Here is a 143,405-nt window from a genome sequence, read left to right on the forward strand (position 1 = left end):
CAGTATTGAATGTTGATTGGTCCAGTCATGGCAGATAACCCATCCAGTGGGTTGGATCAGTGTATCCCTATTTTTAAGTTTACAAAATTGGTTTACTCTATTTATGGCGCTGATACATGAAATTCTGACTTCTGTGATGAATCTGAATTCTGTTTGCTCTCATGTGTTTTTGCAAACTAATAGTGGCACTTTCTTACTTGTGAATAAGAAAGTGATCAGCAGTTGAGTCTTAAGATGTCTTTTGTGTTGACTACTTTAAAAAAACCACACTCGAGACACAATCTGAGTTTTTATTTGACTGGATTTCTTCCCCTCCATCTGATTGTGCACAGTACAACATTGTGAAAGTGCATTGAAATGAGAGCCTGCATGCTATTGTACCTGCTCTGTGCCTGTGATGCTATCAGGACCCCACTTCTGAGTATTATTTGTGGTGTGTCAGTTCCTCACAGTGCGCGACCGCAGTGAGGCTATTTCTCTCAACCTTCAATTCAAACTTGGCCCATTACAGCCAGACTACAAAAGCACTTTCCGTGCACTCAGGAGCTCACGGCAGTGAATGGTGGATATTTCCAATCACTCTGCTGTCAATCCAAGTGTCAGGTAAACACAGGCCAATGGAAACAGCTTTAGAAAAACCTTGCAGCTATGTCTGTCTTACTCCAGGAGTCCTTGGAAACGTATCAACAATTTCTACAAAGACCTCCAAGTTAAAGGGAAAAGTCAAATATCCTAAAAGCAGCACAAATGCAACACCCTGGTGGACACAGTGGCCTACACGAGACATATAACCGCCATGGTCTTCAGACCTGTGAGTGTTGTCTCCAGCTCGAGCTGCAAACAAAGGAAATGAGGTTGTATTGACAGACCTTGTATTCACCTCATAAGAGGAATCTGTGAAGTCTGTGGCGCAATTACCCAGTGGGAGTTTCAGCATATCTGTAAGGATTCAGTGTAATATAAGTATAAATACAGGAATCAATGGCCTTCTCACTGCATGTACACAGACCCTCTAGCTTTCAGCTTTCTTTCAGTATTGTTGTGGGGAAATATGATACAAATTAGATTGTATTATTTTTTTAACAAATCTTCACAGAATAAATGGATTCGAAATAGTAATCAAAACTTAGTTTTTCAGTGCAAAAGCCTCTTCGCACCATCTTCTAGGAGTGGACGTTGTTGTTGTGGCACAGTGCAGGATTGTGAAAGCTATAGAGGAGTAACTGAGTGAGTCCACAATGGCTCTGAGTGTCTCATATTAACATACTGACAGTTGTTTTCATGAAGGTCAGTCCAAGAGACAGTGACCCTGCGGAGAGAAACTGCCCTGCTGGAGGCACCTTGTGGGACACTGTAAATGGGAGCTGAGAGAGAGAATTGAAACTGGTGCAGCATGGAGAAGTGTGGATGGAATATCAAATGTGTGTTATAGACAGCCCTGAAGCACCTGAGACAGGAACAAGCATACTGGTCTTTGTCTGAGGAACTGAGAATTATCTGTTTTACAAACAGAAAGGGTTAAGTTCAAAAGCAGTTGCATGAAAGGTTTTTATAATACTTTTTACTTTGGAAGTTCAACATCTTTTTAACATACAGGATATGGATGCATTTCCTACAATGCATTTAGAATCAACTTTATTGGCCACGTATGTTGACACATACAAGGAATTTGACTCTGGTTTTCAGTAGCTCTCATGATACGAAACTAAACAAAGACAACAGGTTGAACAAAGCAGAAAAAGGTAAGAGTTATGAAAATATTTTTTATATACATAAACAACAATTAGACAACAAACATACAGTATCTATATATAGAATAATTGTTTCTGAGAAATGTGTAAACAGGGGTGGAGGTCTGGTTGGTAGTGTGCATTATAGTACAGTATAGTATAGTAAGTGTGAGGCAGTTTAAAGAACACTGAATTATTATGGTATATAACATGTTTCTCTATGTACAGATGAGAAATAGATTTAAACTCAGTGGTCACTTTATTAGGTGCACATGTACAATTTATTGCAATCCAATACAACTATTCTGCCATAAAGTCTCCTTTAATAATTCAATTACATGTTTTAGCATTGAGGTCACAGTTAGTGGTACTGTTGTACTGGACCGCATTATATTGTGTTTCTAATATTCTGCCCCCACAGTGTATGTAAATAGGGAAGACAAAAAATTTGAATTTATAATGTAGTCCAGTACAACACCAACTCTAACTGTGACCTCAGTAGTAAACATGTAATTTAATTTACACATTTCTACAAATATCAACTAAAACTAAACTCTGAGCTGTTTATGGCATTTTTTTCACTCAACATCATACTGGCAGTGTTTTAGCACTCTGACAGAGGAAGCAATAAATCAAAGCACCACGGTGTATCATGATAGTACAACACGAATCAGAGGAAACTGAAAGTGTTTTTTTTTATCAAATCCTGATCCTATATTGATTCCATGTCTATTCTGTGTACAGTATATAAAGCATGTGCCAGACAGAGATGTCACACAATAGCAATAATTACAACATGGCAACACTTTTATTGTCATCCAGAATAGAGATAATTTCCTCTCTGTAATGATATGATACAATATGTTTATAATAGCCATTGAATTTACCAACGCAGTCCCTTGTGCATAGTAACTGCTCTGAAAGATGCCACAGTTATTTATATGTTTATTTGTTATAACTCATGCATTCCTTTTTTTTAATTGTTCAAAAGGTCTTTGGTGTGCATGTGATTTACAACAGCAGTCCGTGGTTTGCTTTCTTGGGTGTGTGTTTAAAAGCGAGCTTTCCACTCTGTGCCCTCCTTGGTTTGATGCCACTGTGGTTTGCCTCGAGGCAGAGTGGCACCGCTTGATTGATGGTGCGGACAGAACATTTGTACCAACGAAGAATGTGTCACATTTCTGGACTTGTTTTTATTTCTTAGAGGTTATTAGACTGCTTTTAAAATCCACTTACGTCACCTGATAACGTTTATGAATACTTGTATGCATATTTGTTTTCACCATTAACTGGTGATTATGTTTGCATGAATACTTTGAAATGTGTTCCATGGTGTCAGGACAGAAAGGACACCCAATGAGTTTATAATTCATTAATTCTTGCCTCTCCTGTGACAGCAAAATTGTTAGTATCAAACTCCGAAACAGCCTGTTGAGGACGTGCTTTTAGAACTAGAGACTTTGTTACAGTGTTTTGTTCCTATACAACATCTGCATGATTCTAAATAGCTTTATTACTCGCTCTGAAAAGATTTATTGTCACTTTATGAAAAACAAAATACTCTTCGACCCAGACCACTGGGAACTATTCATCAATCCCTGAGCCTCAAAACTACAGCAGATGAATAATCATCTGTGCAGGGTTTAAGTTGGCCAACACCACCACCACCCAGAGAGGAATGCAAAAACAGTCTTCTCTCAAGCCCCCATTGTGCTCTCCAGAGGTTTTGTATGGTTTCACTTAGAAAACAGTGAAAAGAAAACAGCCTGTTTTTGTATAGAAGACATGAGAGCTGTTGGTAGCAACGACTTTCTTGGTCTGCTGCATGAAATATCTTTGAGTGATTAAAATCAGTGGTTAATGCTAAAGCTACCAAGCAAAGTGAGCTTAATGTTATTTTATACACATGTTGTCATCTGTCTTTCATTCCATCTAACCACAATAAACACTATTCTATATTTTGCCACTGATCTCAAACCTTAAAGACTATAATCCACCTTATTTCCATGACAAACACTGTGCTTTGTAGTGCTTGCACAGGCTTGGCTCCGTAAAACATCCTATCCAAAACTTGGATATGCAATACTATCTCTGTAAAATGACCATTTTTATTCAATCTTTTTGTTCCCATCAAAAGGCCATTTTGTTCTCTGCAGTCTTAATGGTTACAAGATATTCAGCAAAGCACTGCTGATCTACAGCTCTTTGTTCGGACTCCCACGGAGAATACAATCTTACTTTGGAGCACTGCGGCTGCAGCCATACAATTCCATCAGCATAAACGCTTCACAAACACTTACACACAAAGTATAGGGGCGAGAAAAACACTACTTCAGACAAAAGGAATCGTTTTCTGGTTGTGCTTGCGATTTGTGTCAACCTTTATTTTCATACCATACAGAATATCATAAAATGTAGACTTTTTTGTGAAAATATGGTTTGAATAAATATTTCTTTTATTTTTTTGTAGGGGTGTATTTGCCCTCCCTGTTAGGAGAAAGAAACTGTAAACATAACAAAGATGCTATTTTTGTCAATATTTGAGGATTGTATTACTGTAAGGACAGTAAAGGAGATGGCACACGTATTCATCAATCATAAATGAAATAAAAATTGTAAATGAAAGGTTAACTCAATCACTTAACAAATAAGTATTTAAACTGACCAGTTCCTTTGGCCGAAACACCTGAATCCTGCATGTGCCCTTCTAAAATCAGCATCACTTAGCAGATTTAATTATAATTGTTGCCTCTCTGCTACAGTCAATGTCAACTGTGTCTTTTAATTCTCTAATCAGTGGTCGGCAGGACCGCTATCACCATCCCCATGCAGCTTCCCACTCAATACAGACATCCCAAAACACACACAGACTGGTTTTGTCAAATGTTTTATTGAGTGTAGACATCTGGGCTACTGTAAAACATGCATTATCTGCTGAAGGGGGAGAGGAGCAGGTGGCATTGTCCCTGCTGTCAGCTGTGTCAGAGCTGGCAACCGTGATGGAGATTAATGAAGTATCTGGAGAGTAATATGCTCCTTCAAATGCTGCTACAATTTGGAGTGGGGGCCGATCCTGATCTTAAATAGTAAAGCTGTCAGAGTTTACTGAACCTGCGCTTCGGCAAAGAGGGGGGATTTGATCCTGCAGAACGGGAAACAGAAAGCGAGAGTGTGGCAGTGGGTGTCAGGCCTAAGGAAAAAAGGGGGGTAACAGTCACAGCACAGTCAGTTATGTAAACAAACAGATTGTTCTTGTGTCACTTTTTCTTTGGTGCATTTGGTGCGTTGAATTTGAAAAAGATGATGTCTCCATCTTCAACAATGTAGTTTCTTCCTTGTTGTCTGTATTTCCCTGCTGCCTGTAAGATAACAAAACAAACTAAATTAACATTAAAAAACATGAACAAAATATTGTTTGATGTACAGGTTATGGACTGTTACATACTTTAGCAATTCATTAATTGGTATAATGGACTATATAGAGCACATAATGAGAGTGTACATTGTAAGTAATAATAGAAAATAATAGTTTAGGATTAGTGTCCAATCTATCTATTTTAACACCTACAATACCTTCAATCTAATTGCAGATGTCATATTCTCTCCCTTTCTCTCTCTCTCTGTCACACACACACACACACACACACAAACACACACACACGCACACGCATCCATGTTTTGTCCAAGGGGTGCCTGAATTCCCACTGAGTGAATAATCCTCTCTTCTGCCCATTTCAGTTTCATGTGCACAAGCACAAAATGTTAATAAGCCTTTGATTACAGCACTATCAAACTTCTCAAGGAAACAAAATAAGTTCTAACATTTCTTTTGTATACAGTAAGTGTTTGTTCTCCTTCCCGGCAAACTCAAAATAATTGACTTGAAGTGCTAATACGGACAGGTTTATGCATTCTGGTTCTGCACAGCGCACAATTAATTAGAAGAATCAATGTCCCTTTAAAGGCTCAGGAGACCATTTAATCCAAGCTCAATACCACCAGAAACACTGGATGGAGAGGGAGACAGGAAAAAAAAATCAATGGCTATTTGTGATTCCTGAGTATGTATTAAACCAGACACGTCTAACTGGTTCATTTGCACTTGAAAGCAGCCATCTGGAGCAGCAAGCTTGGCTTAAGCAGATATGATTACTAATAATGTGATATCCCCGTACACTGGCCCTATTCAGACAGCCTATTCCCACAACTGGCATTAAATAGCACGGACCTTAATGCCACAGTCAAAAACGCTCCATGTTCTTATGAGGCCCAAAAAGGGATTAGTAAGAGAGCATGCAGTAAGGAGCTGACACTCAGATCTCAACCTTGGATAACAATTGTGAAAACTCCCCAGAGACCCACACATTTCACCCTCTGTTTGCAGCTTATGAAGGTTGTGGACAATCCACTGCCGCTGCATTTAATATTAAATACTTATTAAAAAGGCTTGAATAGTAAAGAGATTTAAATGTTTTCATAGTGCTTCCTTTCCACACTGGTCTCCGCAGGTCCCTCTGTGTCACCATAATTACATTAGTTGAGTCTGTAAGTGGGCACATGGAGTTGATGGTGGTGATAGTGGGATTGTAACAGCATGGCTTACAGCTGCGGCTCACAAATGTCACACATAGCAAGGTTAAATTAAAGTCACTTCTGCTTTAACTGAATTAACTGAGAATTACATTTAAAAATGTGTCTAAGCAGAAATGAAATGTTAAAAAAGAGAATCTTTATTAAGAAATGCATCCTACAGCGTTGATTAACTGATTATTAACTCTGTACCTTCAATTACTGAATTACAGTTTGCCGATATGAAAGTTAATGCCAAACCTAAAAACAACACTTGTAGTAGGAAAGCATTTTGAAGCATTTTGCAAAGTACCTGCTGTAGTTGGTGCCCAGTTATTGTCTTCACAAATTCCCCATGAAATCAGTTATTACATTAGACGGGAGTGTACACATGAACAACCCACACCCCAGTTAAAAGGTCAAAACAAACACTGGCCATAATAAAATAAGATATGCAAGTTGCATTTCTGCGCTATCCACCCATGAAACAGTCCTTATTTGAGGAATTTCACACTTTATTTAACTTGCCGCTTTACATCACTGTCACATGCCTACAGTGGCTTCGGGATTTGGCAACAGAGAGCTCTAAGCTAACAGCGCACTCTATAGATCTGATAAATGCCTGGTGAGGTGAAGAAGTACTACCTCTGAGCGACTGCTCTGAGCCACGAGCAAGAACTACCATCAGCCAGTTAAGACACATTGTGATAAAGATATGCACAGCTGGAGCAGAATGGCAGTGTTTAGAGTCAGAATCAGTTGGCTTGTCAGGAGTGGTGCTGGAGTGTGTGCAGTAATTTCTTCCCCTGAGTAAAGGTGAAGAGCAGTTTGCAGTAGGAGCTGTGTGGCGACTGTCAGCTCCACTGATCACAGGAGACTTCCACTCATCCTCTGGCACCCTGACTGCTCACCTTGACAGCGCTCTCGCTGCCTTCCTCTTTAAAATCCTGGAATTTCATTACTTCTGCCATAATGAAGCCCTTCTCAAAGTCTGTGTGGATCTTCCCTGCAGCCTGTGGAGCCTTAGTTCCTTTCTGTCACAAGGAAGGAAAAGAGAGGACAAATGAATTGTTTTGGAGAAGATGGATTGCAGCATGCGAGCGACATGGTGTTTGATAGGGTGATAGCGTTGTGAGCATCACTTGGGGGTGTTTGCAGTCGGGGGTATTCTTGCCTCAGTCCTGATTTCTGGATAGCTTTCCACTCAGCTGTGCCCTGCTAGGGCAGCCTGGACACCGATAAGGACCTAGCACTGCTATCAATGCCTTCTGATTCCCATTTCGTGTTGGTATTGATTTCTGTCCAAGCAATCTTGCCTCATTGTGGGTCGCTGCTTGGCTCTCTGGTCATGACAGCAAGAAGACCCAGTGTTGCAGTGAGAGGCCACTGCATTAGGCCTTACTATTTTGGCACACCAGTGTTTGGTAATTCAAATTCATTTCAAACCTTCAATAATATTTCCACTATGGTAGATGCAGGGCTGCTGGAGTATTTGAAACTGTTTTTGATGTTTTTAAATTGACTTTGAATAGACATAAATGATTTTACCTTCAAAACATACATTTAGATGTGACCCTAAAGTTATGTCAATTTACAAAACACAAAATAACAATTTAATAGTTTTATAAATTCTTAGCTTGAATCCTCTTTAAGACTCTAAGACACAACTGGCGACTGATAAAATGTGCAATTTATATGCACTGAAATAATGCAGGGCGGAAATGACAAATGACCCAAATAAGTGACGTGGCTGCTGTGTATCATTATGACTCCTGCCTGTCGACCTGCTCGCTCTCTCTCTGCTCTGCAGCTCTGTGCTCAGGAACTGTTGAGCAGTTTTAATTATGTATATAATCAGGTTGGGGTCAACATATTTCATGCCAAAAGAATGATGCGTATTTAATGACTCTAATACATTACCATCTCTTTGCAATCTCATTGACAGAGTGCTTGTGAGTTTAACTACCATTAATCAGCATCAAGGTTTGTCTATCTGGAGAAAAATAGATTAAGGGAGGGATTTTTTTCATACGGAGCATTACAAGAGATCCACATTGTCCTAGTTAAGAGCTATGCAGAGCAGGCTGATAGATAATGGTCACCTCGAGGCTGCCTAATAAAGCATGTTAAAGGACTTAGGAACACGACATTACTGAGTGTAGTTTTTACAATGCAAGATGTATTAGCTTAATATAGTTACTCACTGATGCTTACCTGACTAAATGCCCCTCACACACAATCAAGGCTGGCTGTAATCAGTTATGTCGAGGAGGACAAGCATGTTTTTGAGGATGCCTTTGAAGTGTTTCAGGACTTTTTTTGTAAATAGTGAGGACATCAGTCATGCTGAGATGAGTGTACGCCTAAACCTGGTGATGTCATCTGACTAAAATGTAATGTGTCCTGTGTAAAAAAAAATTAAATAAAATAAGGAAGTGAGCTCAGCTTCCCCTCTAGCCTGTACACAGTCTGAGACACCATCATGAAAATATTTACCAAAAGGTCCTGGTTACAAACATGTGTGGACATGTTTCATATCATTTGCAACAATACATTTAATATTAATACTACATAATATTAAAATAGTTTATTTGAAGGTGGCTGTTCCTTACATAGAAGTTTGATATTCATGTGAAGTACAGCAGTAAAATAGTTATCTGATCCAGTCAGTGGAAAAAGAATCTAGACAATTATTGTAGTTTGCTGCATAGAAATAAAATTTGCATTTCTGATCAAAATGTGAATATTTGTCTAAAGTATCAGCATGGGGCGTCCTGTTGGCAGGCTCATACTGCATAACTGCTATGTCCTGTGTTCATATCTGACCAGGGAGCTTTGTTGCATGTTAACCCCCCACCCCCCACTTTCTTAACTTCCTGTTTCACTTCTTTGTCTAATAAAAGCAACACCCTGAAATAATCTTTAAAAAAGAATACACAGTATGTGTTAAATGAGTCTGCATTTTCAGATGCTGTGATGAATTCCTGTATCATCAGTGCATATTGTGACTCAGTTTAGAGTCACTTAAGAGCACATTTGGCAACATATCTGTTATTCACATTTTGACCTTCCAACACTGAAGATGCAGCTGGTCAAGTTGTAAATTCAGTTTACAGTTAAAATTTGTGAGATAATTATATGTATAATTAATAATTATATATATATTACTGATTTTGTAAGCTTAATTTTTTTTTTCTTTGAACAGATAATAGATATCATTGTGGAAAATCACAATGCTTTAAAATTGCAATCCCTTGAAATATATGACGAGATAGAAGAATTGATATGATTAATCAAGACAGGATAAAACCCAAATCTTTAGTTGTCAAAAAGTTTCTCAAAAAGTTACTTTGCTGTAGCTATTTTTAAACCACCTACATGAATTTTATATATATATATATATATATATATATATATATATATATATATATATATATAAAATATGTAACTCCTGACCAGTCAAATACCTTATTATATCTGCACTCAATCCTCCTATTTGCTCAAGAAAAAAAAGAAAGAATTTTTACACAATACCAGCATGCAAAGCCAACATCTGTATTGATGTAAATCCTACGATCCCGTTGCACAAAGCTCTTGGCGAGCCAGGCTCAGTAAACTGAGACACACAGGGAGGAGGAGCCCCCAGCAAGGCCCACAAACAGTCGAATGAAAAGCGACATCAATTTTGGCACAGACAACCTCCGTCACACAGATTAGGCAGGCACAATGCACAGGCTCCTTATCTCCAGCGGCAGGAGGAGGGCAGGCAGATCTGCACAGGATGGAAACATTCTCATGGACGTAATGGGCAAAATCAATTGTTGCCATCCTCAATCAATGTAGCCCCCACTTTCACTGTTCAGCAGCTCACCAGTAATTGAAGTTATCCTTGGCCTGTAATGACTAGCTAAAGCACAACCATGACACAGTTGAAAGTGTGTGATATCAGTGAGGGTGCCAGCAGGGTGGAACGTGGGGCACCGTGTGTATTCGTTTGTGTGTATGTGTGTGCGCGTGTCTCTGGTACACACCCTCACATATATGTGCACAGCAGGTAGCTGGCTCTTACCCGTATGGTCCATGCACGGACCTCATCTGGTCCAGCAGTGAAGAAGTACTCGAGCTGCAGGGCTGCGTAGCCTGCCTTGATGATCTTGCTCAGGGCACTGGTGGAGAGAAATTTCAGTTTGAATCAAGGGGTCTGAACTGTTTAAGTATTATTTATTGCCACTGATGCCTAGACAAAGTTCACTTCAGTGGCAAGGCCCCATTCATTCCAATATAAACTCATTAAGTGAATAAGATGGGTCACTTCATTTCACATAAGACATTCAACTCTCCAATGGTTTCCTTGATTAATTAGAAAGCTTGTAGACTCATTTAGCACTTTTAAGAATTCAACCCGATGCCTCGTTCTGCACCAAGAGGAAAAAAAAATCCGCTGTCACAATTTTTCTCTCCATAAAGGTTTTCACACGAGAACAATAAACCCAAAATGCCCAAGTTATAATTATACCTACAGATGACAGATGGCAGTTAAAAACTTAATTTAGAGGAAAACCCTTTGACTGAGTTGTTCAGTAAGAAGAGGGATCCTTTGCTTTATAATAGTAATTACTCTGCCATTTATTATTCTATCAGCACATGCAATTAAAGGAGTGCATGGAGGACACAGCTGATAATAAAGTGTGGGGAGACTGAATGCTAATTAACCTCTGTGTCTTGTGCTCTGTGCAGTACTTCTGCCTCTCCTCTTCACTCTTGTCCTGTAGCTGGCTCTCCAGGCCGCCACTGAAGGGGATGACCAAGGCTCCGGGGTCATGACTGTCCACCCACTCCTTGATTTTCACCAACCTGGTAAAAATCAGCAGCCACAAAACTAGTTGGAGGACTTGGTTAGCATGAAAGTATGTGTATGTGTGAGAGCAGCTGAACATATGAGTATTTGCAGGAAACTGCTCTCCAAAGGCATTTCTTTCAGAGAGTCTGACTATGTTTCCATAAAAGTTTTCAACTGAAAATTTGACTTGACATGTGCTCATATGAAAGAGCATAGATTCACAAAGATTTAACAATAGCAATACCACACTTCATTACAAGTACTGTAAAAGTCCTGCATTCAAAATCTTACTGAAGTAAAAGTACAGAAGTATAATCAGCAAAATATACCTAAAGTATCACAAGTGAAAGTACTCATTATGCTTTTAGTGTCTATATATATATACCATATCATACATATATTTATGTGTTTAATGTGCAAAATCCCCAATCTTTAAAAACATTTCTGTCTATAACTGAGTCTTAAAAAAATGTTCAAGAAAGAAGTGTTTGTATCATGAATCAAGAAACAATAAGGAAGACCGCTGCACTAGAAATATGAAAAATGAAACATAATTTAAAAAAAAAAATACTTGAAACAAGTTGATTTGCATTAAAAGCAGGTTGGAATATTCTTACTACACTGGTGTATAATAAATAAGATTTAAAAGACTTGTAAGAGGATGCATCATGTTTTAGAAGCTGATCCTTAAAAAAAATATCTGCAAAGTAACTGTAACTGTAAAATAAATGTAGTGGAGTAAAAAGTACAATATTTCCCTCTGAAATGTAGTGGAGTAGAAGTATAAAGTAGCATAAAATGGAAATACTCAAGTACAAGTACCTCAGAATTGTACTTAAGTACTTTAAATGAGTAAATGTACTTACTTTAGTTACTTTAAATCCAGTTCATAAAACACACAAAGCTTTTAGTATTTAGTATATTTTTTTCACTATAACAGACAAATAGAGTTCCTTCACGCCAACTAAACATTTACCATACAGCCATGAAGGAGTAGAAAAGTGTTTCCTTACTCAAAAATGTCTTTCTCTTTACCACCTGAGTTTTTTTTTTCTCGTTTTGTCTTCTAGTCCAGCAGGACACCTGACATTGCAGGACAAAGATATCCTCTCACTTAATGGTAACCCTCAGTCAGAACAATATAAGGGGGTTAGAGCAATTATGAGATTAGCCCCACAAGCTCTCAGGCTGGGATTGGACAGGTCTCAAAGAACAGCATCACACAAATCCATTTTCACACGGCGGCCCTGACAGTGCTCCTGGGCTGGATTGATTCTAAGGGGTCCCTGTCATTATCTGTAATCCCAGTTTCCTGTTTAAAGCCCATAAGAATCAAAGACTGGGAGGGACCCGACCACCTCAATACCACATCTATTCCAATAACAATGTTATCGCTTTATCACCTATAGCACCATATCACTGCTTCTACCTAATGATTATCAATATACAATATATGACAGGGTAACGGGCGCAGGAAGGGCACAGTTTTGCTTTGACTGGATGTTTTTCCCAACAAGCTAGAATAACACTACAGGGTAAATTTGAAATGTCTCATATGCCAGTTTGTCCATCTGTTCAGATGCACATCTATTAAAAGCCGTGACCCAATATTTCCCTTTCTGTTTGCACTATGGATGCGGAGCTGATGTTTGACTGCCACTGCAATAAGGTAGTCACCAATGTCTCACCAATAAAAAGACAGAAAAATAAAACACATTTAGTCAAAGCCGAAAACCTGAAAACATAGGAGATGGCGTGTGCTCCAAGAGGGGAAAAAATCCAATCCAAGATAATAACAGATGTAGTTTGTCACTTTTAGCAGCACAGCTGTCTATTTGGTGGCACGTTATTTGCATTCCTCAGGTATTGCATACTCTACAGGCGGCTGAATAATGATTCACAAATCACTCTCTCCACACCAGTCAAGGGCTGTGATCCTTTGAATAGACCATTGTACCTGAGACTGTAATTGGTGAAGACTTGACAGAGCTGAGCCAAGCCAGCCAAGTAACAAAGAGGCTCTTGGTAGAAGGCTGAGGGATGATTTTAATAATGTGAAGCCGGAGACGGAGAACGTGAGCTGCAAATGAGCACGGGGGTCTCTGGGTCCTTGCACTGAGTGACACAGGACCAGACAAACACCTTGCCACAGGAACATGAAACACCCCCTTCCCTCAACTCTGGAAACAAAGCACTGTCAATTAAGAGCTTTGATGCTCCGTCAACATGACTCCCAAAACCAATTCTGTCAACTTCCTCGCTGTCTACCCATGCCACTTTGCAATATATGTCCTTTCCAATTATTTGTGTGAAATTTTATGTGGATGTGTAAATTGGGGAAAATATTTATGTAAAACATGTTGCAGATTTTTTTGTCTTTGTTCATTCATGAAATTGTAAATTATAAAAGGTATTCATGAAAATCTGTTTCAGAGAAAATCTGTGTGACATGTGTTGACATGAATCATGTTTTCTGTACATCAAGGACTGTTTACAGTTAAGTTAAGCTCAATGGCATCGTATCAGTATCTCCTCGCTTTCCATGAAGAATTTAACTATTTTTTTTAATGCAGGGTTTATCAGCTAATTTCTGGAAATATTCTATGTGGATTTGTGAACTTCCATAATAGAAATAATAAATACAATATTTGTTCATGTACGTCCTCTTTAAAAAGGTTTTACAAGTCTAAGCTACACAAAAAGAAATCCAGTGAGAAAGATTGTGAATGTGTGTGTCTGTGTCTTGTCAGTCTCCCATTATGTCCCAGCACTGAGTGCCATCTCTCACTGCTCGGTTAATAGAAAGATTCAGCACTTTCTGGTCTTGATATCCCTCTCTGAACAAATGATGCCTGAAATTTTTATTCTTTTTATAATGGAATTCCAATGGCCTTTGCTGCAAATCAAGTGGAAATTTTTGCATATCAAGTGGGAAAAATTAAATGTTAACCACGTTTTAATGTGATTAAGGGTGACAGGGACATTATTTCTGCTAATCATTCACCAGCTTGAAGGCTCAAACAAAGCTAAGGAACAAGCCATGTTTGTGCTTTTCCTGCTGTTTTCAATACAAGGAGGAAAATAGTTCTCTTATATATGCTGTTATGAAACTTTTACAAATCTAAAACATGATATTCTTTTTTGTTTATGCTAACTGATAAAAACAAGACGATATGAATCAATATCTGTTTATCTTACATCTAGAAAAACATATCTTGTTATTCGTTCTAAGCTTTAGATTTGATGCCTGTTGTATTTACAATACACCTAATTTAAAGCACAATATATTGTGAAAGGACAAAAACAATTGGAGCTTCCACAACAGGCTGGCTCTGAATGGAGATGTCCCATAGGGGGCCACCCTCTGGGGCTAGTCTATTTGTCTTTTTGTGTGGGAATCCTGAGGGTGGGGGATAATTCCTGTGTTTCCACATGCCTGGGGCTTCCCTGGGCTTTGTCAGACCTTTGATCTGCTTAAATGGCTCAGGAGGGAAAAACAATGGGAGTTTCTAAAGTACAGGGGCAGCTACCTGAGACAATGACCAAGGCCTGTGTCTGACATACATTCATACAGGTTGGCTTTATTAGGAGTGCTTAGCCAGTTAAGCCTGTAAAAGGTGGGCCATCACCTCCAGTTTGAGTGCTCCTTTCAGAAGCAATTGAATGCTGACAGACCTGAAGAGTAATCCACTACCACATCTTCATCATTGACACACCCACAAGTGGAGGGCCCAGCACCTGAACCTAGGTACACCAGCCTACTGTTACTGAGCCGTTTCACATATCTTGGCAGCTGCTGGCTTGCATGTCATGCACAGACTCATCAAGTAATAAACCCAGGGTCCCTTCTGTTTTGATGGTCCCAAGTTGCAGCGACAAGCATACTAGGGGGTTAGGATGCTGCGGCACACAGCGTATACTAACCCCCTCCTCTTTCCTTCCTCTGTGAAGGGAGACAGATATGAGAGGTATAAGCTCATGGTGGCTTTTGAGGCTGGGAAGTCGGCGGCTCTGTGGGATGCTTTTCATCCTCCCAGTGGTGAGCTCCTGAGCGACAAGAGTGCAGACACTCTCTGCTCCCAGTGGCCATGGCCGGATAGAAAGGCATTACACATCAGTCTCGGAGAAAGGAAGGAGATCTGACACGCACACACACGCACACACACACACACACACACACACACACACACACACACACACACACACACACACACACACACACACACACACACACACACACACACACAAACTATCTCCAATATTGTCAACTTCTTTCAGCCTTCAAAGCAATCACTGGGCTGGTGGAAACAGAACCCAGTGCAGGCACAATGGGAGCAGCTTTAATTAAGAGCATCATCTCACATCATACCTCAAACAAACCTTGAGGGTGTGCTGGTAACAAGCTTTTTTGGACAACATTCTTTTCTTTGATAAGTACAACCATTAAATTCTTAAAGACAAATCTTGTGACTTTAAATGTTTGCACATGAATCTGAAACCCTTTACGATGGTTGTTGGGAACACATTATCAAAGGTAGCGCCTTGTTTAAGGCTATTTGTGAGATGGGGTGGGGGAAAAAATGGCAAACATCAGAAATTCAAACACAAACCCAGAGGAGTACATTCTACATCACCCAAAATAATTCTCTATATGGGGTATCCATGCTGTCATTCATGGCAGTTGACTGGGCGAGAGAAAATAAGGGGGCTGGGGTAGTGTGAGGGAGTCATCAAGATGTGACAATTGTGACAAGAGCAGGCAAAGTGTAGCGGCAAAGAACACCACACGGATTTCTCCATCTCTTCTTTTTTTCCAGGATGACAGCTTAATGTCTACCACATGCAATATTTATTCTCATCGTGTGTCAGACTGTCTAGCTGTCCCAGGGAGTACAAAGAATGCCACTTATTAGAATAAAAGCAGAAGGAAGGTAATCAAGGACATATGTAACATCAGCCAATCATGCCCCCTTCCAATCCGGCATCTTTTTTTCCCTCCCCCATTCATAACAGTTCAACAATAATCCAGATAATAAGCGTTCAGGAGCTGTATGTGGCAACACTAAATTCATTTATTTGTCTCATTAGAGCTGCCGAGGCTGCAGGCTACTCACTGTGGCATGTGTGTTCGGTCTTAACCTTATCACAAAGATAATAAAAAGCACAGCTCAACAAAACCAAAGCTATCAAAATGTATCATTAGACAGACTTGAAACTCGCAGACATTTCTTTTTATGTCTGCAATGCCAAAATGCAGGCTTTACAGGGGAACAATTCCCAGGGTGCCTTCAGAAGAAAGCAAGCATGTTGTGCTGCTACAGAGGTGTCTACATACATTATGAACTGCAGGAGACCCACTCAGCATTAGCATCCTTGGGCTTGGGTCTGATAAATGAGGGAAAAGTGACAATCTGTATTGGATTTCAGAGAGCAAATCTGATTTCTTGCAGGGTCATTAAAGAGCAAACAAGAATAGAGAAAGTCTCTGTTAGTCTCAACTTTAGGATCTGTCTCATTAGTTACAACAACAGTGCTGTGTCTTCGCCACCAGGACACAACAAAGACAATGGGGTGACATGTGACATGTCAACAGTGTCCTTTCATTACCTGCACTAGGGACAGTCAATAATCAGGCTAACTGGAACGACAGGACTTTATTAGCACCATCTGTTTCAGTTTTACTGTACAGCCTCTCCTGTTGTTTTCTCTCATTGAAAGCTAGCTAAAGGCATCCATTAGGACTGACTGTGGGCACTAGGTTACACATCTTACCATGGGAAAGTGTTTCTCAGGATCCCACACTGCACAAGGAGAGAGCGGACGACTGTGCACAAAATAAAAAGAAGCAAGTGATCATATATCTCCCTCATGACTTTGAAAAGTGAACTCCAACTCCCCAGATAGTAGTTCCTAAAAACTTGGATGGAGCCAGTGGTTTTGCACTCAATAAAGTTGTGTTTATGGGAATTATGGTTTGGAGTAGCTGAAGTGGGCTGCAGTGACTGCTCTCATGGAGTGGCTTTCAGTGAATCATAATAGTCTCTCCTCATCTCAGTTTTTCTTCTGTCTCTAAATCTTGACGGGTGTACTCAGAAATGGCTGGCTGTTTGTCAAAATGATCACACAAAAAGAAAATGCTAATTTAACTTATTACTGGGATTCTTTAAAACCAAAAAAATACATATAACAAAAAAGTCAATACTAAAGCTGAGCAGATGAAGGATCTATTTACCATATGATCTGTTTGGACAAGGCTTTTGACGTGCTGCAACTCCTGCCAGAACTTCCTTTACTTTAATTGTCAAAGCTCCTCCTACAGGCCAACCAGAGTATCAGACTCAGCATAGACATTTTCTTGCCTTTCGGCTCCTTCCTTAACTGTTTGGATTTCTTTTAACTTAGCACCAAAGATGTCACCTCATGTTTTCACTGCTTTAGACACTACAGTGAGATGTCACCAGCAGTTAAGGATTAAGCTGATGTTATTCTATATTTTTCTTATTGTCACAAAAAATTCTATGAAAAGACCAAACCCAGCAATGTGTTAGTCTCTCAATACTTCCTGACTTCCCTCCCTGTCTGTGGCACTCAGCTCCAAGCATCGTTCCCACTGAACAGATTAATCTTTAAAAACGGTTCATAAATATGTATAGTTTAATTCTTTGAAAAGGCTAAATAATTTCATGAAACAGCAGGGCACTGTAAATTTTAGCAAACATTACACAAGCAGGAGCAAATGTTTCTGTTAGTGAGTATTTACAGCAACTGGACAGCGTATGTGGGAATGACTCAAAATAAACTACAGTGCCCATGTTCGTTGTAATAAAGACAAATGTCACCCAGTACAACATTGCGGCTCATTCATGTGTTTCTAATCATTTTTGGACAAAAATGGAGCTCTATGGCACAGAGGAATAAGATATATCCAGCTTTGGCTACACAGACAATACTTGTTTGTAGGATCAACTGATTGTTGGCTTTGGTCTTTTCATGAGATTTGTTGACAATAAGAAAAATCTAGAATAGAGAATATCTCTTAACTTATCCTGTAATAATGAGTCAAGTACATAGGAGCTTGAGTCAGTGTCTTGCTTAACGACACCTTAACATGAAACAAGGCCTTTTGCTGAGCTCAAACCAGACAAGAACTTGTTGAACACATCACCTGAAGAACTGAGACACATGGATTGTTGTCCAGAAACAAGCTGTCTTTTCAACATCATAGTGATCAGAAATGACTGATGAGAGTACATATAGTTTTCTGAATTACATCATGCCAGACAAATATGAGGGAAAATTAATTATGAAAGATCAATTTACGGCTTTGTGGCAGGAAAAAAAACATGATTAAAAAGGTTGACTGGAAGAGCAGCTGTGGTATGTATTTAACTATTTCAGTTGTGGTTTTGCCGACATAAAGCATAAAGAATACCAAGACAGAGTTACCTAATGTAACGCACATTTAGAAGCAAATAATGTTAAGATGTTGAGCTAACGTGTTTAATGAGTTTTAATGAGTGTAATAATAGGACTCCAGTAATGTCTATACAGACTAAAGAGAGAAGCACACACTAAAGAGAGAAGCACACACACACACACACACAAACATATATAGGCTACACATAGTTAATAAAAGCTCCAAGCAATGGTACCCTGCAGTTAAAAAAGAAGCAAGATGCCCTGCACACTCACCAGGGAAAAACCCACACTGAGGCACTCACAGACAGGTCACGCTGGCTGGTTTCCTTAAAGGTCAACTCATCTACTTAAGAGGCACCAATTTACTTTAATGCACATTGTGCAAAAGAAGAAAAAGAAAAAAAAACAGAAAAAGAAATGACAAGAAAGAAAAACATCACAGCATATCTGGAGTATTCTCAACTCGTGTGTCTTTTACCATTTTAAAATGTGACTGCTCTTAGTTCACTGAGGAGGATAAAATGAATATCTGATATCAAACCTATTAAAAGAAGTAAAGACTGATAAAGATGGTGAGGCCACAAGCTTGTAAAGTAAACAACAACTTAACTGACAAGTGAAAACATGCTAACACTGGGCAGGCTGCAGCCACCACATCATCAACAGTGCTCTAATGACCCTCTCTTACACACAAACTACGGTGTGTGGTGCAGAGAAAAAGTCTTCCAGGCAGATCACTGACGCCGAGGAAAGAGGAGAAAGCCTCTTGATAGACTCTTGTAGATGCCATTCCCTATCACGCAATGCCTCTCAGTCATAAACACATGACAAATGCGGCCTTAATCATTTTTTACGAGCGGGGATGTGCAGGGGGCAGTGCATGGTTAGAGGGGAGAGGGGAGCGGTGAGCAGCAGGCGGCCCCCACTGCACAGAGGAGAGGGCTGTGTGGTAAAGTCTCCTCTGGAACATCACTCGGCCAGCGATCCTTTGATCTCCACACCGCAATTACGCCAGCATCCAAATGAGCATGGAGTCGCCTCTGAAACAGACTTCAAACATGCACATGTACGCATTCCCATACACATACACTGTATAGGATTGGAGCCATGTGCTCCTCTCAACAGTAAATGATGTACTGTCTCCAGCAGAGAACCTGAGGATGAAAGGAAGCCTTGCTTCTCGTCTGATCCCTCCATTAATGATGGCTTGCTAAAGCTAATACTGTGTATTCTTGTCTAAACAAGGGCAGCTTGGTATGTGGTTCCCATACTCCAAACAGGATGATCTTGGTTAACAATGGATTGTTTTTGGAGGCTCAAAAAGTCTGATGAAACGACATAATCTCCCATGTGAGACAAAAGCTGCTGCAATAATCGATTGTGTTCTCATAACTGTCTCTACAACCTGCAATTGAGTGTCTGTAATAAAGAAATCAATTAACTTACATACATTAAACTCATATAATAATGTTTGGTGAAGCATGCTGCTAAAATTAATAACATTAACCTAAAGCCTGAGTGGCAGCATGTACTGAACAGAACACCAAAAATATAAAACAGTACTTGAAAAAAATGCAGGGAACTGAACCTGTGAAATAGCCTGAATGATAAGATTGGCATATTTGCCTCATTCTGGGATTCGCTTTCTTTTGCTCCACACATTAAAGCTGAGATTGCAATTTGTCTAGCTGTTTGCTTTGAATAGTCCTTAACCATATCATCATCTCAACTGTGCTGGTGGAAAAACACGGGGGCATGGCGACAGCCAAATGGCAGTCTGGCGTCTCTGCTGCAGACTAGCTGCCATTAGAGCTGAGAGCAGCATTTATTGTACAATTAGGGCCAGCTAGATCTACCTGTAATCATCTCCATACAGGTGTGAGCTCCTCTCTGGACAAGGGAAGTGACTCATCACTTGTCAAACATCAACACTTTGATGTCGGCATTGTTCATCGTGGAGCCCTCAGGACACCTGAGCACTACTGTTTGCCTGTTTAAAACACTCTAAGATTTATTGCATTTAACACAGTTAAAAACACACACACACACACACACACACACATGCAAAAACCTCTCTTCCTACTGATGACGGATGTTCCACATGCCATGAATCATTTGATTTATGAGTTCTCTTCCTCCTCCCTCCGTCTGACAGTCATACTTTCGTGTCAGGAACATTTTAACAAACAGTCATAGGTAAACAACTTCCCTTGTAATACAATGTTGCCAAGTAAAGCACTAAAACAAATTTTGTAAGAACTGACACCACAAGCCTAGAGGGCAACTGGAAAAGTGCGATAACAATCCACAAGTTGGTATTATTGGCAAAATGGCTGTAGTGTGGAAAAGTAGCCCTTTCAGATATAATGGATGTCTAACACCAGCCTTCTAGATCTGCGCTCACGGTGGCCAGATGACAACATTACTATAAAAAGTGTTTTGGAACAGAACAGAGCTGGAAACACAGCGAAGAAGTTTATTTACTGCATTAAAGGTCAGTCAGGTCACAGTCAGTTCACATTATGAATAGTGTTGCACCTGCAAAGTAAAAAGTACAATTCACTATATATTAGCATTCAAAAGCAAAACATACTGTGCGTGGATACACAATTTTTCTTCAATGCACTGTGTATCAAGAAAGCCTCAGTTGTCATTGTGATCTGTGGGAATTTCATGGCTGTAACGTGACCCTTGTAAAGCTACTTGAGTAACAACGTGAAGACAAAAATACTTGGAGCAAAACAATTTCAGATATTATAATATTTAAAGAGTGTTATCCTTATGATTTATTGTCTCCCTCCAGATGTTATGAATTACTTGTTTGGCTTTGAATGTATATATATGTTTGTTTTGTTTTTTTCATTTAAAGCCTTCTCTCTTTGATATCATATGGAAATGACAAATTTTGATGGAAACTGGGGACCATATGCCAGGACCATGTGCTTAATGAAGTGCAGAGTCTGGAGGCTGGTTGGAGTTTGCAGAGCTGGATGTTGTGTTAGAGCTTACTTAGTGCCACCTCCAGGCAGATCCTCTCACAAAGATATGACCGTTTCTGTCAGCAGGAGACCACAGTCAGTAGATCACACACACTTCTCACACCCCAGTACATGCATACACAGATGCATGCACACACACACTTTTTTTATAGCTGAAATGCAGATTCAATCAAAGTTAGTAGAAATTAATGTAACTCTGTACATAAGTAAAAGGAAAGCTCTTGAGTGATGATTAGAAATAAATACAATGAGACGGCTCCCGCCTTTCTTTGAAGCACTTACCATTTGTTCTTTTTCCTGATGTAGTCTTTCTCAGAGAGGTTAACGAGGTAAATCATTGGTTTGGATGTCAAAAACAAGTATTTGTTCAACACTTCGATCTGTGACAACGACAGACAAGGCAAGTACTGAGAATCCAAACTTTCCAAAGTAGCCTTTGAGGACAGCACAGACAGAGATAAGTGAAGCCAAATCAAATTAGGGTCTGGTGTATAGGCACTGTGGGGTGCGACTATAAAGGCTCTAAATCAAGATCAGCATGGCCAGATGTCATTAGCTTGTACAAAAGTAATGTCAAAATACAACCAACAAAAGACTGTGCATAATATTAACTTGTGATTTGCACAAAAGACATATTTTGCTCGAGAAAAACAAAAAAAACAAACAAAAGAGGAGGAAACAGCAGTTGTACTTTTAGGTCAGATGAAAAGATTAGCAAGATAAATCACATTAATAAATTTGACTGTAACATCAAAGGCTTACCTCCTTGTCATTCCAATCTTGATAGTAGCGGACGTGTTTCTTTTCATCCAGCACCCAGCTCTTGATTTTGCACATAACGTCCTGTTTGGGGTTAAAAGAGAATGAACAAGAAGCCATTAAAGGAGATGAAAAAGAATATAAACCCAGCAGGGTATGGGGTAATTATTTCCTAAATGCATGGCATCCTGATGCCAAAATGAACAATGGCTGTGCTCGCATTCAAGCAGGAGTGGCCCGGCTTTGACAGGGATGGCATGCACAAGACCCCCTTCCCTCCTTTAAATCATGACAAAATGCCTTCTGGGGTGTCTCGCTTAGAGTCTCAGTTTTGAACATCAATATTCCATCGGGACTGTTTAATGAAAAGGATAGAGAGAGGAGACAAAATTGGAAAGAGCTGGGAACTAATTGGAAGTTGGTTAGTTAGGTGTAAATTATTGGTCCTTCCTCAGGCACTTTGCAGAATGTAGTCATACTAAATAAGCACTGGTGAGGTACAGAACTAATTATTCACTGTTTCTTCTGGAGAAAATATTGAGCATTTCCAGCTATGTATGCTACATTCATTACTGAGGTACTTGTGGGTTGAGACCACAGGCAAGACTGGGTCTTGACAGGATCTGGAAGCGGAAAAGGGTGGGAAAATGGGAGGGAGGTAGTTATAAAATTTGTAATAAAGAAATTGAGCCTATTATTGTTGATCCAGCCCCACAGAAATTAGCGGAACACTTTCTTTTTGTTCCTGTCAACTTGACCTCCCCCTTCATATAAAAACTCCCCCACCCCCTGCAACACTCCCCCTACCTCCTTTTCCCTCCCCAAACCCTTGCAGCACTTCACAATCATACTCCCTTTTGAAAGAACTGAGGAAAAAATCCTGCCAGAGCCTCAATTACACAATGGCAGAAAAAGCTCCACACACTGACCCCCAGCCAGCTGCATTCACTCTCTGCACATCTCTCTCCACAGGAATTCTAAAGGCCTTTTAGTCAGGCAGCCAGAGTGCAGCCAGCGGGAGAGAGCGCAGGAAGAGCTGCATACACTCCGCCCGCGCCGTCCCAAGTCTTCACAGAGAGATTAATCATCTGTGAAATGGAAACAGCAAACGGCCAGTGACACAGGCTGAACCCGCTCCAGGTTTCCCTCATCAGCTCGCAGCCGCCGTGCAGCGCTCCTCTAACAGGCAGGTGTTAATAAAAGGCATATAGGTCCCACAGGGGTCAAACACATATGCCTGCCACCATGAAGCGCCGCTGGTGGGCCGGCTTCTTTTATTATTGTTTTGTAAGGATAGGGATTTTGAGGATTCATACGCACAAAAGCAATGAAACATTGTTCTTGTAAACACAGCACCAGAAAAATGGATTTAAATCTTTATAACAATGCATACATATGAGCCCTGTGCTGCTGCTGCATGCACATAAATTTAGCTTAAAGTCACAATGAAATATTAACTGACTTTTCATCATGACAGCATATTTTAACAATACACACAATATACTATTTTATAATAAATTCCAAATTTCTGATTTGGTTGTTTTTTCCTTACAAAATCCCATTTTCTTAAACAGCACATCTTCAGCTGTGAGCTCATGCTGCAGCAGTAAGTGCATTAAAACTCAAACCAATAAAACCTTCACAGGTATATTTTTTCATTTTCAATTTTGCCCCCCCTACCTAGCAGATAAAACAGCATTCATCTCCCTAACTGATATCCTTTTTAGTTTACAATATTAATCATCCGCTTATGTGTTTTGTCTTGCCCCAACATCCTGTTTCAGCAGGAAGTACATTAAAAAAGAAGCAAGATGCCCTCAGAACACAAGATGTTTCGAACCGCAAATATTCAACATTATTCTCTTAGGAGTGCATGAGCAAGGTATTACACTATACGGCATAATTATATACTAATATATACAGTAGTTCTCTCTCAGAGTAATATGGTAAGGTATAGTGTTTCTATACCTTTTATAGCAGTAACAATGTACAGGAAATCTCCAACACTGCCTACATTTCTCTGAAAGAAAGTACAAGGCACTTTCATTCCAAGAAAATGCAAATGTACATTAACTCAGGGTCCTTAATTTAATTTAGCTGAAATTTTCATCAGGCATATTTAGAGTTTTGCAACATAGAGATTTGTGTGGTTTTGTCATAATTACTCCAGAATTTCACAAAATTTTAATATTTTTTATTTTCATATTGAAAATTAGTAGTTGGTTTTACTGTAATCTTATTTCACTTCCACTGACAGAACATATGACAAAGCAATTTTTTTAAACGGCCTTACCGCAGCTTCCAACCCACGGCCCTTTGCTGCATGTCATCCCCTCTCTCATTCCCACCTTTCCTGTCTGTCTTCAGCTGTTACTGTCAAATGAAGGCAAAAAAATCCCCCCCCCCAAAAAATCTTTAAATGGTAAAATAAGTTGCCCTCTCATTTCAATGCCATTAAAATAATTCTATAAATCTGCTACAAGCAGGATAAAAGCAGTTCTGCCTCATGAAATTTCAGGCCACATACAGACCAGAGCTTATAGGAAACTGAGTGCAACAATAGAAATTAGATCTTATTTCAAAGGTCTTGCAAATTACTCAGTAAAAAGGAAAATCAAGAGGAAAAAAAGGAAGTAATCACCATCTGAATAGTTGCACAGAATTTCCTTTTTTATTTCATAGCATCCTCTGGCTCTACGAAAGAAAGTACAAGCGATATTATTTCTTTTAAACTGTATTTTTTTAGACGTAGTCTTGATGCACATGTTCTGCATATAGATGCTGACATAAACATGTGTGTATGTGTCTGTGCACAGCTGAGTGTGTCAAACACCAGGCTCAGCCTGTGAGACAATCACACAATCCCTCCCATCTAAAAGCTTGGTGCAGCCTTTGATAAGCCCCATTCTTTGCCATCTAAAGAGGTCTTCTATAGATTTCACTTGCCGACGTGTGCACAACCTTTGACAAGTAATGTATCATTTTTATTCATTGCCTAAAATTGTTAGCAATTATGTGCGTAAGCGGCCACCTGCCTAGCCTGAATGGCTCCTGTCTGTGGGGCTACAGGGGTGTGGGGAAGTGCTGTTGGCTGTAGAGGGGGTAGTCTGAGGGGAACCAACCAAACACGGGGGCCTCTGCAGCAGGTGAAAAAGCCCCTCTCGTTAGCGTAATGAGTGGTCAGAGCCTCGGTGTGCCGGGGCCTGAAATTGGGCATGCCGCTCCAAGTAAAAGGCCAAATCCCCTTGCGTGCTAGCCCATCCTATCCTGCTCCGATGATGGAAAGGCATCATGAGACATTTACAACGAAATCATTGCTGATGTTGGCTGCTCAGCCTCATTACCTTAACAATATGACCATCTGAATGTGTGTGTATATCCACATACGTTGTGATCTGACATACAGGATGTGGATTCTTTTTCTGATCTTACCCTGTATCTTGCCCTGAACCTCGCTGTATATAACCGAGGAATCCTCTGTCAAAGAATAATCTAAACATTTACAGTATTAATAGCGAGGTATAGGCATATATGTCACCCACTGTATGGCCTTATACAATTTCCTGAGCTGCTGTAGGTGTATAAGCATGAGCAAGAGCAGTGCCATGATTTGAGTATTACTTTAGATGAAAAGAGCTGTGTGGAAACACTTTCATTAGCCCAGTGCTGTGACCCAGGGTCAGCTGCTGAATAAGTAACTCTCTATTAATGATTTCTACAGCAGAAAACCCCTGACCCCTGATCACTTTCAATCTCAGAAAGGGAAAAAAATGGGGCAGGGGGAGGGGTGAGACCTATTGGAGGGAGATAAAAAAAAACATACTTTTTTTCTCCTTGGCCATGTGTGTGGGAGGGTTATTATTTGTGCCTTGCTGTGAGGGGGAGCAAAGGGCCTGCTGGGACATTGACTCACGTATTCTGGTTTGAGTTTCTTGTCACCGCCTCTAATGGCCGTCTTCTCCAGCTTGTCAATAATAGGGCCGATCATCTCCTCATCCTTCAGCCTCAGCTCCTCGTGGATGATCTCCATATCCCTTACTGGGTCCACTGTCCCCTCAACATGGATGATATCCTCATCCTCAAAAGCACCTGCAGCGATAGGACACAAACACACAGAGAGAGCATCAGTATAGAATTTTTTCCCCCAGCAACAACAACAACAACCCTGCTTTAAGTGAACACATATAGTACAAGCCACAGAATCAATGACATTGACTTCTTTGGATCAAATGTGAAACAGTGATTAGAAGATTTTTTTTTTTAGCTTTTTTGCAGAGAACATAGGAAAAATAAACATCCACATGAAAAAACACAGTGGGAGTCATAGGAATGTCATAACAAATACAATAAAAAACTCAGGAACATATTTAATCTTTCTCTTCAGTGTGCAAGTGTCAGAACAGTAAGAAACCATCTTACAGTGTCAAAGTAAGTTCCACTAAAATTGGCTTTAAGTGCAACTAAACAGGCTTGTCTGTCAATCTGCATGAAGTTTGGAGTGTCTGGTCATGCATTTTGTACCACTCTGTCTTAAAACTATTAGCCATTAAGTTAAAATATGAGAAATAAACAAAACTGAGTATGATTTAAGAGAAAAATGTCAACATTCATAGATGATAGATGACAGACTTCCCCTAATCATTGGCGTCTTAGCCGTGGCTGTGCTGGTGATTAGGTAATGAGGCTGTGAAGCAGACCATTTAGCCAGCAGCGGCTCTAAGGACTCCTTCTGATTCTCCAGCAGAGCTCAGGGGTGAGGGGAGGGGGAGACACGGGTGTACATCTGTCACATAAGAGTGACAACCTTTAACATCACTAGTGGCAACTGTCCTGGACTGAAATATGTTCTTTAATTTACAGCCAATACAACTGGTAGACAATTTGTTTTATGATATCACCACTTTTGCAAATAAAAGGGAGATTAGAGCACCTCAGTGGTGGAGGAAGTATTCAGATCCTTTACTTAAGTAAAAGTAGCAATATAAAAATATTTCATTACAAGTAAAAGTCCTGCAGTGACTGAAAATGTCACTTTATAAGTTTGTAAGTATTAATAGCAAAATGTGTTTTAAGTATCACAAGCAAAAGTACTCATAATTCAGAACAATGGCCCCTGTGCTTGTAATACTATATTATATTATTATATTACTATTATTACTATTATTATTATTATATTATTATTACTAAGGTAAGTAAGTAACATTTTGCTGTGTTAGCTTGAAGTGTTCTTTATACTGTTGAGTTATTTCATCTCAGATCATCATGTTTTATATGCAAAACCTTAATCTGTAAGGAAAAACAACCCCCCCAAAAAAAAATAAAATAAAAAACAAAACCCTGAAATGTAGTGGAGTAGAAGTAGAAGTATAAAGTAGCATGGAATTTAAATACTCAAGTAAAGTACCTCATATTTGTACATTTTGTACTTGAGTAAATGTTGAGCTATATTCTACCACTGGAGTGCCTTCATGCTAGATTTATATAAATACTAGTTGGTTTTGGAATATGGCTACACAAATTTTCGTAACTCAGTCAACAACAGTGACTTGTGAAGTTTCACACTTTGGCATAATGGGAATGCAATCTCATTCAACAGGGAAGTGGATGTCAGGCGAACGATGACTTGGCTTTAAGTATTGTTGTGTTGACGGATGATGTGTTGACACCTGAACAGTGAAGGTGTGTTGACAGGTGAGGCCCTGCAAGATAATAACGTCACATCGTCTCTTAACAAGTTCCAACAGCGATACATGTAGAAAATATGATGAAGATTTATAGCTGTGCGTAGTTGTCGTGATGTGCAACAGCATACCTGAGATACAGGCAAATCTTTAAGTTATCAGATCACTGGAAAGAATGCTGAAGAGACGTTTGTATAGTCTGAACAGAAGAGTTCTGCCACTCCACTATCCACTAATCAGATGAATGTCCTGGTTGTCTACAGATGAAGCCAGATATTTCACTAACAAGAAACAGCCCCCCTGAGACCATCTCTGACTTTGGTGATCCACTGACTTTTCCTCTAGCACCACAATGATGTTGACATTTGTGGTTTTGAGTGAAACGTCTCGACAACTATTGGATGGCTTGCCATATCATTTTGTTGACATTCATTTTCCCCATCGGATGAACTGTAATAACTAGCATTACTAACATGCTAAACTAAGATGGTAAACATGATCTGCTAAAAATCAGCATGTTAGCATTGTCATTGTGAGCATGGTAGCATGATGACATAAGCGTTGCTTTGAGCTAAATGCTAAAGTACAGCCTCAGAGTTGCTAGCGTAGCTGGAGACTCTTGTTCATTAATAGGAACCAGTGCCTCTGACACCAGCTCTGAGTGTTTTTAAACTGTAAGGGACACTAAATTGTAAACTGAACCAATATGAAACACCCCAATGATCTTCCACACACACAGAATATCATATCTTGTTCTTCCACTCGGTTAAGGAGAGATAAGTACCTGATTTTCCATGATACTAAACTACAGGGCTTTTACAATCTAGCACCACTCATCAGTCACATCTAAACATCAAGGCTCAACAACAAAATGACAGACAACCAAAAATCTATTAATCCTACACCAGTGGCCTTATTACTCATGCAAGTCAACAGAAGCTGTAGACTTTTGTGCAAGCTGTCATCCTGTGCGTTGTCCTCATGGTGAAATGAACTTATCCAATTACTCTTTGCCTAATCAGGCTGTTTTGGTTCCTCTCCTCTTGCAGAGGTACTCCACAGTATAAACAGTTCACTTACGCCACACAGAAAGGGGCTAATCAGTGGAATTATTGTTTTGCTGCTCCAATTTACCAGCTCCCTGTTCAGCACTGATTGGAATGAAAATTTGCTATTGTCTCTGCATGAACTCAGAAAATATAATGCAATGTAATCATTTTGTTAGCTGCAAGAATATACATACATTATAAACACTTGTGATGTACAGTAGTGATACACTGTGTTTCAAATGGAAAATGCATACGAGTCTGTTGTTCAATTTAATACATATTAATTAGGAGTGAAGAGGTTTAAAACAGGTTCCCATGGTTAATAAACCACTCATGATTGGTATAAATCACTGTTAATGAAAGCATGAGAAATGACTATATGTCAGTCCATTTATTAAAAATGTTTAAAACACCTAAAGCAAATGCAATCATGTCATAACACATTTCTTACTTTCTTAAATAAGTAATTTAGTTTCCAACTATTGTTGTACATCCTTCATAAAAAAGCTGATAAATCTAAATTTCAAAGAGGCTTTCAAAGAGATGGAGTCTCCTCTAACTACCACATATTCCAAAGTAATTTGCTTTAATTAATTTCGCCTAATTTAACATTCACATCTACTTTACCGCGGTCCCATTCAAGGCTTAGAGCTGGAGAACAAATGCATGAGGTGAAAGAGAGGAGAGAAATCTGAGGGGGCAATCTCCACAATTAGTTCTTTAACAACTGGGTCTGGGTAGAGCTCTGTGAAGACAGCTCATGAGGCTGCGGAGCCGCACAAAGCCACATGCAAGACAGTACAAACACACAAAAAAACAGAAGAAAGAGGTTGGAAAGGCTCAGTTTCAGGAGTCAGGTCTGTTGCACGATTTAAATTTTACTGCTTCATTTCAAATAGTGTATGTTTTGAAGACACTATTAACAGGTGCTCCTTTATTAACAGAACAAAAGGATTAGTCTCTAGAGGGTGAGTGGTGTTCACTGGCCTGATTAGGGATCAGGCTAAGCTCTGAAAAATTATGGACTTACAGTGGCACTGCAGGCTGGTGTAGCCTGAGAAGATATAACTCCATGAACTGACATTTACAAATGAAAAACATTTTAAAAGAAAAAAACTAAGAAAACAAATACATTTTACATCTTTGTTGATGTTTTTTACAATAACCTCACCATGCAAAATTTCACTGCAACACATTTAAGAACATAGCCTTCAGTATAAACAATTAGCAATCTATCTTCAGTTTGTACAAGTAACCTAAAAACACCAAACGAGCTTGAGCTGGCTCATATCACTGCTTTCCTGTCAGATACGCAGACAAGGCAGTCATCTGAGTCAAGTCAAGATCAATACTGATTAAGCTGCTTCCTCTGATGTTGCTACCTGGGAGGATATGTGGTCAACATAATTCAGTTAAATTACAGTATTCATTGACTTTTAACTTCCTGTGCATGTTTTGACATGCAAGATGGGTAAGAGCACATCTAAAGAACTTGCATTCCTCGCACTGCTTTTAAAATGTTCATGCAAACTCAGTGCCGCAATTCTCCTGGTATTCAGAGCAGTAAAAGCTATTTTATGAGTCTGTCAGGAAAAGCACATTATGGATGTCTTCCCAGCATAAAAACACTGCCAATGCACACAAGGGTATTTATGTTCATTCAGGAAATATCTTCTTGACATTAATTTTAGGATACATGAAATTGACAGCAATTTGTAGTACGCTGCTTTTATAACAGAGTTTGTGGCATATTCAGCCTTGTTTCTTTGCATGCGTCAATTATAGCAAATACATTGGCTGCTAAAAAGTAGTTTGACACCAGAAAGTGATGGGTTTGAGCCCATCAGAGACACACTCCTCATGTTTTCTACATGATCCCTTCTTTCCAAATAGATTACAGTGAAATCACAGTGCTCGATAGTATGAATATCAGTACCTCACAAGGTGTCTCCAATTCCTATGTAATCTACTGTCAACTGCCGTGTCTCATACCAAACCGAGTCTTAAAGGTGCATCTTTCCACCATGTTTGATATCACTGACTGAAAAAAAAATTACATGTAGGGGAAAGCTGTCCTGACAAGCCTTTTCTGTGTGCACTTGAAAAGTGAATGGGGAACTGGGGAGGCTCCGGTTTTCATGAACTCTGACAAAAAACAACAGTGTTAATTCCCTTATCATTAGCTTAACCTCTGTCATTCCATTTATTTTGTTAAACCACGGAGCATGAGTGTGCCTTGATTGAAAGGAACCGACATATGCACACCACTGTTGTCCCACATCATTCAGAGAACAAACCTTTTTAGATCCTTAACTACTATAGTGCTGCTGATTGCACAGGCACCAGCAATTTCCTAACCAACCGCCACCTGAACAATGATGTGTTCAGCTTTCAGGCCCTCCAGCCTTTCAAAGGTGAATCATTTCACAGTTTGGAGCGAGATCTCCATAGCAACTCCTCTTTGAAGGGTTTAGAATCACCATCCAATAATTCTATGATCATCGGGCCTTGCCATTCCCAGTGGTTCTTTTCACAGCGGACAGGCAAGGGGGGCATGAGGAGGAAGCAGGAAGATTCTACAGTCTATTTCAGGCAATTCATCTTGCAGCCCCATTAGAATTCAAAATATTGCGACCTTCAATCACCGAGCATGTTATCTGGAGCTGTGGCGATCTCCAGTTAAGATGGGTAGACATTTTTCTCTAATCATCCACGATGAGTGGAGGCTGACAAAAACTCTTCATTCTCGCTGAAGCAAAATGCTCATTTGAATGCTGTGACAGCACCTCAACACAGCCCGAAAACACACAAAAGGAGGACGATCCCCACAGTTAAATGATCTAGATTTAGAATTGCAGTTTTGGTTAAAACGACAACTTACATAAACAAAGAACCACATACAGCACAGGGCAGCTTATTTTCTTGACTGATTTGTAATGCAACATTACTGTTACACAAAAGTATGGCAAGTGCTAGGACCCAGCTGAGACTGTCGTACAGTGCAGTGTATTTTTGTCCCAAGTATCGTGTGGGAAGTGAGTCGCTTGCTCGCTTGCTACAACAGAGTGAATCATGGCTGAACATAAAAAAAGATAAAGAAGATAAAGAAACAATATAATGAAACCTAACACATGCTACAGTATACCAGGTATCTGTAAGAGTGTAAAAGCACTACTTAGACCTATTTTAAACTTGGTGTTTTTGTGTTCTTGTTGTGTTGAGTCCACCACATTAACACAGAACAGACAAGTAAATACCTGTCCAAATTCATCATGGAATAGGAGATAACTGATGAGATTTTTCTTTGCAATTGACTAATACCTTGGCAGGTGTTTCTTCTTCGATCAGAGGTATTAATTGGAGAAAAATTACAGTGGTTGGCTTGATGGAACCTCAGCAGAAAATATTGTGTCATACAGGATTTGGAAGGCTTTGAAAATTGATTTGTATTAATATACTATATAGCAAATACTGATATTACCAGAATTACTGTTCAAAGACGCATCATGATGGATGATGGATTAATATAAGAAAAATGTGTTCCAACTATAATGTAAGCATTATGCATGTAGGCTAAATAAAAAAGTATTAATGCCAAGCTAATGACAACAGCGTATTAAACTACCATCACTGGAACATATTGTTTACTTTCCTATACTTTTAAATATATGCTACTTGATCCTATAGATATCAATGAAGCTAAGCTACGCTCATCTCACTGTTCAGCATACCTTAAAGGGTAAATCAGTTAATAGTTTATATTTTTCTTATTGTCAACAAATCCCATGAAGAGACTTAAAGCAAAAATGAATCAATCGCACTAAAAAGTATCACCTTTGTAGCAAAAACTAGATATACAATAGCATATTCCTCTGTGTCATAGATCTCCATTGTTGTCCACAACCTATTAATAACACATCAATGAGCTACACTGTTACACTGGGTGACATGTTCATTACGATGAACATGTCCACTGTTGTTTATTATGAGTCATTCCCACAAACGTCCTGGTGCCTAAAACATTCACTGGCGCACCACATGTCTATTAATCTGCTGCTAAAAATAGTCCCCAACAAATGGACTATTTACCCCTGTTTGAATAATCCGTGCTAAAAACTACAGTGCCCAGCTGTTTAAGGAAATCACTCAGACTTTTCTTTTTAAAATGAAACTATATATTTGAGCACCGTTTTTAAAGATTTACATCTTCAGTGGAATGGGTAGGGAAGTCTGAAAGTATTCAGTAGTGAAAGTATTAAGTTGACTAAAACATTGTTGGTATAGTCTTTTCATGGGACTTATTGACAATTAAAGAAAGACAAACATCAGCCATATTTCTAATGCGTCTCAATAGGGGGAAAAAAACTAGACCTACAATGAATAAAAGGAGATATCATCATAAGGTATTTTTTGACTCAGCTCTGTATTTAGCACTATTGCATTAACAATAGTATACTTTTGTATGCCTTTGGAGGATTTCTCTCTTTCAAACAATCTATCTGTGTAAGATTTTCCGCAAAATAAAAATCTAATTTCTAATAGTTACTATTGGCTGTTTAAATGAATACATCAACACAACAACTGATTCAGCAACTGAATTGCTGATAAATTTTGTTTAGATAGTCACACACTTGGCAGTCACTGGGCTGGGTGTGTTGGATGTGTGTCAAGTTGGAGAATTTGTGAGTTGGTGAGTGATAAGGCAGAATTCTTGGAGAGCAGCCATCACTGGCGTCAGTGGGGAGGCAGGTTGGCCATAAATTATCTCTGTCTGAATAGTCAATCCAGTTTGTTCTTAACGCCTGTAGCTAAACAATCAGTTTGATTTGATCACTATAAGCGATCGGTGAGTGTGTGATGTCTGAATGATGCAATAACCAAACACAAATACAATGTCAGATTTGGATATTCATCAGGCAATAATGATTCATGTGGAAGTCGCTGAGGATATTGACGCTTTTTAAATAGAGAAAATGTTTAGAGGTAAGTGAACAGGACCAATTTCTGGAGAGGCACAATTTGTTGTTGACTGACACTTTGATTTGATCACATTAGCCCCACCACCAAAAACTGAAATAGGCAGTCAGAGCCTAGCACAAACTAACACACAGCAACTAAATACAAGTTGGTAACGTTTTCAGATGCAGTTAACAACCTACATAACCTATGTTTGTTTACATGAATAATAATTGTACACAGGAGTAAAGTAGGCCTAAAACACAAAAATGCATATTTCCATAAGTCAAACTTGTCAATTTTATACTGAATGTGAATATATTTCATACTTACATACTACTTCATACTTTATATGGCCAAATACAATATGGTCAATAATAAACCTTCAATTATTTGACCTTCAACACATAGGAGTAAGACTTAAACACATAATTAAGGAGTTGTATTTTAAACCATATCCATGACTTTTGAGAAAATGTTTCAGAACGAAATTGCACATTCATGATTACTGATTTAGCGTTCACTCGCTGCTCATGTAATATTGTTGTGTAGTGACGTTGCAGAACAGTCTGTCAACCGTGGTGTTTTACGAAGGTGTTTTCCAGGTATCCAAGACTGCAAACCAGCTATAAGGATTATAAGTAGTAGCTCATTGGCTATTGGTTTGTTAGATGTTGTACAAGCTGCTGTTACCATGGCAACAGTGTTTACACAGTCTTTTTCAATAGTCTGGATTTTTTACATTGAATTTTGTGAATAAAAAGTATTCCGTTTGTAATAGAGATCTATGCAGATTTGCTATTTCTTATTTTACCATTTAAAGACTAAGGATGTCATTAGCTTTTGTACTCATCAGAAAACAACAAAAAACCAAAAGGTACTAGTGTATGATACTGTATTAAGCAGAAACTGGAGTTGTTATTGGCATTCAGCACTATGGTTATGTGGTCGACCCATGACGCCAATCAATGCACAACGCAAGACAAATAACTTAAAGGTTTAGGGCTGCAACTATGCACTATCAATTAATCTGCTCATTTTCTCAATTAACAGCTTGGTCAATAAAACATCAGGACATTTTTAAAAATGGCCATGAGAATTTCCTAGAGCCCAAAGTGATGTCTTCAAATGTCTTGTTTTGTCCAACAAACAGTCTAAAACTCAAAGATAAATAGTTTACTACAATGTTAGCCTATGAAAGACAATTAAATCCTCACATTTGAGAAGCTGGAACCATCAGACATTTGGACTTTTTGCTAGAAATATTCTTAAAACAATGAACTGATTATCAAATTAGTTGCTCTATTAATAGACCAACTCAACTCTATTTAGGATACAGCAATGTAACATCTCTACTGCTCTATAGCGTAGATTTCTTGTAATTGATCAGGTTTATGTAGCCTTAAAACTACTAACATTATTTTATAAAATTGAGTGAACTTTCTTGTGTCCGCTTCAGGCAGTAGAGGAGGAGAGGGAAGAGCCTTAACTTAACCAGGAGTTCAGGTGCTGAAAGCATGAATATCACAGTGAGAGAAGAGTCTACGCCAAAAATAACACCTACTTTCCAGCTGGCTGCCCACAACCACAGCCAGTCCCAAAGATTAAATGTGCTATACCACAGTATCTTAAGGCTAGATTCTTACTGAGTGTCGTGCAACCGTAAATACGTCTTCATTAGAAGCGAACCAGAGCATTCCTGCAGTGATGGGGGAGACTGTGTGAGCATTCAAACATCTAATTGCTGGAAACCAAACATCTGGGAATAAGGCCAGGTGAGCTGGCAGAGTTTCTAGTGGGGAACAGAAGAGCAGATGAAGTAGAACATGTCTGTGTCGTGTCTCAGACAGTGAGGATCCAGCCGTTGTTCCAGTCACCGCAGAAGCACTGGGAACACTTAGCCTTCAAACCATTTTGTTATGAGACTGGGGAACACCAGTCATTCAAGAGAATCAGCTTTCAGGATGTCATCGTGCACCTTAAGAGTTTTTTGGAAGGTATTGTTGAAAGCAAATCCTCTGTTTACACAGGTTTTTCAAAGTCATTAGGGGTTGAAAAATATTCATAACGTGCACACTACTGGGGGAATTTTGAGACATCAAGAGGAAAATCCAGTTAGACTACTCCCTGGAAAAAGTAGAATCTTTTCAAAAGATGCAAATATAAAAGACTATGTGGTAACCAATTCCACCTTCATGCCTTTGTAAAACCTCTGCAAAACTTTCATTACTATTTCTTAAACGTCACAACTTCTAAACAAAGGACTGTAAGGGAATAAAAGACCATAAAGTAATTTCATAGAAGGAATTGGCAGACTATTAGGGCTGATTTCTAAAGTTTAACATAATTTAATTTAATCAGACTCAGGGGTCAATTGCATGTGTCCTCAGTTTGCATTAACAATCACACAACTGCACCGAGCTGTTTCTTCTTATTAACGCCGAGCATCTCTCTGTAGTATCTTTATAAATCCTTCTGCTAATTCCCAGACACATAAACATACCACTCCAGACACGAAAAAGTGTGATCCCCCACAACCATATAATCAAGCTTTATAAAAGTAGTGGCTTCAACATTGCAGTCTGCCTGACACCACATAGATATAATTACAAAACAAAACCAGCTATGTTTAATGGTTAACTTGTGAAACATACCACATTGTTTCCAAGGACTTCACAAGGGTGGAAACAATGGCATGCCAAAGCAGATAACTGTAAACACACACACAGAAGAAGCTTTCGATCTTCCTATTTTCGATTGTTGAGGATGTTTGTCGTCTTTGTGTGAGTAGAAACAAAAGGGTTGGCTCTGGGTGAGGAAATGGCACATACATTTACATTTGGCCCATATCAAAGGAACTGAGGGTGTTTTTAACGATGTACATAAAAATATATATAACTCACATAAGTAACAATAATGGATGTATCACATCATGTACATTAGTATCTCAAAAACTTACTGATTAAGAATAAGGTTGAGAATATTTTATATTTTTCTTACTGTTAACAAATCTCGTGAAAAGACCAAAACCAACAATGAATTTATCTTACTAACAAGTATTAACTGTGTGGCCAAAGCATAATATATCTTATTCCTCTTTGCCATAGAGCTCTATTGCTGCCGAAAAAACTATGAAAAACACATTAATCAGCCACACTGTTGCACTGGTTGACATGTTCCTTCATTACCATGAACATGGGCACTGTAGTTAATTTTGAGTCAGTCCCACATACACCGCCCTGCTGCTGTAAAGACTCACTAGAGCACCAAATGTGCATTAATCCGCAGCTGAAAATAGTCCTCAACAATACACTGTTTATTTTGAGTAGTACTTAAAAAAAAAAAAAAGAAACTATATATTTGCGTTGTCTAGAAACAACTGAGAGCCACAGAAAGGCTAGGGAAATCTGAAAGTATTGAGAGACGGACTAACACATTGTTGTTTTTGGTCTTTTCAAGGGATTTATCACAAAAAATATAGACATATATTTATCTCACCTTACATGCAAGTATTACAGTGGGTGGTCTTCCAGTTCCACTTCTCACAAACTACACAGAGTCAAAGGCTATTTGAAAACTGTGCTGGAACAGAAGTAATACACTTGTCAGTGATACACAGAGACAACTTCGGAACAATATAGGAAAATGGCCTCAATCTTAACCCTTTCTATCCGGCCGTTCCATGCCTGCCACCACCGACCCTCTAATCAGAGCTCCTTTCACTCAGTGGGAAAGTCAATAACAGCATACAATCAGTAAACAACAACAGCTATTTTTAAAGGGGCCTCTGCATTCATTTCAGTTGCTGTAATTTGAATTATTCTAGCGTGTAACACTTAAATTGTGTAAGACAAAGACCATGTCAGAAACACAGAAGAACTTGAGACAGAGGGAGACCTGGAAAGTGATTTGAAGCCTGCCTCACTGAGGGACAGACTGAGGGAATTATTTGCTGAAATAATCACATTTGTATGTATATACATTATTTTTATTATCATTACCATGATTGTTGGTAAGAAACAAAAAGGAAAGGAAAATAAAAGGAAACCTTCATTATCATAATATGTTAATTAATAACGTACTTAGCTCCACTGTACCCAAACTTAATCAAAAGTGGCATTAGGAATCATATTTAAATAGCATGTGGTGCTCCTTGTTGTAATGTTTCCAATCCTCAGAATATGCTACTGATTGTGTGAAGCCTAAACCAGGCACAGACCCTTTCACTTTCCACTGCTGTGATTCTCATTCAGGGAGCCTCTCAGTAGGAATGTGGGGTTTGGTCTGACTTCATTAATCCTGACTGTTATGTTGATCTTGGCACCCACCACACAAGATGCCCTACTAGCAAAGCTATAGCACAACCAAGGCCTTTGCTTTCAAAAAGCTGGTACTGTAGCTATTTATTATGACCAAATGTTGCCAATGCAACTGCTTTAGCTACAGTATAAAATATTAGACAGGACTGCATATATACTGTAAGTTTAATGTGATTTGTCGATGATATGAACCCTCAACCTGTGACTTACGTGTCATGTGGAAGATGCCGTCACAGGCGCTGATATGAGACAGGAAGGCATTTCCCAGGCCCTGGCCATCATGAGCACCTTTCACCAGGCCAGCTATGTCAACAACATTAAGGAAAGCAGGGATTTTGCTGCAACCCAGGAAGTAAAAGGAAAAAAGGTCAGCCACTTAAGACTTAAAACATTATCAATATTATTTTAACAACAACATAAACCACTTGCAATCCAATACAGCAGTTCTCTGTTTGTGAAACTTCTAATTTTGTATTCAATTTAATTCGGTGCCAGATAGGTGCCGATTAAACTAGATTTTTTTAGTTTGAGATGTTATTGTATTGGATTGCATTAGATTGTACGGTGCTCCTCCATATATGTAAAAGTGGTGGACAAAATACCAGATATTCTTTTCAATATAATGAATGTTTAATACAAAACGACCTCAAATTATGGCCTCAAAAAGTGCTGTAGAGTTTAGTCAACACAAAAATAACTAAATAAGTCTTAACACAAAGTGGACATCTTAAAAGAATAGACTAGTGTCATTCTATATTTTTCTAATTTTTAACAAATCCCATGAAAAAAAACAAAAACAATATTGTGTTAGTCCATCTCTCAATACTTCCTGACTTCCCTACCTTGTATGCGACACTCAGCTTCAAGCCCATTAGTTCCAACTGAAGATGTAAATCTTTAAAAACAGTTTTATTTAAAAAAAACAAAAAAAAAAGGCTTGGTAATTTCCTAAAACAGCTGGGTACTGTAGTTTTTAGCAAATGTTACTCAAACAGTAGTAAGTAGTGCATTTGTTGGTAAGTATTTTCAATCGCACATTAATACACATTTAGCGCTCTAGAATTTACGGCAGCAGGATGGTGTACATGGGATTGACTCAAAATAAACTGCCCATGTTCATGGTAATTAAGGAACATGTCACACTGATTAACAGTGTGGCTCATTTATGTCTTAGGAAAGGTTTTTGGACAACAATAGAGGTCTGTGGCAGAGAGGAATAAGATATATCACAGGCAATACTTGTTAGCAGGATCAATTAATTTTTGGTTTTGGCCTTTTCATAGGATTTTATTTTTAAAAATTACAATTATATAGAACACTACCAGTCGTTATAAGCCCTCATTACTGGTGTACTTATTTCTTAATAGCAGTGGAATCTGTTTTGCACATGTTTAAGTTACGGTATAGAGAACATACAGCATAAGTAGGACAGAACTGAGTACAAGCTTGCTAGTTAGATTCATACTGCTCTTTGAAAAGCAGGAGCTTAGTTCTTGTGACTAAAATTCATGCGTTTAAATGTTCTGTGCTATTCAACATACCAATTCTTGTCAGTCAAATAGAGGCATCTCGCTAGTAATTTGTCAGTATAGCACAGCAAATCTGAATTCAACCTGCTTTAACAGCCTCTAAAAATGTGTATGAAAACCAGGTGTTGGAGATTCAGATGCTTTAGCTTTTTCCTTAACAGAAAACCTTGGAGAACAGCAGCAGTCATACATCGTACAGAACTAGCAGCCACATGTCAACAACATTGTTATATGTTTCCTCATACCTATAGCAAGAAGACTGTCAGAGACTACAGATCTGAAGTGTGAATAATAGGTGAACGATGAGACCCCATACCTGGCAGGTTTGTGGAATTGGCAGAGGAAATCATAGCGTTCATCTGGAATGGGCACTCTGCTTTCATTTGGGTCAATGGTGCAGAAGGGGAAATTTTCAGCTGCAGCCTGATTCTTTGTCAGCACGTTGAAAAAGGTTGACTTCCTGAAAATAAAAACAGCAGTGAGGCCAATCCATCTAAAAGTGCTGCTGTGTAGAGCCTGATGGTTCGATAGTATGATCCTGAAACACGTAAATCATGCAAGATGCAATTTTTTTATTTTCTGCACAAGGAAAAGGTTATTCTAATGGATTGAATATTTGAGCACTTGAATCAAAAATACTCTGTAACATACTATGCCCAATTACAAGGTCAGATAATCCCATAATAGATCAATCAATTGTACATGGAATTAAGGGGCAAATTACATTTCTGATAGATCTCAGCTGTTGAACGGGATCAGCCAAACACTGCCCCATGTTTTGATCAGTGAGAGATTTATTTTCTATGGCACATGCAGCTCAAGTGTACTTCAAAAATCTACAGACAATGGCAAGTGTCTAAGAGTAATAATGGCATGGCAGTTAACTATAATCCAGGACTTTCCATCTTTATCCCCTCACTCGGTGCTTCACATTGAAATGATTGTTTGTTAAGTCCTATAGGCATTAAATTGCTCAAGATTGCTAAAGAGCATGCATTAATACCTTATATAAAGCTAGTATGTTTCTCTAACACACTTGACAGTTATTCTTGGGTCACCTTGGGGGTAAAAAGAAAGAATCCACGGTAACACTACAACCATCATCATATAAGAAAAATGTCTTAATAATATAAATAATTACACAGCAAATAATGTGCGTACTTACTAAAATGCAAATTAGATTTAGTATCACAAATTATATTTGACTCAGAGTCAAAATACTTTGATCTTCTGACTCTATTAACATTAAAGCATATTTGGGGGCTAAAGGGGTTTTTAACATCTCACTAATGTTTTTTATTATTAGTAAAATATATAATTTGATAATACTTGTCTTATAAGGCATATCGGTAAATAAACATGCATTGTGGGTTTCAAAATACAAGTGAAGGATCCCTTTGGTTGGTGCATACTTCTCCGTCATAGCCTGCTATGTCTTTTTAGCTTGATTAATTAATCAGAGTCAAACCCTCCAATGGACTGTTTGACCCATATGTCCTGGAAGAAGCTGCAGTGAGTCCAAAAAACAAACATGTAGCAATGACTTTCTAACATTTGTAATTCCAGGGTTGATAGAATATTATTAAGTGGAAACATTTATCAATAATTAACAGTTGTGGCCTGAAATCAAAATATGTCCCGCCTTCTGCTATAGAATAGGGGTTAAGAGAGGTTTTTCCTTTTGTAAACTAAGCTAAATACAAAGTTAAGATGGAAGAGGAGAAATACTAGGAAGAAGAGAACTGTACAGTCAGGACACACACTATTTAAATTGGTGATTTTGCAAATCATTCCCTAATCACACATATACATTTTCCTACATAGATTCATTTCTTCATAAGGGGTCAGAGTGCAGGGTCAATTTGTAAGACAACAACAAAACATGTTAGCTGCACATTTGCCATATATCAAATGGGACTATGTTTCTAATAAATTACATTACCCTTGCTATGGTTGATATTTATATCAACAACACTTCATATCAGAAGATTCTAGATTCTTTGTTTTTCTGGTTGAATGGCTTGTTAATTTTAATCATCTTGGTTATCCTCATTCAAAGCTGCTTAATTCAGTTTCATAATGACACTGTTAGATTGTTTCTCACCACCAAGCCACTCTGAATACATGAAAAGTAAAAATGTAGGCTAGCTAATGAGCTAATTTTGTATGTCTGTGGACACACACAGACACGCACACACACACACACACACACACATACACACACTTAGGACATATACAGGACAGTATGTTATACAATATTGTCCCATATATGCAGTATATTTATAGAAATATGGGAAAATGTGGGCATATTAGTTAATAGAAATTCACAAGATACAAGAAGTTATTATCTAGAGATTAATTGTTCACATTGGCTTCTTAGTTTATGTCTGCTACATATACTGTACATGGAGACACGACAAGCACAAGTGCATAATGAGTTTCATAACGGGTTTCTGATGCACTATATAGGCAGACACCCATTAAATTAAGTCTAGGTGACCTGGAGGAGTTTTAAGACTGACTTGAGGCAGTTAGGCCATACTGTACATTATGTCCCAATAAGGGGTTATATGGACAAGAATAAACTTTTTTTTGTGACTTTTGAGCGGAGAGAATGGTAGTAAACAGAACATGTGCTGGTCTAAGTGTGGAAATAGCTGCAAGGTTGGCTGAATCACACTCTCAAGTTTCCCATGTGTGTGAAGGATGGTCAGTAACGCCCAACTAACAGCAGGCTGGCATCTGCATATGGTTCATTCATGAAGAAACCATAGGAGGGTTGACAAGTTGTGCTTTGACACAAATGTGGTACGGCAGGCCACAACCTCAATGAGTTTTACTTCTTAAACCAGAAAGAAATTGTGGTTTTGGTGGGGTAAGAAATGAAAACACTGGACACAGAGAGTTGGATGTTTGTGCAATAAGCTCCAAAATCTAGCAAAACAGCTAAGACACAATACATATGAAGAAGCAGAGAGTGTTAATTCTCCATTATCAATATCCAGTATCTAAATACATAAATAGTCCTGTGAAAAATACCCTCAGCCTGTACAGTAACTGGATAATGTCTCGACATCATGGGCCTTTCTGTCCCTTCAAAACCTGCAGTTTTCAGGTCTTTCAAAACTTTCTAGACTACTTTAATACAATAGTTCTGTTGAGTTGGAGCTGCAAATAGATGAGAAACTGTCAGCTGAACAGAAGATAACCTATCACTGTGGCCCTTCCTGTAGCTCAAAGGGGAATACAGGAAAGTCATGTGGGGTCTGCCCTGTGATTATGCTCTGTCGCTGATGTTGTTGAAGGTCTTGGTAGATGCTGACAAGGTGGATTTGTCTGACCAGGTTTGACATGCAGACAGTGTGTCAGCCTCCTAACACACACTCACATGCCATGTAGTACAGATTCTTGTCAAGTTGTCCACCTTACCGATAAAAATCTCTCACAGACTGAGTAACTCTTTGACTCTCCATTTGTCATAAAACTGGTTCATATTTCAGAGAAAAGTTCAAATTGATGTACAATCACCATTCACACAATCACATGTCTTATTGCCAGTAAATGCTCGATCCTTCCTGAACTACCTCACATTTTTTCACTCTTCACATCAATTCATTGTGTTTGATTACATCACTTGACCAACAAGAACTTGAAAACACCTCAAATAGACTTTTACATACTCCCCATTTCCTGCATCTATGCCTTTAGTAGTTTGTCTTTAAGGTACCTTCTCTTTAGTTTCACTATTAGATACTCATTGTCAACTTCATTTACATGTACTCCTCAAACACACCCTAACCACTAACATTTTATATGCACCCTCCTACAATAGCACCATTCTATACAGAAGTAAGAGACAAGATCCGGGACTCTGTTTTACATCCTGAAACTTAAAAAACATTTTTTTTAAAAACAGCTGACGACACATACAAGAATCTCATTGGGTTACAGCTTGCATTCCTTTAGCTCATTGTGCTAAAGCGTTTTAGGTTAGTTACAAAAGGTTACATCATAATTGCCAAAAAGCATGTCTTGCACATTAGAACTATTCTTGTGGTTGTAAAAAATGTAAAAAGGATGCGATGAGATCAATGAAAAAGAATTATTACGGCACAACAGAGTACTTTTATGATGCGTGACTTTTTTCAGTGCCATTTAGTTCTAAAACTATGTATGTTTATTTCTGTAGCTTAAAATTTGATTAATCTAAAATATGTAAAAAAGTTGCTAGACTTGGCAATAATCTTCTACATAATTATTTTCATCAAAGTGCCACAGATTGTACCTGTGAGGCTGGGGGCTGTTTCAAGCAACTATGGGCAAATAGCTATGTTGAATTCTTAAACAAAACACTACTTCATGCAGGAGTAATAGTGTCTGACTGACAACATGCAGAAAGTTGCGTTACTTTGAACACACAAGTGAATTTTTTTACAGTTTTATCAAAAAAGTATTTCATGTATTGTAGTAAATGTGCTATCTCTGTCAATGTTAGAGTCGTACGATTTGTTGAATCTACAGCAGAGACTGGCCTGCATGGTGGCTCAGTGATAAGCACTCAAAGTCCTGTGTTCATTTTGTGATGTGGGTTACCTCTGGTTCCTCAGATTTTCTCCCACACTTCAAAGACATGCAGGTTAGGTGAACTGGAAACTCTGTTTTCCCTGTTATTGACAATAATAATAATAATCCTGCAAAAATGCAGCCCAAAGTGCTTACCAAAGCAAGATCAGATGAAAATAAACAATAACAATAAGTAAAAAATAGCAATAAGTGAGAGACAAACAAACAAACAAAAAACCCAGCAAAGTTAACCCAAATGAAAAGCCAAATTAAAAAGATAGGTCTTTAATTTCTTTTTAAAAATTCCAAGGGAGTTAGCTGTTCTAAGATCCAAGGGGAGGGTGTTCCACTGTTTAGGGCCATAAAAACAGAAAGCAGCCTCACCAGATTTTTTGTGGGACACTTTAGGAACTTCTAAGGCAGTGGAAGATCTGAAAGCTCTTGTTGGTATGTAAAATGAAAGGCAGTCACTGATATATGAGGGTGCTAGATTATGTAAGGCTTTGTAGATAAGTAAAATGACTTTAAAATCAATTCTAAAAGATACAGGTAGCCAGTGCAGCGATGCGAGCAGATGGGTAATGTGATCTCTTTTTTTGTATTGGTCAAAATCCTGGCTGCAGTAATCTAAGTGGCTTGTAATAAAAGCACGTATCAGCATAGTAGCGTGGTAGGTTTATTTTTGCTTGCAGTCATACAGTTTTATTCAAATGTAGATGGATTGTGACACATTCTCATCAATAAGATGTCACATAGAATTAAACTATTTTCTCTAATTGAAAAAACACTGCTGTCATAATAAAACCCACAATCATAAATTTGAGGATACAGAATGCATACTTGTAGTATATATTGTAAAATGATCAGAACTTCAACTATTTTATTAAAACTATTGATGTAATACAACTCATTGAAGTCATAGGTTTACCCTCAATAATAACACTTATCGGCTATAACACCCTAAAAAAGAAGTAAGGTTTGAAGCATTTTGTAAAAGTTCGGGCAGCTCACACACTTTTATTTAGACAGAGGGAAAGTTATGACGCTGGGAAGGAAAGACATGGAATGAAAAGTTCTTGTGGGATTTGATCCTTGGATAGTGGGGGCACACGACAGACACAGGTGTCACACAGGTGACAGACACTTCTCGCCTTCTGGCTAAAATCCTGTACATCATGCTACGTGTCATTTTGCTTGTTTCATTACAAATTGTGGCGTGCACAAGGTGTGAAAGCTCCTTTTGGAGAAACTCCAGCCAAAAATGTAAATAAAACCTGAAAGTCGTCTGTATATCTAAATTCACAACGTTGCTTTAAATTTAATCTCTACTCTTTAGTCATGCATTCTACTGTACTCGGCTTACATCCTGCCTCACATGCGTTTATATTTATGGTATCATGGAAGGCAGACATAGTTCAGATGTGGACAGAGCACATGCTGGTGCATGCAGTGTGAATGGTGAGGAGGAGACACTATCTGTTTAAATAAAAACCCTTTACTTACCCAACATTGGGCAGGCCAACAATTCCAATTTTCAATGAGGTGCCAAACCTTCCAATCAGTGGCTGTGGCTTTGGTGCATCATCTCCTTTTCCCTAATAAAGACAATGTAGAGATGTCTGCAGTCAGAACTAGCACGTGCCATTACATAATCCACAACACATGCTCATTTTTAAATGGAGCTATTCCTCATTAAGTATACCTTCTTTGGAGCCATTTCCCAAAGTTAAGTTTTTGCTGAATTCCACAACAGCTCACCAACTCAGAGAAAAAACACATTCATTGACAGAAAACAGGCTAAGCAAATGTAACCAGTAGACTGCACTTCAACCGGCTCGCTCCCGCTCCCTAAATAGAACATGCAGTCTCTCTGGAAATGAAAGTTGACACTGTAAGCTGGCAAGCTGACCTTTACTTCCAAATGTAGCTGTCGATACTATGGATGCAGGTTGATGAGCTGCAATAAGATCAATCTTACATAGAACTGTTAGTTGAAAAGTGTGTATTGAAGGCGTAGGTAATCTTTATCAGAGGGTTGACTGTGTTGCCAACAGCTGCCTGCTTCCTATTAACATTTGAATCATCTGTCTTGACAGTCGTCTAACTGAAGACATCCACGAGTTGCGTCTCTGTACTGACAGGTCCGAGCAGCTTTGCCATTTCCCCTTGTTTTATAGCTTATCGACTTCCTACAGCAATAAATCCTTATTGTCAAGCAGTTTATTTAACAGGATAAATGTTACAATCCAAAAATATCTCTAAGAAAAGGAAGATATCCTAAGTAAAAGCATCTTGAGAAAATCTTCATACTTTTTCAATTTAATGAGCTTAGTCTGATCCACTATGACAAAAGTGTAATCGTCAGACAACAATATACAGCTTCAGCACCACAGAAATAAAGTATAACATCCTCACACTCATAGTTTCCTCCAACTCCCTTTGAGAGAAACAGGTGTAGCCACATGAGCACGCGAAAATTACGACAATTAGTTAAATGTCCTCAAATAAACTTCCCTCAGCAGAAATACAAATTAAAGCACACAGGGGGACAACCAAAACCCATCGCCCAATCCAGCAGCCTGTCTGGTTTAACATGCAGAAAATGAGGCTCTAATAATCTGGATTTGAGGCAAGTGAGGCTGGCTTTGTAGAAAGAATTTAAATGAATAGGTCTGAATTAATCATTTATCTTTTGTTGATGGATGCACCCCCACTTACACTCATCACAATAGATGCAGAGCGTTTTGTTCGACCAAATAAATCATTCCCATTGTTTAAGGTACATTGATCAATCTAATGGCTTGTAATAGGCTCCTAATTGCCACAGAGAAGTGCTCACCAATGGAGTCCAGAATTACAGATTCAACTCAAAATTCTCACTTGAATGACAAGGCAAGATCATGTTCTCCTCTTTTGTCCCAAGTAAACATCATCTGAAAAAAAAATCACTATTATTTTATTATTCTAGGTATTCTATGTGACAAATAAATTCCCTTCCATATAAATTTAAGGTGAGGTATATTAAAAGACAAGCACATTTATTGGTGCATAAAGAGTCAGTGATCCCTATAGGCAGATTTCTTTGTTAGGACTTAGAAGCAGCATTATTCCAGTCTGAACGGTCACACTGCTCCACATTAAGATATAATACTATGCAAATAATCATGTACACACCCAATATTAACACTGTAATATCTGTCCATTATTACTGGCGACTAAAACCGGTGAAATCATGTTTCTTTATTAAAAAAAAACTTAATGAACTTAATGAAACCATTGTCTGATTTTATTATTATTAGAGTATAATGAAAAGAAATGTCGTTACATTCTGCGTTCATTTTCACTTAACGCTCGAATTATTTCGACTTATTTAGCAACAATCAACTTTGTTTATGTAGAATAGACATTTAATATTGTTAACAGCACTCTGCCAAATTGTCATGATTGCAAAAATGATTCAATTTTCTTGGCAGCGCTCAGTATTTGATGAGACTGATTTTTTATTCACCCTTCCAAAGGTGGGTTTTTAAAGCAAAAAGAGTATTTGAACAAATTGCGCCTGTGTTGACTGGCAGCATTCACCCTCTATAATGGAGCATTATTTGCCCGTTTTGAATAAATGCACATCTTTCGGTCAAGCCTTTCTCTGGAAAATTGCTTTAACTTTTAAAGGGATGATGATTCACTTCAGAGCAGGTCAATTTTACATTATGCCATTATCCCTGGACGTTTTTAACACGCTGTGGGATTATTGAATTGTGATATTAAAAGAAAAAAAAACAAGAGTCGCGAGAATTGCTGAAACACCGCATCCTCTTAATTGTCCACAATTTAATTAAATGAGTGATTAGGTTGGCATTAGATTTTATTTCTCAGCTACAAGACAGGCATCGGGCTTCCTGTTAAATCTCTTTAATGGAGATGACTGGCGGCCTTTCAGCATGGCATCTCCTGGATGCTGAAACTTTTTTCCGCCTATAAAATACTCAAAACAGATCTACCACACGCGCTGATAAAGCAAGCTGTCATTTTTAAGTAACCCCTCACACCTGCACTCCCCCAAACAAGTAAAGGGGGGTGGACACGTGCACGAACACGACCACACACACGAGTGCAGACGCGCGTAGATTTTGGTTGAAAGTAAACAAACTGTAGGACATCAATTACGACTCGTAATCTGTTGTTCTTCACCGTATTCAGTGACAAATCGTTTTTATTCAGACAGCTCACAAATGATCAAACCGCGGTTGGAGCAGTAAGGTCCGCACTCTCAGGCCTGTTTCTGGACTTCTTCACTAAACTTCATCCATCTGTGATTTGAACAGCAGAAATTCAGGACAGAGCATATAATAGTTGTAGTCGGTTGTTTCCCTCCGAGCATTAACCGTGCCATGCCTAACACGCAGCAGCACGCACCGGCTATAGACTGTTTTGATAAAGTCATCAGCAACAACCGCGTCTCTCAAGTTGCTCAGGATACTATGTGCTTAAATAGCAACATTTTCTCAATGACGTGTTGCGCATGATCTGGATATTGAAAATCAGAAGGGAAACCTGGAGCTACATAGTGTCACCACAATCCACAAACGCTTTAAAAATGACTGAAAAGCTTACCTCTCGGAGAACTGACGTGTGAACTCAATTCTGCAATGAAAGGAGACATATTGAGTCTTCGTGTGAGAATACATAAAAATAACTGCATGCATTAAAAAAAATACCAAAATCGTGTCTTGTATGACAGTCTGAGCAGAGGCTGCACAACAGATGATTGACGGCGGGGTTTTTGGTGTTTCTGTCTGCGGTCGGGTCTCTCATTGGCTGACTTCATCCCCAGCCATGAATGCAGCTATTAGATTGGCTGCGCGTCCTCGCCAGCTGTACTTCAAAGAACACGCTCTCTACAACTAGGTAGTGTTGGGAGCTGCCAGCCAAGAGAGAAACCGTGTGACCCGAGTCAAACACGGCGAGTCTGAATCAAATTGGAGCCATACAGCATTGAAATCGCGAACACTCTCATCACAGCACAGACCCTGGATATGGCTACGTCTATACTTGGGGTGAGTCTGATTTTATATTTATGCGCAAAAGTTGTGCGTAAAGTTATCGCAGCCTGCTTTCCTCTGCAACAAAAAGTGTTTGCTGCTCCCATAAACATGCTTGCTTTCAAGTTTGCAGTTAGGATTTACTGCTGTATTATTTACCATAACTTTGCTTGTTTCAGTAGTTATTTATTATGAAAAATAAACAGTTAAATGCCGATAAAGCTTGGCGGCATCGTACCAGAGCTGATCAAACTTGAAACTAGTGTTTTCAGTACATTGTACTCGCTGTATATGCACAGCAGATTTCTGACGCAGTTAATATTCTGAGAAAGTTTGTAAAAATGTTCATCATTATTAGGCCTACTTGTAGGTTGTATTTTGTTAAAACACGCGTATCCCGTCTCTCCAAACATTGATCTCAGCTCAAATTATACTTTTAATAATTACAGCTGTCATTTATTTGCTGAAGTCCTGTTTTGTTGTGAATCAGTTGCGTGCTTCCCGGTTATCCGGGTTAAACGCAATCTTTCAGCAGTATTTGTAGTTGCCTGTTTTAAGTCCAACTTTTGTGTGTGTTTTTCAGGAAGAACCACGGTTTGGAACTACACCTCTAGCTATGCTGGCTGCAACCTGCAACAAAATTGGCAACACCAGTCCTCTTACAACTTTGCCTGACTCGAGCGCTTTCTCAAAAGGTGGATTTCATCCGTGGAAAAGATCCTCCTCCAGCTGTAATTTGGGATCCAGTCTGCCCGGTTTCACAGTAGCAACAAGCCGCGCATCGACAGGACTAACACCGACCAGTGGCACAGGCAACAGCGCCTTTTGCTTAGCCTCCACCTCCCCGACCTCGTCTGCGTTTTCCACAGAGTACAGCGGTCTGTTTTCCAACTCTGCAAGCGTCACATCCCAAGAGTCTGGGCAGTCAGCTTTTATCTCCAAAGTCCACACATCAGCAGAGACTCTTTACCCGCGGGTGGGGATGGCGCACCCGTACGAGTCGTGGTACAAGTCCGGGTTCCACTCGACCATCTCTGGCGATGTTGCCAACGGTGCGTCCTCATGGTGGGACGTCCACACTAATCCCGGGTCGTGGCTCGATGTCCAGAATCCTGCAAGCACCCTCCAGACCTCACTGCACTCCGGGACGCCTCAAGCCATCCACTCCCAGCTGAGTGGCTACAACCCGGACTTCTCCTCGCTGACCCACTCGGCGTTTAGCTCCACTGGAATCAGCCCCTCTGCGTCTCATCTACTGTCCACCAGTCAGCACCTGTTAACACAGGACGGTTTCAAAACAGTCATCCCCACTTACACAGACGCTTCTGCTGCCAACGCCATGATTTCTGGGGGCAGTTCAGGAATAAGTAGCTCCTCGAGGTCGTCCAGGCGGTACTCCGGCAGAGCAACGTGTGACTGTCCGAACTGCCAGGAGGCTGAGCGGCTGGGACCCGCCGGGGCCAGCCTGCGGAGAAAGGGACTCCACAGCTGCCACATTCCCGGCTGCGGTAAAGTGTATGGAAAGACATCTCACCTCAAAGCGCATTTGAGATGGCACACCGGCGAGCGGCCTTTTGTCTGCAACTGGCTTTTCTGTGGCAAAAGGTTCACTCGGTCCGATGAGCTCCAGAGACACCTCCGCACCCACACCGGCGAGAAAAGGTTTGCTTGCCCGGTGTGTAACAAGCGCTTTATGCGGAGTGACCATTTGAGCAAGCACATCAAAACGCATACGGCCGGTGGAGGAGGCAAAAAGGGGAGCGACAGTGACACCGACACCAGTAACCTGGAGACCCCGAGGTCCGAGTCCCCAGAACTTATTTTGGATGGCGTTAACCCCAGAATCACTGTTAAGGATCCGTCTCCTCACGACGAGCCCTAATGAGGCTTCACCCAAAATCAAACCAGATTCAAAACTGCACAGCATTGAAAAACGGGTCTTATCTGACAGACAAAAGCGGAGAAAATATTCCAAGAAGCGATTGCAAAGTCTAAAAAAATAAATTCTCCACAGGCATAACGAGTGTTTCATTCGTCAGTCCATCTAAAGAAAACACAGTGATTTACTGTAGGCCTTTGGGAATTTTTAGGGGCAACTTGAAAATGAAATGGGCGTTTGCTAAGGGTGCGCGAAACCTGTTGAACTTTGGTTGGACAATGCGAGTTACATCTTGTATATTGACGACTAAACTATGTGTTATTTTCATGTAAATGTTAGGCTATGATTGTTTTATTCGTGTTGGTATCCTGGAAATCAGGGAGTTTACTTTCGACGCACTTTGTGGATATGTATGTACACAGCTTTTTCAGCTTTGGTTAACCATTTTATTTCTTTGCTAAAAAATATCTATATATAAATGTTTACCTGTATAAAGTCACACGTATAAGACTTTCATTTTATCGTAATTAAAACATCTTAAAAAAGGCTGTAACTGTGTTATGTAGATTTTATATTTCTGTTTAATTATTTGTGTTAAGTTTGAATTTCACAAATTGTTTTATTTAATTTAGAAATGTATTTTGAGCTTTTTTTTCTTAAAATCACCTATACCTTGACTTTGACTATTTCCCCTATGGAATAAATCAGTGTTTAATGCCCCGGAAAAAAACATTTCATGCCCAAATGAAAATCTTGTTAAATGGTATTAATTATGACTTGGAGCAAATCGCAGCCCCATGTGTCTTGTATCTGCGATTAGGGATTCGTGTCTTATCAAATATCTAATTAATCTCCGAGACATCTTTTGTTCAGTATCACTTTATCAGGGGATTTCCAAGGGGGTTAGATGACAAAGGTCCCTGAATATTTATTGTAATTGTCCAAATTAACTGCTTTCATTTGCATACCAATCGATGGACCGAGAATAAGGATATGGCGTCTCTCTCTTTGCCAGAAGCCACATAGATGTTATGGGAACAGTTTTTTAAACTTTAGAAAAAGAAGGGGCAATGAGTCACATGCAAATGTTGAATTTTAAATGCTCTTTGCTCAGCGCAGTCAAATGGTTCCTGCATGTTATTTGAATATCAGTGGCCCCGTATTGAAAGGGTTCAAGGATGCTCTCTGACTTCTTTGTGCTTACCCAGTGCAGCGTCCGACTCTCAAAGAAAAAGCCGGGGAATAATTACAGCGTGAGTCCAGGACTGGGAATACGTCAGGGGAAAGCATCTCATCTAGACACTCTTTTTTTCCCCTTTTTTTTTGAAGAGGATGTTAAATTGACCAGAAGGCAATAGAGGGAAATTATTTTCATTTCCTTTTGTGCAACAGCGGCTTCAAGGAAACGGCCAGATAGTGAAAACTACCAAATTACACTGCCAATTTGAATTGTATCAAAATATAAAGCGACAAACTGGAAGCAACGCTTAAGTCAAAAATGTTGAAATTTAAGCTTTTAAATGCCTCATTTAGTAATTGAAGTAAATTTGTTTTTGAGATAAAATTTAAATGCTGATGTGTTTTTTCGAGTCTACATTTTGGGGATTGAACGTGTCAAATAAAATATGTAATTTTAGGCCTAAAAATAAATAATAGTAAATGACAGGAAGAAAGAACTGTCCAATTCAGGTGGCTTAAAATATAATAATAATAATTTCAATTCTACACCGTTTTCCCATATCAAAATATAAAATACTGGTCTGCATTAATAAAAAAAAGATACAGTGCAGCGTTACTTCATCTGTGCGGTCACTCCTTTTGTTTCGTTTCTAGTGTCGGCTGCATTTACACGCTGGATATTTGGACAAAAATCATATTTGTTTTTTAGTTTGACGCCCGCAGAAACCCAGCAGGACGTATTCAACAGCTTTAGGGATAACACACATTATGTCATGTCACTGAGGGAAACGGGACTGAACATTTTAGACACAAAAACGAAAACGATTAGTATGTGCAAAAGAGTAATAATTCTCATCAGGTGCCCAGAGCTTAAAAACAATTTAGTAGTTAGTGGGAATAGTCAATCAACAGACAAATCTTCATTTTCATCAGATTTCTGACGCTGACATTAATTTCATCCATCGCAAATAAACGCATTAAATTCAGATGATTAAAATTTTAATCAGAAAATAAAAGTCCTGATTTTTTTCAGGAAGCATTACAGCTTACAATGTCGATATTTCCAAAAAGACACAATAATGAAAGTAAGATCAAAAGCTGCAGCAACAGAAACAGTCTTTCTAGCGGCCAACTGACCATTAAAATGAGTCCAACATTTTTCCCATCAACGGATCATGGCTGCAAAATTGCTTCCAATGGTAATCAATTAATTTAGACCCCTTCATACAGCATAAGACAACACAAGAGCGCAATGAGCTGCATCGATATTAACTGTCCACTGCTTCCCTCTACTGGAGGAAAAGGAAACCCACGCACAGTATCTGCAATTTTAAACAGAGGGACACTGCGTGATACCAAGAATACAACATAACAGCCATCACAAAAAAAAAACATTCAAAACATTTTCACATTTTGTCCAGTATTGTAAGAGGGGAAAACAAAGTCAGTGCTTTCTTTTTGCTCTTTCTTGGCTTCTCTCTCTTCTCTCCCTACTCCTACTTCTTCCCCTGCCCTCCCTTTCTTGCCTCCTATCCCTGCTTCTGCTCCTCCTGTCCTCTGTTCTGCATTTCCTTCCATCTGTGCTACCTCTGTTCCTCTCACCATCTCTGCTGTGACGCTTGTCTTTACCTCTGTCCTCCCTGCCTTTCTCGCGGCTCCTACTTCTGTCCAAGCCAGACTTGGAGCTGCTAGGTCTCTGCCTGTCCCTGCTGTTGTCTCTCTTTCTCTCTTGACCTCCCTCCGGCTTGATCTTGTTCTCTGGGCTGCGATTTCGACTTCTGCTCCTTCCCCTCTCTGTCCTTGTTTGTCTATAATCTCCGGACTCCTCTTCAGGCTGTTTCTGTCTAGTGTGAGGGCTCGGTGACCTGCTCCTATGAGAGGAGGCCTTTTTCTGACTCTTGACTTGCCGCTCGCTCTTAGAGCTGTTATCCCGACAGGAATCTTTTTTCTTGTTCTTCTTTCTCTTCTGGCTCTTGAACTTGCCATGGCTGTCTGAATCCGAGCCACTATCACTACTGCTGCTGCTATCAGAGGAGTCACTCGAGCTGTCACTACTTTCAGGCTTTTTCTTGTGCTTTCTTTTGCTTTTCTTCTTCTGTTTTTTGCTCTTCTTTTTCTTGGCCTTCTGCTTTTCCAGGCGATCAAGTTTTCTGTAAAAGAGGAACACAAACTGACATTCTCCAACATGGCATTAACATATTAAAGTCTATGAATCACATCAACATTTAAGGAAAGCGCTTTAGGACGTTTAAGGTAAATGTAAAACACTTCATTAAAATGGAAAGCAATGAAACAATCTGATATGAGATGTATTAACATTTTTTTTTTTTTTTTTTTTTTTACACCTGCTATATATATATATATATATATATATATATATATATATATATATATATATATATATATATATATATATATATATATATATATATATATATATATATATATATATATATATATATATATATATGCATTTACAAATGTATTCTTTTTTATTTTAAATAAATTTATAAGAAAACATCACATTAACCTTGTAATTTATCAGATCATTTATCAGTATTTCACCTAAGCTTACTCGATCAATATGAGGCTTAAAAATATTCAATGTCAAAAAAAAGTTTTGAGTTTTCATACATTACTATTTGTAAACTGTGCAACATGTTTTTACCTGAGGAGCTTCTGTTTTTGCTTGGTCGTTAATGACTTCAGAAATTCCACCTCGGGATCATCCTCTTCATCACTGGCAACATATTCCTGTAAAAGTAAGCAGCACTTTGAAATTTGCATTGAAATCAAAACGACAACAGATAAATACGACTCTCAGAGGCTTAAGTTGCCCCAATAACTGGCCCCTTTGCAATATTTAGGGACATACCAAAGATATAGTTAGTCTTTTCTCTCTGAAGGTGTGTGTTCGCATATCGTCCTATGTGTGCAAAGATGGGAGTGCGAGACAGAAAATTACCTGCGATGGATCACAAACAGTAGCATTTCGACCAAGGACGCATTTTTTCAGGGCAAACCCACTGTTTCGCATCTCCGCCATTAACTCCGAGGGGTGCATCGACGGACCTGTTAGCACAAATCACAGCCTTAGAGTCCCATTGATGTCAAACCCATGCCAACCACTATCTCCACAGTGGGAATTTCAGGGGCGGCTTTGTTAACAGAATGGGACATCAAATCAACTCACTCCACTTCCGGCTGAGCAAATCATACAATATCATTCTCTGCCAAAGCAGCAGTTAGGGGAATCAGAATGCAAGATAATTACATTTTTTCTCCCAGCACAGGAGGGGGACCATTACAGCACTCCACCATCAACACCATGCACTGCCTGGACTCTCCCAGGGTAAACATTATTACTTTACAACTCAACCTGCTGATTGCAGAACTCAGAATCAGCTCAAACCTTGGAGCTCTAGTTGAAACCCGAGAGGAAAGATGCTGCAAAGTCTGTTACAGACTAAAGCTAACCCACTGGCCACAATTGAAATTTATATATTTTTGGGAAGCAAATTTCAGCAGGTCTCTCTCTCTCATATATATATATATATATATATATATATATATATATATATATATATATATATATATATATATATATATATATATATATATATATATATATATATATATATATATATATATATATATATAAAAAACTTAATGTAAGTGATCCAAATATATATTTGATGTTAATGTGCTTAACTGCTGATGCTTATTTCAATTAATTAATTAATTAATTACTCATGTTTAATTCAATAGCATCAAAATAAAATACAAAAATACATATCAAATCATCTTAACATTTGATTACACTGATAAAATTGCCACACAGAAAACTGCAGGGGAAGATGTTTAAAATGATGTCTGTTTTGGACAAATATTGTATGTACTCTACCTGCTGCCTCCTCTGTGGCCACAGAGCTGGCATTGATACCCGACAGCCCATAGAGAGGACACTCTCTGTCTGTGTTCACGTGGCCCCATTTGTGACATTTGATGCATCGCACGTTACGCACCTGGGAAGTTAACAACAGACATTACTTTGAACTGTCTCAATACTGGAGATGTATGCATAATAATTTAAACAAAACCATATTCTACATATATCGTTAAATAGAAACACCTAATTGTAAGGCAAAAAATCCATTAATGTTAGACTTTAAATTCATGACAAACTCTGGTTTTATTTTTGAAACCTTATGTATAAATGATTTACAGTATAATACAGTGGTTTTAGCTTGTGACCTCTAAATACAAATCTCTGTCTACATGCAACCGCTAGTCACAGGTTGTGGTTTGAGTGTGGACGTGTTGCAAGTGCTGCAACCAAAGCCTAACTTTTCCTTTTACATTTCATTTGTAGGATTTTCAGGGACCTGAAGAGGTGAAAGTACCCAGTATTTCAAAAGAAAAAAGCAAAAATCTGAGAAAAAAACCAGACATGTTTCATTTTTTTCTTATTACTTTAATCAACTTGTGACCCCCTTAGATTTAACCCCCAGGTTGGGAATCACTGGTGCAGTTTCAAATAAATAAAAATCATCACACACCTGGATTCCAAATGGCTGATCTCTAATATTCATGTCATCCTTTGCATACCTACATGAGAAAATTAAGGGTAAAAAAGAATGCAAATTCTGGAAGAGCGTTGGACAATATGCTAAGAAAATTTCATCGTGTATAAAAATCAATTACTTACTTCTCTCGAGGAGCCACCTTCTGCCACTCAAATTTGTACTCTTCTTCCCCATCCTGAAAAAGACACATTTTCAATATGAATTTTAGTATGTAAACCTTATAAATTATTGGAAACCAATGTAACACAAACCCAACATGCATAACGTGTACAAATTCTCAATGCATTCTTATTGTGGAATTGTATAGATTTGTTATTTTCTCTATTTTACCTCTTTCTTTTCCTCTTCAGTACAGAAGACATCATGAAGAAAAAAAATGAACAAAGCATTAAAACAATAAACATTATTTGAAAAAAAAACACCCTGGTGTTTGAGATGTTAAGTTAGCAGGGATCACAATTGCTCGACTGTAATGATTTACCATTGGATACTCCAGGTGGAGCCTCGTACATAAAATTGAGGCCATTTTTAACACGATCATCCCCCATCAACAACCTAGAGGTGAGAAAACAATGTGTTGAAATTCAAAACATTTCTGTCAAACTGTATCAAGTGGGAGGAGGTCCACTGGCCTCTAATGAAAATCAAAACATTTTTTAGGAGAAACATGGTTTCATTCTGTAGCAGTGCTCTGCAATACGCATCTAACCTGTTGTTGTAAATGTCTTGTTCTTTCAGATAGGCCTGCATAAGTTCTTCTTGCTTGTTCTTCTCGAAACTCAGTTTCTGTTCTGCTATCCATACCTGTAAGATAAAGACAAAAGGATGATTACAGCACACATTCTCTCTACTTGGTCTTGCATTTCCAACTAATGTTTTTTGGTTCGGCTTACTAGGAGGTATGTGTGTTACTAGGCTACAAGTTAGTTCAATTCCTGTGCAGCCCTACATGCAATCACTGACCTGTACCTACTCTTCAAACCATATTAGAGCAGAGATGATTTGTTGAATAATCAAACTGAAAATGGATTGGCAACAATTTTGATAATCATTCAATAAATTGTTTACATAATTTTTCAAGTAAAAACAACAAACATTCATTGGTTTCACCTTTTCAAATGTAAAGATTTGCTGCTTTTCTTTACTTATGTGATAGTAAAGTGAATATCTGAGGACATCAGCGTGGACTCGTGGGAAATTGTGATTTTCTCTATTTTCTGGTATTTTATAAACTGAACGATAAATTCTTAAAGTAATCAAAATCATTGTTAGTTGCAGCCATAAAGCAAATTAATGAGCAAAGCATGCAAACATGTATTCAATCACTCTTTAAATGTATTTGTGAGGTATGGTTGAAAGGTTGTAAGGTGGATATACAATATACATATTGCCAGCTAATATATTCTATCAGTGGTGGCTGAGACTAGCCCTTACAGTGCACAATTACAATTACACAACTAAAAACATACAGACACTAAGGGGGACATACAACTCTACAACATCTAGAAACAACACTGACACCCAAATGAAATCACATAACCCACATTAAATCAAACAATTAGCTAATATTAGCAGCGAGCAATTTTACTGATAGTATCTTTGATTTTAAAATGTTATTTCACCGAAACTTAATAACGGGATGTGATTTCTGACTCTTATACAGCATTTGGGTGCGGATCAGTATATGGCCATGGCTGGTCCAAACTTTTGTTTTGGCACGAGTTATGGAGACTTTCGATGAAACTTGTGATTGAAAACTACGAAGTATACGTACTAATAGATATTATGTTAGAATATTAAGCTTGGCTGTCCATCTAAAGACTATGACAGCAAAGTGAACTAAAGAAAGATGAAGTTAACACAGTGACGTTACCTTTAGATTAGCTAAGATTGACTGTAAATAACTTTACCGATTAATAACTAACTTAACGGTGCAAACAATCAATGTAGCTTTGATGTTTTGTCTTCACTCATGATTTATACAGAATAAAGCGTCCACTCTGAGGTCAACATTTTCTATCAAGTAACGTTAATTATCAAAGTGGATTATGTTAGCACTTGCTAACTAGCAAGCTGGGCTAGCAAAAAGCAATACATAGTAAGCAAAGCTCGCTAGCTAGCAGGCTAATCTGATGTAATCTACCTTCAAGCAATAACGCTAACACTCACCTTTTTGATATTTGACTTCGACGCAGGGTGAAAATCCTTCTTACACATGAAATTTGCAAACGATTTCCCCATGGCGGACAACCTCTAACGCCAGCTAAATGGCCAACTTTGCGTAATGTTAGCTAACAGAGTCGCTAGCGTAGCTTCCTCCGCAAGTAAACAAATTCGTCTGCATGAAGATAGTTCTATATTGGTTGTTTTGGGCGCCGTTGAAATGCATCTTTATGCCAAAACCATCATGCCACAGCAATCTGTGTGGATTAAAAATATAGCTACATTATTTGGAAAATATAAACCAAAATCTACAATATATGATTGATTTTGTTCATGTAGTTAAAGGGGTATAAATGGGCATCTGCTTCACAGATAGACTTGATCTATTTCGCCGATGAAGATGACAGATGAAATGACACAGTAATTATTTCGATCTTTCTATAAAATTAGTTCCTATCTGATGATAAATCACAGCACTTTTAAAATAAAAAATACATTATTTGTTTTGCTTTGGTAGAAAATACTAGGCGTTTGGACCACAACCGCTATCGTAATAATCTAGGATGAGGAATACAAACAAATATAATGTAAACATGTGAGAACTGGCGTGATATTCCACAGTTTATGTTTCCATCAGCTGTTTGTTATGCCACTTTGATTTAACTACGAATATAAAACCGACTTCAGCTCGGTCACGTGACTGTGCTGTTTCCGTGTTGCAGAACGGTGACGGATGAAATCATATAGACGCAGAAATGAGAATAGAAACTGACACTGACAGTGCTCGGTGACACTGGAAAACATAGGTAAGGTTACCTTTACTGCCTTCTGGGAATCCTGTTTCTGCTTTGCCTTGTCTGTCAAAGCACTTTGTAAAGTCTGTTTTTAAAGGTGTTATATAAATAGAGTTATTATTATATTGTTGTACTTATGAGTGTAGTCACAGCATTACATGGCACTGTGCATTGGCTTGTCTGGCTATCTGGCGTTATACAGCAGACTTAAGGCTAATTTCTAGCTCTAAATCTGAAGTTATATCAGCGAGGTGTGTTCAAGGTGTTAGTGCATTGGCTGCTAATGCAATGGTAACCATGCTTTGAAAATCTGTTCATTAAATACGAGTTATGTAACCTATCCAATCAATTGTTCTTTCTCAACAAGTTTGTGATTCAAAATGCACCCATCCTCCTGTGACACCTTTGTGGCTCTGCCCCCCTCCACTGAGAGACAACGCATCATCTTTGGGAAAAACTCTGACAGGCCTTGTGATGAAGTACAAGAGGTTGTGTATTTTCCTGCCAGAGACTATGTTGCAGAGGAGAAGGTTGAGGTAGGTGACACAGACAGCTTGTTATTGCTCACCAACCTTCAATTTCCCACATTGTGACTGCTCCTTTGTGTGAATGTACCATTAGATAACCATTAATAGCTTTTGCCCCTGTGTCTTCTTCCTCTTGTGAATAGTGTACATACATAGAGATTGAGCAGGCTGCCCACACTCATGCAGTTGTGTTGAGCAGACCAGCGTGGCTGTGGGGGGCAGAAATGGGCGCAAATGAGCATCAAGTGTGTATTGGAAACGAAGCAGTGTGGGGCCGAGAGAGTGCAGAGGGCGACGAAGCTCTTCTCGGCATGGATCTTGTCAGGTAAAGCCCCTGTAAAAGCAATTGTTTGTGTTACCAAGCCTCTGTTACTTGCCAGACTATCCTCATCTTGAGATGCAAAGGGAAATTTAATGACATCGTATCAGTCGGAAACAATTTAGTATATTTTTTTTCTTCAGTTGGCTTTTGTCAGTTCAGAATTAATTTGTGAGAAACACTCACAGATGAAGCAAAACATTAATCTGCGACTCTACAATTTTCCAGGCTTGGACTTGAGAGAGCCGACACAGCTGAGAAAGCTGTGGATGTTATTACTGAGCTGCTGGAGAAATATGGCCAGGGAGGATCTTGCATGGAGGATGAGTGTGGCTTCACCTATCACAACAGCTTCCTCATCTCAGACAGGGTGGAGGCATGGCTGCTGGAGACGTCAGGGAAGTACTGGGCAGCAGAGAGAGTGGAAGGTAATCAGACAAAGAATACTAAGGATAGGTGCCCATTTGAAATACAAGGTGATGGAATGAGTTCAAAAGGCACTTTATTGTTTAGCCTGCAGTATTATCGGTAAAATAATTAAAATCCACAAAGAAACCATGGAAAAGTAGGCTTCCTATTCAGTGCAGAAATTAAATCTGCTCAGTATGTACACAAAGGCAGGCCCTTATTTCTAGAGGCACTGACACGTTTCTAAAAATAAGGAAAAAGGAGGAAGTGATGGGATAATTATGTCAAAGCCAAAAGCCTTAACTATAAAGCGATAGTGGGATGCTTACATAAATCAAGCTTGGAGCTTCCTAAGGAAGTATTAAACACGTTGCAATTAGAGTCCACCCGATTAATTATATTGGCTGATATTATTATCACAGATATATTGGTATCTGTGTATGTGTCGGCTGAGAAATGTCAAGAAATTGCAGTACAAAATGCCAAAGATATGTTTGAGGTAGTTTAGAATCAGTGTCGCCATTACATAGTTTGTCCACCAGAGAGCGCTGGCAAGGTCATTTTTCAACTATAAATGTCCCACTCAGCACATATCTTGGTTACAATTCTTTAATAACCAAATTTAAGGGATTTTCAAATATCAATAATGGTATTGGCCTCCAAAAATACATTATCTGTCGGCGGAAGTTGCAGCCCCGAGTAGCCCAAGAGGACCTGGCTTTTGCTTTTTAACAACTTTCAATAGCAGAATTAGAACCATTTTCCCCGTTTATTTTATTTAAATTTTAAGTTGCTAACAACAACAAATACAGGGGGATTTTTCTGCCTTTCCCATCATCTCTGGTTCATCTTTATTTGAAACAATAAAAGTAACTTTTACGATTTATTTTAAAGACATTTGAAAATCTCAGTCTTGATTTTGTACCGAATTGTAACAGAAAAGAAAAGTTTGCATAACCTGAGTCTTATCTTGAAAACTTTTCTCAAAAGGACATTGTTTATGGACTCAGCAAAGATGACTTTCTGGTTAATAACATTCTTATTCTTGGAAAATTTTATATACACAAATCCAAGTATATGAAAGTGAAACCTAGGTTTAACGTATTTCATAATCAGTTTCTTATATGAAAGCCCTCAAAGTCATGAAAAATAAAAATGCAATGGAACGTTTTAGCATAATAGAAGAATATGATTTGCACAAAAAGCCCTAGCTCTTTAAAACATATTATTTCAATCTCTTGTCTATGTTATATGCACCTAATCCTATTGGTTTAATGCAAAGATCTTAAAGCCATGATGTTTGTACATAAGAAATTGTTTTAAAAAAAAGAATGACCATTGTGGTTGTCGTCTGCCATCTTGTCTGCAGCCAGGTCCTTCTCCGAGTAGCTGCCAGTCCCAGCCTTTATTATGATCATCATGCCTTTAATTTTCTTCACTTTTCTACATTAAAGGGCTGCCTTCCTTTTGTCTTTGTGTTACTGCACTCACAACTAAAGTTAGAATCTGAAGTAGTAGGTAAATAGATTCCCATGGACACTGATTATCACTGATAACACACCGCACTGCTCAGGTTGCTGTTGAATAATGGCATTGTATTGTAGTCGTACGTTTTTAATGTTAGTGACTAATCATCTCGTTTTTTGCTTCTCTAGGTGGATATCGCAACATCTCAAACCAATATGGCATAACAACTAAGATAGACAAGGAGCATCCAGAAATGAGGGAATATGCACGAAGCAAGGGCTGGTGGGATGGAAAGACTCAGTTCAACTTTGCCACGGTCTTCTCCTTTATGACTACAGCCAGAATAGAAGCCTCTGGGAGCCGATACTGTGAGGGGAAGAAGTTGCTGGAAAAGAGCAACGGTTAGTAATGCGCAGGAGGAAAAAGTTACATGACTTCTATCACGGTTTATGGTGGAATTTATTTACTCAAGTACTCTGTACAGATTTGAGGTACTTGTACTCTACTTGAGTATTTTCTTTTCATGTCACTTTCTACTTCTACTCCACCACATCTCAGGGAAATATTGTACTTTCACTTCACTATAATTATCTGACAGCTTTAGTTAGTAGTTACCTTTAGGTTTCCCTATTAAGATTTTTGCACAAAACATACATCGTTTATAAAGTATGATGTTTTGACATAAATTAAACTACTGAACAGTTTGTACAAGTACAGCTGAAACAATAAGTCGACTAATCAATTAGTCGATTAATTAATTGCCAATTATTTTCCTAATCATTAAACTCATTTTCCCCACAAACATTTTATGGTTCCGGCTTCACAGATGTGAGGATTTGCTGCTTTTCCTTTGAATTATTTTAATCTTTTTTTTTTTTTTAAAGAATTTAGAGGTTTGGACTATTGGTTGTACAAAACAAGCATTGTGAAGGTGTCACTTTGGGCTCTGGGTAATTGTTACAGCATTTTCAGAATTTATACAAACCAAACAATCACTCGATTAATGGAGAAATTAGTTGGAAAATAGAAAAAATGAGCTCCACCTCAACCAACTACAACAGTAAAATCCTGCTTTTACATTAATGCATGAGTAATAATAATCTCATGATATAATATATAATAGTATAAAAGTCACAGGGGACATTTTTCTGCTTTGAGTACTTTATACCCTTAGTACATTTTCCTGATTATACCTATGTACTTTTACTTAACATTTTCAACTTTACTTGTAACAGAGTATTTTTACAGTGTGGTGTTAGTACTTTTATTTAAGTAAAGGATCTGAATACTTCCTCCACCACTGTGTTTATGCATGTGTTGATTTCATTTACTTAAGGTCACATCACTGCTGAGACGATGATGGATATCCTGAGGGATAAAGCTAGTGGCATCAACATGGAGGGCATGTTCATGACAACAGGAAGTATGGTGTCTGTGATACCCAGGGATTCTGCTCTGCCAGGGGTTCACTATTTTACAGCAACTCCAGACCCTGAAAGGTACAGCGTTTATCTCACTTCAGCTGATAAAGCAGACTTTCAATTCATTTTGACAGCAGTTAATAATTTAATAAGTGTTTCTTTTGTACAACAGGTCTGTGTTCAAACCTTTCATCTTTGTGAAAAACATCAATCCACTGAAGGAGACCTCTTCTCCCAGTTATGGTCCAGATGACCCTGTAAAGAAGAAGCCCCGCTTCCAGAGCAAGCCTGACCGCAAACATGAGTTGTTTGTCAAACATGAACTAGTAGCTGCAATTACTGAATCCTACAAGGTTTAACAATTTAATTCAAGCCTGCAATTTACCTAAATTTGTCATGTGGCTTACTCACTGTCTGCCGAAAATGAACTTACAAATTGTTTTTTTTTTTTGTTTTTTTTTGTCTGTAGGACAGAGGAAAGAAGATCACAGAAGGTATGAGGCAGCTGGAGAAGGAAAAGATGACACAGATGGAGGAGGTTCTTTCACATGGTATTGAGGAACCTGATTTTTTGGTTAATCTTTTCTCAAGCTCTGTTAAGGCGGAGATGGCTGTGTACAGCAAAAGCTGAGAGACCTGCTACTTTTTGGAACCACAAATCACATCTCAAGGGCGACAGTAGCAGTATATGCCTCTTGTATAATAAATCAGTAAATGAGAACACAACTGAATAGTAATTAACATTGTATTAAAAAATCTGCAGCCTAGGATACTCAGGCAATAAAATTCATGAACACCATGCTGTACAATATGGACTAAAATGTTGACTTTTATGTACGATATCACTGACCAGAAATACAAGACAGAACAAATTCATTATGTGATACATGTTTTGAGGGTTTAGTAATAACATCTTTTAAAACAAATCCATATCATAAATATGCAGCTTTTAACAGAATAAAAAGACAATTTTACAACAGTTTTGTCAAAATGATTGAGTTAATAATAAACACAAACAATTACACTTAAAAAAGCCAGAGAGTTAGTTTTCTACTTATATTATTATTATTATTATTATACCTGAGAGAAAATTAATTACAGCAGCTCATACTTTTTCAACTTCATAAAGTCTTTGTGGAGGAGGATATTATGTTTTTCAGATGAACACCTTCAAGTAAGCACATGCATTAACACTCCCTGAGTTCTGAAACTAATTTCTTCAGGCGTCCAGTCCCCGGGTCATGCTACCACATTATGGCTTTTTTACATTTTCAAGTGGCAGTTTGCTTTAGTTACTTTAAAAAAGTAATAATAAACACGTTTAGCATTGCCATGGAAACATGGAAAATGCTTTTTATTTCTTCAAACTGGCAGGTTGTTGAAATGGTGTGTTGGGATACCACTAACACAGCCCTTGTAAACAGTGTAACCACTGTTCTGCATCAATGCCAAGTCATGTTAAACAGCAGGTTATCAAAGCTACAATACTCGTGCTTCATGCTACATTACCAGTTAACTAACTGGTGAAACTAACTTGATCATAAGTTAAACTGACTACAAGCAAACTCTAAAAAAATGGATGAAGATTTAACCACATCTTCCCTTTTTTTCCTTTGGCAAGTGGCTTTAGTGGACAAGTGATAATACACTCTGAAGTGTCCCAGTAAAGGAAATACATTCAGCAGAAGAGTGGGGTTTTTTGCCTGCACCTATAATTTGTTTTATGAAGAAGCTCTTCGTGCATTATCGCTCACACAATGACACAACATAAAATAAAACAACTGAAAGTCCAAGTGCATCTACTGACAGCATAAAAATGCATTTAAAAAGCAGCAAAGTCTTGTTTCACCCTGTAAGATTAGTAATACCCATTAGTAATGTTATTCTTGAAAATGCATGTTAAACGAAAACATCTTAGGTCTTATTTTTGTAGCTTTGGCCATTCGTCTCATCAGTTACGTCAATATTTCACTCACCAGCTTCAATGCAGATTAAAGGATGCATCGACATCACTACAACAGAGTCAAACAGGGCAAGGAACACAGACAGACAGACTATCTGACACGTAAATAAAACTATAAATAAATTATAACCCAATCTGTCTGTTGTTGACATCCATCAGAATTTAAAGACTGATTTCCTGATTAAACTCTAATCTACAGTACTAAGCGGTAGTTGTGCTGCCATTTCAGGTTCTCCCACTTTCGGTTTTACCTCAAAATAAATGGTTTTGACAATATGGCTAAACAGGATTTACTGTACATGTAATCATCTGACAGCTCATGCTCCTGTCCTAATTGACTGTTGTAGCAATGTTGCTGCAACTCCAGATCTCAGCAATTAACCTGGCGAGGGAAATGTTAAATGTATAACTGCATAAATAAGACAAAGGTCTATCTATATTCTGCTAATTCCCTTTAAGACCAGCTCCACACAATGCATTATGTCCTGGCCTGTTTAGTTTGAAAATTTCAAGTCTGTTGCACTTCTGAATGCACCCAACATCACAGTCAGGTGTGGTCTGTTCCAATACCTGACTTTGATGTTGCACTGCACAATACTGCATTGTGCTGTACTGTACAGGGTGTGGACAGAGCACGGCAAACACAACTTTCAGTCTGGGTGCAGGTACTCTTTAAAAGGTCAGTATTGTTCTACCTGCTTCCCAACCTCAAGATGTATTTGGCATTTAAAATGCCATTTACCTTTGTTTAAAAAGAAATGTTGACTTTGACCCACGTGTCTTATGTCATGAATCGGTAATAAAGGCGGCTGTCTTGGAAGCCATATTCCTGCTTGATGTGCTGAAGCACACCACCCTGCTGTAGCCGCGTACCGTAGAGTACTGCCTCACCAACATCCTGAGCCAAGCCCACCTGCTGGAGCCACTCCACAAGTTCCCATCCAAGAAAACAGTCCACCATAGTCCTCTTCCCACACCTGAAAGTCAAAAGAAGCATTCACCCAAAGGTCTACTGACTTATCTTTAAGAGTAGCCACAAAAAGCAGAGAAGAAGCAGACAGAGGCACCCACATGCACTAAAACTATTAGAAATCAAAGTTAAAATTCTTTTTTTTAAAGAAGGTGGTAGGGGAAGGAGATGTTTCTCCACACATCAGGGAACATGTTTATTCAAGACATTTTCTCATCAACCTCTGACCAGAGCAGCAGTGAGTAAGACTATGTGCTCTCACCTTCTCTTTTTGACAATGTCATGAAAACACTGGTCCTTGTGGTATTTGGTGAACTGGGTGCAAGTCATCCTGATATCCTCGGGTAAATCCTCAGTCTGCGGCTGATCTTCTTGCTTCTTTCGATACCACAGACTGTATAACCTAAACACCATTCACAAAAATAAGTAAAAATGCACTGACACAGTACGCTGTTTAGTACAGTGTAAATATAGTATATATACACAGTACATACAGTATGTTGTATGTATATGTATATGTATGTATAAAAAAAACTTTAAATGTGCTTTAGGTTGTGGCAAAGTTTCATAAAATAAATGTTCTTTACCTCTTCTTAAACGGCAGTATAATCAAATGCTTGTCCAGCCCAAACAGAGCAAAGGAGAGAAAACCCTGGTAACAGAAAACATGTCATGACACTGGTACTGTGTGACAACAAATGCTCACAATCTTGGTGCTACAGTATCTGGAACACCAACCTGTCCATAGTTGGCCACGGCACAGAAGAACTGCAGCTCCAAGTAGAGTCTACCAGGAACACGGTTAAAGAGCAACCACAAGCAGCTGGACAAGTTCTGTCATAACAGGAATTAAGAGGGAGTTTATGTTTCAGATGTAAAACTAGCAAATCCTGTTGAGAAGTGCCAGCTTGTAGAACCAGTTGAATGAAATGTGCTACATTAGGACATTCATTAATTGCTGATGACAGAAAAGTATGTGTACTCAACTGCCATTTTTTAGATTCACAGTAACACATTAAACTACGGGCCACAAGATTAATATTTAGTCTTATTTAATATTTCTTATCTGTTGAGATCAATAAATGATAATCCAAACATAACAATAAAATGTTGTTTTTTAAAAAATGGGTTTCTTTGGAGAAGTCTTCCACTGATACTGACAGTAGTTGGAAATCACACAGCTCAGCCATTTGTATCTGATCTGGTTTGTGATGCACTAAATATAATAATGCAAGCAGTAAGGCTGACTTCATTTCAGTGTAGAAGTGAAAGGTGGTGGTTTACTCACAGCAAGCAAGCTGACAGTCAGAAGCAGACATAAAAGCATATGACGGGCCACTTGTCTATCTGCAACCTGTTGGAGCTCCTCCACTTCGACAAGCAGGCAGGCTGTGGACTCACACCTATTCTCACACTGACCTGAGGGGGGCAGCAGAACAGATTTAAAATACTGAATCTTATTCATTTCAGAGAAAAAGCAGTACATTGATACAATGTGATTATGGTTGTTCTGTGCTGAGATGTTTAGGTTTTACTTATTGATGTTAAATGCATTTTAAATTCTTGCAGAATGAAAATGCATGTCTGTTACTTATCAATACAATACCTGTGAGTGTGGTTGGTGTGTTGTTCATATTTGTGCTGATGATCATGTCAGGCATGGGCTGGGGTGGTGCACAGTCACATATGAGGCACGCTGATAACAAAGTGATAAAGGTGAGAGTTATTCTTTACCATATTATTACAATATCAAAGAGTACATGCAATATACAGTATGAGTGATACAAGTAGTACAATATAGGGAGTAATACCATAATGAAACAGAGTAATAATAGTACATGCAGTTTTACATTTCAGTGGTTGACAGTAAATATCTTGAGTTAACATGAATGTTTTCATGCAACTTCATTTGTAACTGGAGCCGACTTTCCCTTTGTGATTCGAGCATTTTTTAAATAATTGAGCAGCTTGAAATGATTAAGATTTCATCATATGAGCACATGTTGGGAAGCATTAATAGTGGGGGGAAAACAACAGAGACATGGGATCAATTCTCGTTGCATGTTAAACTGAACTTACAACAGAATGTACATTAGTCAATTAGTCATTAGCTCAATTAAAAGTCATGTGTTTCTACAACTATCGTTTGTGAGAGATGATGTGTTCAGTGTTGCCTTGTTTAGTTTAAATAAGGAACTAAACTTATGAACTTAGCATATCATGTTTCCTCCAGATAATGACATCCAAAAAGTTTTTGTTTCCTACTTTTGACTATTCAATGTTCACTTTGTGATTTTGTAACTGCAGAGGCTTTTTTCTACTGTAATTAAAAATTATCTGTGGGGGGATGAACATCAGACAGAAGCTGCATTGCTTACGTGGCAGTTTTCTGTGGACGACTTGTAGATAAGGCTTAGTCTAACTTCGGATTATTGATTGTGCTCTTCTTTCCTCTCCAACTTGGGCTTCTTCTGCCTTTATATGCTCCAGTGATTATTATGTGCTTTGGTTTTAATCTCCAAACTAATGTGCTTGACAACCTTTATTCAGTGTCAAAGTAACATCTTCAAACATTTGTTGAATAAAAGTCTCAAATGGTCTCCATAATAGAAAGTACCTCTGTTGAGATCTCCTGATGGGGTGACTGGCTCAAACGGAGTCTGGTTCTCTGGTTCAACTTCAGTCACAAGATCCTCTGCAGAATTTCCCTCTTGGATTTGGTCATTTTGGGCCCAGCTTCCTCTACTGAGACACACAAGAGAGCCCCCTCCCAGCAGTATGCTGATGGCAACTACAACTGTGGTGCAGATTATCTGTCAAAGAATGCACATACATACTTTTAAGTAATTCTCAGTGGGTTCATAGACCGTTCTTAAATGGCAGAAAACAGCAAACTGATTTCCACTTATCTTGTTACCTGTGCTTTGCCATAAAAGAATGATGAGTCAATCGTGTCAGACATTTTCTCCCCAGAAATGAGCAACACAGCAGTTACTAAGGCTGGAACCCTGTTAATATAAAGAGCAAATTTAAATCAAAATCACTGACAGTTTCAAAATGTAAAACATAAACCAGCTCAATGACACGGAGTTGCAGATTTTTGAAAAGGAATTTAAAAAGTTAGATCATTTACATTGAAGTGAGGCATCATTACATCTTAGTTTTGGGTGGTACCTCTTCATGTATACTTAAAGCTTAACTGTCCAACATGTGAATTTAGAGCAGGTACTGTGGTTATAGCTCCACCTTTTAGCCAACAAAACAAACTAGCTTAGTTTCATTTCTGTGTTCATTCTTATTTAAAGTGACTCACCCCCAGCCTGCAATGACAAACATGCCTGGTGAAACTTTCAGATCCTCAAACCTTTTCATGAGCACAAGAGAGAGTGCTATCAAACCTAAAACGACAAAATATGCATTGCAAAAGTAGCGATAAAACTTCAGATTTCAGAGCTCACCAAGATAAATGAATGCAGTTTAACATGAGGTTAATGTGGATGGATGGTTTGTGTTCATACACAGCATACCTGGCCACACATAAGTGCTGTAGAGTGAGGTACACAATAATGTGAAAATCAGGACCTGCCCGATTAAGTTTTCTTCTTTCACCACAAAGTTCCACAGGATCATCCCAATACTAGTTAGAAACTAGAGACCATACCATAACAAATACAGGCATTTACTGATGTCAAGTTATATTTACTACAGATAGATTTCTTTGTCAATTTAATTCATGGATAATAAAATCAATTTAGAGAGTATGCGCAAGTGTGGTCACCTGTGCCAAGAAAAGGTTGACTGTAAACATGTGAGGTAGCCTCTTGAATTTCTTAGTTAAAAACATGACAGCGACTGTCCACACCTGTCAGAGAAAACACATCGATTTCAAGTTATCCATGTTTACCAACACAAAGACCTTTGCACAGATGCTAAACACCACTAATATTAAACATTGTTGGCTGGTTATTCCATTTAAAAGCAATGGAGAGGTTAAATTATTCAACAGAATGACATATTTAAGAAACAGAAACACAGAAGAAGAACAATTAAGTATAACATACTGCAGAATACAAACACAAATGTGAACATGTTTCATCACTGCAAAGATTCTCATTGTTCATAGCAATGAGTTTCCAGTTCCTTAAAAAATAAGCTGAAAGTGAGAATAAATGAGGAAGTAGGTCTGTCGGTCAGTCAAGCATCTGTTTGCTGACACATCCTCTAAATCACTGGGCCTTTTAATGTTAACCTGCCACCGTGGTTCAAACATCTAAAAAGAAAACATATTTTTGTATTTCCCCAATACTTGTCCAAAACGATCAGATGAACAGGAGATGTGTAATATCAATAGTGAATTGTGCCTTGTCAGGGAAGCAACTGACTTAAATCATGGTAGGCCATACTGCTTTTAGTTATGAAGTGGAACATGCTATAATAAATGTGTCATTTGTTTACTTTGAATTCAGTTTGACCTCAGTTTCCACATACTGAGATAGAACAAAATAAACAAAAGAACCAACAGATAAACAGTCAGTTATAAAAGATTAGCCAACAACAAGATTACATATGTCACACTGACATGTTTAGTTGCAACTCACCAGTGCAACTAAGCTCACTATGCTTATATTAAAGCTGACATTCTGCAGTGAATTCATCAAAAGCTGAGGATCCATCCAAGGGATTGTAAGTAACCAGGCAGAACAATACATTATCGGAGCTGAGAGAAAAGTGCTGATCACCATCCCAGAAGTTACCTGTTAGGAAACAGAATTAAAAAAAATCAGGTACAGCGTAGACTAAAAACAGTACAGTATCTGAATGGCAGATAGAAGGTTGGCGGATAGATGTAAACAACTCACAACTTCTAGCTCTGCGTTGTAATAGACAGCGTAGATGGCGACACTTGGTGCAGTGGGAAACACGCCATAAATAAAGGCATAATTGGAGAGGCTTGAGTGGTTCAAAGCGCTGGTGTTGCTATTGTCCAACAGATCCACCATATCCTTACATATCAGGGGCATTAGCAACCTGAAAGTCAAATCAGAAGACTGGTGTCATGAACCATTATTTGAGAGGTTAGTTAACACTACGCTGAGAAATGCAGTACTAAAGCATTTACATACACTAGCTATTATCATGCTGCACACTCCTGAGACCTCTTAACATGTCATCCATTTGGTAAAAGGCTTGTGGTCTGAGAAAGTCCTGAGTCACCCAAACCATCAGCACAAAACAACATGTTGAGAGCACTTTACAAAGCTCTAATCTGCTGACTCTCTACACTCCTAAAGCATGTCTTATTATAAAAGAGAGGTCATCTGATAATACTAAATCATCTCTTGAACAAAATGAACATCAGGCGCAGTAAAGGCGTTTGTTTTTTCCACTCACAGTTTTGCTGTAATGAGTAATATCAGTGTCACGACTGTGGATCTGGTTAATTTCCCCAACTGGCCCACCATGGACAGACCCAAGTAGAACAGAGCTGCTCCCCCAAAAGAACTGGCCAAGCCATCCACAAATTCAGCCATGAAGGCAGGAATTGTCTGGTGCAGGGCAAAGTGGGCGATGATGCCAATGACAACCATGAATACTATAGGGTTCTTCAGGACCTGTAAAACTACAAGTCCCACGATCAGAAGTTTGCTCTGCTGGTGGTTTCCCTGATTCTTCCACTTCTGGATCTCGCAGAAGGCAAAGCCGATGGGATTTAGAAGCATCAGGGACACAGGTGCAACCAGGTAGATGTACTGGAGGTACTCTGGGTATGTGCTCTGGTACAGGGCCTCAACTGTGGATAAAGATTAAGACAAATGGCTTAATATTAACAAAGCCTACTGGCACATCTGACTTGTTTGGATGCAGCGCAAATGCAGTCAAGAAAGACATCATGTATAAAACTTTGAAATATTTTGGTTTACGCACTTTTTCAAGTGTAAGAAACATTTACACATTAGAACCCTGGGCTGCAGTGTCACCCAGGGTCCCATGCCTGGGTATAAAAATGTTCTAAATTCACTCCATCAAAAAAAATCTGCTAATTTAAGCATGCTTGCGTGATGCACTATTCTTCAAATCTGCCTTGATAAACCCCACCGTAAAAAGCAACCATGCTAGTGTGCAGTCTCATGTAAATAAATGTTTACATTTAAAAAGTTCTCTGTAAGAGTGGGAGTCTCTTCTGACTTTCAACATGAAGCAGAAAAATTGTTCATCTTTGAAAGTTTGCAGAAATGGAATAGAAATGGAGTCTGCAGTGACAGCAAAACAAAAAGATACTTTTTGGAAATGTTGCCACTGGATTATCAAATGTGAGAAAAATATGATTTAAGCACAAGTTGATGCTGCTATAAATCATTGGAATGAAGAACAACTGCTGAAATTAACTTAAACTCTATACATTTGCATAATTGTGTTATTCAGTCGGGTTTGTTTATTAAATTTCAGCCTGAGAAGACTATTAGAAGCCTAAGCATCTGTAAAAGAAACATGTAAATAGACTATTCATGCACAGTAACATTACTTTTCTTCTTCAAAATTTCATGTACACTTCTCCATTTCAACCACAGGTAGCTGAGCATGAGCGTGATCAGAGCTATGTTTATATTTCTACAAATCCTTGTGTGTGAGTACAAAACAACTAGTCCCACTTTGCTCAGAAATGATCAACACTGTGTGTAGAAACATATTTTGCATGATAGCAATGTTGATAAAGCAGAGTCCTGAAACAGTGATATCCAATTATGTTTGCTAAGGTACTTTACAGTGTAAAAAATAGCTAATTATACGTTTGGTTTTATGGATAGGCAAACATTAGGAGTAGGACAGTGTGATTGCAGTTGCAGCAGTGAATGAAAAGCACTGTGAGTGGTATGCTTAAAGGCATTATACTTACCAATGGGATATCCCAAAGCAAAGTCATTGCTTTGGGTGGCAAATATTGAGAAGAGCCCAGCCTTACTATAGCGGCTGTCAGGACTGGCAACTATCAGCGTGAGGACGCACACAATGACAAACACAGACACTTTGGCGATGAGAATGCTCCATAGAAATGGCCAGATGACATTACCGAAGTCCAACAGTACCATGTTCTTGAACAGCAGCGCTGGGAGGGCAAACTTGGACACAAAATTCCCCAATCCTTTGGCCTGGGTGGACGTGATGATGTTTGCCCTCCCTGCGATGTATCCACATAGTATTATCCCAAAGCACTCCAAGAGCGCCGGGAAGAGTTTGTCAATGGACATGGTGGACGAGAGAGCAGGGGAGTCCGGGTCTTCCTCCTCATATGAAAAGTTGAAGTTGGTGGCTCTGCCCGGTGCCTCCATCGTGCCGATCCTCCCTCCTGTGTCTGCTGTCATGCCTGGTTTGCTGTCATGGTAATGTCGTTACTGCTTGACACTGCCAGATACTGAAAGAGGGAAATACATTTAAAGAAGGGCAGTTACAGCCGTTAAAGGGGACTGGCGCAAAGGTAACCAGATAACAGATAACTTCATACGCAGCGATAAATGCGTTAACAGAAACAACATCACACGACTGAAATTACTCCTTTACGGGAGTAAAGTTGTTACCACCAACCACAAACATCGCAATTTCAATGCGGTTATAAAGGTTACTCTCACCTCTGACTGCAGTTGAGTGCCCTCTCATGTATAATGTGTCAGTAGGAGTAGCTATAAGCGTTAGCCAGCTAGCTAACGTTAAATTGGAGAAACGAGACCCACGGTGTCGCTGAAAATACTTCACGGAGCTAACAGCTAACTACATGACAATACTTTAACATAGAGTAAGTCCACTGTTACGAAAATGTTCACATAACTGTGGTTTATATTTCGTGTTACATGGGTGTTACTTTAGTTCCCACCCAGGCAGCAACTTTCATAATCCCCGATTTGTCAACAACGATTTAACCAATCACATTTTCTAGAGGGGGGAGAGGGGCGGGGCTTATTCCACCTTCCTACCTCGGGCCAAAGCATGTCTTCAGTGTTCAATACGCAAATGTATTTTGTAATGAGCCGGAATCAGTTATAGGCCTACACTTGTTTGACTTGATTGTCCTTCACTAACAGACATACCTTGGACATACATACGGTATGGTAATTATTTTGAATAAAACTGGACAGTCAGTTTTGGTGGCAGGCATAGCTAAATTGTGTTTTATTGCAAATCAGCATTTCCCAAAGCAACATTTTTCAAATCTTGCCCTAATATAAATGGCTTTTTTATTTATACATAGCTTCCTGAAGCTTTACCTCAAACAAGAAAATATTGTTAAAAATAGTTTCATATTTATTTTTCAAACTGCGTTTTTATTTTATACAAACTTGGATGATTATTTGCACAAAAATGTAACATGTATTTGGCTGCTGAAATATATACTGTATATATAATTTTTTGCACATTCTTGCACAAACTGTACAGCTCTCTCATTTTAAAAACAAATATACTATAGCCTACTTATTTTTTCATATGTTTATTGTATATTTTTCTATTTCTATTTATGTTTCTTGACTTTTCCAGTACTTGCTTTTTATTTTTTATTACTATGTTTATTGTTATGCACCAAATACCCAAATACCAAGGCAAATTCCTTGTATCTGAAAACCTAATAAGGTGTGGTCATGATAAGGGGAAACAGACTTAGACTCCCAATCAGATCACATAAGGAGTCACACATGTAAAAACAGCCAACTACAAGTCAGTTGGAAACAGGAGGTCATGAGTCCATACCCCCCCAATACACATTTAATCACTTAGAGTTTTCATGTTATATTAATTCAGTTAAAGCTGCAGTAATCAATTATGGTAGTGTAAGGTTTTTCATTTCCTGTTTTATTTTGTAGTATTCTCCTTCCCTTGTGTGTCGTGTTTTTACTTGTCTCACCTCCCCTAGGGTATTTAGTCTGGGTCTCTTTCTTTGTTCAGTGTTGGGTCATTGTTGTTACACATGGTGTGATTCCTGCCCTGAGTTTTTGTTCCTGTCTTGTGAGTGTTTCTGACCTTTGTGTGTGTCGCCGTTTGGTGCGCTTTTTGTTGTACCTGGTTCCAGTGCCCCGGCAGTTTCATCATGAGTTCTGTTTTTTGGATTCTTTGTCTCCCTTGGACCTTGGCTGGATCCTGTATTTTGTAACTTGCCTGCTCCCTATTTGAACTGTTTGGCCACCTTGGACTCACTTCCCTGCTTCCATCACTACCAGCCGGTAACCGATCTGCCTTTTGCCTGTCTGCTTACCGGTCTGCCTGTACCTGCCTGTGAACCACATCACCCTTAATAAACACTGTAGCCATCTGGCTACTTCACCTCATTACGCTTCCTGGTCATCTGCATTTGGGTCCATATACCACTACACACATCAATATATTTATGTTAACAATGAATCACAGTGACAAACCCACAGAACTAAAAACACAGCTCTGCACTGTCCCTCAGCTTTTTTGATTTGGTGTCTTTTAACTCTGTTTTTGTTTTACAGCTATCAACCAAACTGTTTTGGTTCTGTCTCACTACTCTTATCAGCATCATTGCTTCATGTCAGATGTGTAAATAGGCAACTTTTTCTTCATTTCTTTCATTTCATGTTTACAGCTTGTTGCATTGCCTCCAATGTTGATTTATATTTTATGTGAATCATTTTTTTTACCAACATGAAGGTCTAAATACTGTTTCAAAGCCTTCTCAGTAGTGAATGATAAAATCTGGTGGAGAAATGTTGAGTCCTATAAAGGGCTGGGTATTGAACCTCAGTATATTCTGGGTTCCAACTAAAATCTGTCCTTAGCATCACGTATCAGTCAGTCAGATATCAAAAGTACTTATGCTTAGTCATATTCTAATGCTTGTTCACTTATTCTTTGATCATATATTTCTTGATATAAATAAGGAAACATTTCTAACTTTAGTCTATATTTTATTTAGGCTAAACTTTTTATTCAACACTAATGGATTGAGCAGTTTGATATATTTTGTTAAATGAAAAAACATACTTTACTATTACTATTGTTGGCCTGAAAGTAGTCAAATTCAGTGTTTGCCAAACCATTGTGAACATTTTAAACCATAGAATGTAAATTTCGCTCGGGTTGTAAAACTCCATGAACTAATTCTGCTGTAATTTAGACAAATTGCTGTGGGACGGATCGGTAACTAGGTTAAAACATACAGTATGTTAGCGCTAATAATGCAAGGGCACATAATCTGCATTTGTATATGACTGTCAAATAGAAGGTTGACAGAAAAATGTACACATGTAAATAGTGCAGTGGTAAACACTCCATAAAGAATTGGAGAGGCGTAAGTGCTTCAGAAAGTTGGCGTTTCTATTTCTACTTGTGTAAAAAAATCTTAAATAAAATAACAGCCAAGGGTCTAAACTCCATATCAGAGTTTATGTGATTGTATTGTACCCATTCAAATTTCTACTTTTACATTTTCTACCTTTAGATTTATGGAATATTTAAAAATGTGCAACATAACTGGTCTCTCAAAACCCATTTTATTCAGTTGTTCCCTATTAACATGTCAAGGAAAACAATATTCCAAAATATTAGATTCCTTTTCAAATGCACATACAGTATATTCCCTAAAAAAAAAACAACAACAACTCTGCTCTGTGATAAAATATGCTGAAGATACTGCATATAACGTGATCTTGTACATACACAAATGGGACCATTCTTCAAACACCAAAAAGCAAAAAAAACAGAGACCACATGCAGCATAGACTGTGAATGCTGCAGGGCTGCAAAGGTTATAAGTTTCACAATGAGCAACAAACTGTTCATTTGAGAAGTTAAGCCGGTAAAACGTTAGACACAGTCTTTTAGAGCATGCTCAGCTCAATGAGGCGGCCTGCAAACACGCCTAATGTGCCGATGAGACACACGGCCATAAACACACACAGCAGAATATGATCCAACACCATGGCCACAAACTTCCACTCTTCAGCAGCCTGGAGAGAGAAGAGGGACAATGTGTCACATACACAAAAGCAAGACTCATTAAAGAACCATATTAGAGACACTTTTTGTCTGAGAACGATTACATTGTTGGATTCCTCATCTGATTTCATGGTTTCTGCAATGTACTTGACTCCTTCAATGGCACTGCGGACATCGGGATTCTTGCTGATGGGTGACTGATAGGGAATAGAGGAGGTCTGGTTGCCAGAGATGTCTGAGATGTCAAAATCAGCACCATAGATACTTTTATTCTGCTTTTCCTTTCCTGGGCGTTTCATTGTTGAGAAGAACATGATGTTGGGAATAGTTTCAATAAAAACCTGCCATAAAAAGACAAAAGATATGCAGTATGTCAAGACGAACGCAACATCAGAGCAGCAGTTGGATTAAATGAAAAACAAATATTCTGTCTGCTACCACTAGATGGCAACATAATGCAGAGGAAAAAGATTAAGGATTGTTCTCCAAGGCTTGCCATGCTTAAATATGGGACTGATTTATTTCTAGTCCACTACAGTCAAAATTACATAAGTCCTAATTTTTTCTCCCTCTGCTTACCCTGCGGACCCAGTCTGGCATTGTGTGAGTGCTTGGGGAGCGGTGATGGGTGTTGATGACAATGACAGTGATGATGATGGAGGCAATGACGAAGACCATGGTGAAGAGCATGTACTTCCCAATGAGTGGTACAGCGCTGGAGGTAGAGGGGATCAGCTCCACAATGACCAGCAGAAACACAGTCAGAGACAGCAAGACAGAGATGCTGAGGGTCATCTTCTCACCTGGGAGACACAACAAACCATCTTCACTGCTACCATACTAACCACAAGGCTGGTTTTGCTCATGTGATATGATCAAAAGCTTTAAAACAGCTGCAGAAAGGACCTTTGGGTGAGATTGTTTTGTAGGTGCTGTTTCCAAGATCACAATTGAACTTAGAAACTCAGGAGAAAAAAAAATTTGCACAATATCATGCGTATTTTTTCAGACCTTCCTCTAGTCTTTGCTTTTTTTCTTGTTAATTACCGGATAATATTACCTCTTGAGGATTCAAGAAAAATCGGTCAAATAATCATCAAAAATCATTCAAAGTAAATAGTTCTTCAGCTGAATTAGTCACAATTGGTAGAGATATGAAACCAAGGATGATGGGTCACAAGTCTACATTACTTAATTTTGAGGCAAAAAGGTTGGCAACTCCTAAATTTAGGCCATAATGTCTGTCGCATGAACCAAAGGGCTGATAAGATGTTTCCAAGTGAACACATGAAGTTAAAGAGGACAAGTTGTGTTTTCAGTAAGATAATTAAGTAATTTCCACATACAATAACACATTCTGTGTTATTTAAACACATCTTTACCTTAAAAGACACACTGAAATAACCCTGAGACGAAGAGTGGAAAATGTGGAGCTGCCACATCAAACAGTGTGTTGGCTCATGATACCTACAACATGCAATCTTATTACATTGCCACAAGGGAAAGCTGTTTCTGTGAGTCCAATACTTCCCTTCCCTAGTCATCCAATCAGGAGTCCACCTCTAGTATTTACACAACAACACAATAACTGCACTGTTCACCCATACGAGCAACCCACATTTAAAGAGTACTGCTAAGAGTACCTCTGTCGCTTCAGCAGAATTTGCCTGGTGTTTCCTTTGTCTTAGTTGTAAGTTAGCTGTCATTTCCGTGTGTGTGTGAGCAGCCTAGGAAGTAATTGATACATTGATACATTTGCATTTTTTGTTGTTGTTTCTAAAAGCAACAATAGCACAAGTAAACAGATTCTGACACCATTTCACAAGTAAAATGCAAGACATGTTGTTTTGGTTTTTTTTTTTGCTAAAAGCAGTTATCCCAGAGAGAGCATCTTTTGGCACCAGCTTCTCCTCCACACTATCCTGTCAGCAGCCACATCAGAAACAGGGATCAAGTGATGTATTATACATTAAAGCAAAGGCCTGCTTTCAGACATGACAGCACAGAGGGACCCTGGGTAATGAGGCAGGCCTACACACTGGGAACACGTCCAGATGTGCACACAAGCGGTGCAGTTCCTGTAGCAGCCCATGTAGGGACACCTTAGACTGACGGGAGAGTTAGGAACAAAAATTTGTCCAACATGATGACAGTTATCATATCGTGTCTGTGTTTTCATATCAGATCATGAAAACGCAAATAATAAAGAAAATGTAGGAAGTAGATATCAATTGATAATTTGCACTACTTTGCACTACACGTGTGCATCTATATACTTCTCAGGTGAGAGTGTCATAGTACATCACACCTGGACATTTCAGAAGTAACTGACATTTGCTGTCATCCATGATCACGAAATAGTTTGAAATTTTGGGAAAATGTGCTTTCTTGCTGAGCGTTACATGAGAAGCTCACTAATTAACATGTATTAATATAATCCATTAAAAAAAGAGTAAAATCACCAATTAGCAGTTTTATGGGGGATTCTGTGTGGACTATTTCCTGGAGTCTTGTTGTCACCGTGAGGGTGCCAATTAGTGAGCTTAAAAGCTGCTGGTAGGCAGAGAGAGCCAGGCTAGCTGTTTCCCCTTGTTTCCAGTCTTTGTGCTAAGCTAACCGGCTGCTGGCTGTAGCCCTATATTTAACAGACAAAGGTGAAAGTGGTATCAATCCTTTCATCTAACTCTCGGCAAGAAAGCGAATAAGCGTATTTCCCAAAACTATATTTAATCATCAATAAAAAAGAGCTATGGCAACGGGCATATAGAATACATGATTTGCCATGAGAGTTGTAAATATATTGTGTGTGATGAACGTTTAAATATGTCTATACATTATGTTCTCTGGTACATGTCATGTTTTATTGCTTTCTTTTATGTCATAATGTCACTAGGCTATTGACAATACTTGGTGTTATATCCCAGTGAAAAGAAACGATGTGGAAGCAGTGTCAACATACCAGAGTCTGTAGGAAGATAGAAGACAAGGCCAGTCAGGAAGGAGAAGAGCATGCAGGGGATGATGACGTTGACGATGAAGTACAGTGGGAGCCGCAGCATGAGGAAGTGGTAGGTGATGTCCAGGTAAGGGGTGTCCGGACAGCAAGCGTAGTACACCCAGTGCTTCCAGCTGCGGAAATCCTTCATCACCCACTCTCCACTTTCCATAAAGTTACTCAGATCAGGGCGGTCATTGTCCTGGTGAGGAGAAGCAATAAACAGGGTGATGAAAGGAGGATTTTTCATTCAAATTCTTTATATATTTCTATAATTTCACCTTTACCATGTCTATTTTTCATGCGCATTGGTCTCCAGTTGTTTTACTCTTTTACAGTATATTTGTACTGTTTTATTATTAGCTTATCAATCACCTTGAAGCACTTTGAATTGCACTAACCTGTTTGAAAAGTGCTAAACAAATTATGTTTGTTTGATTGAAGTATGCTAAGTTATTTTTCTCTATTTAGTTTTGTGAGCTCCCTCAAAGTTATTTTGTACTCTGAATTATGTTTACGTTCAAAAGTGATTGTTAAATGGGGCACTAAACTGTGTTTCGGTTACGGTTTTGTTACAGAATGTATTCTTCTAAGATGTTGTGGTTTTAGAGTGGGTTGTGATTGTTATGATGCAATGTTTGTTAGTATCCTGTTGTATATTATTGTGGTGACAGAAGGTACCTCCCATATAGACGTGGGGAAGACTGTTTATTCTCTATAAAAAGGAAGAGGATGCCACTCCAATGGTGCCCTGATGATGGCTTATTTGACAAAACACATAACACAACATAAATAAAATGGTAAACTGAAGCCATACTATTCAAATCTGTTATGTGTAATTCTTAAGCTATCAAGAGGTGTTAGAGATGTTGTTCAAAAGGACTTATTTTGTTTGCTTTGAGATATTAGGATGGAATAGCTGGGCATTTTGGGAAATACATTTATTCACTCTTTTGCTGAGAGTTAGATGAGAAGATTGATACCACTCTCATGTATGGTAAACATGAAGCTACAGCCAGGAGACAGTTAGCTTAGCTTAGCATTAAGCCTGAAAGTACGGGGGGGACAGCTAGCTTGGCTTAGTCCAAACGTAACTATACAAGCGCACAAATGTACACATTACATCTCTTTTGTTTAATCTGTACAAAAAACTAAGTTTAAAAACAACAAGTTGTGGTTTTATGGGACTCCAGGAAGTCACTGCTCCAGGTCAAGAAATAGTCTGTCACAAAACCCCCCATAGAAACATAATATGTTGTTTATACACTTCGGTGTCTGTACGGATAAAACAAACAAGATATAACATGTTAATTAGTGAGTTTTGGAGATGCTGGTAGGCAGATTTTTACCTTTGAACAGAGGCAGGCCAGGCTAGCTGTTTCCCACTATTTCTGGGTTTTATGCTAAGCTAAGCTAACCGGCTCCTAGCTTCAGCTTCATATTTAACTGACAGACATGAGAGTGGTATCAATATTCTCATCTAACTCTCGGCAAGAAAGCGAATAAGTGCATTTCCCAAAATGTAGTTATTCCTTTAAGAAATGATCTGAATGGAATTACAGGATTGACGACGACCAAGTTTCCATCGTAGGTCCAGGTACCCAGCTTCATACTGCAGTTCTGGAGGTCAAAGGGGAAATGCAGCACAATAATTTCACAGTAGCTCTTGAAGATGGCAGGTGGGTTCCATGTAATCATTCCTGTATACTCCAGCAGCACTTTGGTTTCATGAACAATGGCAAAGTCACCATCAGCACTGCGGGCACAGACAAACACAGGAAGCATAAACATGGGAGATAATAAGTTAAATATTAACACAGGGGGACATCAGAGGTTAGTGCTGCTGATGCACAGCCCAGCCAACCAGCGCTCAGCTTGTCACAAGTTGTTGTAGCAGTGGAGCTGGTTGTCAGGGGAAAACAACAGTGTGTCAGATGCATCATATGGTGGCGGGGGAGGGGGGGTCTGCAATACAGAGTCCAGATTTAGCCTGATGAAATCTGAGCTTTCACACGCTGCATACTATAGGAAAGTGTGATTCAAATCATCACTGACAGGTGTGTCGAGTGTTTCTAGAGGTTTGGGTGCTTTAAGCTGCGGAAAACTTATTGTGATGAAAGGTTTTAGGAAAAAAAGACGGACATGACATGGCTCAAATATAGCCTGATAACATACTTGTTGTAGAGAACCAGATCAGGCCGCCAAATGTCAGTGGAGGGAACTCTGATCTTTTTGATGCCACCGTAATCCTCTGGGTTCCACTGCAAGTTCACATCTTTCCATTTCTGAAAGCACAGAGGACACCCAGAACAATGGAAAATACTTTAACAATGACAGCTATTATTTATGCTTTATTTTGTGAAGAAAAGGCAAATAGAAAACCTCATGCAAACTGTAATAAAACATTTTCAAAGTGGTGACACATTTTTAACTGATAAACATTTGTTTGAAGAAGTGTTAGGGTGTTCAGATATGTCTCTTTGGAACAAAACTCTTCATAGAGCAACGTATATGGATTCTCTGGTACTACAGAAATAACAGAACAAAATAAATGCTGTACCAGGATCTGATGGTACAAGAAAGTAACTGTATTTTTGCAGTGCACTTATTGTAAAAGCTTGCCCAATAATCCGGTCAATCCTGAGGTTTGTCTTTATGTTTTACTATTCAAGAAAAAACTGTATTTGTTTATAACTCTTCAAATGTTAATAGTGTATTTTCAGCTTTTCCTAAGTCAAATATTTGTATATTTTAATTAAATTAAACAGAAGGATTTCTTTTTTTGCAGTTGGGGTATTTATAATTTGTTTGAAGATGTATTTTTGTCCATCCCTTTCTCACTCATTTTAATTAGTAGATTGTTGATATGGTGGTGTGTCCAAAGACTTCCTTTTATGATATCACAACAAGAAAAATGAACGCATGTATCAAACCTGTTTCAGTCGCACATTGCTGCTGACGATCTGGTTGACCTCATCCTGTGAATCCAGATAAATGTGTTTAGACAGTCGATGACAGTAAAACTTAATACAGATGGGTGATATCGTGTTTGACATGAGACCTCACCACACTGATGAGCTGGATGAGCTGAAGGCCTACAGTAACAACCACCGGGTCCTTAAAGTGATTGACAGGACGGACGACCTTATTGTAGCCAGTGAAGAGGGTTTTGACCAGACGTGTTTCATCGGAGGAGGCCCAGGCAACACCTAAAATACAAAAGACACCATACAGGATACAGGCTCATAGTTGTTTACAGATGGGTTCTTACATTGAAGGCATTTAGACGGTGAAATAGGTCTTTCTTTACTCCTCAAGTTGCCTCTTGAGTGTGCTGGAAAATGATTATGTTGTGCCAAAGTAGAATATTGCTTTAAGAACATCTGATACTTGAGGTGAGTTCATTTAATATGAGTTGAAAATAGATGTGACATACTATAGGTGTAAGATGTAGACTCGCTAATTAAGTAACTGACCCACTTGTGCATGCAGAGTGTGTTTTCATTCATTTATTTATTTTTATATGTTTATTTTCAATGTTTCAAAGTTCCCAGGCTAACAGAGATAACCAACAGAGATAAAAAAAATTCCATTCAAGCACATGTTCTCAAACCTGTATGCCTGAAGTTTAAGTGTAATGTATATATGTATTTGCATGTACTCACTGTGTTGAATTTGGGGTCTAAATTTGGCAAATTCAAACATGTGATGGCTCTCCTGTAAGGTTGTTATTATGCTGAGATGTTCTTATGCTCTTTCCGCTACATATCTGTCACAAGCCAGAGGAGGATCCCCTTTCATTTTTCAGCTGACCTTGAAACGAAGGTCATTATACAGCAACATGTTGTTTGAATGGTTGAACGATTCTCAAGACACTAAAAAAACTAAGGACTGAACATAATTATGCAGGTGACTTCATGTGGTGACAGACAGACAAAATGTTGAAAAGCAAAATGAAAACAGTACACATGCCCTTGTCAATCGTTTGCACAAAATCTAAATTTGCTCATTAGTTTTGTTGTTTGAATTGGAACAGCTTACACTGACCTGAGAGCAGTTTCATTAAACATAATTTAATAATAATAACGAAGAGTTTAGTAATAGCTTTTTTTAGATTCCAACTTTCTCTGACTTCATTATGCTTTAAACACTAAAAGTAAAGCAATAAAGACACTTAAGATAACCAACACACATTTTCTTTAATTTTTAATAAGTTCTTACCTGCTAGAATGACTAGATGAAAAATGAAAAACACAGTATTCATTCTTGCCAATAAACCCAGGCATCCAAAACCAAGATCCAACTTCAACACGTTGCCCGTTGACCACTTGAGAATTAAAAAGGTTTGACCCACCTAAAACATTCTTTCAGCACTGGCAAATGGCTTCCTGTACAACCTCCAAGCTCTCAACTGGCAGCCTTGTTGTTATTGTCTGACAGCGGATGCGAATGACTGGCTGCCAATGCTTGTCATTTGAGAGGGCCGCATTCTTTGTCATCTGTTATAAGATCAACATGCCAAACTAATCCACCACTGAAATATCCCATCGTGAACTTGGCCACACACAACCTTGGGGTGCAAAGACACGACACATGCTCGCTGATCTTGGTCTCTCTTGTATCAGTGATTAACTATTAATGATGCCTTGAAATCTGTGTTCATACTGTATATACAGTAAAGGATATGTACAGCCCCCTGAAAATCAAAAAGATGTTTACATACTGAATAATGAGTTGACATATATGTTTGTATCTGTTTGCTATACAAATAAAGTTTGATTGATTGGTGGATTGATCACATGATCTCCAACAATTGTAGATGTTAAAATCTCCATTTATCTGAACACTTTAGGGAATTACCAATGTGTGCTCAGAAAAGATAGGGAAAGACAGGGGAGTGGAAAAGTATGTTTTGTCTACCTGTGTTTGGACCTTTTTTTTGACACAATGTGATGTAATATATGATTAGACTGAATCTGTCATATTTTTGTTTGTTTATTTATTTTTGTTGTTTTCTCTTTGTTCTGTATTTTTGTTTAAATATACAGTAAAGAATTGATTAGAAAAATTGTGAATTGTCTACAGCTCTTAAGAATTAATTTTATAAGGAAAGGAAAATTGGTAACGCTTTATTTTAACTCCCCTTAACTGTTTAGTGATGTAGTTAGTAGCAGCTGTGGATGATGAAGCTTTATTTGACTTTTTTTTTTAAAGTATTCTCACAGTGACTCTCATGTCCAGATGCCCACCTAAACATAAACAATATTATAATCTTACGCAATTCAGATGTTCAAACTGTTTTTTGTTTCCCGGAGGCCAGGTGTTACACCCATGTCTCCCTCTTTTGCTCTGCTCTACCCCCCCACCTGTCCTGCCCGTGATGGGTCAGGCAACTCAATTTCCTCACATCCCCAATCCGTCCAATCAGCCAGTCACTCAACCACTCGCCTCATTCATCTCACTTAGGGACAAATGACCATTTTGGCAATGTCTGAATTAAGAGAGATTTGTCTCAACCCACCCCCTCTATCTCTCCAATCACTCAGGCCACCTGAATTTACACCATGCAAGCACCGCTTTGCCTTTCTCCAAGTCTGTCATGTAACACGGGACAAGCCAGCATTGTATCGGCTCAGTCGGCCTGTAGTCCTAGGCGGACACATTTGGTGCTGTGTCCAATTACAACACTTTGAAGGCTCACGCTGCAAGTCCAGTCTCTAGAGGACTGTGAGCTGTGTGTTTATATCTGCTCTGTAAGTGATTAAATGTTCACTGAATCTGAATGAAAGCATCCGTGTAATATCTGCAGGGGGTGGATGAAAACTGGACAACATACTGGATGTTTATGCCTCGATGAAGATTAAGAGGATTAGAGTTTTCATAGAAGAGATTATGATGTGCATTGAGTGATATATTTGACATGATGTTCCAACATAAATATAGGAACATCTAACATTTGACAGCATTAGTGATATTCCTTGGAAGAGAAAACTCTACATTGTCGTCATTTCACACCTTTAATTTGAAGTTTTACCATAGGGTCTAATTCTGTATTGAATATGTTGTAAGTATTTTTGCTGGTTAGTTTAGATTGTCAACAAAATCACTGGTAAGTACAGTAAATTATCCAGTAAATAAAACTCAAGCAGAGAAACACCAAAACAAGAATTGTATATAACAAATAATAATCTTTGAAATCTTGAAGCAGTATTTATTTATGATAAAGAGTCACTATTCAATATGGTTCTCTAGGGCATCTTCTACATAAAATATGAAATAGCAGTAATTATGGTAGGCAATTAAACAGAATGAACGTTTCCATTTCACATACTTCACATGGGTGAACTGAGTCTTTCTTTATATTTCAACGTTAGAAAATGTATTCAGGCCAGCTGTTTGCAGGGAGGAAAGCGTTAGGTTAGGAGAAAGGTCAGTTATCTCATGGATCACAGACTTTCAAATTTAGTGTCATTACTGTGAATGAGGCACATCCACCACACAATACATTTGCAGACATTACTCCAGCATGGTGTTATCACAGCATCTGACTGAGAGATAGAAAGCTCGATAGCTTTATTGGTGTGGTTTACCTCTTTTCACAGTCAATGCCTAATGTAGATGAAGGTATGATATATATATAAAATGGCTGATAATCGCGGGAGAGGCTAAACGGTTGGATGAAAATCCAATTTTGCCACACAATCACCAGAGACAAGCCTGAATTCGGCTTACATTAACTCAATGTGATGTGGTCACAAAACCCAAGTGATTAAATGTCAAGCAGTGATTGCACCTCAGATGCTTTGTGAGGAAATTTAAAGCACAAAAACCTAAATGCAGTGAATGGCTTAACGGGAAGCTACAGACAACATGGGGAGCCAAACAGTGTGGTTACCTAAAATATAATGTCTGTCAATAATAATCCCATAGCTCACTTGTCCACAGTCTAAAAAGAAAATATTTAACACGAAATGTGTAATAAAGACACTATCAAAAAATAACTCCTATTGGTTCCCTGAGTCTAAACTGTGTGAAACAGTGATCATTTAATGAGCCACCAATGGCTATGCTTGGCAGGTTCTTAGAAATTGCTTGGAAAGACATAACCTGTGGGTAATTAAACCTAAACTGCATAAATTCAAAGTGACACTATTTGCACATATATCCAGTAATTAACAGTCCCCCAAGTGCAAGAGTGGTAATGCCTTAGGTATTGTGTGTTTGGTTTTAATCTCACAGTGAATCAGTGTGACTGATGTGTTGTTAGAGGGTTTTATGTAAAGTCACATGACGTGTAGCTTTTAGGCACATGTCATTCTGAATATGCACAATGGAGGACCTATCTGCCAGGGTCATCTTGCAGCCACAAACAAATATGTTGTTCATGTAGCATGCAGCATTAAATATTGTATATATTATTTTGTCTTCATTTCAAAGATACAGATGCTGTTATTGTATATTTGTTCTTACTGCGAATAAATCCTATGAAAAGACCAAAACTAACAATGTCTTTGTCTGTCTCTTAATAATTTCCCATCTGTGGTACTCAGCCCATTAGTTCCTACTGACAGAAATCTTTAAAAAATGGGTAACATAAAAAAAGAGGCAGAGTAATTTCTTAAAAAGGCTGGCCACTGCAATTTGTAGTAAAAGTTACTCAAACAGGAATAAATAATGCAGTTGTTGGGGACTAATACACATTTGGTGCTCTAGTGAGTATTTATGGCAGCAGAATGGTGTTTGTGGAAACGGACACAAAATAAACTACATTGTCCATGTTTATGGTAATGATGGAATATGTCACCCAGAGCATTAAGGTGTTTGTTTGTTTATTTGTTTTGGACAACAATGGAGACCGATGGCACAGAACAATTAACTATAGCTTTGGCTACACAATCAATAAATTAATTATTGGCTTTGGTCTTCTCATGTGATTTGTTGACAATATGATGAATATAAAATATTGCCTTATCATTTAGAGCAAAGGAAAATAAAATACATAGTGAGGAGGTGGCTGGATTCAATCTGAAGGAGGTTCACATGTGATTTCAGATGATTGCATCATTTCAGATGTCACCATCTCTGGGCAGAGCCTAAATGTATATGAATGTTGTTTATGAAACATTTGCTGTACAAAACTTTGACACTCAAAAGCTTAATTAAAGCTGCTATAACACAATATTTTTATATTAACAATGGATTAAATTAATGAATGAAGGGGTTTCTCGTGGTGATGAACCCACAGAAAATGGTCACCCTACTCTGCAGTTCCTAACAGCGTTGCAGAAATTTTTAGCATCTTTCAGCTCATTGTTTTGTTTGTCCGGATCACAACTTTACTGTTTTGGTTCACTATCACTGCTCTTACTGAGTTGTTTCCAGACGCAGCAGGCAGATGTTTACAGGACAAAAGGCTCTGATAAAACCACAACCTCCCTCACACAAAAGGGCTGACAGACACAGTTAACGACAAGCTGCTGAACATAGTGGAGCATTTAGCGGCTAAAGAACCAGATATTTCCCTCAGGAGTTGGTGGAGACCAAAAACTAAGCTAAAATGAGAACGAATATTGGACTCACAATTGCCAGGCAGCGAGAAACACAACTCTAAATAATGATAATGTTATTCTGTATCTGCTTAATCTATAAAAATGCCAGACCGTCCTCCCCAAAAATATGGCCATATATGTTGTCTGTGCAAGCAGCTTATTACAACCCATATTTACATTTTTTGTTAGGTGGCGACCTCTAGTGGTCGTAGTAATTATGCTGGGAGCAAAGGAGGAAGTCAGGTGAGGAAGTTTAAAGTCCGCATAGAGAGGAGGACGGGGTGGATGGATGGGTCAAACAGAACTTTCACCCAGGTTTGTGTCCCGTGTGAAACCAAAAGTCAACGTTGACTTATTTTAACTCACGTACGTAAGTTACGTACAGTTAAGTTGCATCACGTGACTTACTATAGTAACTTATTAATTTGAACCCAAACCATGATCTTTTCCTAAACATAACCAAGTAGTTTTGGTGCCTAAACCTAACCAAACTGCGACTGTTTCACAACGTTAACCATGTGTTTATTATCGTTACCATGACGATGAAGGTCCGGTACGCCTTTTGCTGGTACAGTCATATATGTTGTTTTGGGGAACGGTCATATTAGGTTTGAGGACTTGTTGAAATATGAAATATGTTTGCCCATATCAACTTATAATTTGTGTTTACAGCATGTTTCTGCTGTCCCCAAGTGGCCATAAAACAATTTGATATATGTACAGTACATATATATTTATTATGGCAATTCAGACTCATTAAGCACTTAATTTGTCAGAGTAAGGTTTAATAAATTAAAGTGATCATGCACAAGTTGTGTACAAAAACATTACAGTAAAAATTAAATTCACAAATAATGCTGTTTATAACACAATAAAAATGTTACAGTCAGGCAAATGCACCAGTGTGTACACATTAACAGGAAAGGCTCATTCAACTACTTCAGGTTACATAAAAACAGTTGAGGAAGTAAAAAAATACAGCATCATAAAAATCACCCCTGAAACATCAGTAGCTTATTTTTACATCCAGCTATACAATGTTTCACAGAAAAAATTGCGCAGCAGGCAGCTGGGAATGTGGACTATAACTACCACAGAACAGACAAAAGCAAAATCACAGCGCTACACAATTTTAACACATGCTGAGTTACGACTACAAAGCAACAAAGACCTCGCACCATGCATGCTGGTCTGTCAGCTTCTGAAAATCCCCCGACAAAAATGGGGAGACATAGAGTAAAGTTCATTGTCCAAACCCAAAACAGGGGAGGACAGATGTTAGGTCAGCACTAGTCCATACACAGGGCATTTAAAAAAATGTATCAATCAATGTAATACAAACAGTCATTCAAGTCTTTACACAAAGAATGATTAGATAGCTGTTCTATAAAAGTCCTGTTTAGAGTCTGTGTTTAGAAGAGCACATCTTCATTTTTAATGAGCACCTCCACCACCTGTCTCTGATAGCGGATGTCATTGAGTGCTGTTATGGCGTCCACGTTTGGTGCGCGCATGAGGGTGGGTCCGAAGATGATGGCGAGGTTCTCTGCGTTCATCAAATTGAATTTCTCATTCTGTGTCACCCTGCAAATATGAATTAAAGTTAGAAACATAGACTGATTATCAAAGTTTTAGGGACTGTATGAAAATTACTGGGGTGGGAGAGGGGCTGAACATTATGTTTCCTCCGCAGTGTTACTAATATTTTCTTTGGACCCTCCCCTGGACCAAGAGCAATGCCCTCCCACAATATCTTATGTAACATTACTGACTAGTTCATTTAGCCATCAATAACTTTGAGATAGTGTACTCCAATTTAAACCATGTCAACCGAATAATGATTTTCACATAACCACCAAATAGAATTGGAATTAACAATTGCTGATATTATGGCATACAACATAAAAAAAGTGAGGCGTCCTGTTTACTGAATATTCCAGCAATTCTTATTTTTCAACCAAGAGCTGTCACTTTATATGACTGATTTACATTTTTCTGACACATTTCATTTTACTGTAGCAAAGCGAAGGTGGGAGCTGCTACAGGATTGTAACAAATGAAGTTATCTCTGGTGAGATAATGTTGAATCGACTTTCCCAAAAAATTTAGATTAGTGTCACTTCAGCAAAAAGAAAAACTACATAATCACCCCCCTTTTCTGAAATCTTTCCCTCCTAATAATTTCTGCACAGTCCCTTAGCTCTTGCAGAGTTCAACTGGATTGCTCACCTTTTTAAGTGCGCCATGAGGTACTTCAAAGTTTCACTGTGTGATGGTGGCAGTAGAGCTAAAGCCTCGCGGAAAGCTTCCAGCTTCTTCTCTGGGTCTGTGAGCTCTGAACAGAAACAGAAAGGAGTGTGCTGTTAGAGTGGCCAGAATACACTCTCTGACCTCACAGGGCACAAGCAGGAATCAATTTAGTTATTTCCTGTGGGGTAATAAAAACCATTAGTCTCTGAGAGGAAGTCTGAGGCTGCTTGAGATGGCTAATGCAAATGAACATTGTGAATGTGTTCTTGACTGTATGGTTGAGTTTTGCAAATTAGAGGCATGGTTGGAGTTGAATACTTATTCAGGACTTAGAGTCAGTGTTGAGCTGGCTGATTCTGAGAAGTCAGCTGTATAAAGCTGCATTTTCACAGATCTGTTTCAACTGTAATTGAGGAAAATTACCAATGAATGTTTTCCTAAAATACAATCATAAAATCTGTATAAGTGACTTAAATAACAAAATGACTGTTGCTGTGCTGGCAGCAGCCACATGCAGTCAAAAGAACACAAAGTGCAGTCCAATACAACAACCCCACAAACAACTGTGTAGAATGTATACAATATGTATATTCATTTATATTTATGGACTCATTCTTGACTTAAATCAAACTTTAGTATATGTCACATACAGGTGTTATTTTGTCCACCCTCTTTAGTCCAATATACTACAGCCGACATCTGTGTACCCAGCAAAGCATTTTCCACATGAACCAAAGGACATAAAGCATAATAGTGGATGTTTTCCATCTTTAACTGCAGCAAAATGCAACACACTGAAACAGGTGTGTTTCTGACTAATTTGTCTAGTTGTGACTTACTTGCAGCCTCGATGAACCTCGGGTAAGCATCGTATGAGATGACGGGAACAGGCAAATCCCTTAGGTACAGTTTCAGTGCACCCGTGATGATATTGATGTCTTCATAGGCATTCCCTGAGATGTCTGTCTTCTCGCCATCTGTGAGGATGTGCGATGGAATACGGGAGACAAGAAGAAGAGAAGGAGAGTTTTCACACTGTAAAAATGGCTGACATCAACACTTTCACACCACCGTGTGAACTGAGGAATAAAGAGATTGTGTGACTGTGGGTGGAAAAACAAAATCTTCTCTCACTCTGTATTTTGCAAAGTAGCTGCTATCATCCGCCTGGCCTGTTTTATTCTGACTTTCCTTCAGTTATGCATGCTTTCCAGAGAGGCCATGGCCTACTTGTGCTGGCAGACTGAACATCACAGTGCTGTGAGCTGGCATGACACTCTGTCATGGATGATCTCCCACATGCGGATCTGGCTAAGAGTTTAGCCCACTGCTGCAGGGTTTTTCTTACAGTTAAAATTCACACTGCACTGGGCCAAGACAGGCTCATTCTCACTAAGTCTACTACTGAATCCCAACGCAGCGGAAGAGTTTTTTTAAACAGCTATGTTTAAGACAGTGAGAGTACATTCATGGTTTGTATCCCCTGAGGTCCCCCCTGTCTGTCCACAGTGTGAAACCCTGCGTGAGAGGGACATGTCAGGATAAGATCTGCACTCCCAGATGGACAGTAATCCTTCACAAATGTGTCACTTTCTCATTAATCTGAAATGTTCTGTGTCTTATGTAAACATATGAAAGCATGCAATGTCAATCGTCATATTGTGAGCTGACAGAAATCTATAACACAGTTACCACATGCAGAACCAAAGGCACACATACCTTTGTCAAACGCCATCTTGACTTCTTCCACTGAATCACTGAATCCAGATATTCTGTAGAGGCCTTCAGACTTCAGTCCTTGAGGAACAAACATGGAATAAACAACCTTTCAGACATTGTCAGGGCTGTCATGAGTAATGTAGAAAAATTCACCTGCATATATCGCTTGGGTAATTTAGGAAATGCCATTAAACACTCTTAAATATGCATATGAAATTAAGGATAAAATGTCCCCAATGTCACACAATGGAACAATATGGGCAGATGCAAATAGTTTTCTGCATCACTGGGCAAACTAATAAAGACATAAATCAAACTTAGCTACAGACATATATTAGAGGGCAGACAATGAGGGAGCAATCAGTTTCCTACATAGCTGAATGATTTAACTGAAATGCAATCAAATAAGGCAACAGGAAACAGAGTAATGTATTCCTCATTACACATTTACAATTACCAGCACACTCATCACTCCTCTCAGTCATCCAGCAAAGAAAGGTGGTAAGGGTTTGGATCTTATAAGAAATGGAGTACCTGTTTATGAAATTTAATCATTACTGAATACCTAATATTGAAATTGAAATGCTACTTAATTCATAGCTTTGGAACACTTAGTTTAAAAACCATCTACTTGAATGTTGGTTGTATTCCCCTTTTGACAATTTCCTGAGGCTCATTTATGCAATTTCCAAAACTTGATATTAATCATTATTTTTTAGGCTTCACAGACAGAAGATGTAAGTGTCCAATATTTAAATTGCTTGGATGAAAATTTAAGCCAGGTAAAAAAACAAACAAATTAAGTTTCTCAAATTGGATTGGTAAAATTCAGACACCAAATTAAAGATAAAACTAAACTTCAGACCATGATGAATAATCATTTAAACCTGAGTAGAGTCCATAAGAGCTCTGTCATATCAGAAAAAGCACTTCAGAAGAGAGACTTGAAATCCTCGACACCACAGTGCTCAATATGAATTTGTCAACCCAGAAAAAAATAGCAGAAATATTTTGAAATTCCAAAACTTGAAATGACCGTCTAGAAATTCAGAGTAGAAATAGATTGATAATTCAGTGCTATAAATTCAGCTCCATTTAAGTATTCAGTAGTGATTTCACTGTTATTGGGTTGTTTATAAGATTTGAATTATTCCGCCCGTTCTTTGCTTCAGTAATTATTCCTAAATCCTTCAATGGAAAGCCTCCACTCAGCCAATTATTGTCAGCAAATCAGAGTCTAGTTTTATAGCTGTCAGGGCTTAAAATTAATTAAATTAGTATTTAAACTAAACTGCATTTATCACATTGACATCTTGTGGAAAAATAGTCTTATACTGAGCCATACATTTGAAACACACACACACACACACACACGTCCTAAACTGACCTCTTGACTCGATCTCTTGTATGCACATGTCCACCACCATGGGTCGCGCTGTGTTATAAGCTTTCACCAGGGTCGTGAGGTCACAGCTGTAGACTTTACGGATGTGTCTCAGGTCTGGCTTGCAGTCGTTGGGTACCAGAGATGAGCATTGTTTGTGGACGTTTAAACCACAATCTACAGAGAGAGACATGCAGCAGGCTTAGATCAGGAATATCTGCAGCTTAAATATGGATATAATAAAGGTTGTATACTGTAAATTTCTTATTTGCACTATAAAATTTGTCAACCAGAATACAAAGTCAACTGAATTATTTCCTGTCATTCATTCATTTTATCTCTGAACTGTGGACTATCATGAAAATTCCCATTCACCATCAGGTTAATTTGGATTTGGTTGGCTGGTTTCCTGTGTGTTTTTGCTTGCAGAAGAGTGTTAATTCCCTTGATCAATATTTGCCCCCTAAATGTCACAAGACCAGTGGAGAGCTCCTCTCCCTCTACCACACATGGCATTGAAGTCACCTTGAGCACTGGAAGGATCCAAAGTCACCTCTAGAGGGTCATTTATTTATTAAAAACAGTCAAATAAAACAATGATAAACCACAAGGCAGGACATTAATTATATGAAATATTTGTGTGTATCTTTTTTCATTTTGTATGAAACATTTCTTAGTAATTCAGAACAAAACAGGCAAAATGCATTTGATAATTATTAAATGTGTGGAAATTCAGTTTTGATGGTTTTTTTCTTCTATATGATATTTCCAGACATAGAATGCCCCTCACTGAGTGTTAAAATGGCATATTAGTCATGATGTCAGTGTAAGTATCCCACATTGCGTTTTGTATTCAGTCACAGCGCATGGGGCCTGAGGCACAGCTGTTTCAAGGCAGGATTCACCTTGTCGGGAACAGAGGAGCCCACGGAGAGCAGATGCAGAGAGAGACTGCAGCTCTGCTTTGTAACAGAGACGCATGGAGGGAATTAGAAGAACAGTGAAAATCGCTGTGGCCCGCAGGAGGGATAGTCAGCGCTGCTGTGTGCTCTATGCTTTTCCAAATCCAAGCTCACACACAATGGCTGTGGAGGCAGCAATTGAGGCGCTGCGGGCTACACTAGACCTAGTTTCCCAGACTAAAATGGGGCATCTCTTTAAGCTCTAAGATCTCTTGAGCCGTCTCCAAGTTCTGAAAGTTTTTTCTTTGACAAATGACAATACTGTGTGCTTTTTGATTCCAAAAACATAAAAATACAATTTTGATCCCTCAAAAGACTTGCTACTTTTTAATTATAAATAAAAAACAGGAGCTCTGAACAGGACCTCAGACAATATTTAGATTAATATGGGTCCCTGGAGAAATTCAAGCAGCCTGCATTTATATGCATTGATGCAGAAATGTAATTACCTTAAGAGATGATTCTCTTAAGGATATGAGACAGGCAGTATAATAGAGGAGGGCCTGTCATCAGACACAAGTCTGCTGAGCTCCTGTTGTCCGTGTGAGCACACTGATGGCCCTGGGTCCCAGGTGGGGCGGGTGAGAGTGAGGCAGGGGCCCGAGGGACGCCAGGAGCCTGGAGACAGAGGATGCTGCTTTACTGCACCGTCAGCTATGTCTCTGTTGCTATGGGGAGGAGGCTGCAGCTCAGTTTTGGCTAAAGGGTTCTGAGAAGAGGTTTAATGTGACTGGTTGCTAATTTCTAATCAGCACATTATCACCAGCATGTCTACCAGCAGAGATAACAGGTGTAACCGGTCTCTTTCTGACTGGAACTTAAAACAAAAAGCACCATTCGTATTTGTTAGATGTTTTGGTTTTTCTACCAAGCATTTAAGTTAAATAGGGGTTGAGCTGCTTGACCTAGCTCTTTGGTTGAAGCCGCTGAATTTTAATGTGTGTGGAAACAGAGCTCCTTCCCCACGCTCCGAGCTCTGCTCCTCATTAAAGAGACATGCCAGCTTTGTTTTCCTTCATGGACATGATGGGATGAGGCTGGGGGGCGTACTCTGATGAGGAAATGTGGCACAACAAGCACAAGCAGAGGCTGGCTTCCTGGCACTCAGCCAAAAACAGTTCACACATACAAAAAGAAAAGGGGGTGGGAGAACATTTTTTTGGTATGCAAATGTGAGCATCATGTGAGACTTCGCTGCCCTAGATTCTGGTAGCTGTGGTTGAGTCTGAAGGAATGGCGATATAAGAGTTTATAAAGAGTGGCTCCAGACATATCTGCCTTTTTTTTTGTTGTTGTTTCAAAATCAAGACATTAATAATTAACGTCACAGCTCCCACAGATTTATGTGACATACTTTGTTTCATCAATAAAACATCAAAGACACACATCCAACTCTATTATAGCACTATTCTGGGATGTGAAAGGAATTCCAACAACAGCTACAGTGAAATACAAATCTCATCAGAATATCTGACAAGCAAAGGGACAAATATAACCATTTGCCTCACAATAACAGGACTGAATGTGTGCATGTTACCACACAAAGTAAAGGAATATTCATAAAGCACTGAAAATGATTATAGGTGAATCTTTTTTTTCACACTGTGGACTACGTAATGACAAAATGCATTCGGAAAAATACAAAGGACTGAGCTTTAAACACATTATTTTTCTCAGCTCCTGTTGTGTGTTTACTAGGTTATGATGCAGCAAATGTTTATCCATTGAAATCATGGAAGTGGAAACACAGATAGCCTTTGTTATTGTAATAATGACAACAAGATGCCATTATTTCCAAAAAGAATAAAGAGCTATTTTGTAGAATAATCAGTCAGCACAGATAGAGCTGAAACTCATTCTTCTGCTTGTTTGAACCGATTACCCCTTTCACAAACCCAGAGAGGAAAAAAGTAGGTCAAAAATAAGGTTTTATCATTGTGTAAATTACATCATGGCTATGGAGCCCTCATTTCACTCTATTATACAACCCCTAATCCACAAACTACTGTTGGGATTTTAGATTAAAACTCAGTAATCCAGCTCCAGATCCAGATGCACTAACAACCGAGTAAGATACAATAATGCTCACTTTGTACACCATGAATGAATCGAGAGAATGCTGTGAAGTGATGAATCTGTTTATATAAGACTGTGTTAATGTAGCCTGAGAACAAGACGTACCTGCACATTTGACCCCCTGAGCCATCAGTCCCCACATGAAGCTGGCACAGTGTTCACACCAGTGAGGCCCCCGAAAGGTATGGACCTACAACAGAGAGGAAGACAGAGACAGATATTAGTGATGAAGTGCAATGACAAGACAGAGAGAGAACAGCGGGGAGTTGCAGCCATTTACTCCATAGACACCCCATGATCTTCTTTAGCCAGCCTGTAGGTGCTGCCACCTTAAATGAGGCAGAGGAGGAGGATTATCTGTGTGTGGAGGAGGACTGTTGTTCAAACAGACCCTCAAACTGACAATACTGAGGTGGGTGCAGCAGTGACTCAGAGCAGGGGAGGCTTTGCCATTATGGCACAGTAGGATTTGACACTTGAAGATGCAAGTTGTCAGGGAAACTTGCTATGGAAACAGGAGAAGGCCACCTTGCTCATGTAGGAAAGGGAGCCCCACGCTCCACCAGGTAACAACAGCCCAGCCAATCGGGGGGGCCTCTGGGAGCAAAAACAAGCCACAACTCTCCCTGTTTCCTTGCATGAAGTCAGTAGCAGTTACAACGTTTTGGTAAAGGATTGCTAGTCTCTAGTGGGCATAAAACTCTGCAGGTGATCATTGTGTTAAAAAATATTTACTCATGGTCACCTAAGACGTTTTTCGACAATCAACCATCATTAATGGTTATCCCAATCACCTAGAGTGATGTCATTTCTTTAGGTGTATTTTCTTGTTTTCAGAATCTTAGGATTACAATTTAACATCTAATCAATTAGTGCTGTTATCGGCTTATATGATCATATAATTATTCTTTGTTTTGTCAGTGATACACACTGTTTCATATGTGTTGATAGGCAAGAAGAACATCTAAATGCAGGTGGTGAATGCATTTACTTTAATTTAAGAGGCTGGGGTATGAAAATGTAGGAGTCAAACTGAAGTGTTGCTTTAACTATTATTATACGGTGCCAACAGTCCCCAGTTAATCATATTTAATCATTCAAAAAAGAAAAGGCTCAGGCTTTACCAGAAAGAAGGAGATAAACTTTATAAATGTGGTGTTTAACTGTCAGAGTGCTTAATTTGGAAAGGTTGAAACTGAAAGACTCATTTTAGCGCCCAGATGTTGTTGTACTGTATTATATATTTTGTACTATTAATACATTAAAAAACTCTCTTGAATCCACTCAAATTATACATAATCCTTTAGCTGTGGACACACAGGAACACATGAACTAAAATGTTGAAATGCAACATTCAGCAATACAAGAGAACAAAGCAGCAGAAAGAGATTGGTAAGCATCAGCAGTTTGAAAGCCTTGAAGGTAATATTTCACCTGCTGCTCTCCATCTCATTAACCAGCCAAACTAGGAGAGCGAGCCTGAGCCAAACAGGGATACACTCCTCCACTGTTTCCCCTCTCCATTGGCCTAATCTCTCCATCTGGTGCTCAAACTAACAGCAGTGGTCCACAGACCACCCAACAGATTTTCTTTTGAAAAAGAAAACTCACTGGCCAGACCAAAACAGCTCTGTTTTTCATCCCCTCTCTCCTCTCCTCCCATCTCCCACAAGGGAAGCATGAGAAGCAGCCCTCTGGCCACACATGATGAAATTAAAGCAACGTTTCGGAGATGCAGCAGCTCACAAGAGTTCTTGTTGATTCGAGTCTCACCTTGAAGTTGTGGACTTTCTCAGATTTGGGTGTCCGCTCGCTCTCCTTCAGTGTTGCTCTGCGGACCAGTGAGGTGAGCTGTGAATAGGCAAATACTTTTAGTGGCTGCCAGAAAGTGGCTGGAGGTTTCTGTGGCCCCATCCTCATCCCCAGTGCTGCCGCCAGAATATCCTCTTGATTGGCCTTTCGCTTGGCCTTTTGCACAAGGGACGTCTCTTCCTTGTGAACCTCGTAGGACTCTCTAGATGGCATTCTGGTGCTGCAGTCTCCCAAACCAGATGAAGGAACAAACCCACTGGAAAAGTCCCAAAAAAAGGTCAACCTCTTTGATGCTTAGAGCGAGTCTATATTAAATGATATTACTTGCATTGTCCCAGTTAAATAGAGACATCACAGACAAGAAATTGCTAATTTAAATGATAAAAAAGAGTCTGGAAATCATTTAAAAGAGTCCAAAAGGGGGAAAAAAGACGTGGTCCCTTTTAAATCCTCTCACAGCACTGACAGTAGACCAAGTGAAGCCTCTGTGATAGGACTGCCAGGTTTTATACAAAAGAGGTGCAGCCCTGGGTGCTCATGTGGTTCTCTGGGAACGTGTATGCAGATGAGCTGAGTGGTTCCTCTAATCCTCGCCTCCCTGTGCAGAGCTGATATTCTCCCTGGAACAGAGACAGCACACTGTTGTGTACAGATGCTGTCAGGGCAGGCAGAGAGAGGGGGAGGAGTACAGGGGCGGATCCCTGTAGTAGTCACAGCAGATTAAATGGATCCCACCAGCCAATCACAGCATGGATACACCAGCTTTATAGTAGCCACTACCCCGCCCCCACACAACCGTCTCCATCAGATATCCAAGCAGGGGAGCCTGGGATGAAATGAGAGTGGGATGATAATGAGCAATGAATGAGTCATGCATCAGGAGTGGGCTGCTGCCCGCAGAACTTGCGACAGCAGTGGGCCGTTAGAGAGGAGCTATTTTCAAAATCATGTTGCCACAGAAACTGGTCATGACTGGAACCACAAAGAGCAAAAAGACAAAAGTACCAAGCATGCAAGCAAAATTTGATATCACTGATATTAATGCACACTTTAATACAAAGTTGTGCTCTAACTTTCAAACAAATAAAAAATAAATTTCATACTCAGCAGTTAGCATTTGAACAAAAAATTAAGAGAAAAACAAAACAGAAACACAAATTAATAAAGAATGAACAGAAATATAAAGCAACTCCTGAAAAAATTATTCTGTTTCTATAAGAGCACTGTTTGTTACAATCCAACAATCCATCCACACAGTGATGAAACAGCTTTGAAATTTCCACACTGACATATTTATGCACCAAAAACAGATTAAAATCACATGCCAGTGCTCTGCTTGAGAAGACTCACCAATTTCGTGTTTCATAATGTCTTTTATTGCTGTATTTCGTATGTCTTTTATGCATTACAAGACACACATTGAATTGCCTTTGGTTATGAAATATGCTATATAAATAAATGTCCTTGCCTTATAAGTAAAAAATGTAAACATCACCCTAAAGGAATTATAAAATACATTTTAAATTTCATTTAATAATATACAGTTTAATAATTTGTATCATAAATCAATATTCACTGTTTCCAACACTTTATTTTGTATGATAAAATATACAATAAAGAATTAAACAACATATGTCAGTACCAGGCATGTGATCTGGAAGCTGGGAGCCTTTTCTTTCTTTGCAGTCTTTGTCTGAATGTTCATTTCCTTGAGGTTTACACTGATGCAAGTGCTGTGTCGCATGTATGCAAATGAAGTATCAAATATAGCATCACGATAGTGATGTGGAAGAAAGGATCCGCAACCTGCTTCTGTAATTCACACTGCAACTCAAATGTGATTATGCTCCTACGTCTCAGAGTCTAATTCAGACTCAGCTGTTAAAGTGGAGTGTTCTCACCTTTTACAGAGGGAGGTTGGAGAGGAAGTGAGTGTGCAAACAGATTTCTGTACAGACAGAAATCAGTGATGACTGTTATAGCTCCCGCTGCCCCGACCTCAGCAGAAAGGTATCAAAAATGGGAGTGTGAACAGCGGAGGGGAGCATAAAAGGGGCTTTGAAGATCAGTGTACTTATGTAGAATGGTATCCCAAACTGTGGTGCCTGGCAGGGTATGGATCACAACACGAAAGACGTGAAACAGAGGGCTTCCAGTCCAGCTCTCCTCTCTCATGCTCAGGGAAAAGTCTCTGCTCAGGGGGCACCTGAGAGTGGTATAGATAAAAGACAATAAGAGCCTTTTATATGCACCAGTTCATCCTCTCAGACCCTGAGCACTTTGGAAGGCTTTGCAGCGTAATTGCGTTGCCCGCTCTTAAGTGCAGAACGAGTGTCTGACTCCCAGGATGTGGTTTGCTTTGAATGCAGCTCTAATTGACACTGATTGATTTGCTTGTTTCCCAAACATGTCCAGAGATGGGACTCTTAAGGATGGATGTATACAGCACAGTATCTTTTACATCTCTGTGATGTCCATCTGTGTCTGGCCTGGACATGCGCACTTATCTGAATGTTTGGATCCAGCCACATTTAAGTTTTGAACAATGATTCAATGCATTTAATTCTGATTTGACCCAGAAACCAGCACAATCTCAAAACTTTCTCATTCTTTTGTTTAAAGATAAAGTAAAGTAGTAAAGCTGTAAATCATGAAGTTACATAATGTTATATAACTGAAAACTGCAGCACAATGACACAAGTTAGAGCCAGGATGTTATGAGTCCAAGAATATAGAGGACTGATGTCAGAACTAGGCTGCCTACACACTGAAAGCTTTCAGTAGAGCTACATGCCATTAAACTTGTGAAATGACCACAAGAAATGTGAATCTTGTCGTGCATTGTAGGTCTTCACACTGTGACTGGAGTGACTTAACATTTTGCAACCATTTAAAATAAAGCAAATAACACCTAAAGAAAGAACACATTCATTATACAACCATTCCTTACTGGACCTGGAAGGAAGAGGACAACGTGAATCACAGACACAGAAAAGCCACATTCTTTCAGCCACCACCACCAGAAAATACCACATATGCATAAGATGCAGCTCAAATCGGCTTTTTTTTTTTTTTGCTGGGCTTGCAAGAAACCTGGAACAAATTACACCATATTTTACCGGGACAAATAGATTACCTGGATGTGGCTGCAACAGTCTATGCTTTGACAGTGATGTATGGTAGGCTGCTATCACGGTTTGCTATTCACACAGCAAGGTCAGAGCATACGTAGGACACACTCTTTACAAAGCTTAGGCACAATATAGTGTGGTAGACTTTACTCTTGAGAAATAAAAACCTGTATAAATATATTGCACTGGTTAAATCTGTGCCACCTGTCTGTTTCCAAAAACTCCATTTAAATAGAGGAATCTTTGCTCACTGAACCATTCATGACAGATGCATGCATTTTGCAGTATAATAGTGAAAGTATAGTCTGAAAATGTCAGAAACACAGTGCTGAACATAACAGTGACTCGTAACATGTGGAAGCAAATCAGTGATAACATTACTGCTGTCATGATTTACACTAATAATGAGAAACATAACACAAATCCTTTAAAATGTGTATTCTCTGTTTAAACTTAGCTGTTATGTTGAATTTTACTACTGGTAGAAATTAATAAATAAAGTTGCATTCATACCCTACTGCTCCCAAAAACACGGTAGTCCTGATGATAATAGTCTTAAATATAGATATCACTTTATATATTTTTATTATGAATTAGTGGAGGTCCCACAAACAAAACTAACCTCACAGCTACAGGCAGACAAGTGCAAATGCTGCCATTAATCCTGTCATGAGAAACAATTTGGTTGCCACAAAGCCATCTGCTTTGGAATCACCTACTTTTATAAAGAACGACTGTATTGCATGGAATGACAAATGGTTGTGAGGAATAATTAAAAGGCTTGAGTGGCTCTTTATCTCTGGTTTCTACAGAGAGCAGTTTCCCCCAACAACACTCTGAATACCAGTGTTTAGAGCATGATGAATGACTCATTGTGCATCAGCTATTTTGGCAACACGGTGATGATAACAGGATAGGATGATTTAGTTAATGCCTGAAATATTTAATCAGTCTAACAGTTTAACAGAATAGCAAAGGAATGCCAAATCTCAGCACAGCATTTCACATATTTTCTTAAAGGAATAGTTCAACATTTTGGGGGATTCTATTTCTTTCCAAGAGTGAATCTATATAAATCTAATGTCTGTGTGTTATGCTGTGTTCACGTCATATGGGATGGATGGAAGAGATGGGAGAGATCCCCATGTTTACAACAACTCAAGATGGTTGCATGACTAAAGAGCTTTAGAGTTAGTCATGTGAGGGCTAAAAATACTGTGCATTGACAATTAAGCACTACATCCACTAAATTTTGGTTTAATTACGTTGAACAATTACCTTGAACGACTTTGGCGGATGCGAGGCATCAATGTTTGTTTGGTTTGTATTTGAAATTACAAACTACCAGATTTGTTTTTATGACTTCCTGAAAACTTAATCTAAAAGAAATAGTTAAACAATTTGAGAAACACCCTTATTCACTTTATTTCCAAAAGTGAGATGAGAAGATCAATCTGATGTCTATGTGGTAAGTACGGAGCTGGAGTCAGGATGTCGTTAGCTTAGCATAAAAACTGGAATCACAGGGAAACAACTGGCCTTGCTCTCCCTAAAGTAAAAAAAAAAAAAATCTGCAAAAATCTGCCTACCAGCACCTCTAAAGTTTTGTAATAAATCGTATCTGGTTCTTTTAAGCCGTACATAAACAGAAATGTAAAAACAACAATTTGTGGTTTTAGTGGGAATTAATGTGCTGGATGTTGCTCTGTGAACAACAGTTGGGTGGCACAGTGACTGTGTGCATTTCCCCAGAGACCAAAAAAACCCTGAAATGGCTCCAACACGTAACCTAAAACCACAACTTGTCATTTTCACATTTCAGCCTGTGTACGAAACAAGATAATACATGGTAATTACTGAGCTTTAGAAACGCTGGTAGGCTAGCTGTTTCCAGTCTTTATGCTAAGCTAAGCTAACCCAACTCCAGTGGTGAAATGTAACTAAGTACATTTATATAAGTACTGTACTTAAGTACAAATTTGAGGTATTTGTACTTTAGTTGAGTAGTTCTATTTTATGCTACTTTATACTACTACTACTCCACTACATCTCAGAGGTAAATATATGTACTTTTTACTCCTCTACATTTATATGACAGCTATAGTCACTATTTACTTTTCAGATAAAGATTTTAATAATAATTATAAAAGAATGTATGATACTCTTATATAATATGATGCAGTACTATTAATCAAGATATCTGTAAATAAGCCTGTGAGGTACAAACGCTTTACAATTGCTTGAAAGGGTCCCTTTGTGAGCATCCTGCGTGGAATATCTGGAACATCACATGCTAGTCTTATAATCGTGGATGGATAGAGCAGCTATATCAGCTATGTATTTTTTTCACTCTTATGCAACTGTACCTTCCTCCTCCACATCCCTGGAGAGAATGAGGTTAGAAGTTGCTACAGCTTCTTGAAGGACAGCAAGGTTTCACGATCAGCTCTTACACAATCAGTAACAGGCACCAGGTCAGAGGTCCTTTCTGTTCTCATCACATAGGAATCAAGAGAAAAAAACAATTGTTGCACAAAGGAACATTTACACTTTCTAAAAACAACTAGTTTAACAGCTGCGTGTGCAGCAGGAATTGGATTCAGAAGACCCATGAGGGAAGATTTACAGAACAGAAGTTCACATATGCTGTATGGTCAAAAATATCTGGACATATATCATTAAGACATTATGAGGAAATTACCGATGGTTTGGCCTTGTCCCCTTGGTTCCAATTAAGGAAAATCTAAATGCTACAGAATAAAATTATATTTTATACAATAATGTTCTTCCAACTTTGCAGCAACAGTTTGGGAAAAAGCCCTTCCTGTATTAATTTGACGATGCCTCCAAACACAAAATGACGTCCATAAAGAAATGTTTTTTTTTTCCAGATTTGGTGTGGAAGAACTTGACTGGCCTGCAGAGAGCCCTGACCTCGTCCTCATCAGACACCAGAACAGTGACTGTGAGCCAGGCCTCATCACCCAACATCAGTCCTCAAATTCACTAATTCTCTGCAGACAGGTTTCTTGAAGAGTGGAGATGGTAGCCCCATATTAACGCCCATGGTTTTAAAATGACGTGACACTTTGTTTGGGTGTCCACCTACTTTTGGCCATGTAGTGTAATAATAAACACTGGGAATGGAGGATGCAAAGTGCAGGTTTGTGCCCTATAGGTGAGCAAAATGTGCCTTTAAACAGTGGAATAATCATTAGGCAATAATGAGGAAAATTATTTACATTTACTGTACATTTGCCCATTCTTTCAACTAGTTCTGCAACAAGAACATGCTCCCTCATCAGCTCCCCACCTGTGAACAGTCAGTTGTTTTAAAAGAATCAAACTGCATGCATTGGTACCCAATTATGTGCTACAGTACATACAAGAAATGTAAAAATGTAAAAGTTTCAGTACAAAAATGCACTGCTCCTGTAGCTTTATGTTTCAGTGTTTGGGGACAGGTGGTCCAGAGTCACATTTTGGCTGCAGGGCTTGACTTTCTGATCAGTAATCTGCTCACTGTCTGCTCTGGCTGAAGAGGACAGCAACCTGTGGGTTGCTGACCATATTGTATCTTATTATGTTTCACTTGCTGTAGAAGAACAGCATCTGTTTAGAGCGCCAGGTTCCCATGAGAACAATGTTTCTGAGCTGGTGGACTTCTTTTATACACTGCTGGTTATCTTACCAGCTTAAATTAGCTGACTGGTCCCATGAGGAGGCAATGTTAATAGATATTTTAGAGGTGCTGATGTATGAATAATTTGATTGGTGCGCTTTATACTACGCTACACTGGAAACATGTTGCATTCTGACAGCTGAGTAAAAATAACTCCCCATTCTCATCATGCAAATACGTCATACTCCCCCCAAAATCTTTGGAGTACCAATGACTCATCCCATGTCTGCCCAAAGGGAGCTAAACTTTGGTAGGTTTGTCCTACACAGAGAAAAGCGGCTGTTGAATTCATTACAGTGAGTGTCAATGGTGAAGAGTTAGTGTCCATAGCAACTTTTCAAACCACTTCTGCAGCTTATTCCATTCTTCTCTATGCTTAATATGTTTAATACAAAAATAAATTTGACCGAAGACATATAAAAATACACAACCTCCATGTTGCTCTATGGTTTTCCTCAATGTTCCCAAAATTGGACCGTCACCATAGTGGGTATATAACTGCAAAAAATGCTGTTAGATTGGCAATGGAGATTGGTTTAAAATGAGCCAATGACTTTTGACTGTTTGTATGACTGTTTTCAGTTTCTTTCTTTTGCCATATTAAATAAGGACATTGTAACAAGACTAAGAATCTATAGCCATGCTAGCGACTCTGGCATGCTAACATGCTGATGTTTTGCAGGTGTATCATCTTAGCTTTGTGTGTTAGCATGCCAACATTTGCTAAAGAGCAGTAAACACAAAGTACAGCTAAGGGAATGTCATTAGTTATACAGATGTTTGGTCATAAACCAAAGTATTGGACAAATAAAAATTTTGACCTGATGATGGTGCTAGATAAGAGTCAGGGGATCACCACATTTAGTATTGATTCTAAGGGGGACATGAATGTCTGCACAAACTTTCATGGGAATCCATCCAATAATTTATGAGACATTTCACTCTGCAGCAGAAAAGTTCATCTGTTTGTGGCAGCAGAGGAAAAGTCATTAGGATAAATCATCTAGGAACCACACATCTTCACTGTACCATTGACTCTTTACTGCTGAACTCAGAACAGTTTCTTACTTCATTTTGAAATGCAGACAGCAATATTGTGTTATGTTCACACATCAGATCAAGCTCAAAACAGTCACCTTTCTTCACTATAATCAGCTGTAAAAAGAAGCCTGTATGTGTGATTCTTATTATCGTTTGTCAGTTTCTGGTTTTCACATCTTTCAAATGAGTGCAAACTGGAAAAGTCGTGAAAATCGTTTAATTAAAGGATTTTATAGCAATTCCCTCTCAAACCAGCATGTGTTTTTTCACATACAGAGACTTTTAGTTTAGTGTTCAATTTTGTTTTTGGTTTGGAAAAAAAGTGGTTTAGATAATCTGGCTAAACTGTTGGCTTGTTTAAAACTTGTTGACTGCTCGTGTTTCTTGTCCCTTTGGACTTTTTATTGTTGTTGTTCTATTGTAGTGTGTTCCCAGATGTCATCAGTTAACTTTGAGAGTGGCCTACAATGTTTTCATAACCAACAGAATCATATTACCTGGAAATTATCCATATTGTTAACAGAGCTACCAAACTAACTTCATTCCATCTTGTATACTGCAGTATTGTGGTATCATGGCAGCTGGAAAAGGCAAAATGATTGTTGCATAAACAACAAACCAGCAGTTAGGAATGAATGTATATGTATTTCTAAGTGTCCAATCCAAGGCATTTGGCTCGAGGCAGTTTTCAAATCAGCAGGCCATGAATATCAAATAATTCAAAATCACCCAGAACAGAATGACTGGTGGACATCTGGTAAACCGGTGTCTGTGGATGATACTCTCCCCGTGCAGCCTGCTTATTAGCATATCAAACACTCAAACATGTATTTCTCAGACAGAAAGAGACTGAAAAACAGAAACACTAATTTGAACTGTAAAAAGTATTGTTTTGTCTCGACGTTTTAGCCCACACAAACACACTTTACATACCATCCAGAATAAGGCATTACACAAGCGGTGGGCTAATGAATGTAATCTGCCAAGATTTTCAAACAGAGTTGCTCTTTGTTGAAGGTTGAACCCCTCCCCCCCACCACCACCACCACCACCACTATTATTCAACCTTGTTTATGAGTCCCCTGCACTGTGAGAATACATAACACACTCTGCAGAAGAAAGGGAAAGTTTGCTGCAGAGGTAATTCAGCTGCAAAGAACGCCCTGAACCATTATCCATTCTCTGAATTTATTTCAAAACAATGTGAAATTGTCAGTTTCTACGCAATCTCTTCCTGCGCCGTTAAGCAAGACAGTCTCGCTCATTGTCGACACGCTGCCTCGCTTGCGTCTGGCTTCTTATTTGTTTTCAGAAGGCTATTTTCCTCCAGACACCTGTCTCTGTGAGAGTCAGAGATCATTTACCATCATTTGTATCCATCGAATGAGTAAACAGCTTGCACTCATGATGGATCAGTGTTAAAGTTCAATGTAAATATGTAAATGTCTTACTTACATACAAATAAACTACTTTCATCCCAACTATCTGTAACATCAGAACTCTGTATAATTCCTCTTTTAGTGGGATGAATGGATACCCTGCTGCCATCGTTACATAATTTTTAAAAATAACTTTAATTATCCTTCAAGAGCACTTGTGTAGCAATGACTTCACTGCAGCTTCTACTTTCCATATGCAGTCCCAGTTGACCGGTGAAGACAAAGACAACGCCATAATTAATGTTTCTGTGTGCGAATACAATGCATGTACAATTGTACAGCAAATCCCAAATAAAAACTTCTGTATCATGTGAACTGACATATAAATGGCTATCCTCGCCCAGTAGCCACCGACTTGGAGGCAGTGATGTGGAAACCACATCACTGCCATCAAAATCATTTTGATTATCGGGGGGCTTCCACTTTCTGATTGTTCAGGCAAGCCTCTCCTCATGATGAACAGAAAGGACCGACACTGATCGCACTCTCTGATTATTTCTATTATCAGCCAGTCAGAAAGCTCAGCAGCTGAATTGATTATTAATGGATCAAATGAATGATAAATGAATGCAGTAGATAAAAAAAACAATTGTTATGCATGCAAAATAAAGATACAGCATTTGCCTTTTCTTTGAAACATGTTCCTGCTGCGTGTAGCCTACTGTTGAGGCCATACTCTACCATATAATGGCAAGGAGAGCTGTGGCATGCAATGCACAGTTCACCGAACAGGCAGTCTTTATGAGGTGGATAGAATGATTGCGGATAAAGTCCTAATTCCACATTATTGCTTCCCTGACCAGGGAATAGTGGAGAACTGCAATTTTAGATTTGACCCAGAAAGGCTTTAGGTTTGTTTGCACAGAGACATACATGTAATAAAAGGGTGCAAATATCACATATATCACAATAGCACATAAACAGAAACTATTTCATCTTAGACATCTTAGAATAAGAGATCTTTTAGAAATCAGTCAGAGATGGTATCTGACTCCAAAGCAATGTAAAAACTCCTGAAAGCCTGTCTTAAAGCAAAAACAGTAATTAGCCATCACTTAATTTAATGGGCGAATGTTAAAACAGTGATTAGCTTGTCTTTGTTGTCTTGATTAATTCATTCGCTGGAGTGAAAGCAAGCAGCTGCAAGTCTGCTAATCAGTGGCAACAATCATCACAACACAGCAATCTTCACGACTGTCTGGTGTAAAGGAAAGATATATAGTGCACAAAACTATCGATCATGATTTCAGGATATGTCTAAAAAGCTGACAGATCTGGGAATTTTTAAAGGGTTGGGTGTAGAAAAAACTGTGATTCAGTTAATTTTTCCATATGCCAGTAATGTCTTTGTTGCTTTCAAATTTACATCTTGTGCTTTGTGCCAAGAATATGCATTACATATACTGCACGTCCCACACAGCTGGACACTGGATCAAATATTCAATATTCACACCCAATTCTACACTAAACCTTTACGTGAAAGAGGGATTGAAAATGGAAGATGTGAATGGAGTAAAAATAAGGAACAAGATGACTCATACTGCACCTAATAAACTGACTGGTTTTGCTGTTTATTTTTCTGAGAATAAAATCTGTGTATGCATACTCCTCAAAGTCTCTTGGAACAATTTAAAGGAGTTAGATGAGAGATTTCTTTGTTAGGGTTTAAAAGAGATGTCATCTTTTGTTGTTATTTAAAACACAGGACCCATTTGCGTCACAGGTTTGGGAACAATCTAAGGCTCCTACATATACAACTGTTGGGTTTCTGTGACTGCCAACATCTAAAAAGACATTTTCAATTATTATTTATAAAATGCTTCTTGAAAGTTATTGCATGTAAAATGTTATTTGTAAACAGATGTAAATGGTGCGTGATTACCAATTTATGTCTGTGGATAACAAGACCTTTTCCCTCTTTATACTGGCTGATCTTATTAACAAAGCTGAGACAATAGACACAGTTGCTCTCATCAGCATGACAATATTGTGACAGTGGATCAATAAAGGTAATCTTCATGTCCAAAATAACAACAAGTAGATCCCTGCAAGATTGATTTGAGACCAGAAATATTTATCCAAAAAAAGAATCGGAGAAAACATAGTATATGATCTCTGCTTTTCATAAACCAAGTTTTTTATATCACCATATACTGTATATATCCTGCAAAAGGAGACATTTTTACATGTCATTGTGGGAAAACCTCAGGTGTAATTAATAGCATTGATAATGGCTTCATTCCATTCAGGTTAACCAGTTCCATGACCCTGCTATCATGCATGCTGACAAAGTGGCACTTAAAGGTCCAGTGTGTAACATTTAAGAGGAGCTATTGGCAGAAATGGAATATAATATTCACAAGTATGTTTTCATTAGTGTATAATCACCTGAAAGTAAGAATCGTTGTGTTTTCATTACCTTTAGAATAAGCCATTTATATCTATAGAGGGAGCAGGTCCCCTTCCACGGAGGCTGTCATGTTGCAATGCCATGTTTCTACAGTAGCCCAGAAAAGACAAACCAAACACTGGCTCTAGATAGGGCCTTTCGTGTTTTTCACAAGTTTCATGGCCACCGTAGTTTCTCCTACACGCTTGAAACAGGAGGGTGAGGCAAGCGGTATTCAAATGGTTGCAAACTGCAATTTCACCGCTAGATGCCACTAAATCCTACACACTGCTCCTTTAAATAAAATGGAGCCAGTGTTAATGTTATTAGTAAAACCTTCCTATTGTGACATCAAAATGTCTGCATAGAAAAAGTCCTTTAATGACAATGGTTGTGTCCAAAATCACTCCCTATTTACTACATAGATCACTATATTTTCTCTGCGCCATTTCAGTGTCGGATGTCTGAGTGTGAAATGTATGCACTATATATTGCCCTCAAAGATTCCCACAATTAAACAAAAGAATAGTGTCCATAGCAATCCCACAATGCAATTGAGGCATATTAGAGATGTTATTTGGCTCTACACCTGTCAACAATGCTGCAAAATTACGACGATTCAAAAGCATCTGAAATCTCAATTTACTGCTCACCATACAGAAAACTAGTGAGTGTCTATTATGTAGGGAGTAGTGAATGAGCAAACAAGGGACTGGTGCAAAGATTATGATGACAAGTTGACAGAATTTCTGTACGTAATAATTAGTAAATTAATTTTCTTAAAGGATAATTTTCATTATTGTCAACAAATATCATGAAAAGATCAACACCAACAATGTGTTAGTCCGTCTTTCAGTATTTTCTGACTTCCTGACCCTTTCTCACAAATATACAGTATAGTTTAATTTTTTTTAAAGGCTCAGTAATTTCCTAAAATACCTGGACACTGTAATGAATGAATGTCATTAAAACAGGAGTAAATAGGGCATTTGTTGGGGACTATTTTTAGCCTACACATTTATACATACAATACACATTTGGTGATTTGGTGCTCTTGTGAGTATTTACAACAGCAGGAAGGTGTATGTGGGACTGACTCAAAATAAACTACAACATGTGCATTCATTGAAGGAACCATGTGGTTCATTTATATGTTTATAGTTTCAGGACAACAATGGCGCTCTATGGCACAGAGAAATAAGCTATATTAGACTTTGGCTACACGTTGACTTAGTTGTTGGTTTTGGTCTTTTCATGGGGTTTGTTGAAAACAAGAAAAATATAGAATACCAGAAGACCTGCCCTTTAAAATGACTGTTTAATGATTATTGTCATAACCGGCCCATGGGCCATGACAAAAACGGGAACAGACACAAAATGCCAACAAATTCTTTATTGTAACAAAAAAGATAAACTGAGAGATAAATTCGGATGTGAGGTGTGTTAGTCAGTGACATCAGTAGTGTTCAGGTGGATGTGGTTGTGGAGCACAAATTTAAACAAAAAGCTACACAAAGCAAATGGGGTTGCAGGCGAGAGCGAGCCACACAGGAAGTTGGGACTATCCTGTGGAGCACTGGGCCCAGGTGCTCCAGATCTGCAATCAGCTCTTCTGACACCTTATAGACAACATAGGTAGACACAGTAACCGTGTGCAGCACACACACATATACCCACACAAGCAGGGCCCAGCACATTATGTAACCAGTTAATGCTCATTGTATGTCACCTGAACACATGACTGTCCCTCTTACTAACTCAGTGTTTGGATTCACAGCTTTGTCAACAGCTGGCACAGCAGAGCTGAGGAGTTTATGTTGTCTCTGTAGGCCTGTCAGACAGACACGATCCTCGTTTCACCTCACTAATACAGTTTATGAGCATGAGAAGCATAAGACAGACTTTAATACCGCCAATAAAAGCAGTGACCTCACAGTCCCCAGTGTCATCTGATAAACCACAGTAATCCTGCTCTCCTTCATGTGTGATGAGAAGTGCCCTCATTAGCTCGGCGCTGCTCTTAAACATTTAATAGTTAAATTCTGGGTTAGCAGCCTCTTCTGTAATCCCATTAACTTCATCAAGCTCAGCCGCGACTTAACTGTTGGGGAAAATGGGTGTGAGACCACGCAGGAGCTCGCTGAGACATTACTAATTCTGTTCAATTGTGTGCATCTTGAACATATTTTCAGAAGTCCACATAAGGATTTTTGAAATCCACATCAGGGCTAGGCTGGTTTTAAACCCATTTATAGAATTTATGGAAATCCCATTAAAGGGTGACTGACTTGAGTTAGTGCTGTAGAAATTGGAAGATACAGCTGTTGTGACAAAAATGCCAAATTTTTTATGGCTCATGATGAATATAAAAACGCAGTAGCACAATCATAGACTGTGGAAGAGAGAATGTATAGATAGACACCCGTTCATCTGACTCATTATGGTTATTGATGAAAAGAAAAGATTTATTAACTTCATAAAATACAATTCAGTGGAAAATAAAACAGCAGAGAGTGTCTTGATTGATATAATTCAGAGTGACAGGAGAAAATGGGCGCTTTGCATACTGTATTTCTTTGACTCGCATCTGAAATTCTCACCTATATCCCACAAGGTCATTTCAGTGGCGCTGCACCCTTCAAGCGTAACGGTGAACTAAAACCATCCCCCACTCCTTATAGAAGTACTAAATGATTAGTTGAATGAATGTTGAGCAGATTTAATACACACTTCCTTGTTAGTAGAGCTAACAAAAGAACAAAACCTTTATTGAAAGAAAGCCTCATATTCTGAATGTAAGATAAAAATAAACTTTATTGATCACACATAGGGACATTGAAGCATCACAGTAGCAGAAGTACAAGAACAGATGCACAGTATAGATTAGTAACTTAAAAAAACTGAAATACGATACTACGATATTCATTAAAGGTGGGGTGTGTGATTCTAATCCATTACACATATTTTTGTCAAATTCAGTGAATATCTCCTCACAGTCCACTAGCTGTCTGTTCAGTGTGTCCACTGAAAAACAACTCTGGTGTTTGTACACAGCCCTGGCTCTGTAAATGGGAAATAAACAAAGTGGCTCGGACCGAGCCACACAACACTATTCAAACCATTCCAGCCATGATTTGTGTGTCAGATAACGTTAAATAACTTTCCCGCGGATATTCAGCTTTCTTACTAGTTTACCAAGTTGTTGTGATGTTAGCTATAGTAGCAGCAGAGTTGTGAGTATCCTGCCTGGAGCTGGTCTGCTGGCTCTGGGAAACCGTCTCGTCCTCTCTGGCTGTTAGCGTCACAGCAGCAACTGTAGTGACGGTTTGCTAACCCACAACCTAGCTAATGTTAGTTAGATTACTTGCTGTGTCGTTGTTCGCTCTATATCATGGTATTTGTCATGGTATTGGATTTCTCCAGAATCACACACCCCACCTTTAAGCACAACTACTACACAAAAACTAATTAAAATGACTAAATACTATACACACCAAACATAAATAGTAACTATAAAGTGTATTGAGACAAATACAGCAAGGAGACACAGAAGTTATAAAAATAAATAACTTTATATAAATTAGTACAAAATTTGCACTTGAGGAAATGAACCAACCAAACTTAAAAAAACGGAAGCTCAAATATAAGAAAAAGAGGAATCTATCGTAATAACCACTGACCACAAGAATATTCTCAGAGCCAGCTCAATAAAACTCAACAATATGGCCCACCATGAAATGATCGACGGCGTAATGAAGGAGCTAATGAGGGGGATCAAGATCGCTGCAGAGCCAATAAATCAACACAACTGTGCCTACAATGATACAGGAGCAATAAGTAACACTGGTCAGGGAGCAGAGGGGGAGGGTGGTGGTGGTGGGGGCACAGACATGGGCGTCGACACTGCAAGTCAATGTCAAGAGCACATTGATGGTGTTTTATGGCTTCTGAAAGAGCACAGCTTCATTATACATGCAGAACATGAAGCGAGGAATTATTCTTAAACATGATCATAAAATAATTCAGTAAACACTTTTGAATTAATGCATATAAATAAGGTAATTATTGCATTTAATAAGAATTCCTGTTGACAACTCTCTAGAAGAAATCAATCCTCAGATCCCTGCTGAAGTGTCTGACAATCAATAAGGCTTTGTACTGATCAGCAGTTAGTGAAGAAGATTCCCTCGTGTAAGCATGTTGAAGCAAAAGGTCAATCAACACTTCAGTTAACAGACACCTTCTGAGGCACCTCGACAGCACATTTTGAAATAATTTAAAAATAAATTGTCCTCACGCTGAGATCAGAAGACAATTCCACTGCTGCTGTCATCACTGAATCAATGTTTATGAATTATGAAACAGAAACAAACATCAAGACAGTTTTGTCTTCTAATACTGTCATAAACAAAGAAATGTCAGTGGAGAAGACAGCAGCTTTGGTGATTCATCTTGAGAAAAAGAATAGAAGCTAGAGCAGAGAACATGTGGATAGTTTAAGTTAAAAGAGGCTAGCGATATTCAATATATCTTTCTTACTTTCAACAAATTCCATGATACAAAAATCAACAATGTCCCTCTCTCAACTCTCTTTGACTTTCCTACCCTGTCTGTGGCTCTCAGCCCATTTGTTCCTCCTGAAGATGTAAATATTTAAAAACAGGTCACAAACATAAAGTATCTCTAAAACAGGTTCAGTAATTTCCTAAAACTGCTGGGCACTGTAGTTTTTAGCAAATGTTACTCAAACAGAAGTAAATAGTGTATTTGTTGGGGATTATTTTCAGCTGCGGATTAATACACATTTGGTGCTCCAGTGCAGTGGTTCCCATCCTGAGGATGAAAACCTCCACAAGGGATCACAAGATGATTTCTGTGTTAGGAAAAAATAAATAAACAAAAAATGTATTCTGCTACACAAATTATGTTTTCAATTATATTTTTTGGATTCTTCTCTAATCTTTGCTTTTTTCTTGCAAAATACTGTATAGTTTTACCTCTTCAAGCACCTAGAAATGATTCAAATAAAACATTTTGAGAATGGGAAATGTTAAATTACCCAGAGGCCACTATTAGGATAGTAGGAAAACCAGGAAGCATTTTTCTCAACATGAGCAGACAACATACAGTGGGCTCAAGGTGGCCAGCTGAGTCAAAAAGAATAAGATTAGAGAATGAATGACTTTCTGTGAGTCAGAGGTGAATAATTATTATTCTGAATTACAGAATATGTGTTAGAAAGGCTTAAATTATATTCTGTGTATAAATGTGTGTGTGTGTGTGTGTGTGTGTGTGTGTGTTACTTCTACTCCACTACATTTATCTAACAACTGTTACTTTTTTTTTTCTGATATTCTTGTTGTTCTTAAGTAAGATTTGAATGCAGAACTAAAGGTGGAGTAAAGGAGTATTTCTACACTGTAGTATTGCTATTTTTATACAAGTATTCAGAGCCAAACTGCCGGCTACTCCCAGCTCTTCTTCCTGGTTTTACCACAAAGTGCTGCCTTGTATCATCAGCATACATGGATGGATTACTGAATAGGTCTACTGGGCACAGGCCCAGGGGACCTACAAAATGTTACTGACACAAAAACGACCACAAAGATGCAAAACGCCCACACTGAGATGCAAAACTACTACAAAGAGACACAGAACAACTACAAAGAGACACATAAAATGACCACAAAGACGCAAAATTACTACAGAGTCACAAAACAACCACAAAGATGCAAAACAACTACAAAGAGACACATAAAATGACCACAAAGACACAAAACAACCACAGAGATGTAAAACAACTACAAACACGCAAATGATGCAGAATGACTTGCCACGTCACGCCTACTTCAGACTGGGTGTCTTGCTACTATGAAGAGGGGTAGGGGGCCTTTTACATGTCTGTGTCCAGGGTCCCGCTGTTTCATAATCCATCCATGTCAGCATAGAGAGTGGAGTGAACCACAATAAAATATTGATAACAAAATAAGCAAATTTGCATGGGAAACAGAATTGAGTAATAGAGGATGACCTGCACATACAGTAAGAGGCCCACTGCCATGAATAGACCTTCATGCATGCTAATGTCAGGAGGAGACTAATGGAGGAGATGTCCTGGTGCTTCCAGACGCACCGTGGAGTGGAGTGCAAGTGCCCAGGGGAGGGATTGGCAGAGTCGAGCTCACTCGATGCACGTGCACCTGCCCACTGGGGATTTGCCTCCATCCGTGCAGTGCACTATGTGAAAGCTGAGCTGATACACCCCTATAATACTATTAAATAGATGCACATCCCTGGTGGCAGAGCCAGATACCCAGTCGCCCTCCAATCAAGAGCAAAAGCAAACAGACTCAGTATGATAGTATGTGGAGGTTGCCAAGTGAAAATAATGAGCGCTTATCAGTATTTGTAGAGAGAACATATTATATCTCATCAAGAGTTCAATTAAATGTCCGGACCATGTATGAAAGAAAAATTTTATTCCTTAAATTTGAATAACAATGGAGGCCATCTTTGCTGGGTGCTGCAGGCAGCTTGCATTGTGTCCCCTGTTTGATGTGGGACACAACCAGTGTATTTACATAATCTGAATTAAATGTAAATCAAGCTGTTTTATCTCTGTCTCCCTGGATTCGAGGGGTTAAAGCGTGTGCTCAAAAACAGCACCCCTCAGCAGGGGGGAAAGAGCCCTCATTGTTGAGAAATCTGGAGTTTAAGGGCTGGAGCGCCCTCTTTTCAGCAAACCTCTGTGTTTTTCAAATTTACCCCTGATGCCCCCTGAAGGAAAAAGGGTAGCCGGTTTGTATTTATGATACAGTTCACGTAAATGAGGCTATTTGGCCTTAATCCTTGCCTAATTAAGTGCCAGTCTGCTGAGGCAGGCTGCTAAGGGCCAAAGCGTAATACCTGTCGAATTATGGGAACAGCTGGAGCAGCCTGCCTGTCAGCAGATCAGCTCCACATTATTATCCTGCTTATTTATCCAGAGGGTAAAAAAGAGAGACTCCCAACTAGTACGTTGGCCATCTTTATTTCTGTTGCCATTCTTTCCCAATTAGCCTCTGCCGTATGTGATAGCTACACATCCATGTGTGGCTCATCATTTTGTGAAATATGGAGACTGTTGCTGTGTGTCGGAAGTGGAAAAAGCAAGTTCATTTATAATGCTTTTTATCTCAATATATGTGTGGATCGTGTTCACCACACGGGACACTGCTGTCTGTCTAAAAGCTTCTCTTCCTGCTGCAGTTGCCAGAAAATGGTGATACCTCTAAACGCCATGCATTCATTAATGAAAACCTCATCAAATTAACATTGAAATCGTTATGGAATGAATAATGAATAACGCAGAGCTGTTTGCCAGGGGGAATTTAATTAATCAAACAATCAAAATTAATAGTCTGCATGTGGAGGTGAAAAAGAACAGAAAAATATCCCTGTGATGCTCCGCTTTTTCTCTCCCCCTTTGATTTAACTTCAAAGATGCAGAGCCGTACTGTAGCATCATTTGGTTCCAGCTTTGTAAATGAATAGCATCAAGCCAAAAGTGTTATTATTTGCGAATGCTGTGACCTACATAGTAACATTTACAATTCTCCCTCTGTGATCAGCAGCTAATCAAGGCTGCCCTACTTAAGCACCGTTAGGGAGCGTCAGTGTGTTGGCGGGCAAATTTGGTCTCTGTAAAACAAAAAACACTAAATGACTAAAAGGTTTCTAATTCTCATTGACTCCACGTGATGATGACATTTTATAGAAAACATATAGTTTCATGTAGAAATTACACAAATTGAATTAGTAAAAAACTGAATCCACTTTGTGGGGTTTTTTTCAATTTGTGAAGCTTGTCTCTTTTTCCTCAATTAACAAAGAAGTGCTACGTCTTTGTGAGTCCTCTTCACAATAATCTGAATAATATAAACATGAAAAGCAGACACATGCATCAAGTCAGTAACTTACATTTGAGGCATTGGTTTGGCTGTAACGCCACCTGCTGGACACTCAGAGCTGGTGCTGCTGGATTAATCAGAGAAACGTTCAGTTGTGAATTATGCAGATCGACCTTTGCTCAGAACCCTGACTTTTCACAATCAAAGCAGTATTCATATTATATTATTGCTGTGTGTGCAAACATCTGTTCAAATCATGTTTGAGCTGCATGTATTTTGTCATTGACAAACAAACAAACTTGGAGCAGTTTGTTCTTCTAAGTAAAAGAATTAATCTTTTTCTTGGAGTTTACCATATAAACACAATTCCTTTACTTGTATGACATAATATACAGTAGAGCCACATTTTCTTTGCTTTACAAAAACTACTGTAACACTAAAATGGAAGAACTGAAGATTACTACACAGTGTTTTTGAAGCAGCTCCAACGTTCATATGGAAATCAGTTGTGTAACTTGAGAATGATGATGCAGGTTGCACTGCAAGTTAAGTCAACAAGTCGATAGTTACCTGTTACAGTCACTGTAACAGGCAACTATTTATCAACAATGACAATAGTAGACAGAGGTCATTGTATCCAAGCCCACATCATCCCATGTTGCACTCAGTTAACAGTCCACACTCTGAGACGTTTGTCAGCATAGCAGTATATGTGTTGCCTACCTGTTTACTGCTGCAGTTATGAGGAACATGTTTATATTCTGGCTACGTCAGCATCACCAGGGCTCCTCCACTTCAGCTGTGTTTTGTGTATATTATGCTGAAATGCAAATGGCAGCTCAGTGTTGGCTCAGTAAGCAAGAGCACATGTATTTGCATAGTGCCTTTCAACAGCGAGGCATTTCAAAATGCTTTACATAAGGCATAAGAATGACAAGACATAAAAGATGTACAAGGCAATATAAAAAGACACACATGTATATGATTTTTAAAAAATAAAAAAGTAGAAGATAAAAATACACTAACATTGAATAGAACAGAAAAAGCAGTAGATTGCCATTTTAGAGCAGTACAACGACCTCACAATTGTATTTAAGTGCAGTGCTTCAGTAAATGTACTAATTTATTTTTCATTGGCTGGTCCAAATAATTGCACCCATGGCAATCAGCAATCTTCTTAATATCAGCAGTGGACAATAACTAAGGACATTCACTCAAGTATTCTACTTAAGTACAGTTGTGAAGTACTTGTACTTCATTTGAATATTTCCATTTTATGATACTTCATACTTCTACTCCACTACATTTCAGAGGGAAATATTGTACTTTTTACTCCACATGTATCTGTCGGCTATATTTACTAGTTACTTTGCAGATTAAGATTTTACACAAAAAACACATAATCAGGAAATAAAATATGATTGAATTATTTTTTATTAAACTATCCAGCAGTATATAAAGTTGTTAAAATTAGCTCCAGCATGAACATATTTTTAATGTAAATCTAAGTACATTGTGCTGATAATATTTCTGTACTTTTATTTAAGTAACATTTTGAATGCAGGAGGTATATTGTTTAATTGGGGTAGTTTTACTGAAGTAAAAGAATACTTCTTCTACCAATGCCTACGTTCTCAATTATAGAAAGGGTGAGGATAAAATCACTAAATCCGTCCATGATGAGGAAAATTCACTGTGGTTGTAGTAAAATATTTGAGAAAGTACAGAAACTGTCAGTTCCTCCACTTGACTAATATTTCATCAAAAACATGGTCAACTCTAGATCGTCCACAAGGTGGCAGAATACACCACAAGAAATGTTTTTGTGCAACAGTTTTAGTCTTGGCACTTCAGTTCACATCAATATACAGTTTGGTGTGAAATGTTTTATGTCAAAGCTACAATGAGACACTGTCCTGGTGAGGACTGGGCTTGCCCACTATTGCTAAAATTATTATTATAATTATTTAATGTTACACATTATCATTATTTAACGATTTAATGATGTAATAATTATCATCATATTGTTAGAAACATAACAGAGCCATTTATTGGCTATTAGACAATTCGCATATTCAGAGTTTTTTCCATCTGTAGTTCATTCTGGTGAAATCAGACTGGAGAATTAAATGGAAGCAAAGCTGGATTTTAAAGAGATATTAAAAGGTTTATTACAACAACTTATCAATTCAAATTTATACAGAACTTTCACAAGTTACAAGTACACTTTCAACACAGTATCACACCCCTTTGTAGCAGTTAAGCCAAGGTAAAAACAAATAACCAAAGCTTTCATAAACTTAGAGCCACAACTCAAGTTGAAACAACTTGTTTAATGATATTTATCTGGCTGAGACATTATGGAATAAACAGTTAAATTCTCGCAGAGAATTATTATCTCATGCAGATAGCACATAACAGTAAAATTTTAAAAAATCATACTTCAAGAAAACAATGTGTTAGCTTCTCGTAAAACTACACAGTAGTAAGCCAGTACAGACTAAGAGAAAAGGGAACGTGACTTCATGGTGTGATTTGCTTCCTACTATTATTTCAATGATGAAATGCACACAATTCTTACAAGCAGTTGTAGTGTTACTCTAATATACATGACGTGATTCCAGTTCACATCTGAATGCTTTAATTTTACATGACGATGTATGGAGTCAGGGAGAGGCCTATCCTAATGACTGAAAGATTGTTAAGATCAGTTTTTAACTGCTAACAGCGTTAATGTGATCAACAGGGCTCAGCTACTGAATCCAGACTATTCTATAAAAAAAACAAAGTACATAACACCTAGAAAGATTACATACAATGTATCATTGATGTTTGTTTTTTGTTTTTTTACAATGTTTTCTTAAAAATGTCATCTACAATTGCAATCATGAAAACAGCATAATGTCCTTACGTGTTCTGCATTAGACACTAAAGCTATAAACAGTCACGTATAAAGCAAAGACAGTATACAAAGCAAGATATTTCCTTACTGAGGAACTATGTTCATGAGACCCTTAATCTGAGAGGACAGCGATCAACTCAGGCTAATCTGCATTAAAAATGTACGGAAGTCATTTATACAAAAACATTAATGGCACTGAATGAAGTCAACATCACCATGATTGAGTAGTGTAAAATGTACTGCAATCCTACAATCACTGCTTCAGGAACAATCAGACTACAGATGGAATGTTAATGAAATAACACGCATTTCTAACCAGCTCACCTCCATAAGACTATTTTTACAAGCAGAGGTGAGCTCAAACATTCAAACTGCACGATGCGACTACAGCTGATCTCACAGAAAAGTTGTCAAATTTAAAATCTAATTCAGCCATTTACATTTGTGTAATAGTGACAGTATTCATATCTACTGTTAAAAAGCTGCCAGTACTTAACATGTGGACTGTCAAACTCTGAAAAGGTAAACCCGTCATCTCTCAAAATGTGCAAAATGGAAAAAGCAAATTATATTTAAAAAAAGTGACTGCTCTTTATGTACGTTCATCATAAAGATAGTGCTTAGAAAAGTCATGAAAACAAACAAGCTAACTAATTATAAATGAGCTACAACACACTTTGGTAATGTCTCTAACGATTCACTGATCAACGTTCAGGCTGATCGCTTTCAAATAAAAACATATGTAGGGATAATAAATAAGTCACACAAATACAAAAACATTTTAGAACCAAGTGTTTTACATCTTACACCTAAAGTGCCTGTTCTTTTGTCTTCAACAATTCCAGAAACAACATTGCATTTTTAAAAGCATTGCCAACAGAGGACAAAATGGACCAAACATAAACAAACCAATCAAGAATAAATTAAAAACAGTGCGATCCAAACTGAAGCTGAGAGAGAATCCCTTTCCTCTGTTTGTTAGAGAGATTGAAGAGGCAACAGCGCTCCAGTGTTGACGCTCGGGCACAGTTTGGGACGATCAACTCCCTGAAGGCTGAGACTGGGTGGCGCCCCTCCGCGGCTGGCTCTCCTCTGTGCTCTGGTTTGATGTGGCGGCGGCAGCGGTGGACGGGGCGGAGACGGCCGGGGTCGTGGAGGAGGAGCTGACCCCGTTGGAGGTGCTGACGGAGCTGTGCTGGATGGCCTCGTTCTGGGGGCTGCTGGGGACGGACATCTCCTCGCAGCTCTCATCTTTCTCAGAGACTGTGTTGGAAAAGATGAGAAAATAACCGCTGAAGAAGCTCGTACCATTATAATGTTTGGATTTTCTTACATCGCTGTTTCCTGCCGTTTTAATTAACAGCATTTACCTGATATAATCCAGGAAGGCTCGGGAAAGCTTTGTCACGTAGGCCTAATCAGATGTAAAAGAGCTATTTGCATGTGGTGTATGCAAACCGTTTCATTAATCCCCATAATGCTACTTCTGCACCCCTTCCTTTAATTAAAGCTCCAATGTCAATTTAAACCCACATCATAAGGGTACATTACATTCTGGGGCATGTGGCAGTGTTTCCCAGCCCTAACTGCATTCTCATTTGTTTTTTGTTACCTTGCCAACTACTGCAGCGACAGATGATTACAGCACCTGATTTTAATGATGCTCACACTGGAGAGTAGGGAAGACTTGGAGTCGAAATGCCACCAGCTGTTAGGCAGTTGCATTGAATTAATTGGATCCTGATGGAAAAAAAAAAGACTCTACTCTCATGCTCTGTTTCGTAAAGGAATAAGGAGCACAGCGATAATTAATATTGTTAATGATATGAAGTCACTTGTTATGGCACTTTGTAATTAATGACCGGGTTTTGCATTTGAGAATGTAAATACAGATTCCATAGCAAGAGGAAGCAATTAAAGTGCAATACAAATGTCTTCACATTAGAGGCTTCATCCGCCTTCTTGACTGGACTTTGACCGTGTGATTTAGTGGAAGTGAATGTCAAAGCGCTATAAACTGCCTTGCTGTTTTACTATGCAGAAGGTCAACCTCAGAATAAATCAGCTTGGTGGTTTTGTTCCATGTTCAAATGAGCATTATTACTCCTAACGACATTAAGGAGCGGCTGGCTGATATATCATAATACTCAGAAATTCTGGTTCCCTGGACAGCCAGAGCTTCTTTCTGCTCTCTTGGTTTCTGAAGTGGGCTTCGCTGTAAGCAGATGGACAGCTTGTTGTGCCAAGTGAAAGCGTGTCCTGGCTTGTTTGTGGGGCAGTTTGGGTAATTTCCTCCCACCTGCTATGGCTATGCCTAGGCAGGACGATGAAGGATATTACCAGGTCTGGAGGGCAGTGTAGCCTTACGGGATATGTAACACTATGAAAATGGAGGGCTTGATGAGGCCTTTACATGAGTGAGGGCCACGGATCAGTCAGAATTAAATAACATCCTTTACTAATTAGCAAGATAGATTATTTCAGTGATTCCAAACCAGAGGTACTAGTGCCCCAGGGTGTACTCACGCAGTTGCCAGGGGGGGACGGGCAAAGATTGTGAAGTAGCTCAGCTAATTTGAAAAAACAGAAATTACGATTTCATTTAAAAATATTGAGCCAGTCGTTAACACCTGTAAATTGCATGTTGACTGAAGGTGCGCGAAAACTAGTTAACAAGAAAGCAGAGACGGTTAAACAGTTAGCTGAAAGTAATGAATTAACAGTTCAAATAGGTAACTGTAATAGTAGTAACTATTTTACTACTTGAAATAGTGACAAAGCTCACAGTAGAAGATAAAATGTGAAATATATAGCTAGAAGTAATGGATAAAAAGCTGAAATAGCTAGAAAACTGTCCAGCTTCTACCACCCTAAGTGGCAGTAGTACAAATGCAAACTTGACCAAACCGACCAAAACATTGACATTTCAATTGTATGAAATAAATATTGTAACAATATCCATTTTTATATGATCAGTGGTGTCAAACAACATCCAGTTAAAATCAGTTCAAATGAACACATTTGGAACATGATGAGTGGTGTTGATGAAGAGGTACTCAAGCTCATCTGATTGGGCTGTGGGGGTACATCAGACAATGAAGGTTGGGAACCGCTGGATTATTTCATTCTGCCATTCATTTTCACCCTCACGTTAGTTGGCTTTCCTTCTCTGCTCGGCAAACACCTACCCCACCTGTCATCATGAGCCAAACTGATGAACTGGGGGTATTTGGATGAGGTTATATTTTCCCAAACAGGGTAAAAAGTGCTCCAAATGTCATCCTTCACAAAAGGTCTAGAAACACAAGACAGACGTCCTCTGCAAACACATGAGCAAGATGACCCAATTCATCTGCGGATCTTGCTTAAAAACAATCCACGATACCAAATGAGACCTGGCTCTGACAGCCCACTCTAGCCTGGAAACCATCAGTCCCATAATTCACATGACGCGTGTCAGTGGGATGGTTAGCAATAAGGGATACATAATGAACAGCCTAGCTTGGTGGACACCCCACAACGAGAATGCTCTGCAGTCTTGTCAAGCTTGCTGCTTTAATGGACTCATTTCAGAGGCAATCATTGTCAATACAAGTCAGCGGAGGCGTTTAGAGCACAGTGGAGAAGTGGCTTGGAGCACACTTGTTCTCGTTGCATACTGGCTCATCTGTGAGGGAAGGGGAGTTATGACCAAAAAATCAGAATGACAGAAACCCAGGTCTCCGGAAACGAAGAAATATTGGTGATATAATTCTAAAATGAGACCATGTGATGAACAAGAACTGGCATGGAGACGACACTGTACGGGCTGACAAGAGGAAATTTAAATGAAGAGGTTGCAAACGGCAGAACCTCTTGCATATTCAAATATTTATAAAGATGATCATTGTATGTAAGCTGAGGACATTACAAGTTACATTTTAATTACCATATGTAGGCGTTGCAAAAAGAGACCGTGCTTTCGTATCCATTTCTTGACAAAGCAAGCATTTGGTTTCTGCAGACATTTAGCTTCATCTGACAAATGTTTATTTAGGTGTCATATGAGGAGAAAACAATTTCTGTCTTGTGGATACCACCTGTGGCCTCTTGAAAGGACTCGGACAATGCCGCCAGTGAGAATTTGTCTGCAACAACACTGTCCATAAATATCTAAACTTTTGCAAAGTTAAAATAAATAAATAAATAAAAAAAATAGGGATCTTCTATGTCAATAGCTCTTTCTGTTTGGCCTTAAGTGAGACATGTCCTTCTAGTGGTTAGCTGGAGCTCATTTTACACGCGTTTCACTGGAAGCCTCGGGCTGAGAATAATGGAGCATTACTCACTGTGATAGCCAGATTTCTTCTGCATGGCGGTTACAGGGCAATCTTTATGAGCCAGAAGAAGCTGCTTCAGCTGAGCCACTTCGTTTCTCAGCAGGGTGACTTCACTCTTTGGGAGAGAGGAGACACACAACAGCACTCAATAAAATGGTCACTCTGGAACATACAGTATGTCAGATTATAACAGGAAGACAAACAGACGACATGTGCATATAGTTCAAATCTGTAAAAACGATTTTCCAAAACCAGATAGAGGTCAGATTTTTAGCTAATTAAAATATCAATGAGAGCCTTTATTCATTTAATTACAAAGTTTTAACCTTATGTTTGAAATAGAGCCCCTGATACTGATATTTGAGAGTTACAAAAATTTGATAACAATGTATTGGCCATTAGTCTTTTGTTTTTAAATAAACATATAACATATGGAACACAAACATTTTTTTAAGGATCACTTAAAATTAGTTGTTTTTTTTTTAAAGAATTGTGACCAAGTTATGTACTGAGCGGGGCATTTTACACGTTTAACGTGTTAGTGCACTCTGGTGGACCAACTATGTAGTGATGACAATGTTTCTACATTATCTCAAAAATATTTTTAGCTTTAATTACTTTCTGGCCCACATTTAAACGGATACTAAAGTATATGCAAAAAGAAAATGTCGGCAAATGTGTCGGCCCGCCTGACTTATCGGTCTAGCTCTAGTCTGAAACTCAAACAAGGTAGCTAGATTAAGACTTAAGTCTGAACAGGATCCCAAGCCACATATTAACACAAGTAAAAATACATCCCAAAACCTGCATGTTGAATGTGGCTTTGTGCCCTCTCTACATGAATAGCTGTACCTTTTATCCACCATGGGAGTTTAATGCCAATTATTAATGGGATCACCGGGATAAATTCTCAAGACCTCCTTTGCACAGTAAGCAGACGACCACTACATTACTGCAGATAAACTCATTTCCCCCCACGAGAAACAGGGTCACACAGGGAAAGGTAACAACATAATGAATGAATTCAGAATAAAGTATGATGCACTTCTTCATTTATGTTTTTCCTGCACAATAATTATGGGCCTTCACTGGCTACCGACCCGCACATTTGTCAGAGGTGATCTGTTCAGATTGTCAGTGCAACTTTTTAGATGCTGCTGAGATTTACACTCTTGTGTCATTACAGCTCCCATGGGAGCTGAGGATTTCTGCATGTCGTAAAAGGGAGCCACATTACGCTGAAGGTGACTTTAACTGGATTTAGAGCGGCCAGGGGCCCGCGGAACACCCAGTGGCAGATTTAAGCTCCTTCTCTTCTCCTTTAAAAGGACTATGGGCGGCTTAATCTATTAGTCTAAAAGCAGCCAATTTATTTGATTCCATCTGTTTAGTCTTGCTGGTGTTGGCAGGGCTAAGCTATTGTAAGACAGATTTAAACACAGCTGGAAGGAGCGTATGTATCACATGTAGCCAATGCCATATTCACTGCGCTTCCACCATGTCTGCTGCCAGTTGCAGCCAATATAAACACCGGCGTTCCTTTAAAAATGCACCTTCCACTCCGCTACAGGGAAGCCCACAAGATAGACTTGTAGACAAAAGTCAGAAATGTCAACATCCATGCCAAAATGCTGTTTCATTATTGGATGTGAAAAAAAAAAAAAAGAATACTACTTTTACAGCTTAGCGGTGAAAATACAAAGTGTTTGGTTGATTTACAAATGCATTTACACAGAACATGAAGGAAAAACCATGACAGTAATACTGCCACTGACGCTACTGCAACAGTAACGTCAAACTGCATCACATCTAAAATTTTAAACCGGACTAAACTGGACTTTTGAGAGTTAAACTTGTTTCTAACTTTGTAAATGAATCGAAACTGAGCAAATGGGCCTTGGGTGATGCTGGAAGCCCTGTGAGCTGCCTGGTCTGACACCTCATTAAAAAGCCAGTTAAGGATGATGTTAAAATAATTGTGCATCATTAGAGGCAGTTTCACTGATCAGCTGGGCCATGTCAGCATGGGGGTTTTAACAAAAACTGCACTGCTGATTAATGCTTTCATATAAAGCGCCTCTTTTATTCTCTGCCACATGTTGTTCCCTTCTTTGTAGTTAACAGTGATGCGATCTGTTTATAACCCCATTCACACACCTATCCTCCCCCTTTCATCCAACTATATTTAAATTAAATCTCACCAAGCGCACCCATGACAAGTGGTGATAACTTGTTTTTGAACCCGATATTAACGCCACGAACGCATTTATTTTCAATTGCCGTCTGTCCCCTCCTCCACCATCCACATCTTACTCTGCTTTCATAGAAAAATAAGACAGTGAGCAAATAAACACCACATCTCATTTAATTGTCTGGAACACCGATGTGCCGCACCCCCGGCTCACACTTATCAACAGAGACAGCAGATACATGAACTGTTTCGAACTTGTCAGCATCAGATCCTAATTGCTTCCAGCAAAATGAAGGTTCAAAAAGACACCTTTCCCTAAGAGATTTTTGAGGCCATTCAGTAAACTGCTGAGACAGAAGCTAAGACACGCTTGTGTGCGGCTGACATCTGGAGGATACATCTTTATTGACAGGGACATATCGAGTAAAGGGCTCACACACCGCTGCTGTCACACGGCAGCTCTTCCTAATCGGCTTTAATGACTTCATCACCACAGAAGAGGGAAAAGTCTGTGTACACACGCTTACACCAACAGCACACAATGATAAACATAAATAGACATGCATACATACATACATACATACATACACAAACCGACACATTGACGTAGCTGTTGTTACATTCAGTGGCTGAGGGGAAGTGGAAAAGAGCACCTGTAGTTGTCCGTTCATGGAGTTGAGGTCGTCAGCCTTCTTCTCCAGAGACTGGACCCACACTTTCCTCTTCTGCCTACAGCGAGAGGCTGCAGCTCTGTTACGCTCCAGGAACTTGCGCCGTTTCTCATCGGGGTCTTCACTTGTGGTTCTGCGCCGCCGACCCCCTGTGCTTGGAGGGTTTTGCGGAGGGGGCACTGGGGAAGCCTGAACAATAACAACAACAACAATAATAACAATAATAATAATAACCATAATAATATAAAAACAATAACAGAACAAAACCACCACCACATCTGTAATGTGCTGCTGACATCACTGTGCAGCACTGAATATTGCACACTGAGTAACTGAACTGGTGTGGTTACTGTCAATAATCACATTATGAACTCAGTATAGTTGCCTTTACATGATGATCAGGAAAAGTAATTTTACATAGTAACCCATTTGATATGTGAGTTTACACACAGAAAGATGTAACATAATCAAATCCAGCTTCAGGTCTTCTTAACATCACGTTCAAACAACTGCCATATTAGGCTGTTGTGCTTACAAAAGGCTTGTAAGCACAAGTAGGTCCCTATACTGTAGCTGTGAATACTTACAGGTGTCTCTGTGGTGGAGGTGGCTGGCTGCTGAAGGGAATGGGGAGAGGGTTCCTCAGTCGTAGGCAGGTGAGGAGCCGAAGCAGGAGTCAGGACTGCGGTTGGGGCTGGAGTTGGGGTTGGGGTCGGAGCAGGGGAAGTGGGAGCAGCAGTGTGGGTTACAGCGCTGCTCTGGACTTCACCACCATCTCCATTGGTTACCTGAGGAAGCTGCTGGCTTAACGTGGCTTTCAGTTTCTGGTAAGAGAGTTCAGCACAGGGAAAACAGTCATGACATGCTCATCCAAAGAAATGGTTGGTACAAGAGGAAAACTATATTCAATTACGTAAAAACAGTAAAAAGGAGCTCATGCTGACAGCAGACCATTTTTGCTATTTCATCCTTTATCATTCAATAAAATGTATGTATGTATGTATGTATGTATGTATGTATGTATGTATGTAAGTATGTAAGTAAGTAGTAGAATAACAAAATTTATTTTCACTGGCTGTTAAACAATGATTTCCACCTTAGCAATGAACCTAGTTGTGACAGACAAACAAGGTTATTATAATTAACAAAGACTGCAACTACAATAAAAAAAACAACTGTTAAATCAAATGAAACACTAGAATTTTTTTTTATTAAAACTGAAAATGATCTGAAATTCAAATCAGGTCCTTCAATTCTAATCTTTCATTAGACTAAAACAAAGTAAGCATGAGGCCCAAATGTTTTCATAAACTAACAGAAGTCTTTTGACAGCTATTGAGAACTTGAAATGAAATGGGAGACCAAAGAAATTACCTAAAAATACCTCAACGTCTTATAAAGATGTGTGCAGAAAGAAGTTGAAAAAAGTGGTGCCTAAAGATGGCCAACAGCACCAGACCTAGCATGAGTATTAAGCAGTTAGTGAACAGACTGCAACATCTTGCTTCGATGAAGCTACTGAGTTTAGAGCAGTCAGCAGAGAACAAGAAGAGAGGTATCACCGCTGACATTATTATCAAGGATGGTTACTAGACTATGTGAATAATGAAGGCTATTTCACATAGTATAATAACCATCCTTGAATTCTACAAGTACTTTGGTATTTAATTTCCTCCCCGAATTAAGGTTATAAAATTAAAAAATAAATCAAATAAGTCAAGAAAAACTGACACTAAGAAGAAATCCTGTAATAGAGAAGAAACTTGAACTAATTTTAAAAAGTAGAATTAAAATAACCTTGCAAAGACACAAGGCAAAACCTAAACTGTCTGATGCAAGCATGCAACACACTCCTCACATTTATTTTGCATATGTTTATCTGGATACCAAAGGTGATGGACATCCACGGCACATAATGTGACCCAAACTATAAAAATGGACTTTTCTGAACATTGACTAGGACTGCAAACGATACACACAAACATAGCCCATTCACAGAAAATATTTCTCTACATATTGGCGTCCATGATTCACAGGACAATTCTTCTAGTATCAAACACTGAGCAAACAAGGTGAAAGTGAATGAGCCTTTCGAAGCAATAACAAAGTGAGAGGGAATACATTTACATGAGAAAACAGAGGACCACATTATTCTAACAACTACCTTTGCCAGACCAATCTATCTACCAAATTAGTTTATCGTGTAATACCCTTCCAGAAGCTCTTCTGGCAGAAACAAGATATTATTTTCTTGGAATGGCCCATAGAAAGAGGGAAAAGCCAGTCAGATTCATATTTCATCTCTGCCATGGAAACCTCATCAGTGTAATAACCCTCCATCTCATGGGTGTTATTCAACCATCTGCTACTATATTACTTATCTTTATTTTGCAACTAATTAACAGCATAATCTTCTAAATTCAGCAAGTTAATTATCATTATTGTGGTCTTTGCAGCATCATCAGTCCTTGTAAAGTGCCGTCTCTGTGCCCCCTGAGAGCCGGGTGGGGGCGGGGAGCAGGCAGGTTGAGCGGGGGTCTGTTTTCTTTGACGCGGGCTCATTAGGTGTTTGCTGATGAGCTGAGTGCGGTGGGAAGCACCGGGAGTAAGAGGGGGAGATGCAGGTCAGACAAGATTCTGCTGAACAAAAGGTTCCATGCAGGGTGAGGCCGACTTAATGTGCCTCGCTGAGCGTGTGCCAGGATGCCCCCAGCTGGCTTTCGCTGGTAGCCCCCCTCCGGTTGGTCCCGGTGACGGCGTGCTGAGCACAACGCTGTCTCCGCGTTTGTCATCTCTCCGTACCCCATGATCCCCGACAACCCCCTCCCCTGCCCTCCCCCTCCCTTCCCTCCTTCTCGCCAGTCAGGATCAATCCTTCCTTCCCAGCACACGCACCTCCTCTCCGCAGTTTATCTGTTAATTTCCACAGGCGGAGCATGCTGCGAACACTTACAGGTTCTGTGATCCGTGCTTCATCACATTGCCACTGATCTCCCTCACAACACTTCATATCCCTGCCCTTCAACTATCTCTTCTTCTACAGAAGGACTTGGTTACAAGACTGCTATGACTGCCCTACAGAGAAATATTTGGAATATATAATATTATTCTGAATCAGTGGAGCTGCAACTAACGATTATTTTCATTATCGATTAATCTGTCGATTATTTTCTCAATTCATTCATTAATCATCTATAAAATGTCAGAAAATGGCGAAAAATGCCTGTTCTACTTTCTTAACATTATTTAACTTTTTTTTTTTAATCCTGTTTTGTAAAGAATGTTGGGCTGCATCTTTGCATGTAAGGTGCCCTACAAATAAAGTTACTACTACTACTACTATTATTATAGAGAAGAGAAGCTAGAACCAGCAAATGTTTAGCATTTTGTATAAAAAATTACAACAACGATTATTCGGTTAATTTTCTTCAACTAATTGTTGCGGCTCTATAAATCAGTAAAAAGTAATCAAATTTGAAAGAAATGTTAAATGGGAAAATCCAGTAATTAAAAATCTAACAACACAGTATTTGGAGTACTTCACAACCAGCCTTTCACTAGCGCCCTCATCTGGTCAAACAAAGCAACTGCTCGCTTATTGTCAAGCTCACTCATTACTTCAGTTGTTATTATCTCTCTCAGGTGGGAAATAACAGACTCAACATGGAAATAACATTTGATGTAAAAGAGGACATAATTAATACCAGCTTTGCTTCTGATTGGACGGGCTGTGGCTGTGGCGAGGGAGGTCCAGGGATCCCGGGGACATTAGGCACTACGGTGACAGGTCTGACAAGCTGACGGCAGAGACACAGAGACAGATCAGCACAGAGAAAATTAGTCTTCGGCAGTAAAAAGGCAGGCAGCACTCCCCCACAACACAAACACACACAACCACGGCAGGCTCTCAGAGTTTCCTCATATCTCAGCCTCATTAGGTTGGATGGCCTGTTATTTTGTGGAGGCAGCGCCACATGGAGATGCAGAGTGCACACTAATGAACCTCTGCCTGCCTGCGTGAGAGCATATGGACAGGGAAGCTGATGAGAGGATGGAGAGACACAAGTCGGAAGGCCAGAGCCAGGCCTCCTTTCGCAGCCACTGACAATGAGACCCAGGGAGGTGGGGAGAGCTGGAGAGGGAGAGAAAGAAGGGGGGGGGTGATTGAGTGAAAGGGAGGCCCACTGGTGGCTCGTGTTCTCCATCTACTTTTGCCCTCCTTTACTTGTCAACGGCTTCCCAATCCCCACAGACTGGGAAAATAGAGGTTTTTTTCCCTGCTGTGCCGCCATCAGGAGATAATCATCTGCTGCTCAGCGTTCCACACAGACAATCAGGACTACACTGAACAACAAGACAAGCTTCCACATGGGGGAGTGAAAAAGATAAAATAAAAAAAGACCTCCGTTTACAACATATTTCCTATATAAGACATTGTCATGGGTTGCAGTTATAATTGGTTTGCAAAAAATTTGTAGCATCGTCTTTCTGCTCTGCCAGAAATCAGGAGCATTGATTCTAATAGTACAAGGACAAATAGCAGTGAAGTATCCTGGACTGGAGCCTGCTGTGCCTCAGCCAAATCCTGTGTCTTTGCCACAGTGACACACAGTTGTACTCTGAAGTCCATTATTTCACTCAACCTCTACAGCTCTGAATTGGCTGCCAAATCTGAGGTGCCAAAGTTGTAAACAGTCCCTCTGTCCAAGTAAAGCAAAGAAAAAATGTGGTATTAATGTATCGCCACAGCATAAGTGTAGTCTGAATGTCACTTTAGAAGGACTTCAATTTTACTCATGTGAACATATTGTCCGTACAACATTTCAACTTTAAAATGTGAGTAAACTTGTGCCCAACAAAGCATAAAGTAATTCGACAGAGGCCAGTGGTTTTGTTATTCTACACCCTGGACTAAAATAGTAATCTAAAATTACTCGTCTTGAGAAATCAAATGCTTTGGTTCATTAGTTAGTTCATGGTTGTCCTTGGAAACAGCAGTCGATTTAGTGGTTGTTCTGGAGCTTTGCGATTTGATTGAAAGTTCCAGAACAGCTACTAAATGGACCTTGAGGGGAGATTGTTTGGTCAACAGCTGTTTTCAAGGTCAAGAATGAAATGAGACAGCCTTAAAGTGCTCAGGGGGAAAAAATGACATAAACATCTACAGTCCCATGACAACTGAGTTAACTCTATTTGCTGATGAAGATCATGTGATATGACTGAAAGCTCTAGAACAGCTATTAGATGGACCTTGAGGTGAGATTGTTTTGTCAACAAACACTTTCTTACTAATTTTCTTGTTAGTGACATCCCCATTTGGTCAGTGAGTAAAGGTCACCGCATGCATTCTTCATTCTCTGATGGTTTTAATCAAATAGTCAGCAAATTAAAGAAAAGATCTCATTTCAAAATTCTGCTTTAACACAAACACACTGAAACACAACATTAACATACTGGAACCAGCAGAACACTCACAGGGATTGTAGTTGGAATATGTACACTTGAGCTTGTAATAGACGCAGGTATAGCAACTGGCATGGTCTGGCCATTAGGCAGCTGTAAGAGCACAGGGAAAGTGCCAGACACCGGGCTGGAGGGGGAGAGAAAAGAAATCTTTGTGACTAACACACAAAACACAATCTGTAACAAATTAAAGACAAGGATGGCTATTAATATACCAACATTATGTCATAATCAGGCAACTTATGGAAATAAAGTGGAATTAAAACAAAATCAAAACTCAAAATACACCTGTTGCATAACAGGTTCAAGCAACATTATTCACATTAGACCCCATAAGTGACATCAGTCTTGCCCAGACATGGACTTCTGTTTTGGTAAAACACCTGGGATTATCACCAAATCATCTGTGTCTGGCTTCTCAAACATTCATTTAAATACAGGATATTTTTTAACTGTGTAAACCTTTCTTTAAAGTTGCATCTGGGCTATAACGTCTTATAATTGTTTTCATTCTGAAGCAGTTATTTTACTACCAAAAACATTAAAGGAAAAATTATTTTTTTCTATAAACTGGGTCCTTTTTTATCATTGCTTTGTCAATTATTTTAGTGGGTTTGGATAAAAAAATTCACTTAACCAGCTTAATTGCTGAGGTATGGGCCCATTGAGACTCCGCTGAACACAGATTTAGAATGATAATTTCATAATCCGTGTTCATGCGTCACAAACATAATTGTTTTGACAGATCTTTAACAATTTACCTCAACTCTAACCTATGAAACTTACTGTAGATGTGCTTTGTTTCACAAGCAGTTGATGATTATAATGGATATTTCACATGTACACATATTCATCTGGCTAGCTTGTGCTTCACTATACTCCAATCCACAATGCATTTTTCATTGACTCATCTTTCTCTACAGCTCAAACATGAGCAGGTATCTACTACGCCACATGCCAGCAACATTTGAGCACTTCATCACTGAACTGGAGCTATAAGTTCATATTTGAGCAATCCTGATGTTGTTCTTGAAGACGGGACTTAAGAGGTCTACAGCCAAAATTAAAAATTCCACAAAACAAGCACATGCTTCATGAAATATGAGCTCACCAAGACAAAACTGCACAAATATAAAAAATAAAAACAAAGATGACTTAATAAAACTATGAGTTTTAAAAATGGACGTTTTGAGTTACTTACACTATTGGCCTATTAGTGGATGGGACTTGGGTAATAACAGAGCTAGATGTTGGTGATGGGAGAGCTTGCTGTATTACAACATTAGCCTCTGAGGTTGCTAGAAGTACATTGGGAACTTGGAGAGATGCAGGATGGACTATAGTGGATGTTGGCAGTGAGGCTGGCTGCAAAGATAAGTCCTGAAAACATCATACAAGACCTTAGCTGCAGGAAGTGTTTAATGAACACCAGTTTCTTAAGTAAATGACTTATTATAATAAAATGATGGCCAAATTTCACTGTCTTCTTCTCAAAATTAGGAATAAAAGAGCTAAACAAATGGAACATTTTTTATAAATTTTAAGTAATCTCATATATCCCCTGAATTTCTATAGATAATAATTTTGTGCAGTACTTTTAGTATTTTTTCACACAAATATTATCATTGAAAGTTGAGACAAAGTCAAATTGAAACAAGCAAATAAGTTAATCACTTATTAAATTAATATTCATACCAGTGGAATATGAATTTCAGAGTAAATTGACAATTACAGAAGCAGGAGAACATATTTCATTCACTCTTCATGACAGCCTTGTAAACTCTCTGTGATTACCACAAGTACCAGAAACAGCTCATTCAAAGGCTTTACCTTGTCATCATTCGTAGTAGATTCGGGGTGAGGCAGAGGGCTATCTCGATGTGCCTCCATAGCTGTGGGTTCCTCAACTTTGTTGCGTATGATAGGTGTTGCAAGCGGTGACAAATCCAATGGTAACTACAGAAAAATAAGAATAATTCATCTGAATAAAACAGATCAGAGATAGCTAACTATGGGACAAACAGAAGTTAGATGATCTGCTGACAAGGAGTTTGACAGCAACAACAACAACCTTTTTAATGTCATCTTCAGTTGCTTTTTTGAAGTCATGGTCGAACGGACTTGCAAGTTCATTGAAGAGTCCAACCTCCTCGCAGTTCTTCAAAAAGCGGGTAGGTGTAGGGGTTTGGTCTGCAGTGGAGGAAAACTTTCAGTACAAAGACAGTAATGTAAACTATCAATTTACATCAAAATATCTCAATTTCAAGAGCACTTACCAGCAATGATGACACTGTCATTCCTTGCTGGGCCAAACTTCAGGGTCATCTCATGTTTGTGTTTGTGGACAGCCAAGTGATCCTCATTTGTAAATCTCTATGTAAGTTCAAAAACGAAAACAGATAGGACAATGAGACAGGATCAGCATGGATAAGATCTGCAGCGCCTGTTTATAGTTTAAGCTTTTAATAAAGATGCAGCAACTAAAGTTCGACAAACATCATGTCTTCTGTTAGTTGCAGGCGGCCATTTTAAACATCTTTACTGTCATTGCTCAGCTTAAGACAATTTTAACAAACACTTAACATTAGTTGCTGCACCTTATGAAAAGCTTGAAATATAAATGTGTGCTACAGGCACATGGAGCAATGACAGTTATGACAGTGTCATTTTGTCCACATTTACATATTAATGAGGGTAGTCTTAATGTTAGAAACACCTCTCGAAATCGGTATCAACAAAAACTGAACATTATAATCTTCATGAATTTAGGATTTTAGTTGACATTGCGAACACAGAGGTCATGTACTCATTTTGTCTCACATTTTTTCTTGGATTTTGGGGATCTGAAGTTCAGTTTATACTTACTTAATATACTTATACTATACTTAATTCAAACTCATAGTGAGTTTTTCAAAGGATGTTACCAGCACTTTTAAGACTCACTACCTGATGCCTTTTAGGCCAAAAAAAATAAATAAATAAGAAATACATTACTGAATAAACACAACAATACCTCTTCTAGAAATTAATTTCTGGCAGTGTGGAGAAAACTTTTCTTTAGACGTTTATGTGGGGAAAACTCTGGGACATGTAACTGTTTTGAAATGAATAAATTACAACATGTAAGAGCAGCTGAATAAGTTCAACATGGTAAACCATGCAAATTAACAATTATTTCCAGAATTCTTTCATGTCTCTTCAAAATTATCTTGGAGGTTTGAGGGGTTGACTGCTTGGACTGATGACTTCAGCATATTGAAGTAGCATATCCTGGCTATGGACTTGTCCAAGTTGAATGACCAACCGGGCAAAGCAAGCAACTTCCCCGTGGTGCCATATCACCTCCAGGGGCCCCCAGGTTCACTGTATGTCAGTTGCTTTTTGATAATTTGATTACTTGTAAATTTGTGTGGGAATCTGTACCACTAAAGAACAAAATCAACTGGGTCTGGCATTGTTACATAATCTGGTGGTCCTATCTACTTTAATATTTTACTTCACATAGTGCTGTGCTTGGTGCATTTTCTTTAATCAAGTTGTGTTTCATCCATTCAACAATTACCGCAAACTAAGTGACATACAGAAAAACAGTACTGATTGGTTTCTGGGTCTCTGTACAAAATATAATGAAGCTGCCACCTATAGTGGGCAGTGTGCACTGTACTTGATGGGAACTTTGAGGCAACAGGGGCCCAACAGCAAAAGTTGGCCCTGGAGCCCCGAAACAGGTTGATCCAGCCATAGGCCTGTCTATATACAGGTTAATTTAATATAGTGGCACAAAGTGACATATGTGATAACAGAGATGACTTACCTGTCCACACCCAGGAGCAGTACATTGGAAAGGTTTATCATCACTCATAGTAAGGGATTCCTGTTCTGTCACCCTGAAATAAAACAGGAAAAAGCACAAGCAGGAGTTAAATATCAGACCTAAAGATGTGTGTTAATGTGTAACAAGGGTTAACTGTTTGTAAATAAGACTATGGGTACTACAAGATGTAGAATAAATTAATTTCAGCCAATGTACAGAGCTGATATAATGTGTGACTAACGGGCGGTTGGAGTGGCACTGTGAAGGTGAAAGTCCTGAGAAAGGACAGCTAGAAATTTGGACAAAGCATTTCGATGATGGGCGGTTGCTTTGGTTGTTTACACCTCACTGTCATCATAAAAGACGCTAAATTCTCGGTCCATTTATTTTGGTCCGAATAAGCGGCTGAGGGAGACATCCTAAGCTATCCTCCGCTGACACTTCTACCGCTTTAAGTGTTGTAAATATAACTGCTCATCACGAAGACGCGTCACGCAAAACCGTTATTAGAGTGCGATTATGTGTTCCAGTCGCTTCCATGGAATAGCCTGAGCCCTGCGTTAACATACAACCGTCGCCATATTTGGACCTAAATATCACTGTAAACAGAAGACATGTCAACGTTTATTTCGAGGCCGTTTCATTGTACCGGAGCACAAGTCCCTCGCAGTGTCAGAAAAAAATGCCTTTTACAACAGCTTTGTACCCATTCACTATCACTTTATGTGGTCACTTACCCCTCAGCCACAACCCTTGATTTCCAAAATCCCACGTCTGTATAAATGTATCGCGAGAGCAGCCTGAGCTCTTCCGGTAACGTCACACTCGGATAGCGCCAGCGTCTGTAATGCTCTTACTGTCCTTGATCCTTATCAAGACGTTTTTGAACAGATATACAGGAAAATAATTTAAAGATTCTCTTCAGATATGTTTTAAGACAATATGCATTATACAAATACTCTGCTTTGAATAATAATTGGTCTGATCTAGTTTTGTCACAAAAAAAGGTCAAAATACCTCATTAAAAATTCTTAAAAGCACATCTACTCTTTCTCCCTCATTGAAAAATCCAGAATCTATGAATATAAAAATATTTTCGCTTCAAAAGTTGAATTGCTTAACAGTCTCCTACTTCGCTGAAAAGTCCATTCTCCATTCATATGTTCTGAAGTTTCCACATCACCCTTATGTAAGTTGCATGTAGTTTGGTTTCAGTGCACCTTGCATGTCTGTTGAAAAGTACTGTATATTTAATTTAAAAAAGTGCATTGTGGTAGCCTGTGTTAACTTTTAATGTTAGCATCCCTGGATCAGTGTAATTTATTTTCTAAATATTTGTTATACAATCATGGACAAATGGTTTTCTTATATTCTCTCAATACTGTTCAGGGCTATTAAAATGTACCCGCATACAGGTTTGCTTTTAATTTCATCCATCCTAAACTGGCAGCTTTTGTTTGATATTTACCAGTTCTGTAATTTCATTTTTTAATATGCAAGTTATGGGATGCAGCTATTGATTTTAATTTGTTTAAGCAGGGACAATGCACAATAAATGTATTGCACCAGATATAATTAGCATATTTATATTATTTAATTTTTATCTGTAGTCTTATCATGGATTCACCTTTTAATTTCTCTTATAAATCAATTAGTATATAAAAACATAAAAAGCCCATCACCAGTTCTAAAAGCCACATTCAAATTGACTTTGACAGGCCAAAACCTAAAGATATTCAATTTACAATGAAACAAAACTGACAAGAATCTGCAGATTCTCACTTTGGAGAAGCTGGAGCTAGCAAATGTTGGGAATTATTGCTTCAACATTAACCTATTACTAAACAGACATTTTTAATCAATTGATTAAACCGTTTCAGCTGTAACTAAACTCAGTCCAAGCCAATTGGGTCAGTTTTTGAAACAACCCTGCAGGGATTTTCATAAATGCCATTCAAAAAGTCAAAACCCATTATAGCTCAATTAAATCATCTAGATTTATTCAACGCCATTTACAAAAGCAAGCATTCACTTGCTGTCTAATTACAGTACTATGTAACGGCAGCTGAACCAAGAATTCAATAAGGTGGACCCCAAAAAGCTTGCATGTGATACTCAGAAAACAAGGCTGATTCATGGGAGGTCTAAGCAGCTGCTTCACAGCAAAGATGACATTCATGAAAGCCAACTGCTTTCTGTTGTGTTAGCATGATATTCCAGACACAAGTTATTGCCATTGTTAAATAGTCAAATACATGTACTTTAATAACGTAATTTCTTACATTTGTACAATACATGTTTCTCTTATTTTGACAGTGCCTAAAGACTTGAAAATGTACATTTCCATGACAACACGGAACAATTTTGGTAGCCACAATAAAATATGTAGTCACATCTGTAATGAAAGTATTGTATGACAGAGTTTTACATAGCAAACAGGATAAGGAAAGCGACCATCAAACAGAAGAGTCCCATGGCTTCGGACAGGGCAAATCCCAGGATGGCATATGAGAACAGCTGCTGCTTCAGAGATGGGTTCCTGCAAACAAGTACAAACTGTCAATGCATCTATGAAAAATAAAAAAAAATGTAAGCAAGCAAGCACCAGAAGACTATTAATCCAAGTAAATTTGAATCTTTTCAGGATGTACGCCTGTGAAAACAAACCTAGCATAGCCAATGATGAGACTGCCAAACACTGTCCCAATTCCAGCTCCGGATCCAGCTACTCCAACTGTGGCAGCTCCAGCTCCAATAAACTTGGCAGCGGTGTCAATGTCCCTGCTGATAGCACTGGTCTGGAAGCCCCTCAGTGTGACCTGGGTGAGAGGGCTCTGTGGCATCACAGCAACGCTGCTCTGGAGCAAGAAGACAAACTGTAAATTTTCACCTTTTAAAAACAAATGCCATGGAATATGACAATCTAGTTAGTTGACAAAAGTGTTTACTGATTAAACTGACTGAATGCAAGTTCTCATGATAATTTTTCCATGTTAGCCTTGACAAGAGTTTCACGCTTTTCTTCATTTCAAATTAAAACCAATTCAATACTCTGAAAAGCTAGTAAGTGGACGAGTTGGGACTTTTGTACTTTTGTCATCTTGGGTTTTTTGGCTGTTGGCCAGACCAAGTTGAAACTGTCACATTGGGGTCTAAACATTTGTGATGGGCATCTAGGATTTCTGACATTTTATAAAGTAAATGACTAGAACCAACTGAGTCAAAATTAGTTTGAAGTAACACAAGTGGTAGAATGACCGTTAGTCAGTCCCAGTAGAAAGCCTGTATTTCATCTTACCTCGGTTTTGATCTCAGGCCTGGACAGCACAGAGGCAGAGAGGGGTCTGTAAAGAGCCCGGGAACCAGCACGGACCTGCAGCAACAGCAGAGATACAAAAGCAGTACAAATTTAGTTAACACACACACACACACTATAAGACATGAAACATATTGCTGGTAGCTATTCACAGCCTGCACAACATGAGCAGGTGGAAGGCACCTTGAATGTCACTTTGTCAATCAGTGTTATTCACTGCATTGCAAACACTTGATGACCTGTGGCTTTTAATGACCTGCAAGTACAGTCTGTCAAAGTCACTGGTGTTTAAAGTTTTGAGTATCTGTGATGCTGGCAAACTACAATAAATATTGATAGCAAGTTTATTAACAAATAGTCCTGTTGTAGTTTAAACTGGTTAGCCTGCTACTATCTACTAGAAACTGAAATATGACCTTGGAAAATGAGTAACCCAGGCTACATCTATTTGGGAGCCAACAATGCCCAATGGGATGAGGCTATTATTTGTGTGTCAATTGCACAGCCCTGTGTTTGAGTTTTCAGATGAACTCTGCACTAAATTCGGCTAACAAAAGCTTGTAATGACCTTAGCTAACGGCCCTCATTGAAAATGTCCGCTAAGAGCTAAAGCAAAAGGCACAGTGGCAGTTTTTCCTCAAGATAACTTGCATGCACATTATTCACAAACATTACAGCTACATTGCTACCATATAAAAAGACTGTCATTCTGTGCTTTAGCATTAGCTAGCTAACCTGTTAGCCTAGACTGCAGATACCCTTGCCAGTCAGCTAACGTTTGTCAAGTTCAACCAGAGGCCCACCGGAATTACTGGTGATATTAAACAAGCAAGCAAGCAAGACTCAAATGCACATCCCGGAAAGACACCGCAGAAAACAAACTCACCAAAGCCGGCGTGGAGACGAATTTTGCACAGGTGTACATTTTCTATTTTAGGATGTTTTAACCGGTTTGGTCAAATCTGGTTGAAGCCGGGTCTGTCTGAGGAGGGAAGATCAGAGAGAGGTAAGGTCAAACGGTTGTAAAAATGCTCCACAGAGAAAATAAAGACATTCATATGTACATTCACATGCATTGTGCATGCTATCCTCATTTGTAAGCTGCACCGTGAAGTTTAGAGAGAGGATGAAAAGGGATTTAGGAAGACAGGCGTCTCATTCAACCTGCCATTACACACTTACCGACTGCAGAGGTCGAACCACAGTGGAAGAGTGCGCATGCGCAGTGTGATATATATAGGCCCGGATGATGACAATGGAAGGTCATTTCACAGAAACTTTATTTAACATGTTCATTAACAAAACTAATTATTTGTTTCCACACATTGTGTTTATT

The 143,405-nt window shown here is 38.8% G+C and overlaps 9 protein-coding genes across 19 annotated transcripts; 2 read left to right on the forward strand and 7 right to left on the reverse strand.

Moving 5' to 3' along the window:
• Positions 1–4,601: 4,601 nt before the first annotated feature.
• Positions 4,602–46,274, reverse strand: LOC122885061 (obg-like ATPase 1). Of its 3 annotated transcripts, XM_044215689.1 has the most exons (11): positions 46,116–46,274; positions 45,917–46,008; positions 40,167–40,310; positions 38,532–38,659; positions 26,230–26,405; positions 22,320–22,400; positions 21,840–21,937; positions 11,013–11,153; positions 10,369–10,465; positions 7,211–7,333; positions 4,602–5,089 (listed from the first exon to the last, which is right to left on the reverse strand). In XM_044215689.1, exons 1-11 carry the CDS (start codon positions 46,128–46,130, stop codon positions 4,988–4,990), a joined length of 1,197 nt encoding a protein of 398 aa, XP_044071624.1. In that variant the 5' UTR covers positions 46,131–46,274; the 3' UTR covers positions 4,602–4,987. The 3 variants fall into 3 exon arrangements, with proteins under 3 accessions (XP_044071624.1, XP_044071625.1, XP_044071626.1); XM_044215690.1 differs by lacking the exons at positions 40,167–40,310; positions 45,917–46,008; positions 46,116–46,274 and adding an exon at positions 37,501–37,584 and having other exon boundaries at positions 38,532–38,663; XM_044215691.1 differs by lacking the exons at positions 40,167–40,310; positions 45,917–46,008; positions 46,116–46,274 and adding an exon at positions 37,501–37,579 and having other exon boundaries at positions 38,532–38,662.
• Positions 46,275–49,305: 3,031 nt separating this feature from the next.
• On the forward strand, positions 49,306–51,882 carry sp9 (sp9 transcription factor). The gene is made up of 2 exons (XM_044215686.1): positions 49,306–49,470; positions 50,039–51,882. Exons 1-2 carry the CDS (start codon positions 49,450–49,452, stop codon positions 51,335–51,337), a joined length of 1,320 nt encoding a protein of 439 aa, XP_044071621.1. The 5' UTR covers positions 49,306–49,449; the 3' UTR covers positions 51,338–51,882.
• Positions 51,883–53,495: 1,613 nt separating this feature from the next.
• On the reverse strand, positions 53,496–59,475 carry cir1 (corepressor interacting with RBPJ, CIR1). Its single transcript, XM_044215685.1, has 10 exons — positions 59,269–59,475; positions 57,809–57,903; positions 57,581–57,654; positions 57,430–57,443; positions 57,222–57,274; positions 57,073–57,121; positions 56,418–56,538; positions 55,479–55,585; positions 55,182–55,267; positions 53,496–54,663 (listed from the first exon to the last, which is right to left on the reverse strand). The coding sequence occupies exons 1-10, from the start codon at positions 59,338–59,340 to the stop codon at positions 53,958–53,960; spliced, it is 1,377 nt and encodes a 458-aa protein (XP_044071620.1). The 5' UTR covers positions 59,341–59,475; the 3' UTR covers positions 53,496–53,957.
• Positions 59,476–59,978: 503 nt separating this feature from the next.
• On the forward strand, positions 59,979–65,177 carry scrn3 (secernin 3). Its single transcript, XM_044215688.1, has 8 exons — positions 59,979–60,068; positions 60,424–60,592; positions 60,727–60,908; positions 61,131–61,330; positions 62,966–63,178; positions 64,114–64,276; positions 64,371–64,551; positions 64,668–65,177. The coding sequence occupies exons 2-8, from the start codon at positions 60,437–60,439 to the stop codon at positions 64,827–64,829; spliced, it is 1,257 nt and encodes a 418-aa protein (XP_044071623.1). The 5' UTR covers positions 59,979–60,068; positions 60,424–60,436; the 3' UTR covers positions 64,830–65,177.
• gpr155a (G protein-coupled receptor 155a) lies at positions 65,003–75,036 on the reverse strand. Its single transcript, XM_044215684.1, has 16 exons — positions 74,757–75,036; positions 74,027–74,542; positions 72,523–72,922; positions 71,991–72,159; positions 71,730–71,885; positions 70,910–70,993; positions 70,659–70,779; positions 70,445–70,529; positions 70,049–70,139; positions 69,749–69,944; positions 68,738–68,827; positions 68,420–68,550; positions 67,870–67,965; positions 67,719–67,783; positions 67,394–67,534; positions 65,003–67,138 (listed from the first exon to the last, which is right to left on the reverse strand). Exons 2-16 carry the CDS (start codon positions 74,490–74,492, stop codon positions 66,943–66,945), a joined length of 2,487 nt encoding a protein of 828 aa, XP_044071619.1. The 5' UTR covers positions 74,493–74,542; positions 74,757–75,036; the 3' UTR covers positions 65,003–66,942.
• Positions 75,037–77,611: 2,575 nt separating this feature from the next.
• Positions 77,612–85,520, reverse strand: LOC122886011 (acetylcholine receptor subunit alpha-like). 2 transcript variants are annotated; one of them, XM_044217866.1, is made up of 10 exons: positions 85,292–85,520; positions 84,736–84,883; positions 84,137–84,279; positions 84,004–84,048; positions 83,246–83,355; positions 82,631–82,826; positions 81,035–81,272; positions 78,655–78,878; positions 78,180–78,416; positions 77,612–78,086 (listed from the first exon to the last, which is right to left on the reverse strand). In XM_044217866.1, exons 2-10 carry the CDS (start codon positions 84,773–84,775, stop codon positions 77,958–77,960), a joined length of 1,362 nt encoding a protein of 453 aa, XP_044073801.1. In that variant the 5' UTR covers positions 84,776–84,883; positions 85,292–85,520; the 3' UTR covers positions 77,612–77,957. The 2 variants fall into 2 exon arrangements, with proteins under 2 accessions (XP_044073801.1, XP_044073799.1); XM_044217864.1 differs by lacking the exon at positions 84,736–84,883 and having other exon boundaries at positions 85,292–85,519.
• Positions 85,521–90,383: 4,863 nt separating this feature from the next.
• chn1 (chimerin 1) lies at positions 90,384–100,510 on the reverse strand. The gene is made up of 7 exons (XM_044217716.1): positions 99,784–100,510; positions 98,116–98,200; positions 94,976–95,149; positions 93,589–93,666; positions 92,709–92,846; positions 91,849–91,954; positions 90,384–91,203 (listed from the first exon to the last, which is right to left on the reverse strand). The coding sequence occupies exons 1-7, from the start codon at positions 100,033–100,035 to the stop codon at positions 91,032–91,034; spliced, it is 1,005 nt and encodes a 334-aa protein (XP_044073651.1). The 5' UTR covers positions 100,036–100,510; the 3' UTR covers positions 90,384–91,031.
• A 21,029-nt stretch (positions 100,511–121,539) lies between these two features.
• On the reverse strand, positions 121,540–139,638 carry atf2 (activating transcription factor 2). 7 transcript variants are annotated; one of them, XR_006380176.1, is made up of 14 exons: positions 139,491–139,638; positions 138,754–138,826; positions 137,216–137,312; positions 137,011–137,129; positions 136,770–136,895; positions 136,141–136,319; positions 134,952–135,066; positions 133,480–133,608; positions 133,181–133,273; positions 130,064–130,300; positions 129,459–129,665; positions 126,624–126,729; positions 123,944–124,035; positions 123,419–123,558 (listed from the first exon to the last, which is right to left on the reverse strand). XR_006380176.1 is itself a non-coding variant. In XM_044217184.1 (13 exons), the coding sequence occupies exons 2-13, from the start codon at positions 138,799–138,801 to the stop codon at positions 123,335–123,337; spliced, it is 1,680 nt and encodes a 559-aa protein (XP_044073119.1). In that variant the 5' UTR covers positions 138,802–138,826; positions 139,491–139,637; the 3' UTR covers positions 121,540–123,334. The 7 variants fall into 7 exon arrangements, 6 of the variants coding, with proteins under 6 accessions (XP_044073119.1, XP_044073120.1, XP_044073121.1 ...); XM_044217184.1 differs by lacking the exon at positions 123,944–124,035 and having other exon boundaries at positions 121,540–123,558; positions 139,491–139,637; XM_044217185.1 differs by lacking the exons at positions 123,944–124,035; positions 139,491–139,638 and adding an exon at positions 139,403–139,476 and having other exon boundaries at positions 121,540–123,558.
• Positions 139,639–140,732: 1,094 nt separating this feature from the next.
• On the reverse strand, positions 140,733–143,310 carry atp5mc3a (ATP synthase membrane subunit c locus 3a). 2 transcript variants are annotated; one of them, XM_044216391.1, is made up of 5 exons: positions 143,252–143,310; positions 142,956–143,051; positions 142,052–142,126; positions 141,421–141,611; positions 140,733–141,292 (listed from the first exon to the last, which is right to left on the reverse strand). In XM_044216391.1, the coding sequence occupies exons 2-5, from the start codon at positions 142,992–142,994 to the stop codon at positions 141,178–141,180; spliced, it is 420 nt and encodes a 139-aa protein (XP_044072326.1). In that variant the 5' UTR covers positions 142,995–143,051; positions 143,252–143,310; the 3' UTR covers positions 140,733–141,177. The 2 variants fall into 2 exon arrangements, with proteins under 2 accessions (XP_044072326.1, XP_044072325.1); XM_044216390.1 differs by having other exon boundaries at positions 141,421–141,629.
• Between the last annotated feature and the right edge of the window lie 95 nt (positions 143,311–143,405).

This window comes from Siniperca chuatsi, linkage group LG12, assembly GCF_020085105.1.
Source record: "Siniperca chuatsi isolate FFG_IHB_CAS linkage group LG12, ASM2008510v1, whole genome shotgun sequence".
Taxonomy (NCBI): domain Eukaryota; kingdom Metazoa; phylum Chordata; class Actinopteri; order Centrarchiformes; family Sinipercidae; genus Siniperca; species Siniperca chuatsi.

What these genes read in the sequence shown, in the direction of transcription:
- LOC122885061 (XM_044215689.1), bottom strand. An exon ending in AGAAACTCAAACCAGAATAC is followed by an intron (nt 22,401 to 26,229) that starts GTGAGTCAATGT and finishes AACCCCAAACAG; the next exon opens with GACGTTATGTGCAAAATCAA. An exon ending in ACAGAGCACAAGACACAGAG is followed by an intron (nt 10,466 to 11,012) that starts GTTAATTAGCAT and finishes TCTCTCCACCAG; the next exon opens with TGCCCTGAGCAAGATCATCA.
- sp9 (XM_044215686.1), top strand. Translation starts at nt 49,450, where the DNA reads ATGGCTACGTCTATACTTGGG. An exon ending in TGGCTACGTCTATACTTGGG is followed by an intron (nt 49,471 to 50,038) that starts GTGAGTCTGATT and finishes TGTGTTTTTCAG; the next exon opens with GAAGAACCACGGTTTGGAAC.
- cir1 (XM_044215685.1), bottom strand. Translation starts at nt 59,340, where the DNA reads ATGGGGAAATCGTTTGCAAATTTCATGTGTAAGAAGGATTTTCACCCT. An exon ending in CTGTTTGTGATCCATCGCAG is followed by an intron (nt 55,268 to 55,478) that starts GTAATTTTCTGT and finishes TTACTTTTACAG; the next exon opens with GAATATGTTGCCAGTGATGA. An exon ending in CAAAAACAGAAGCTCCTCAG is followed by an intron (nt 54,664 to 55,181) that starts GTAAAAACATGT and finishes CCTCTTTTACAG; the next exon opens with AAAACTTGATCGCCTGGAAA.
- scrn3 (XM_044215688.1), top strand. Translation starts at nt 60,437, where the DNA reads ATGCACCCATCCTCCTGTGACACCTTTGTGGCTCTGCCCCCCTCCACT. An exon ending in CTCGGCATGGATCTTGTCAG is followed by an intron (nt 60,909 to 61,130) that starts GTAAAGCCCCTG and finishes ACAATTTTCCAG; the next exon opens with GCTTGGACTTGAGAGAGCCG. An exon ending in GGCAGCAGAGAGAGTGGAAG is followed by an intron (nt 61,331 to 62,965) that starts GTAATCAGACAA and finishes TTGCTTCTCTAG; the next exon opens with GTGGATATCGCAACATCTCA.
- gpr155a (XM_044215684.1), bottom strand. Translation starts at nt 74,492, where the DNA reads ATGACAGCAGACACAGGAGGGAGGATCGGCACGATGGAGGCACCGGGC. An exon ending in TAGTGAGCTTAGTTGCACTG is followed by an intron (nt 70,994 to 71,729) that starts GTGAGTTGCAAC and finishes TTTCTCTGACAG; the next exon opens with GTGTGGACAGTCGCTGTCAT. An exon ending in GACATTGTCAAAAAGAGAAG is followed by an intron (nt 67,139 to 67,393) that starts GTGAGAGCACAT and finishes TTTGACTTTCAG; the next exon opens with GTGTGGGAAGAGGACTATGG.
- LOC122886011 (XM_044217864.1), bottom strand. Translation starts at nt 85,334, where the DNA reads ATGAATACTGTGTTTTTCATTTTTCATCTAGTCATTCTAGCAG. An exon ending in CTATCTTCCTACAGACTCTG is followed by an intron (nt 78,879 to 81,034) that starts GTATGTTGACAC and finishes TGTGTCTCCCAG; the next exon opens with GTGAGAAGATGACCCTCAGC. An exon ending in CAGATGAGGAATCCAACAAT is followed by an intron (nt 78,087 to 78,179) that starts GTAATCGTTCTC and finishes TTCTCTCTCCAG; the next exon opens with GCTGCTGAAGAGTGGAAGTT.
- chn1 (XM_044217716.1), bottom strand. Translation starts at nt 100,035, where the DNA reads ATGCCATCTAGAGAGTCCTACGAGGTTCACAAGGAAGAGACGTCCCTT. An exon ending in ACAAGAGATCGAGTCAAGAG is followed by an intron (nt 93,667 to 94,975) that starts GTCAGTTTAGGA and finishes TTGTTCCTCAAG; the next exon opens with GACTGAAGTCTGAAGGCCTC. An exon ending in CTCATGGCGCACTTAAAAAG is followed by an intron (nt 91,204 to 91,848) that starts GTGAGCAATCCA and finishes TCATATTTGCAG; the next exon opens with GGTGACACAGAATGAGAAAT.
- atf2 (XM_044217184.1), bottom strand. Translation starts at nt 138,801, where the DNA reads ATGAGTGATGATAAACCTTTCCAATGTACTGCTCCTGGGTGTGGACAG. An exon ending in CCATGAACGGACAACTACAG is followed by an intron (nt 126,730 to 129,458) that starts GTGCTCTTTTCC and finishes TCTCTCCCAAAG; the next exon opens with AGTGAAGTCACCCTGCTGAG. An exon ending in GAAGAAATCTGGCTATCACA is followed by an intron (nt 123,559 to 126,623) that starts GTGAGTAATGCT and finishes TTTCCAACACAG; the next exon opens with TCTCTGAGAAAGATGAGAGC.
- atp5mc3a (XM_044216390.1), bottom strand. Translation starts at nt 142,994, where the DNA reads ATGTACACCTGTGCAAAATTCGTCTCCACGCCGGCTTTG. An exon ending in GGCCTGAGATCAAAACCGAG is followed by an intron (nt 141,630 to 142,051) that starts GTAAGATGAAAT and finishes GAAAATTTACAG; the next exon opens with TTTGTCTTCTTGCTCCAGAG. An exon ending in CTCATCATTGGCTATGCTAG is followed by an intron (nt 141,293 to 141,420) that starts GTTTGTTTTCAC and finishes ACTTGTTTGCAG; the next exon opens with GAACCCATCTCTGAAGCAGC.